Below are 144,179 nucleotides of genomic sequence, written 5' to 3'. Positions count from 1 at the left end.
ATTGTCTGGCTCAAGAAATTCCTCCTCATCTCCATTCTAAAAGAACACCCTTCTATTCTGGGGCTGTGTCCTCTGGTCTTGGGCTCTCCCACCATAGAAACATCCTCTCCACATCCACTCTATTAAGCCCTTTCACCATTTGATAGGTTTCAATGAGGTCACCCCTCATTCTTCTGAATTCCAGCAAATACAGGCCCAGAGCCATCAAACACTCTTCATATGACAAGCCATTCAATCCTGGAATAATTTTTGTGAACCTCCTTTGAACCCTCTTCAGTTTCAGCACATCCTTTCTAACATAGAGAGCCCATAACTGCTCGCAATACACTGAGTGAGGCCTCACCAGTGCTTTATAAAATCTCAACATTACTTGTCCTCTTGAAAGAATGCTATCATGGCATTTGCCTTCCTCACCACAGACTCAACCTTTAGGAAACCCTGCACAAGGACTCCCAAGTCCCTATGCACCTTAGATTTTTGTATTTTCTCTGCATTTAGAAAATAGTCAACCTTTTCATTTTTTCTACCAAAGTGCATGACCAAACTCTTCCCGACACTGTATTCGATCTGCCATTTCCACATTCATTCTCCTAACCTCACTTCTCCTGTAGCCTCTCTACTTCCTCAAAACTACCTGCCCCTCCACCTTTCTCTGTAAACTTCATGACAAAGCCATCGATTCAAATCATTTACATATAACGTATAATGAATCCGTCCCCATATAGACCCTTATAGAACACCACTAGTCACTGGCAGCCAACCAGAAAAGGCTCCCTTTATTCCTACTATTTGTCTCCTGATAAATCTAGTCACTGCTTTATCCTTACTAGAATCTTTCCTGTAATACCATGGGCTCGTGGCTTGTTAAGCAGCCTCATGTGACACCTTGTCAAAGATCTGAAAATCCAAGTACACAACATCAATCAATTCTCCTTTGTCTATCCTTCTTGTTACTCCTTCAAAGAATTCCAACAGATCTGTTAGGCAAGATTTTCCCTTGAGGAAACCATGCTGACTGCAGCCAATTATATCATGTGCCTCTAAGTACCGTGAGACCTCATTATTAATAATCGACTCCAACATCTTCCCATCCAATGTGGTCAGACTAACTGGCCTATAGTTTCCTTTCTTTTGCCCCTCTCCCTTCTTGAAGAGTGGAGTGACATTTGCAATTTTTCAGTCTTCCAGAACCATTCCATAATCTAGTGATTCTTTTAAGATTGTTATTAATGCCTCTATGATTTCTTCAGCCGCTTCTTTCAGAATTCTGTGGCGTTCACCATCTGGTCCAAGTGACTTATCTACCTTCAGACCTTTCAGTTTCACAACAACCTTCTCTCTAGTTGTGGTCACTAATTTTTGCTCTATTATATGCCCTCTCTTTGTATTTTATGCTGGCTTTGACTTCTCTTGATAGCCACGGTTATGTCATTTTTCCTTTAGAATACTTCTTCCTCTTTGGGATATATGTATCCTCCGTCTTCTGAATTGCCTCCAGAAATCCCAGCCAATGCTGCTCTGCTGTCATCCCTGCCAGTGTTCTTTTCCGATAAATTCTGCCCAACTCCTCTCTCATGCCTCTGTAATTCCATTTACTCAACTGTAATACTGACATATCTGACTTTAACTTCTCCCTCTTAAATTGCAGGGTGAATTCTATCATCTTATGATCACTTGCTCCAAAGGGTTCTTTTACCTTAAGCTCTCTCATCAATTCTGGTTCATTGGACAACACCCAATCCAGAATAGCTGATCTTCTATCGGGCTCAACCACAATCTACTCCAAAAAGCCATCTTGTAGGCACACTAGAAATTCCTCCTCCTGTAATCCAGCACCAACCTGATTTTCCCAATCTACCTGTACATTGAAATCCCCCATGACTATTGTAATGTTGCCCTTTTGGCATGCATTTTTCATCTTCCATTGTAATTTGTTGGCCACATCCTTACTACTGTTTGGGGGTCTGTATACAACTTCCATCAGGGTCTTTTCACCCTTGCAGTTCCTTAGCTCTATTCACAATGATTCAATGCCTTCTGACCCTATGTCACCTCTTTTAATGATTTGATTTCATTTTTTACCTACAGACCAATGCCGCCCTCTCTGCCTTCCTGCCTGCCCTTTCAATACAGTGTGTATCCTTGGACATTAAGCCCCTAGATATAATCTTCTTTCAGCCATAATTCCATGATGCCTACAACAGGAACTTGTGCTGCAAGTTCATCTACCTTATTCCGTGTACTGTGCGCATTCAAACAAACACCTTCAGTCCTGTATTCACCCTTTTTGATTTTGTCTGCCTTTAATGTTGCAACTCATCCTGTTGACCATGATTTTGCCCTATCAACAGCCTCTCCTCACTACATATTGCCTCTGTTTGTAAACCAGTTACCTCATCTTCAGCACTGTAATCAGCCTTTCCTACGATACTTCTTGCATTGAAATATAGGCAGTTCAGGTAACTAGTCACACCATGCTCAACCTTCTGATTCCTGACTTTGAGGTTTTACCAGCTTCTGCCTTCACAATCTTGCTACTAACTGTTCTGGCACACTGGTTCCCATTCCCCTGCAACTCTAGTTTAAACCCCACCGTCCAGCATTAACGAACCTTCCCACAGACTATTAGTCTCCCTCCAGTTCAGGTTCAAGCCATCCTTTCTGTGCAGGTCCCACCTTCCCTGGAAGAGAGTCCAATGATCCAAATATCCTATACCCTCCCTCTAACACCAACTCCTTACCCACATATTAAACTGTAGCCTCACTAGCACATGGCACAGGTAGCAATCCTGAGATCACAACCCTGGAGGTCCTGCCCTTTAACTTAGCACCCAACTCCCTCAGCTCCCTATGCAGAGCCTCATCACTCATCCTTCCTTTCTTATTCAATCTTTTTATTAAGTTTCGAAATTAATAAGCATAACAATAATAATGATACAAAGAGATCAGGATTACATTAATAACGGCTAACATGTACAAGCACAGATTCCAAGTAACAAATATAATTTAGCCTCCCAATCTCACAGCAACTGACCATGAAAAAAAGATAAGGAGAAAAAAAACCCTAAACTAAAAAAAAAACAGAAATTGGGCTGTTATATTACAACGGCTGATATTATTATTTGTCGTTAACTCCGCTCCTCTACATATGAACAAAAAATTTTTACAAAAGATTCGGAAAGGGTCAACTTACATCATATGAAAATATTGAATAAATGGCCTCCAAGTCTCTTCAAATTTAACCGAAGAATCCATAGTACCACTCCTAATTTTTTCCAAGTTTAGCCATGCTATCATTTGGGAAAACCATTGAAATGTAGTAGGGGGATTGGAATCTTTCCATTTAAGTAAAATGGATCTTCTGGCTATTAATGTAACAAATGCAATTAGATGACAAGCTGACGAGGATGAATGACTAGTCTATCACTGGTAGTCCAAAAATTGCAGTAACAGGACGTGGTTGTAAATCAATACGCAGAACTACTGAGATAATATCAAAAATATCCTTCCAATATTTTTTTAGAAGAGGACAAGACCAAAACATTTGTGTCAAGGAAGCTACCTCGGAATTACATCTATCACAAACGGGATTTATATGGCAGTAAAAACGAGCTAACTTATCCTTGGACATATGAGCCCTATGGACCACCTTAAATTGTCCAAAGCATGTCTGGCACACATTGAAGAGGTATGAACTAGTTGAAAAATTTTCTCCCATTTACCTGTAGGTAAAGGTATCTGAAGTTCTCTTTCCCACTCATTCTTAATTTTATCAGAAGTACCTAAGTGTATTTTCATAATTAAGTCATAAATAAATGATATTAAACTCTTCTGATAGGGATTTAAACTTAAAATTTTTTCTGTAACTTCAATTTGATGTGATATCTGAAAGCTAGGTAAAATAACATTCAGAAAGTTTCTAATCTGTAAATATCTGAAAAAGTGTGATCTAGGCAAATTATATTTATTAGACAATTGTTCAAAAGACATAAAACAATCATCCATAAATAAATCACGAAAACATGTTATTCCCTTTGTTTTCCATAAAAGAAAAGCTTGATCAATTCTAGTTGGTTGAAAGAAAAAATTAGATATAATAGAATGTGACAGGATAAACGTATTCAGTCCAAAAAATTTACGAAATTGAAACCATATTCATATTATATGTTTAATTATTGGATTTATGATTTGTTTATTCAATTTATAAAGTGCAAAGGGAAGCACAGCCCTAAAATAGAAGCCAATGAAAACCCCTGTACAGACTCACGCTCCAGGTTCATCTATCGTGGACATTGAGTTTCATCCAACTCTTGTATCCAAAACATTAAATTTTGAATATTAATTGCCCAATAATAAAATCTATGATTTGGCAAAGCCAAGCTGCCTTCCTTTTTTGATTTCTGTAAATATTTCTTAATTAACCTAGGATGTCTATTCTGCCGTATATATGAAGAAATTTTAGAATCAATAATATCAAAAAAAGATTTAGGGATAAAAAATTGATACCATCTGAAATAGATACAGAAATTTAGGTAAAATAATCATCTTAATAGCATTTATTCGACCAATCAAGGATAAGGACAATGGGGACCATTTAGTAAACAATTGTTTAACATGATCAATTAAGGGTAAAAAATTAACTTTGAATAAATCTTTGTGCTTCTTAGTAATTTTAACACCCAAATAAATAAAATAATCAGTAACCAATCTAAATGGTTACTGTCTATAAATTGAGACTTGCATATTTAATGGGAAAAGCTCACTCTTATTAAAATTCAATTTATAACCAGAAAAACTACTAAACTGAGCAAGTAGTGTTATTACTGCAGGAATGGATTTCTCTGGATTAGAAATATATAATAACAGGTCATCTGTATATAGTGATACTTCATGCGTCCCATCCCCACGAGTAATGCCAAATATATTAGGTGAATTACAAATAGCGATTGCCAAGGGCTCCAGGGCAATATCAAATAGTAAGGGGCTCAAAGGACAGCCCTGCCTAGTATCTCAGAAAAGCCTAAAGAAAGGGGATCTCTGATTATTAGTGAATACAGAAGCCAAAGGTGTATATCATTTGGATCCAAGATATAAATTTTGGACTAAAATTACATTTCTCAAGTATATTAAATAAATATTCCCATTCAAGTCTATCAAGCATCTTCTCAGCGTCGAGCAAGATAACACATTCTGGAGTCTTAGATAAAGTAGTGTATACAATGTTCATTAACCTCCTAACATTAAAATGTGAATAATGATTTTTAATAAATCCTGTCTGATCCTCGGAGACAACTTGTGGCAACACCCTCTCCAATTTAATTGCTAATATTTTAGAAAGGATTTTAGAATCCACATTCAGCAAAGATATAGGTCTGTATGATGCACATTTAGTGAGATCTTTATCTTTTTTATGAATTAAAGAAATAGATGCTTCATAAAAGGGTTGTGGTAATTTACCTGCAAATAAAGCATCTTTAGAAATTTTACATAACCAGGGAAAAAATAAATCTGAAAAAGATTTTAAAAATTCAGCCTGTATACCCATCCGGATCAGGTGCTTTACCAGAATTCATCGAATAAATTGCTTTCTTTATTTTCTCTTCAGTAATGGGTGTGTCTAGTGCTAAATGTTCATCAACTGATAATTTCAGAATATTCAATTTCCTTAAAAATTCATGCATTATGGTAAAATCATCAGGATATTCTGATTGGTATAAAATTTTTGAAAAGATTTGTTAATTTCATCATGGTCAACCGTCAAAATACCATCCCGTTTACGAATCGGTTAGCCAATAATTTACCCGATTTATCACCATGTATATAAAATTGACTCTTAGTTTTAAGTAATTGATTTTCAATTGGGGATGTTAATAACAAACTATGTTGCATCTGAAGTTCAACTCTCTCTTTATAAAGCTCCAAATTGGGAGCAATAGAATATTTTCTATCAATGCCTTTAATCTTATCAACCAATATACGTATTTCATTATTAATTCATTTTTGCAATCCAGCAGAGTATGAAATAATTTGCCCACGGATATATACTTTAAAGGTATCCCATAATATCCCACTGGAAATTTATTCCGTTGAGTTAGTTGAAAGGAAAAAGGCAATCTGTTCTTTAATTGAATTAACAAAATTTAAATCCTGAAGCTAAATAGAGTTGTACCGCCATTGTTTAGTACTAAAGGTTACATCAGTTAATTTAATTGATAATTTCAAAGGCGCATGATCGGAAATGGCAATTGCATCACATTCAGAGGCAGTGACAAACGAAACTAATCGAGAATCAATAAAGAAGTAATCGATTCTAGAGTAATTATGATGTACATGAGAAAAAAAAGAACTCTTTTTCATTAGGATATAAAAACCTCCAAACTTCTAAAATTCCAGAGTCAACTAAAAAGGAATTAATAAAAATAGCAGATTTGTTTGGAAGTACCTGATTCGGTACAGACCTATCCATCACAGGATTCAGACAACAATTAAAATCTCCACCCATTATTAACATATATTGATTTAAATTGGGAAGAGATACAAATAAATGCTTAAAGAATTGAGGATAGTCAGTACTTGGTGCATAAATATTAACCAAAACTACTTTATGGTTATGAAATGAACCAGTGATTAATAGAAATCTACCATATGGGTCTGAAATTGTATCATAGTGAACAAATGAAGTTGAGTCTATAAAAATAGTAACACCTTTCACCTTAGACGATGAGTTAGAGTGGACTTCTGTTCCTTCCAAGACCTAAAAAAGCGCTGATTATCCTCCTTCCTCACATGATTCTCCTGCGCAAAGATAATCTGAGCATTCAGTCTATGAAGAACTTTTAAAATCTTCTTCCATTTAATTGGATGATTCAAACCACTCATCCTATCCATGACATTGGTACCTACATGGACCATGACTTCTGGCTGTTCACCCTCCCACTTAAGAATGCTGAGGACTCAATCTGAGATATCCTGGTCCCTGGCACCAAGAGGCAACATACCATCCTGGAATCTGGTTCTCACCCACAGAATTTCGTGTCCATTCCCTAAACGAATGCCCTATCACCACAGCGTGCCCCTTCTCCTCCCCTTCCCTTCTGAGTCACAGAGGCAGGCTCAGTGCCAGAGACATAACCACCGCGACTTTCCTCTGTTAGGTCATTCTCCCAACAGTATCCAAAGTGATATACCTGTTGCTGAGGAGGATGGCCATAGGGATACTATGCACTGGGTCATTAACCCCTTTCCCCTTCCTAACTGTCACCCAGTTTCCTGTGTCCTGCACCTTGGGTGTAACTACCTCTCTCTATGCCCTATCTATCAGCCCCTCAGCCTCCCAGATGATCTGGAGTTCATCCACTTCCAGCTCCAACTCCTTCATGTGGTTTGTTAGAAGCTGCAGCTGGATGCAGTTCTTGCACTTTTAGTCATCAGGGACACTGGAGGTCTCCCTGCCTTTGCACACCCCACAAGAGGAGCATCTCACTATCCTGCCTGGCATCCCTACTGTCCTAGCTGAGCAGATATAAAGAAAAGAAGGAAAAAATTAGATTTCCTTTGCTTTCCCTGAGTGAAGCCTCTTCACAGAACCTTTGAAGAGCCAAAGCCTAAAATCACCACTCTGCCTATATCCACTCAGACGATGGCCGCTGTGCTTCCTTGCCTTTTTTAATTTGCTCTTACTAATCAATCCCAGATGCCAACTGTTCGCTGATCAAAGCTCTGTTACACTGCCACGACCTGCTGCTGCTGCCTGTTATCCTCAAACAATGAACCTGATTGAAGTTCCCTCCTCTCCAGGCTTCCAATGACCGGATTGGCCGTTGGTCAATGATGGATGCCACCTTCCTGAGACACCTCTCCTTGAAGATGTCTTGGATACTACAAAGGCTTGTGCCCAAGATGAAGCTGACTGATTTTACAACTTTCTGTAGCTTCTTTCAATCCTGTGCATTCGCCCTCCCCCTGCCCAATACCAGAGAGTGATGCAGCTTGTCAGAATACTCTCCATGGTACATCTGTAGAAGTTTTCAAGTGTCTTAGGTGACAAACCAAATCTCCTCAAGTATCTAATGAAATATAGCCGCTGTCTTGCCTTCTTTATAGCAACATCGATATGTTGGGACCAAGTTAGATTCTCAGAATTCTTGACACCCCGCAACTTGAGATTGCTCACTCTCTCCACTTCTGATCCCTCTATGAGGATTGGTTCATGATCCTTCGTCCTACCCTTTCTGAGGTCCACAGTCACCTCTTTGGTCCTACTGACGTTGATTGCAAGATTGTTGCTGCGACACCACTCAACTAGCTGGTATATCTCGCTCCTGTATGCCCTCTCATCTCCATCCTAGATTCTGCCAACAATGGTTGATCATCAGCAAATTTTTAGATGGCTTATGAGTTACGACTCGTCACAGTCATGGGTATAGAGAGAGTAGAACAGTGGGCTAAGCACACATCCCTGAGGTGCACCAGTGGTTATCATCAGTAAGGAGGAGTTATTAATACCAATCTGCACAGATTGTGACCTTCTGGTTAGGAAGTCAAGAATCCAGTTGTACAGGGAGGTACAGAGGCCCAGGTTCTGTAACTTATGGTGTAAAACACTGAGGTATAGTCAAGGAAGAGCATTCTGACATAGATGTTTGTATTATCCTGGTGATCTAAGGCTGTGTGAAGAGCCACTGAGATTGCGTCTGCTGTAGACCTATTGTGGCAATAGGCAAATTGTAATGGTCCAGGTCCTTGCTGAGGCAAGAGTTGATTCTAGCCATGACCAACCTTTCAAAGCATTTCATCACCGTAGATGTGAATGCTACTGGATAATAGTCATTAAGGCAGCTCACACTACTCTTGGACACTGGTATAATTTGAAGCAGGTGGGAACTTCCAACCGTAGCAAAGAGAGAGGTTGGAAATTTCCTTGAATACACCTGCCAATTGGTTGGCACAAGTTTTCAGAGCCTTACCCAATACTCCATCAGGGCCTGCTGCCTTAATAGGGTTCACCCTCCTAAAAAACAGCCTGACATCGGCCTCCGAGACAGAGACCACAGGGTCACCAGCTGCAGCAAGGATCTTCACAGCTGTAGTTTTAATCTCCCTTTCAAAGCGAGCATAAAAGGCGTAGGGCTTGTCTGGGAGTGAAGCATCACTGCCATTCATGCTATTGGGTTTCACTTTGTAGGAAGTAATGTCCTGCAAACCCTGCCAAGGTTTGACGTGTATCCGAAGTTGCCTCCAACCTTGCTCAGAATTGTTTCTTTGCTCTTGAAATAGCCCTTTGCAAGTCATACCTGGTTTTCTTGTACATTCTTGGGTCGCCAAACATAAATGCCACAAGTCTAGCTCTCAGCAGATGACAAACCTCCTAGTTTATCTGCTGATTTTGGTTTGGGAATGTACAGCAATATTTCGTAGGACACACTCAACCAGACAGGTTTTAATGAAGTCAGTAACAACTGTGGCATACTCATCCAGATTTGAAGAGGATACCTGAATATAGACCAGTCTGCTGATTCAAAGTAGTCCTGGAAGCACTTCTTGTCCCTTGTTCATTACCTCACTGATTTACTGATGAAATTGCATTTACTACTTTTGTGCCCATCTAACTATTCTTTTGAGATCTACATACCACTTCAATCCTTTTTCTTCATTATCATTTACACTGTCAGTTTTGATACCATTTGCAAATCTCTCAATCATGGCTTCTAAATTTTGATCCAAATCATTGTCATGTACAATGAAAAGAAATCCCTCTGTAATCTAGTTGTACACAGCCCTGTTATCACGAAAACTCTCATCAACCATTGCCCCTTTGTTTTTTCTACTACTGAATCAATTTTTAATCCAACTTAACACTTTCCCTTGGATCCTATGATGCTCTATTTGATGTATTTGCCACGTGAAACTTTGTGAGGTTCACTGCTAAGGACACATCAACACCCATTACAGCTTAAGAAAATTCAGCCAAGTTGGTCAGACATAACATTCCCTTATCAAACTCATGCTAATTATCTTGATGAATCTGTGCCCATTTATGCTGTCACTAAAAGCTTCCCACTAATTTAACACTATAAACATTTGGCTAACTGTAGTTAGTCGTCCTACACCTCACCCTCTTACTGAAGTCAGATTGACACCACTCATGGCTTACGAAGCTAGGGTTTGCCATTCCAGTCTTGTATTCTCTGAATGGAGTGATAACCACCACCAAACAATCTCCCTAGTACTGAGAATTAATCTCTACAATTGTTAATTCTTTTTCCTTCATCTTTTAATTATTTGGAGAAATTTAAATAAGTAAATAAAATTCATTTTTCTGGTTCCTTCTGACTCCAGTGTTTCTCTTCATGCAAACCTTTCTCTTTACTCTCTGTTAGTTCTTTTTTTGAGACATACCTTCATTTGAGACTGATTTAAATACTCTGATATTTCCTGTTTCAGAAGCTGTGCTGCTTAACATGTTGGGTAAGGTGATACACAGGTACTTGCCAGTTTATAAGATTTCAGTATCCCTGGAAAGTGGTTTGGGTCATTGGAATATGTTGACAGCAACTTCAGTACAAATTTACAGAAAAACTAATACAGGGGCTCCCAACCTGGGGTCCATAGACCCCCTCTGTTAATAGTAGGGGTCCACGGCATAAAAAAAGCATTGGGACCCCCTGCAAATAGGAAATGTAATGAAGGATGCGTGTAGTTTGTTCACAATTCACAGCAACAGCAATATGTGATACTATGAGCTTCCTAAAGATGGTTGGGGATATAAAACAAGGATATTATCATTAGGGAGCCTCTTTGGTTTGCTCGTTTGCGTATTTATTATTCTTAAAAATGTTTTGGTGAAATAAATATTCTTTGATCATAACAGCCTTTCTTACATTCCTAACACACAATGGCAGCATAAATTCAGCAATTGCATTCCATACCTTTCTAATTAACAAAAGTTGAGTCAGGCTTGAACGTACATGGTTTCTCCGCATTGGTCTCCTAAATGTATTCCCATGTACTTCTCCTACTCTATTATACTGTTAAATTTTGCTCTGCCTTAACTGTGAGATTCTCTCCTTTCTTCTGGTGGAGTCTGGAATCCTCTTCAAATTCCCTTCAATCCTAGACCCTTGATTTAGCATGTGATACTTTTAATTGTGTTAGATATCTACAAGTTTAATGCGCATGCAGGAAATTAATGCCATCCATGGCTATCAGGTGAAATATGATGAAGAAATAATAAGTAGCCAAGTAAGCAAGCTGTAAGTTATTCACTTGTATTTTAACATTTTAAGTTCTTACATTCACAATTAAAATGAAAACTGGCCAGTTATGTTTGCCTTCTGTGGTGTACATGTTAGTATACACAGTTTTTACAATTAATACAACATTTCATCAATGTTGAAATAACAAAACTATGTACTCAGTGAAGTTGCTAGAGGTTACTTGTTGTTCCCATGCTTCTTGTCAGAGCGATGCTAGGAATCTTCCGCATATGCTTGAGAAAGGAGGCTAGGGCTTGGATTACCTCATCTAAAACATGGCAGTTACCAGCTTGAATTTTCTGATGAAGTTCCTCCAGTAAGTCTTGAAACTACAACCTCCTCTTTCAGAGGCAAGCATGCAGCCAATTGAGTCTGTTAGAGTAAGGAAGAAGTTGAAGATAGGGAGAAGGAGAAAGAGAAAAGTATGAAATGTGTATGGCAAAGAGCACAATGTATATGGCACAAAAAGATGATGCTAAAGACTTTCCTTCAAAATATTGCTCTTTGGATCATCATCCACACCCTCTGAAGAGTGGTCATTGAAGGAGAAACATAGAAACATAGAAAATAGGTGCAGGAGTAGGCCATTCGGCCCTTCGATCCTGCACCGCCATTCAGTATGATCATGGCTGATCATCCAACTCAGAACCCTGTACCAGCCTTCCCTCCATATCCCCCGATCCCTTTAGCCACAAGGGCCATATCTAACTCCCTCTTAAATATGGCCAATGAACTGGCCTCAACTGTTTCCTGTGGCAGAGAATTCCACAGATTCACCACTCTCTGTGTGAAGAAGTTTTTCCTAATCTTGGTCCTAAAAGGCTTCCCCTTTATCCTCAAACTGTGACCCCTCGTTCTGAGATGGACTGCATCCTTGAGGAAGGACACGAGAGACTTAACTTGCCAATTGAATAAAGAAAAAACTATTTGCTCAAGAAATATTGCCCCAAAGGACTGATTAGGGAAACACTGCCAAGGTAATATTACATCAATGAAGCATGGAAAACGTTGGACTAGCACTGCAGGGAGAGGCGGAACAAGTACATACTAGAGGGTCATATCATATATTGCATTCAAAACCGATACTGATGTATATCTGGATATTAGAGGAATCGAGATATGTACATGGAACAAGAAAACGGTATTGAAGTAAATCAGCCATGATCTTGTTCAATCATAGAGCAGGCTCAATGGGCCATATGCCGCACTGCTGCCTGTTTTATGGCTTGTTCATGTGTTCTTAACAAAATCTGGTATAGCCTAATATCTCAAACATGAGAAAGTCTGCAGATGCTGGAAATCCAAAGCAAACATACAAAAAAAAAATGCTGGAGGAACTCAGCAGGTCATGCGGCATCTATAAAACAGTCCACGTTGCAGGCCAAGACCCTCCACCAGGAGCCTAACATCTTACGATGCAGCTTCTGATGGAGTGAGGTAGGTGCTTCTGGAATGGTTCCCACAGAATGGAGGGTAGCAAATGTAACAAAATCAAAATCAAAGTTGAGTTTATTATCATATGCACAAGTAGGAACATGGAGGGGCGGGTCTTAGAGAGATAAGGGCCCAATGCAGGAAATTGGCTCTAGCTGGCAGGGCACCATGGTTGGCATGGACTTGCTGGGCCAAAGCATTTATATTCATGTCCTTTTGCTCTATTACTCTACAATTATACAAATGTGTAGTGAGAAACTCACTTGCAGCAGCTTCATAAGCACATAGCGTCAGAAACACAACAGTCACTGGAAAAATTTATTAGAGAAACTTATACAAGAAAAAAAAACAATTAGAACAAACAAAAGGCAAAGGTCACTCTTGTGCAAAATGATCAAAGTTTTGCTGTGCTGTTGTACTATAGTGTTGCTATACTGAAAGAGCTATTAGGGTTGTGCAGTTCAGTTCAAGAACTGAATGGTTGATGAACAATAGTTGCTCTTGCACTGGATGGTGAGGATCTTTCATGGTAGATGACAATGCTATTCCAAAAAAAGGGGGAAGAGAAAAAATAAGGATCTACTGATCAGTTGAGATACAAGGGATTGCAGATGCTAGAATTTGGAACAACAATCTGCTGGAAGAATTTGGCGGGTCGAGCAGCACCTGTGGGAAGATTTCACACAGTAACATTGACAATTCCAGGACACCGTATTTGAATCTCTCTGATTCAGTTTCTACAGACCCAAATTTCTTAACATATGATGGTGATATTAAATCTGATTCCGATTCTGGCCTTCAACATGGCCCATGACCCTTCATTTTTCTTTTATCCATGTACCTATCTAAGAGTCTCTTAAATGCACATAATTTATCTACTACTACCGTCCCACCCAACCCCCCCCCCCAACAGTACATTCCAAGCACTTATCACCCTTTATGTAAGAAACCTACTTCTGACATCTCCCCTCACCTTAAAAGGATGTTCTCTGGTATTAGGCATTGCCACCCTCAGAAAAAGGCACTGGCGTTCTACACTATCTATGCCTTTTATAATCTTATATATCTCTATCAAGGTGCCTCTCATTCTCCTTCACTTAAAAGAAAAACGTTGAAGTTCACTCAACCCTCTCTCATGAGACATGTCCTCTAATTCTGGCAACATCGTGCACCTTCTCTAAAGCTTCCACATCCTTCCTATAATAAGATGATCCGAAAAAATCACAGTATTCCAAAGCTATTGTTTTCAGATTCTGTCATAAACCCTAAAACCACCTCTGTCCTAGAAAGGTTTCTGTAAAGAACCAGGCAGCATCTGTAGGAAGAGGTGCAGTCAACGTTTCAGGCCGAGACCCTTCATCAGGACTAACTGAAGGAAGAGTGAGTAAGAGATTTGAAAGCCCCCCTCCAACTTTCAAATCTCTTACTCTTCCTTCAGTTAGTCCTGACGAAGGGTCTCGGCCTGAAACGTCGACTGCACCTCTTCCTAGAGATGTTGCCTGGCCTGCTGCATTCACCAGCAACTTTGATGTGTGTTGCTTGAATTTCCAGCATCTGCAGAATTCCTGTTGTTTGCGTTTTTAAATTCACTACTGTGAAGCCTCTTCCGGTGATGCCTACACCGAAGAAGTTTAGATCCTCTCTTCGACGGGAGTTCAGTGAACCCATCTCTCACTGCTCCCCATCTGTAATTTCTTCGGCTCTTCAACTTTTCGACCACATTTTGACTCAGACTCGCTATCACAGCCATATATCCTTTCTTGGAATGTGCCTCTGTCGCCAACTTACACCAGTTGTCTTTAGGATTCGTTTCTGAGCCTCTCAATTTGGACCTTCTGAGGATCCCAGGTACTCACATTTTACTGACTCTGCCTCTCGCCGCTTCTCCCGTCAAGCTCTAAAGGCGACTCTCTCCACCATGAAGAGGTACTTGGTGTCCCTATCCCAGACCCTTCCACACCTTCGGGACACTTTCTTCGCCGTCTGTAATGGTCTTACTCGTTATTTCATTCTCCGTCAGATTCACGCCTGCAATCGCCGTTTTTTTGACTTTGTTATGTTAGGCAAAGATCGCAAGATCCTACATCTACGGACTCCAGAGCCTGCTAGCCATGAAACTAGGAGGCATGAAGTTCAGATTGCCTCTGCCATTGATCTCGCTGGCTCCAACACCTCAGGGCATATTCAAAACCCGGACTCCAGCAACGACCATGGACACATTCAAAGTGATTGCGCAACCACCAACTGCGACTCCAGCCTTGAACTCCAGGCCGGGTCTTTATGTGCTGCTATTGTGACTCCCGTCTCCCCTTCCCCCACCAATACTCTGCAATCCTGTCTCCCGTTTTAAAAAGCGCCCCCCCCCAACTTTCAAATCTCTCACTCACTCTTCCTTCAGTTAGTCCTGACAAAGGGTCTCGGCCTGAAACGTCAACTGCACCTCTTCCTAGAGATACTGCCTGGCCTGCTGCGTTCACCAGCAACTTTGATGTGTGTTGCTTGAATTTCCAGCATCTGCAGAATTCCTGTTGTTTCTGTAAAGAAGTTGTATTTTGTTCTAAGTTGTTTGACTACACATGTAAATGTGCTATCATGGAGAAAATGTATTTCAGCCTCTTAAAACTTACGTTAGCTATGCCCAGCCTGAGTTCATCTGCTGCCCAAAACTTAAACCACTGATACAACTGCTGCCTTTCTCCTCTCTCAAACTAACTCCTAGTGACCCACCACACCTCCACACTACCTCCTAGTTAATCAACATCACAGTTTTCTCCATGAGCTCACTCTACCTTATCACTGAAATCTACATCCCTAGTATCTTTCACGTTCCAGCTGGGAGTCCCTCTCTTTTACTTGCTATAACACTGATAGCCAGTGAGGACCTGAAGCCTGGAACATCCTTGACATATGTCTAAACTTCTTTAGAAAAGCTTCATAAAACCCAAGACATTGAATCAACCCTGATGTGGCTCTGTCATTTTTTGTCTGATAAGTTTAAAAATATATATATATCTTAAGACATTTTGCTACATTAAGTGCATTACATAAACTCAAGTTCTAGCTGGTGGCAAGGCCAGTCTATATTACCCATGTCTATTTGTCCTTTGAGAAAATGATGATCTGTGAATGTGTCAGCATGGTACCAGGTGGGGAATTCTAGGATTTTGTCCCAGTGCTGACACAAATCCAAATAATGTAATGAATATCAATAAAAATGCAGATCCTAGAAATCAGAAAAAGCTGGGAATACAAATGAGAATAACATGTTGATAGCAATGCTCCAAACATCTGTATCCCATTTGTTCTTGGTGATCAAGGTTTTGTATTTGGAAACTGCTGCCAAAGCTTCCTTGGAAGTTCATAGCAATACATAATATGCAGAAGGTGTAAGAAGCTCATTTTTAAACCAGCAGATAAGGTCCTGGTTATTGCAGACTACTTTGCCCTGGGCAATGCTAAATTCCTTTTGCATCGCTGGAGCTGCATTTACCAAGTAAGTGAAGAATATTCCATCACTCTCACTTGCACCTTGTTGATGGTAGAAGTTTCTGGAGGTGAGCCAATCACAGCTGTATATTCATACTCTGACCACTTTCAATAGTCTCAAAATTTAGGTGGCTGGGACAGTTTGGTTTCCGGTCGGTGCAAAGAAAATAAAATTCTCTCCTATTGACCAGTGAATCGTATTGAAAGGACAGGCAGGTAGGCAGAGGGGGTGGGGTGACTCTGTCGGTAAAAAATGAAATCAAATCCTCAGTAAGAGGTCGTATAGGATTGGAAGGTTTAGAATCCTTTTGGGTAGAGCTAAGAAAATGCAAGGGCAAAAAGACCCCGATGGGAGTCACTGTATATATGGACTTCTGAACAGTAGCCAAGATGTGGGTGACAAATTACAATGGGAGATAGCAACACACATCAAAGTTGCTGGTGAACGCAGCAGGCCAGGCAGCATCTCTAGGAAGAGGTACAGTCGACGTTTCAGGCCGAGACCCTTCGTCAGGACTAACTGAAGGAAGAGTTAGTAAGAGATTTGAAAGTGGGAGGGGCAGGGGGAGATCCAAAATGATAGGAGAAGACAGGAGGGGGAAGGATGGAGCCAAGAGCTGGACAGGTGATTGGCAAAGGGGATATGAGAGGATCATGGGACAGGAGGCCCAGGGAGAAAGACCGGGGGGGGGGGGCAGAACCCAGAGGATGGGCAAGGGATATAGTCAGAGGGACAGAGGGAGAAAAAGGAGAGTGAGAGAAAGAATGTGTGTATATAAATAAATAACGGATGGGGTACGAAGGGGAGGTGGGGCATTAGCGGAAGTTAGAGAAGTCAATGTTCATGCCTTCAGGTTGGAGGCTACCCAGACGGAATATAAGGGGTTGTTCCTCCAACCTGAGTGTGGCTTCATCTTTACAGTAGAGGAGGCCGTGGATAGACATGTCAAAATGGGAATGGGATGTGGAATTAAAATATGTGGCCACTGGGAGATCCTGCTTTCTCTGGCGAACAGAGCATAGCTGTTCAGCAAAGTGGTCTCGCCAATATACAGAAGGCCACATCGGGAGCACCGGACACAGTATATCACCCCAGCCGACTCACAGGTGAAGTTTTGCCTCACCTGGAAGGACTGTCTGGGGCCCTGAATGGTGGTGAGGGAGGAAGTGTAAGGGCATGTGTAGCACTTGTTCTGCTTACAAGGATAAGTGCCAGGAGGGAGATCAGTGGGGAGGGATGGGGGGGATGAATGGACAAGGGAGTCGCGTAGGGAGCGATCCCTGCAGAAAGCGGGGAGGGGGAGGAAAGATGTGTTTAGTGGTGGGATCCCATTGGAGGTGGCGGAAGTTACGGAGAATAATATGTTGGACCCGGAGGCTGGTGGGGTGGTAGGTGAGGACCAGGGGAACCCTATTCCTAGTGGGGTGGCGGGAGGATGGAGTGAGAGCAGATGTGCGTGAAATGGGGGAGATGCGTTTGAGAGCAGAGTTGATGGTGGAGGAAGGGAAGCCCCTTTCTTTAAAAAAGGAGGACATCTCCCTCGTCCTGGAATGAAAAGCCTCATCCTGAAAGCAGATGCGGCAGAGACGAAGGAATTGCGAGAAGGGGATGGCATTTTTGCAAGAGACAGGGTGAGAAGAGGAATAGTCCAGATAGCTGTGAGAGTTAGTAGGCATCAGTGGATAAGCTGTCTCCAGAAATAGAGACAGAAAGATCTAGAAAGGGGAGGGAGGTGTCGGAAATTTGTGAGAAGGGGATGGCATTTTTGCAAGAGACGGTGAGAAGAGGAATAGTCCAGATAGAATGGGAGATAGAAAAGGTTTGTCAAAATAGGTAATGTTATGAACTCATGGGGGATTTCAATATGCAGGTAAATTGGGAAAATCAGGTTGGTGCTGGGTACCCAAAGGTGGAATTTGTAGAATGTCTGCAAGATGGTTTTCTAGAGCAGCTCATGGTTGAACTCACCAGGGGATCAGCTATTCTGGATTGGGTGTTGTGCAATGAACCAGAATTGATTAAAGAGCTTAAGGTAAAGGAACCCTTAGGACTAAGTGATCATAATATGCTAGAATTCATCCTGCAATTTGAGAAGGAGAAGCTAAAGTCAGATGTATCAATATTACAGTGGAGTATTACACCGCACACTGTTGGAGCAGTGCTGCCAGGATAATCAAGGACACGACCCACCCAGCCAACACACTTTTCGTCCCTCTTCCCTCAGGGAGAAGGCTCAGGAGCTTGAAGACTCGTACACCAGATTTGGGAACAGCTTCTTTCCAACTATGATAAGACTGCTGAACGGATCCTGACGCCAATCTGGGCCGTATCCTCCAAATATCCGGACCTGCCTTTCGGTTTTTTTCGCACTACCTTACTTTCCCTTTTCTATTTATGATTTATAATTTAAATTTTTAATATTTACTATCGATTTGTAATACACGGAGCGCAAAGCGCAGAATCAAATATCGCTGTGATGATTGTACGCTCTAGTATCAATTGTTTGGTGACAATAAACTAAAGTAAGGGGAATTATAGAGAAATGAGAGGGGTATTGGCTAAAGTTGATTTGAAGGAGACACTTGCAGGGATGACGGCAGAGTAGCAGTGGAATTTCTGGGAGCAATTTGGAAGGTGCAGGATAGATACATTCCAAAAAAGTTGTTTTCTAAAGAAAGGATGACATAACCGTGGCTGACAAAGGAAGTCAAAGCCAACAAAAAAGGTAAAGAGAGGCCACATAATTGAGCAAAAATTAAAGGAAAGTTAGAGGATTGGGAAGCTTTTAAAAACCATCAGAAGGCGACCAAAAAAAAGTTGCATGAATAAAGACGGAAAAGATGGAATACAAAGGTAAGCTAGTTAATAATATTAAAGAGGATACCCAAGTTTCTTCAGATATATAAAGAGTAAAAGAGAGGCAAGAGTAGACATTGAACTGCTGGAAATTGATGCTGGAGAGGAAGTAATGGGGGACAAGGAATTGGTGGACAAACTGAATAAGTATTTTTCATCATAATTCACTGTGGAAGACACTGGCAGTATTCTGGGAGTTCAAGAGTGTCAGGGGACAGAAATGAGTGAAGTTGCCATTACTAGGGATAAGGTGCTTGGGAAACTGAAAGATCTGAATGTAGATAGATCACCAGGACCAGATGGTCCCCAGCTTTCTGAAAGAGGTGGTTGAAGAGATTGTGGAGGCATTAGTAATGATCTTTCAAGAATCCATAGATTCTGGCATGGTTCCAGAGGACTGAAAAATTGCAAATTTCACTCCACTTTTCAAGAGGGGAGACAGGCAGAAGAAAGGAAATTATAGGCCAGTTAGTTTGATCTCAGTGGTTGGGAAGAAGTTGAAGTTGACTGTTAATAATGTGGTTTTGGGATACTTGAAGGCATATGATAAAATAGGCTGATGACAGCACTGTTTCCTTAAGGGGTAATCTTGCCTGACAAATCTGTTGGAATTCTTTGAAGAAATAATAAGCAGCAGAGACAAAGGAGAAATAGTAAATATCATGTACTTGGATTTTCAGAAAGCCTTTGACAAGGTGCCGCATATGAGGCTACTTAACAAGAGCCAATGATATTACAGGAAAGATACTTCCATGAATACAGCGTTGGCTGATTGGTAGGAAGCAAAGAGTGGGAATAAAGGAAGCCTTTTCTGGTTGGCTGCCAATGACTAGTAGTGTTGGAAACATAGAAAACCTACAACACAATCCATTCGGCCCACAATGCTAAGCCGAACATGTACTTACTTTTGAAATTACCTAGGGTTACACATAGCCCTGTATTTTTCTAAGCCTCATGTACCCATAGAAGAGTCACTTAAAAGACCCTATTGTATCTGCCTCCACCACCATCGTCGGCAGCCCATTTCACACACTCACCACTTTCTGCATAAAAAACTTACCCCTGCCATCTCCTCTGTACCTACTTCCAAGCACGTTAAAACTGTGCCCTCTTGTGGAAGCCATTTCAGACCTGGGAAAAAGCCGCTGACTATCCACATGATCAATGCCTCTCATTATCTTGTACACCTCTATCAGGTCACCTCTCATCCTCTGTCACTCCAAGGAGAAAAGGCCAAGTTCACTCAACCTATTCTCTTACGGCATGCTCCCCAATCCAGGCAGCATCCTTGTAAATCTCCTCTGCATCCTTTCTATTGTTTCCACATCCCTTCTCTAGTGAGGTGACCAGCACAGTACTCCAAGTGGGGGTCTGACCAGGGTCCTATATAGCTGTAATAATACCTCTCAGCTCTTGAACTCAATCCCACAGTTGATGAGGGCCAGTATACCATATACCTGCTTAACCATACAGTCAAACTGCACAGCAACTTTGAATGACCTATGGACTCGGACCCCAAGATCCCTTTGATCCTCCACACTGCCAAGAGTCTTACCATTACTACTATAGTCTGCCATCATGTTTGACCTACCTAAATGAACCACCTCACACTTATGTGGGTCGAACTCCATCTGTCACTTCTCAGCCCAGTTTTGCATCCTATCGATGTCCCGCTGTAACCTCTGACAGCCTTCCACACTATCCACAACACCCCCAACCTTTGTGTCATCAGCAAATTTACTAAACCATCCCTCCACTTCCTCATCCAGGTCATTTATAAAAATCACGAAGAGAAGGAGTCCCAGAACAGATCCCTGAGGCACACCACTGGTCACCGATCTCCATGCAGAATACGACCCATCTACAACCACTCTTTGCCTTCTGTGGGCAAGCCAATTCTGGATCCACAAAGCAAGGTCCCCTTGGATCCCATGCCTCCTAACTTTCTCAATAAGCCATGCATGGGGTACCTTATCAAATGCCTTGCTGAAATCCATATACACTACATCTATTGCTCTTCCTTCATCAGTGTGTTTAGTCACATCTCAAAAAATTCAATCAGGCTCTTAAGGCACGACTTGCCTTTGACAAAGCCATGCTGACTATTCCTAATCATATTATGCCTCTCCAAATGTTCTTAAATCCTACCTCTCAGGATCTTCTCCATCAACTTACCAGCCACCGAAGTAAGACTTACTGGTCTATAATTTTCAGGGCGATCTCTACTCCCTTTCTTGAATAAGGGAACAACATCTGCAACTCTCCAATATTCCGGAACCTCTCCCGTCCCCATTGATGATGCAAAGATCATTGCCAGAGGATCAGCAATCTCTTCCTTCGCCTCCCAGAGCAGCATGGGGTATATCTTGATCAGTTCTGGTGACTTATCCACCTTCATGCTTTCCAAAAGCTCCAGCACATCCCCTTTCTTAACGTTTATATGCCCAAGCTTTTCAGTCTGCTGTAAGTCATCCCTACAATCACCAAGGTCCTCTTCCATAGTGAATACTGAAGCAAAGCATTCATTAAGTACCTCTGCCGATTCCATAAACACTTTTCCACTGTCACACTTGATGGGTCCTATTCTCTCACGTCTTATCCTCTTGCTCTTCACATACTTGTAGAATGCCTTGGGGTTTTCCTTAATCCTGCTTGCCAAGGCCTTCTCATGGCCCCTTCTGGCTCTCCTAATTTCATTAATCTCCTTCCTGCTAGCCTTATAATTTTCTATATCTCTATCATTATCTAGATTTTTGAAACTTTCCTACATTTTTCTTTTCTTCTTGACTAGATTTTCATCAGCCTTTGTACACCATGGTTCCTGTACCCTACCATCCTTTCCCTGTCTCATTGGAACGTACCTATGCAAAATGCCATGCAAATATCCCCTGATCATTTGCCATTTCCGCCCTGAGAACATCTGCTCCCAATTTGTACTTCCAAGTTCCTGCCTGATAGGTTCATATTTCCTCTTACTCCAATCAAACATTTTCCTAACTTGTATGTTCTCATTCCTCTCCAATGCTATGATAAAGGAGATAGAATTGAGATCACTATCTCCACAATGCTCTCCCACTGAGAGACCTGACACCTGACCAGGTTCATTTCCCAACATCAGATCAAGTCCAGCCTCTCCTCTTGTAGGCTTATCTGCATATTGTGTCAGGAAATCTTCCTGAACACACCTAACAAACTCCACCCCATCTAAACCCCTTGATCTAGGAAGATGCCAATCAAAATTTAGGAAATTAAAATCTCCCACCTGTAATTATTACACCTTTCCAGAATCTGTCTCCTTATCAGCTCCCTGATGTCCCTGTTACTATTGGGTGGTCTATAAAAAACACCCAGTGGAGTTATTGACCCCTTCTTGTTTCTAACTTCCACCCACAGAGACTCAGTAGACAATCCCTCCACGACTTCCTCCTTTTCTGCAGCCGTGACATTATCTCTGATTAACAGTGCCATGCCCCCACCCCTTTTGCCTCCCTCCCTGTCCTTTCTGAAACATCTAAAGCCTCGCACTCGAAGTAGCCATTCTTGCCCCTGAGCCTTCCAAGTCTCTGTAATGGGCACAAGATCATAGCTCCAAGTAGTGATCCACACTCTAAGCTCATCCGCTTCGTTCATGATACTTCTTGCATTAAAATAGACACATCTCAAACCATCGGACTGAGCGCATCCCTTGTTTATCACCTGCCTATCATGCCTCTCACACTGTCTCCAAGCTTTCTCTATTTGTGAGCCAACCGCTCTTAGATTAGATTATGAGGACACACAGTCCTCTTTTATTGTCATTTAGTAATGCATGCATTAAGAAATAATACAATATTCTTCCGGTGTGATATCACAGAAACACAGGACAGACCAAGACCGAAAAACTAACAAAAACCACATAATTATAACATATAGTTACAACAGTGCAACAATACCATAACTTGATGAAGAACAGGCCATGGCACAGTAAAAAAGTTCAAAGTCTCTCGAAAGTCCCACATCTCACGTAGACGGGAGAAGGAAGAAAACTCTCCCTGCCCGACTGAGTCGTCCGAAAACTTCGAGCTCCGATCAGCCCTCCAACACCGAGCACTGAGCGTCATCTCTGCGAAACGCTTCAACCTCAGCCTTGGTCGCCAGCAGCAGGCAAAGCCAGGAATTTTGGGGCCTTCCCTCCAGAGATTCTCGATCGCACAGTAGCAACGGCAGCAAACCGGGCATTTCAGAAATTTCCAGATGTTCCTCTGTGCCTTCTCACGTCTGTCTCCATCAAATCAGAATTGTGCACGGTACCCTATTTAACAAATACGATATCACTTCACTGGAGAGCTGCGCGGCTGCGTCATGCCGCCATCTTTTCCTCCCACCGGAAAATCTTCCTCCATCTCCTCAATTCAGTTCCCACCCCCCAGCGAGTCTAGTTTAAATTCTTCCCAATAGCCTTAGCACACCTCCCTGCCAGGATATTGGTCCCCCTCAGATTCGAGTGCAACCCATCCTTTTTGTACAGGTCACACCTGCCCCAAAAGAGGTCCCAATGATACAGAAATCTGAATCCCTGTCTCCTGCTCCAATCTCTCAGCCACGCATTTCTCCTCCACCTCACTCTATTCCTATACTCATTGTCATGTAGCACAGGCAGTAATCCTGAGATTACTACCTTTGAGGTCCTGCTTCTCAACTTCCTTCCTAACTCCCTGTAGTCCGTTATCAGGACCACCTCCCTTTTCCTACCTATGCCGTTATGTACCACGACCTCTGGCTGTTCTCCTTCCCACTTCAGGATATTGTGGACACGATCAGAAACATCTTGTGCAAGATTCTCTTAAGGTTAATTTGCAGGTTGTGTCGGTGGTAAGGAAGGCAAATGCAATGTTACCATTCACTTTGAGAGGACTATAATATAAAAGCAAGATGTAATGTTGAGCTTTTTTTAAGGCGCTGGTAAGGCCTCACTTGGAGAGTTGTGAGCAGTTTTGCGTCCCTTATCTTAGAAAGGGCAATGTGCTGAAATTGGAGTGGGTTCAAAGGAGGTATACAAGAATAATTTTGGGAATGAAATGGTTATGATATGAGAACCGAATGAAGGCTCTGGGCCTGTACTCACTAGAATTCAGGAGAATGAGGGAGATCTCATTGAAACCTATCAAATGTTGAAAGGCCTCAGAAGAGTGGATGTGAAGAAGATGTTTCCTGTGGTGGGGAGTCTAGGACCGGAGGGTAGAGCCTCAGAACAGAGGGATGTTTATTTAGAACAGAGATGAGGAGGAATTTCTTAGCCAGAGAGCGGTGAATGAGTGAAATTTGTTGTCACAGGCAACTGTGGAGGCCAAGTCATTGGATATATTTAAGGCAGAGGTTGATAGATTCTTGATTAGTCAGGGCATGAAAGGTGGAAGAAGGCAGGAGACTGAGACTGTGAGGGAAATTGAATCAGCCATGATGAAATGGCGGAGCAATCCCATTGCGCCAAATGATCTAATTCGGCTCCTATATCTTTGGGTCTTATATATCTTATAGTCTAAATTTTCTTCCCATTGACTGGCATGATAATGTAGCTGTCCGCATAAATGTTTTTACAGCACCAGTAACCAGTGTTCATTTCCCACTGCTATCTGTAAGGGGTTTGTACTTTCCTTTTGTGACCACATAGGTTTCCAGCCACATTCCAATAGTGTACAGGTTTAGTAGATTAATTGGTCACTTGGGTGTAACTGGACAGCACGGGCTTATTGATCTGGGCGGGCCTGTTACTGTGCCGTATCTCTAAATAAAAAAATTAAAAGTAAGTATATGTATCTGAATTTAAATCCACACATATACACACACACACAAATCTACTTTTATCTACCAGTTGACAGTACTAATGGACCAAAAGCAATTCTGGGTTGCACATTCAAATTCTGTGGTGCATTGATACATAAGCTAGGATTTAGGATGATTATTGTGAAGAGCACTTAAATACAAAATAATTTTTAAGAATTGGAAGCTTTAAATTTAAAACAGAACGTTTTTAAAATAAGGAAGAGAATGGAAAGTGTATTATGAAAAGGAAAATGTATTTAGACAAATTTGCTAAATGTCTTTGAAGATGTAACATGATGTATAAAAGGGAAAAATAGATGTTGTATATTTAGATTTCCAGAAGGCATGTCATACAATACCACATAAAAAATATTGGCATCAGAAACTTGTGGACTGTCACACTATTAAAGCTGGGGTTTCAACTATTTATAATCTGTATTAATGATTTGGATGAAAAGACTGAGTGTGCAGTGGATGAATTTGCTGATGGCACAAAGAGAGTAGGTTAGAAAGTGGTGTGGAGGACACAAAAAGAACTGCAGAGATTTTGATAGACTGAGTGGGCAAAATAATTGGCAAATGGAGTATAATATGGGAAAGAATGATGTTATCCATTTTGAAAGAAAGAATGAAAATAATTATTTAAACAGATGCTGTGGCACAAAAGGATTTGTGGGTCCTAGTACATTAAATGCAAAAAGCTGGCATGCAGGTACATCACATAATTAGAAAGACAAATGAATGTTGCCCTTTATTACAATGGATATGGAGTCTATAGACACCTGGGATGAGGGAGTTGATTATATGAGGAAAGGTTAAGCAGGTTGGGTTTATACTCATTGCAATATGGAAGAATAGATATTACCTTATTGAACTATCAGAGGGGGCTGACAGGATCAATGTGGTGAGGATGTTTTCCCTGGTGGGTGTATCTATAATTGTTTTAAAAGAAATTGGAAGGAATTTTTTTTATCAGAGTGGTGGATCTCTGAAATTTTCTGTCCCAGACAGCTGCAGAGGCACAGTCAGAGTCATTGATTTACAGACGTTTAAATAACATTTAAAAGATATTTGGACAGATACATGGATAGGAACGGGTTAAGATTCAAAATGTAAGTTTGCTTATTGTCATTCATCAATGAACAAAATCTGATGCAGCAATAAAAACACACATAAGATGGAATCTGCTTCATGTTTAACTCATCATGGTGAACCAACATGTTGAATCATCATGGTTCTGTCTCAATCCTGTTCACCCAACATCTAATGACCAGCTGTTGTCTATTTTAATCTGCTGAGGGAGTTTTCCCTCGTCATTCTGGTAGAGGTGTACATTTCAAATCTGGCCAAAGTCACGCAGTCACTGTACTCACGTCCTTCCAGACGTGCAGTAGAGAGCATCCTAACATGCTGCGTCACTGCTTGGTACGGAAGCTGCACTGCAGCAGACAGGAAAGCTCTACAATGGGTAGTCAAAAATGTCCAATGCAACACCAGCACCAGCCTACCTGCCATCAAGGACATACGCACTATACCAAAAGGTGGCGGGAAAGGGCTAGTAACATCATGAAGGATCCCACCTACCCTGTTTAGGACTGTTCGTCCCACTCCCATTAGGAGAGAGGCTATGTAGCATCCACACCAGGACCACCAAACTAAAAAGTTACTTCTTCCAAGCAGGACGGCCTCATCTACTAGCCCACACCACCACACCCTAACACCACTACTTTACCATTTCCTGTCAGTCACCTTATATACAGACACTCCTCAGCTTAGCATTTACTTTATGTAAGGACATACAATCAATCTATGTATAAGTTATATATTTACGTATATTTATAGATTTTTTTCATTATTGGGTCTTTATCTTATTGTGGTTTTTAGTGCTGCATCGGATCTGGAGTAACAATTATTTTGTTCTCCTTCACACTTGTGTGTTGGAAATGACAATAAGCAGTTTGGAGCTGCAGGAATATCAGTCATGAAACAGCACACCTTGATGCCTTCCCCATCATTGTGGGGGAATTCTTCCAGGCCAGCTTGAAGAAGTCTCGGCCCAACTACCACCAACGTTATCTCCCGTGCAACCAGAAGAGCCACCACACTTGACCGCTGTTATACCACCATCAAGTACGCTTACCGTGCCATCCTACGCCCGCACTTTGGAAGGTCTGATCACCTGGCTGTACTTACACTCCCGAAATACAAGCAGAGACAAAATAGCACAGCACTTGTGGTGTGGACCAAGAAGGTATTGTCGAGGAGTGCTTATAGGATTGCTCTGAGTCGGTGAACTGGACAATATTCAGAGGTTCATCTTCGAATCTGAATGAATACGCTGCAGTTGTCACTGACTTCATCAAGACCTGTGTGGATGAGGGTGCGCTTTGAAAACGTACCAGACATACCCAAACAGAAGCCAGGATGAACCATGAGGTTCACAGTCTGCTGAAGGCTAGATCCGTGTCATTAAATAACGGTGATCCAGAACCATACAAGAAGCCCATCTACAACTTACGGAAGGCTATTTTTAAGAACGATAAGACAATCCCGATTGAAGTTAGAGACAGATTCCGATGTTTGTCAGCTCTGGCAGGGTTCAGGCCATTACCTCCTACAAGGTGAAACCTAACATCATGAATGGCTGCAATGCTTCACTCCCAGGTGAGCTCAGTGTCTTTCATACAACCTTTGAAAGGGAGAATAAAACAACACCCGTGTGGATCCTTGCAGCATCCAGTGTCCCTGTGACCTCTGTTTCAGAGGCCAAAGTCAGAATATCTTTCAAGAGGGTAAATCCTCAGAAGGCGTCAGGCTCCTGATGCTGTACCTGGTGGGGCGCTGAAACCTTGTGCCAACCAACTGGTGGGAGTGTTCAAGGACATCTTCAACCTCTCACTGCTACACTCAGGGTTTCCCACCTGCTTCAAAAGGGCGACAATCAAACCAGTGCCCAAGAAGAGCAGGGTGAGCAGCTTCAATGACTATCACCCAATTGCACTCACATATACTGGGATGAAGTACTTTGAGAGTTTGGTCAAGACTAAAGTCAATTCCTGCCTAGACAAAGACCTGTACCTGCCATAATAGTTCCTCAGCAGGTGCAATCTCACTGGTTCTCCACTCTGCCTTAGATCACTAGGACAACAGGAATACTTACGTGAGGCTGCTGTTTATTGATTACAGCTCAGGGATCAACAGTGTCATCCCCTCTGTACTAACTGACATGCTCCAAAACCTGGGCCTCTGTACCTCCATCTGTAGTCAACACTGGTGCACCTCAAGAATGCGTACTTAGTCCACTACTCTACTCTCTCTACACGCATGACTGTGTGGCTTGGCATAGCTTAAATGCATCTATAAATTTGTCGATGACACGCTGTTGTTGGCAGAACTTCAAATGGCAATGAGGAGGCATACAGTAATGAGACAGATCAGCTGGTGGAGTGGTGCAACAACAGCCTTGCACTCAATGTCAGTAAGACCAAGGAATTGAATATGGACTTCAGGAAGGGGAAGTCGAGGGAACACAAACCAGTCCTCATCAAGGGATGACCCTTTCCATCAAGGGAAAGGGTGAGCAGTTTCAAAGTCCTGGGTGTCAAATCTCTGACGATCTAGCCTGGGCGCAAGATATTGATGCAATTACAAAGAAGGCACGACAGTGGCTATATTTCATTAGGAGTTTGAGGAGATTTAGTATGTCACCAAAGACTTGCAAATCTCTACAGGCTACCATGGAGAGTATTCAAACTGATTGCATCACCATCTGGTCTGGAGAGGCCACTGCAAAGGATCAGAAAAAGCTGCAGAAAGTTGTACACTCAGATGGCTCTATCATCAGCACTCACCTCCCCTATGTCGAGAGCACCTTCAAAGCGCAATGCCTCAAAAAGACGCCATCCATCACTATGGACCCCCATCACCAGGACATGCCCTCTTCTTCTTGCTACCAACAAGGAGGAGTTACAGGAGTCTGAAGACACACACTCAACGTTTTAAGGACAGGTTTTTCCTCTTTACCGTCAGATTTCTGAATGGACAATGAACCCATTTATACTGCACAACAAAATTTATGACGTATGCCAATGATATTAAACCTGATTCTGGAGTAAGTACATACCATCACGCTACAGAGGTGTCGGTACGTAAGGTGACTCTGACAGGAAATGATAAAGCAGTGGTGTGTGGGGTGGGTTAATGGGTGAAGGTTTTGATCAGCCTGACGCCTTGGTAAAAGTCAGTGTCTTTCAGTCATGGATGTTGTGTTGCTTCTTCCCTGATGGAAGTGGGACAGAGTGGGTGGGATCCCTCATGATATTGCCGGACTTTTTCTGGCACCTTTGTGCGATATATGTCCTTGAGAGCTGGTAGGCACATGGGGCAGTTTTGACCACAGGTTGCAAAGCCTTATTGCCTGTCGCAGTGCAGTTTCAGTATCACACAGTGATACGGCATGTTAGGGTGTGCTGTCTACTCCACATTAGTAGAAGTTCATGAGTATTCATGTCCATAGTCCAAGTCTCGTCAGCCTCCTCACAAAATAGACGCGGTGATGAGCTCTATGAGTTGTAGAGGATGTGTTCTGGGACTGTGAGAGGTTATGTGAGAAAAGAGTTTCCAGGAGTTTGAAACTGCTCTCAGTTTCCACTGTTGTGCTGCCGATGTGAAGAGTGCTGTGAGTGGTGAGGATTTTCCTGACATCGACAACCATCTCCTTTGCCTTGTTGACTTTGAGGAAGAGGTTATTTGCCTGGGACAAGGCCTTGAGCTCTTCCACCTCCTCTCTGTAAGCCGTCTCATTTTAGTTGGTGATGAGCCCCACCACTGTCGTGCCATTGGTGGCCATGACGACCATTGCTCAGGTGTTTGGCCGTGTCGTTACGTGTGAGCAGAGTGTAGCTCAGCACACAGCCTTGGGGGGTGGGGGGGAGTGTGCTGAGGATGATGGGGAGGGAGGAGCAGTCGTGTATCCTGACCATCTGAGGTCTGTTGGTTAGGAAGTCCAGCATCCAGCTACTCAGTGGTGTATTTAGGAGATTTGTTCACCAAGGTCTGTGGGCCAATGCAGGCATCCTGATCAGTATGGATGAGTTGGGATGAAGTCAGTTTCCTTGCCGTGGGATTCATAACTACGAGTCAGTTGAGGTGTGCAGAAAGTGGGAAAGCAGTGTTGAGGTTGAGATAGGTTATCCAACATCTTATTGCTTGTTGGAGCATTCTCGAAGAAACCTCGGCGCAGAGCGGTTGGCATGACGCTATCACAGCTCAGGGCATTCCGGAGTTCAGAGTTCAATTCCAGCACCATTCTGTAAGGAGGCTCTGTACGTCCTCCCCGTGGAATGTGTGGGTTTTCTCCAGGTCCTCCAGTCCAAAGACTGGGTAGGTTCATTGGTCATTGTAAGTTGTCCTGTGATCAGGCTAGAGTTAATCGGGTTTGTCAGGGATCGCTGGGGCGCTGTGGCTCAAAGGGCCGATTCTGTGCTCTATCACTAAATAAATAAATAAGAATGGACTGGCCTCCTCATTCTTATGTTATATATCGTGAAAATCTTGTAATAACATACACCATGGAACTATGACGCGAATGCTGAGTATCAAAACCAGTGTCATCATAGCTGTAATTTAGTTAGCAGGGGTGTAGATGGACATAAAGAATGATGTCAGTGGAGAATACTTAATCGCTCGGACAGATTTCCATGCTGCAATGTTGCCTTGGAGTATGAAGTCCTCCTAAAATAGAGCGAGCATTTTGCAAGCAATGTCGTTACAAAAGGGTATTCCTTTTCGATGATAAGTTTATTTGAAGATATACGATGAGTTGTTCGGATCCACTTTCTAATTTGCTCTAATCTTTTTTTCTGCTACAATTGTTACAACAGCAGTGATCCTACAGAACATAATTGTAGATTTTATGAAGATATCCCCATGAAAGAACTTCCTTGTCAACAAGGACATAATAGGATCAAGGTTAAAACGAAATACTTTTTTTTTGGATCTTTTCGTGATCCATAATGGCAACGCGCTCCACAACTATTTCAGAGTGCCAGGATGTCGTCAGAAAGATTAGGAATTATTTCCTAGGAAATCTCTGCAGTGGCTTTGACAATCTGGGTGGAGTCTGTCTATTCTAACACTATGAAGCACTGGACAAACTATGACCGCAGTATACAGTACTGTTGGACCGTTCCAGCGCCAGTCATTCACTGCAACGCTTCCCGCTCTACTTGTTTAGTGTGGCAAGCCCTCAGCCAGCTGCCTGGGAAAGCTAACCAAGAGGTGGAGATGTGGGAACAATTGAAGTCCATTGCCCTCCTTCACGGCAACCCCCGCGGGTGCCCATCAGAGGCGTGGTGTCTGCGCACTGTTTGCACCGGGAGCCCGCGAACAACGTACGCCCTTTCCTTCCCTCAGCGCACCGACCCCGAAGCGCGCCCCCGGGCCGCTCCCCTCCCCTCCCCTCCCCTCCCCTCCCCTCCCCCCCAACCCGTCCCGGGACACCGCCTCCTCCTCGAAGCACAGCAGCACCCGCCGCCGCGCATGCTCCGCCGCGGGCGGCAGGGAATGTCAGCACGTCGCGCAGGCGTGGTGGGAATGGAATGCCGACCAGCGACGCGAGGCGAGGGGCCGGCGCATGCTCGGTGCGCGCAGGAGCGTCAGCGCGCAGGCTTCTCGCAGCTGTTAGGTCGCGCAGAATGTCGGAGCGGAGAGCAGGCACCTGGGTCGTGTGGGGCCAAGCTAAAGCATAACACCTTTCCGATCGAGAGGGCACTGTCGTCTCCCCGCGGGGGCGCGGCGCGGCACCGCACCCCGCCTTCCCCTCCCCCCGTCTTTAGAGAGCCGCGTGAGGGAAGGAGGTGGGCACCCGCATGCCGGGCAGGCCCTGGGTTTTCACACGCACGCCTGGCGCCATTACCCGTGCGTCCGCAGCTCGCCGTCGCCCCGCACTCCGCCGCCTTCCCGAGGTGCACCGGCCGGGCGCCCAGAGCCGCGGGGAGGGAAGGAGGGGGTGAGGGCGGCACGTGATCGGCATGGCGTGCGAGAGGCTGCGGGCTTGCGGGCCGTGCAGAAGGCGCCCGGAGCCCGTCGGCTGAAGAGCGGTGGCGATCGCATTGCAGAGAGCAGGAGAGGTGGAAGAGCAAAGGAAGGGAGAGAAGGTGATGCCGCGCAGGGAGGAGTAAATCGGCGGTAATGGCGAACGTTGGGCGAGCTGCAGAAATTAGCACCTAGAGGTTACCGCCCTTCTGCAGCCGTGGGATTGTGGGAACCGAGGGAGCCCTCCACTTTCTCGAAAGGGTTTGCAGGGTGTTCCAAAAAGGCTAATCCCAGCCATTCACGCCGAGAGCGAGGGTGGGGGTGGTAGTTTTCGGGGCAACAATACCCACACAGCCATTATAGGGAAAGCAGGTGTGCACATACAGGGTCTGAATTATCATCGAGGCACGGTGGTTAAAGAAAGAGAGCGGCGAAGCTTGCGCGTATCCGTGGATTTAAAAAAAAATCTGGACGATTAACACGGATCGGGTGTGGGTTTACAGATACCGGACGAGAGCAGCGGCTTGTTTTCGCACGAGAAGGTAAGTCTCATTTTTGAAGTCTGCCTTCATTTCCCGAAGCAAATAGAACGTGTGCAGAACATGCTCAGAGTTTGGTGTGCTCATCGCAGTAGACAGCTGATCTGTCACTTGTGTATCACCGAAGTCTGGACGCCGCTGGTTGCTGTTCGGAGTTTACGGTATTATACAGTGACAGATTGTTAAAGCAAAGCGGGAATGTGCAGTCATTGCAAATTTAGATCGTGCGCAGTTGTAAATAGGGGAAACTCTAGCCTCCCAGTTAAATCGAAGAGGCAAGTTACTTGCTGTGTTGAGGGCAAAGCGCGGGTGAAGATGGGGGGGGGATCCCGGCGGTGACGCAAGAAACACAAGGTATACTGACACAGTTGTGCTTCTCTGAGCACGTGTGAAAACATTAGTCACTGCACCGACACTTAAAAGCAGCCCGTTGCCGTTCCCATATCGAATATAGAGTCAAATCGCCTTTTTGTAAAAACTGCCTTTAGCTTCACCAGCAGCTTTTCGTCTTGTGATATCTCCGGGAAGGCCCGCGATTTGGCGCTATCGCTCACGGTTTTGTGGTTTTTTTTGAGTGTGATGGAAGATAGGCTGTCTCCCTGTTTTGCTGTTGCTGAACTCTCTTCCAGCAGCACTCCCCACCCTCCCCCTCCCATTCACGTTGAACGCAAAGCCGGAGGCTGCCTGCCCCGACTGATATTATATGAGGACACTGGGGGTGGGGTGGTAGGGGATCGCCTGTCCGGTAAGTGTATCCCCGATTCAGCTGGGAAGTGTATCCCCGATTCAGCTGGGAAGTTATGGTCTCCTGATATGAGCGTGTGTGAGTTGGAGACATCGAGTGGCCCATCGCTGTCCGGCTTTCTCACGAATCGGTGTATTGGAGATCTCGGACTTCCGATCCCTTCCGCCCTGCTGCTGTATTGGAATAGATGGCGAACAATGTTGCCAAGACGGGGCCGTTCGGCCGCGCCACCCGCTGCTCTGACCCTGGTCCGACGAGGGTGGCGGGGAGATGGCAAAGCCGAAGGACGTGAGATGAAGCGGGGGGAGGTTCGGGGTGCTGGGGGGCGTTGGTTATGAAAGCCCCGAGACCGAGCGGATCGAGGAAGGCGCCAAATCAAATCGGGAAGTTCGATTGCAGCGGCCTGGGGCGGCAACGATTTCACGTTCACGTGGTGAGGAGGAAGCGGTGCGGAGAGCACACCGGCGGATGTGCTCCGGGTGCAGGGCCCGCACCGACCCGTTCTCATCCCCTTGTTATGTCAAGCAGAGTTTGAGTCATCGGTAAAACCAAACCTTCCTAAACCAGGCAAGATAAATCGAGCCGATTTGCGTCCTGTCTGTCGGGCGTCCAGCCCCCTCCGAGGGGGCAATGCTGGCTCCACATGTTATCTCTGATCCGTGCCATGACAATCGGTGCCTGTTATACCGATTTAGCAGGCCTCCAACTTTAGACCGCGGAGAGTCTAGTACGTTGAAGTAGGTATTTAGCAAAGAAGAATGATTTGAAAGCTTTGTATGTAATATTGACATACGCCTGATCGGGTTGAGTTGTAGGTTGCTTATTGCGGTGTTTTTACGTGTCGGGAATTCATAGTAAATATTACCCTGAAATAGGAAGAGACATTTAGAATTATCTGCTTTAATACGTAATATTTTAATTATATGTGATTTTGAAATAGATTGTGCTTAATTTCTTTACAACAGTTATATTTGTAAAATAAGCTGCCCCTGTTGTTATAACATTGTTTTACTCGGTCCAATCCAAATAGTTAATCGCTGGATTAGCTGGATTTTTAAAAGAAAAAGACGTTATGTGCAGCTGATCAAGTTCATGATTATCTTTTTGTAAGCATTTTTGTAATATAGCTAAGGAAAAATTTTCTGAGCTCAGGAAAGTATTGAACTAGTTAGGTGGGCAGAAGTTATTACATTTGGAGTGAGCAAAAAGGGGAAGGGGAAAGTACAATAAATGTAGAGGGAAAGAGTGGAGTGGAATCATTAACAGGTTTATTATGGCTGACGTGTTACCAAATTTGTTGTTTTGCATCAGTAGTAAAATGCAAGCCATAAAAATTGCTATTAAGGTTGCAAAAGAGTGCATAACGGGCTGGTATTCATGGCTTCATGCAGCACTCAGAAACCTGGTGGGGGGCACAAAGCCAGTGCTAAGATGCTTATAGTGGGTCCTGTACCTCTTCCCAACAGGTAGACCACTCGTTACTAGCTTTCAGTCAGGAAAGCACTCGTCCGCCATTAGTTCCTGCCTTCTACTCATGCCAATTTTGGATCCAGTTTGCAACTCGTTTTAGGTCCTTTGTGATTTCTAGTGCAGTTACTATGCAAGGCCTCGTCAAAAGCCAGCTTCAACACTCCAGTTTAGATCCTGACCTCTGGTGCAGTCTCTGTGGGGTTTTGTATGTTCTCACTTTTCTGTGCTGGTTTCCCTTGGGTGCTCTAGTTTGCACCTGCATCTTAATGGTGTTCTGGTTGGTGGCAATAAATTATTGCTTGTGCGAATTGGTCACGAAAAGATCATGGGGCATTTGTTGATCAGTGGGAAAGAATATGTTACAGGAAAATAAATGGAGGAATAGCTCTGAATGTAAGTTGGAGAAGTCAATGTTAACACATCATTGGAGACTACAAAGGCAATATTATATTTTCACCCTGACGATTTCTCTAACTTCTGGTAACCATTCCCTTCCATGTCCCTTTTGATTTCCCTTATTTTCCTCACCACCTGCTGACTAACCCACATCTTCCTCTTTGGTTCCCCTACCCCTTTATTCCATTGTCTACTGCCCTCTCCTAATGGATTCTATCTTATTCAGACATTTTCCCCTCTCAATTCCCAGCTTCTCACATTATTTCCACTTCCCTCCTCCCACCCTATCTACCTACCTTCCCCCATGACCTGGATTTACCTATTACCTTCCAACTCATGTTTCTTCTCCCCACCCTTTTATTCTGGCTACTGCCCTCTTTCTAGTCTTGATAAAGGCTCTTCGCCCGTAACACTGAATATTTGTTTCCCTCCATAGACGCTGCCTGACTTACTGAGATCTTCTAGCATTTTGTGTGTTGTTCCAGATTTCCAGCATTTGCAGTCTTCATAATAGCTACTTAACACAATGGGTTTCTTGCTACTTTTCTGCAAAATGTTTGTTGATAAAATTGAAATAGTAAATTAGGAAAATTAAATCATGGATCTGACAGTCAGAATCATAATGAAGTTCATTATCACTTATGTGTGTCATGACATTTATCATTTTGTAGCACCTTAAACTTGCGGCTTAAGATGGCATTGGTGAACCTCAGCAACGTCTGGCTGATGGCTAATGAAACAAGGAAAACTACTAAATGCACACTTTTTCTGGCAAGTGATCTTCGTAAGTAATAGTCTGTAACTTTCCTTTGGACTTGGAGGCAGTTTGATATGGCGGAACTAAGACGAGGCAGCAGGCCCGGCACCAAGAGTGAGAGAAGTCTGAGGTTAGATTGCTTTAAGCGGCATGCTGAATCAGAAGGGTCAGGCACAGTCCGAATCGAGGTGGCGGGGTCCAGGCCCCAGAGTGTATTAAAATGACATTCAATGATAGGACAGAGATTTAAGCAGTGGGCCAAATGGGAGAGGTCGCTACAGGCCGAATCAAGGTGGTTGGATCCAGCTCCAGAGTGTATCAAGACAATTGAGCCCAATATTTGGATGCCTGTTTAGGTACCAGGCCAGATTGAAAATGTCAGGGTGTCAGGGGCCGAAGCAAGGAATGGGCCGGTTCAGATTGCTGCTCCTCAACATTTACTTAGCTCTGTGCTGAACTATGGGTCTCTGTTTGTGGACTTAAGTTCAGAATGCTATTTGGTTGTGATTATTCTTTGGACGATTTGTTTTCTTTTCTCTGCACATTGAATGTACCATATAACAATTACAGCACGGAAACAGGCCATCTCGGCCCTTCTAGTCCATGCCGAACTCTTACTCTCACCTAGTCCCACCGACCTGCACTCAGCCCATAACCCTCCATTCCTTTCCTGTCCATATAGCTGTCCAATTTAACTTCAAACAACATTGAACCTACCTCAACCACTTCTGCTGGAAGCTTGTTCCACACAGCTACCACTCTCTGAGTAAAGAAGTTCCCCCTCATGTTACCCCTAAACTTTTGCTTTTTAACTCTCAACTCATGTCCTCTTGTTTGAATCCCCCCCACTCTCAATGGAAAAAGCCTATGCACGTCAACTCTATCTATCTCCCTCATAATTTTAAATACCTCTATCAAGTTCCCCCTCAACCTTCTACACTCCAAAGAATAAAGCCCCAAACAACAAGAATTCTGCAGATGATGGAAATTCAAGCAACACACATTAAAGTTGATGGTGAACGCAAATACGCCAGACTACAACAGCACGCCCCTTATCGGTGGGTTGAATAAATACACCAGACTACAGCAGCACCCCCCTTATCGGCAGGTTGAATAAATACACCAGACTACAACAGCACCCCCCTTATCGGCGGGTTTAATGAATACGCCAGACTAAAACAGCACCCCCCTAATCGGCGGGTTGAATAAATACGCCAGACTACAACAGCACCCCCTTTATCGGCGGGTTTAATCCTGATGAAGGGTCTCGGCCTGAAACATCGACTGTACCTCTTCCTGGAGATGCTGCCTGGCCTGCTGCGTTCACCAGCAACTTTGATGTGTGTTGAATAAAGACCCAACTTGTTCAACCTTTCTCTGTAACTTAGGAGATGAAACCCAGGTAACATTCTAGTAAATCTTCTCTGTACACTCTCAATTTTGTTGACAGCTTTCCTATAATTTGGTGACCAGAACTGTACACAATACTCCAAATTTGGCCTTACCAATGCTTGTACAATTTCAACATTACATCCCAACTCCTATACTCAATGCTCTGATTAATAACGGCCAGCATACCAAAAGCTTTCTTCACCACCCTATCCACATGAGCTTCCACCTTCAGGGAACTATGCACAAGTATCCCTAGATCCCTCTGTTCTACTGCATTCTTCAATGCCCTACCATTTACCATGTATGTCCTATTTTGATTAGTCCTACCAAAATGTAGCATGTCACATTTATCAGTAGTAAACTCCATCTGCCAGCTTTCAGCCCATTCTTCTAACTGACCTAAATCTCTCTGCAAGCTTTGAAAACCTACTTCATTATCCACAACTCCGCTTATCTTAGTATCATCTGCATAATTACTAATCCAATTTACCACCCCATCATCCAGATCATTAATATTTGTGACAAACAACATTGGACCCAGTACAGATTGCTGAGGCACACTGCTACACACCGTCCTCCAATTTGACACACAGTTATCCACCACTACTCTCTGGTGTCTCCCATCCAGCCACTGCTGAATCCATTTTACTACTTCAATATTAATACCGAACGATTAAATCTTCCTAACTAACCTTCCGTGTGGAACCTTGTCAAAGGCCTTACTGAAGTCCATATAGACAACATCCACCGCTTTACCCTCGTCAACTTTCCTAGTAACCTCTTCAAAAATTCCATAAGATTTGTCAAACATGACCTTCCACGCACAAATCCATGTTGACTGTTCCTAATCAGACCCTGTCTACCCAGATCAGACTGTCTTTATTTATGGGTTCTTTTTGGGTTTCTTTATTTTGTGGCTGCCTGTTAAGAGAGAATCTCAAAATTGTATAATGTATACAGTTGCAAGAAAAAGTTTGAGAACTCTTTGCAATTACCTGGTTTTCTGCATTAATTAGTCATAAATTGTGGTCTGATCTCAATAATAGACAGAACACAATCTGTATAAACTAATAACGTACAAACACTTGTAGTTTTCATATTTTCATTGAACGTATTGTTTGATCATTCACAGTCCAGGCTGGAAAACGTATGTGAACCCTTGTATATAATAATTGGTAGAACCTCCTTTAGCAGCAATAATGGCTGAACAGCGAGGAAGAATTTTAGAACGTTCCTCCATACAGAACTGTTTCAGTTCATCAATATTTCTAGGATACCTTGCATGAACAGCCCTCTTTGAGTCATGCCTCAGCATCTCAATTGGGTTAAGGTCTAGTTTCCGACTTGGCCATTCCAAAACACAAATTTTCTTCTTGTTAAGCCATTCTGTTGTTGATTTACTCGTGTCTTTTGGATCATTGTCTTGTTGCATTATCCAGCTTCTGTAAAGCTTCAGGTGATGGACTGCTACCCTGACATTATCCTGTAAAATCTCTTGATCCAATTTTGATTTCATTGGCCCCTCAGCGATTGGCAAGCTGTCCAGGCCCTGAGGCAGCAAAGCAACACCAAACCATGATGCTTCTTCCACCATGCTTCATAGTTGGGATGAGGTCTTGGTGTTGGTGTGCAGTGCCCTTTTTTCTCCAAACACAGCAATGTGCATTTCTGCCAAAACGTTCAAATTTTGTCTTGAATCTGTCCATAGAACATTTTCCCAGAAGTGTTGTAGAACATCCAGGTGGCCTTCTGCAAACTTGAGACGTGCAGCAATGTTTTTTTTTGGAGAGCAGTGGTTTCTACCGTGATGTCCTTCTGTGTCATTCTTGTTCAGTGGACGCATGAACAGAGCAAGTTCTAGAGCTTTTTGCAGGTCGTTTGCTGTTACAGTTGGGTTGTTTTTCACCTCTCTCAGTATTGCATATTGTCCTCTTGGTGTGATATTTGCAGGACACCCACTCCCAGGGAGATTAACAACAGTACTGAATTTCCTTTTACTGATGAATGCTCAGGGTTTCCAGCTTCATGCATCTCTACAATTGTTCTTCTATGATCATCTGGAAAATGTTTTGATTGAGACATTTTGCACATAAATGGATCTTTCTTGAGAAGAACAGACTCTGTAAATAACCTGACTTTGTCTCATTTATTTATTCATTCATTTACTGGGATACAGCAAGGCCCTTTGAGCCATGCTGCCCAGCAATCCCAAAATTTTAATTCTCGCCTAATCATGGGACAAGTTACCATGACCAATGAACCTACCAGTCAGTTCATCTGCTGGAATGTGGAAGGAAACCGGGGCACCTGGAGGAAACCATGTGGTCACGGGGAGAAAGCACAAGCACCCTGCAGGCTGCAGCGGGAATTAAACCTGCGTCACTTATACTGTAAAGCATTGTGCTAACCACTACGCTACCGTGCTGCCTCAGGCAGAGCCCTTCTACAGCCCACACCTCCAATCTAGACTCATTGACTGGAACACCTGACTTCAAATAGCTTTTGTAGAAAGCATTACCCCAGAGGTTCACATACTTATTTTTGAACCTAGAGTGTGATTGTTTAAATAGTGTGCTCAGTGTTGACGAGAAGTACAATTGTTTATTATCTTGACTTAGATGAAGAACAGACCATGTTTTTATGAGTAATTAATGCAGAAAACCAGGTAGTTACAAAGGGTTCTCAAACTTTCTCTTCCAAATGTACATACTTTGATAATAAATGTACTTTGAACTTTGAGCAGTGCAGTGTAATACATAGAATATACTATACATTAAAATAAGGTCTATAGATAAGGTAGTGCAAGAGAGCAAAATTGTGAAGTAGCGTTCATGGGTTAATTGTCCATTCAGAGTCTGATGGCAGAGGAGAAGAAGGGGTTCTGAAAACAATGAGTGTGTTTCTTCAAGCGCCAGTATGATCCCTCTGGCAGTAATGAGAAAGAGCATGTGGTGGTGGAGTATCCTTAACGATAGATGCTGCCTTTTTGAGTCATCACCTTTTGAAGATATCCTCGATGGTGGAGAGGCTAGTGCCCGTAATAGAGTCAGCTGAGTTTACAACCCACTGCAGCTTTTTCCAATCCTGTGGTTTGATACTTCCATATCAGTGATGCTACCAGTGCTCTACGGCAGGGGTCCCCAACCCTTTTTTTGCACTGTGGACCGGTTTAATATTTACAATATTCTTGTGGGCCGACTGGTGGGGGGGGGGGGGTGTTCGAGTAGGGTTAAACTCACCTCAACATGTCTTTTACAGTTCGGGTTGCCAACATTCTCACTCCTAAATAAGGGGCAAAAGTAGCAGTCAAATCCCAGGACACCTTACCCCAGGAAAGACTACCATGACCATGAAGCCTCGCACAGGCACCTGTGTACACATGCGTGACGTGGGCATGTGATGTGCACATGTGCGTACGTGCCAATTTATCCCCCCACAAATTGGTTTCGCCTTCATCTTCTGGACTACATTGTACATATATTATTTCTACTTTACATAGGATGTGTATTTATCATATCATTGCTGATTTTACTATATGTTAGTGTTATTTTAGGTTTTATGTGTTATTTGGTATGATTTGGTAGGTTATTTTTTGGGTCTGGGAACACTCAAAATTTTTTTCCAATATAAATTAATGGTAATTGCTCTTCGCTTCACGCTATTTCGGCACGAAATATTTCATAGGAGCGTTCTACCTTAGCAGGAGAAATACGGGACAAACCAATTTAGCCCAATATACGGGATGTCCCGGCAAATACGGGACAGTTGGCAACCCTGTGTTCAAGTTCAACAGTGCGTGACAGGGAATGAGGGAAGGTACAGCTGACTCATATTGTTTCCTCACGGCCCAGTAGCACATGCTTTGCGGCCCAGTACCGGTCCGCAGCCCAGTGGTTGAGGACCGCTGCTCTACAGTGCATCTGTAGAAAGTTGCTGGAGTCTTTGACTTGCCAAATTTCCTCAAACTCCTAATGAAATACAGCCACTAACATGCCTTCCTCGTAATTGCATCAATATGTTGGGCGCAGGAAAATTTTTCAGAGATACTGACACCTAGAAACTTGAACCTGCTCATCTTTTACACTGCTGACCCTTTGATGGGAACTGGTGTGTGTGTGTTCTCTTGACTTCCTCTTCATGAAGCCCATACTCAATCCTTGATCTTACTGACATTGAGTGAAAGGTTGTTCTTGAGGCAGCACTCAACCAGCCAATCTGTTTCACTCCTGTATGCCTGTTTGTTGCCATCTGAGATTCTGCTGACAACAGTTATGTCATAAGTAAATATATAGATGGCTTTGAGATGTGCCTAGCTACACAGTTTGTAGAGAGTAGAGCAGCGGGTGTACCTGTGTTGATTGTCAGTGAGGAAGCGATGTTACTTTCAATCCACATGTACTGCGTTCTCCTGCTAAAGAAGCCATAGATCCATTTGCAGAGGGAAGTAAACACGTTCAGGTTTTGACATTTGTTGATTAGTACTGAGGGGGTGATGGTATTGAACACAAAGTTAGCAGCCGATGGGGTATCATTGTTGTCCAGATGGTCGAAGGCCAAGTGGATAAGCCAGTGAGATTGCATCTGCTGTGGACCTATTGTAGCAATAGGCAAATTGTAGTGGGTCGAAGTCCTTGATGAGGTAGGAGTTAATTTGAGCCACAATCAACTTCTCAAAGCTCTTTATCACAGTAGATGTGAGTGCAATTGGGTGATAGTCATTGAAGCAGCTCACCCTGCCCCTCTTGGGCACCTTGGTATGATTGATGTCGTTTTGAAGCAATTGAGAATCTCTTGACTGCAGCACTGAGAGATTGAAGATGTCCTTGAACACTCCTGCCAGTTGGTTGGTACAGGTTTTCAGTGCCTTAACAGGTACACCATCAGGGCCTGACATCAGCTCTGACAAAGATATTGCAGGGTTGCTAGATGGTGCAGGGATTCACACAGGCGTAATTTTATTTTTCCTTTCAAAGCATGCATAAAAGGTGTTGGGCTCAACTGGGAGTGAAGTATGACAGTCATTTATGTTAGGTTTCACCTTGTTGGAAGTGACGGCCTGCTTACCCTGCCATAGCTGATATGCAGCTGATTCTGTTTCTAACTTCACTTGGAATTGTTTTTTGTTTGCCCTTAAGATTGCCTTTCCTAGGTCACACCTGGACTTCTTGCAGCGTTCTGGAATGCCCTAGATCTAGCCCTCAGCAGATTGCAAATCTCATGGTTCATGCATGGCTTCTGGTTTGGGTATGTCCGGTATGTTCTCAAAGGCACATACTGAACCATACAGGTCTTGATGAAGTCAGTGACAACTGTGACATATGTGTCCCTGAATATTGTCCAATCTACAGATTCAAAGCAGTCTTGTAAATGCTGTCCACTTCCTTTGACCATACCTTCATGGTCCTCAATATCTGCCTTTCGCCTGGAGTAGAAGTAGTCAGGTGATCAGACTTGCCAAATTGCAGGCGTAGAATAACACAGTAAGCGTTCTTGATAGTGGTGTAACAGGTGATATGTTGGTGGTAGATGATCAGAGACTTCCTAAAACTGGCTTGGTTGAAGTCCAGTGCAGTAATCTGGGAGGCATCAGGGTGCACTGTCTCACGACTGCTAATCACGGTGTTCAGCTCCTCCAGTGCCTGCCTGATGTTAGCCAAAGGCAAACAGGATTATGGCAGAAAGCTCCCTTGGCAGATAAAATGGATGATATTTGACTGCTAGATGCTCCAGTTGGGAAGAGCAGGACTGACTCAAAACTGCCACATCTGTGCACCACGATGAGTTAATCATGAAGTAGTGCCACCAACAATCTATGTAGTAAACTGCATGTCATCTCTCTCTGGCTATCCATCCCACAGGATGATGATGGTTCTTTTCAGTCAGTTAGTGGGGTTTATACCCCACTGCTCAGAAAGGAACAGCGTGTGCGTGAGTGGATTTTAGGTGAGTAGGGGGTTGCACAGGTCCAGACCCACCCTCTCGACATCCCCTCCCGGATCCAGCAGCATGGTGGGGTCCAAGACGGCTGAGGGGCATTCTGTTGCAGTGAATGACCAGACCAAGCTTCGATGCAAGGGATGCCCTTTCCACGCTTCACGGCACATGTTTGTTAGATGGCCATTGACCCTACAAGAGGGTTTATCTGCTCTTTGACACGTCTTGTTTTTCGTCCTGCAGGGTGTCTAGCCACCCTCCTCACCAGGCAAGCCTGGTGGAGGAGCCAGTTTAGTCGCTGACAACCCGACCATGCGACAGGTAGTACGGGGTTACATGGTACCAGTGGCACTCAGACAAGTGATCTGACATAATTGCACGTCATAGACTGCTGCCAACAACAGCAAATAGTCAATGGAAATGGAAGATTTACATCATGGAGTCTGATTGGATATGATCTATTACCCAAAGGATGGATCCAGCCAAGGAGCATACGAATATCTCAGCTGTTACGATGATGAGACAGAGTACAGCAAGGAAGCGGAGCAGCTGGTGGATTGGTGTGAGAAGAACAACCTAAGCCTGAACCTAGAGAAGACAAAAGAATTCATTGTGGGCTTCAGGAAGTGTAGATGTACTACGTAATCCCCCTTGACGAATACATGGCTCTCCTGTAGAGAGAATTAAGTGCACCAAGTTACCGGGAGTTCACATCATGGATGACCTCACCTAGTCCCTTATATTCACCTCCCTCAACAAGAAGGCACAGCAATGGCTCCACTTCCTAAGAAGACTGAGACAGGCAAAATTTTCCCCTGCCACGTTAACTGTGTTTTACTGGAGCACCATTGAGAGTTTCTTGACGGGTTGCATCGCCATCTGGCATGGGAGCAGTTGAGCATCGGACTAAAAGTCCCTACAAAGGACAGTGAGAATGAGAATCAGGTTTATTATCACGGGCATGTGACGCGAAATTTGTTAACTTAGCAGCAGCAGTTCAATGCAATACATTATATAGAAGAGAAGAAAAAAATGAATCAATCAATCACAGTATATGTATATTGAATAGATTAAACATGCAAAAATCAAAAGTACTGTATATTTTTAAAAGAAGAGGTAGTGTCCAAGGATTCAATGTCCATTTAGGAATCAGATGGCAGAGGGAAAGAAGCTGTTCCTGAATCACTGAGTGTGTGCCTTCAGGCTTCTGTACCTCCTACCTGATGGTAACAGTGAGAAAAGGGCATGCCCTGGGTGCTGGAGGTCCTTAATAATGGACACTGCTCCCTGAAGTTGTCCTGGGTACTTTATAGGCTAGTACCCCCAGGATGGAACTGACTAGATTTATAACCCTCTGCAGCTTCTTGCAGTCCAGTGCAGTAGCCACCCCCCCCCCCCCCACCCGGTTGTTGTTGTGGCAGCACTCCATATCTCACTCCTGTACACCCTCTCATCACCACCTGAGATTCTACAACAATGGTTGTATCTTCAGCAAATTTATAGATGGTATTTTAGCTATGCCTAGTCATGTGTATATAGGGAGTAGAGCAGTGGGCTAAGCATATACCCCTGAGATGCACCAGTGTTGATCATCAGCAGGGAGGATATGTTATCACCAACCTGCACAGATTGTGGTCTTCCGGTTAGGAAGCTGAGGATCCAATTGCAGAGGGAGATACAGAGGCCCAGGTTCTGCAACTTCTGAATCAGGATTGTGGGAATGATGGTATTAAATGCTGAGCTCAAGTTGATAAACAGCATCCTGACATAGGTGCCTGTGTTGTCCAGGTGGTCTAAAGCCATGTGGAGAGCCATTGAGATTGCATCTGCCGTTGACCTATTGTGGCGATAGGTGAATTGCAATGGGTCCAGGTCCTTGCTGAGGCAGAAGTTCAGTCTAGTCATGACCAATCTCAAAGCATTTCATCCCTGTCAATGTGAGTGCTACCGGGCGATAGTCATTTAGGCAGCTCATGTTATTCTTGGGCACTGGTATAATTGTTGCCTTTTTGAAGCAAGTGGGAACTTCCACTCGTAGCAGTGAGAGGTTGAAAATGTCCTTGAACAATCCTGCTAGTTGGTTGGCACAGGTTTCAGAGCCTTACCAGGTACTCCATCTGGACCTTCCACCTTACGAGAGTTCACTCTCTTTAAAGACAGCCGAACATCGGACTCTGAGTCAGAGATCACGGGGTCATCAGATGCAGCAGGGATCTTCACAGCTGTAGTTGTGTTCTCCCTTTCAAAGCGGGCATAGAAGGCGCTGGGTTTATCTGGTAGTGAAGCATCGCTGCCATTCATGCTGTTGGGTTTCTCTTTGTTGGAAGTAATGTCATATGGGTCTCCCTAGCATCCATTGGGGATAATTATTAGGAGCACTGTGTACACAGGGCCCTTTAGTATTATTAAGGATCCCACCCATCCATCCAGCATCCTCTTTTTGATTTTCTACCATCTAACAGCAGACACCAATGCATAAAAACAAGAATGGTCAGGATGGGAAACAATTTCCTCCCACAGGCCGTTAGGCTTCTGAATTCCCTGCCGCATCGCCTTCGAATGTCACTGGTTGATCTGTTCCTTATGAGATTTAATTTATGCACTATAGTTTGTTATGTATGTGTAATTCGTCTGTAGATTTTGTCCTTACCTTCATAAGTTATTGTGTGTTAAGTGTACCACTGTGCTTTACACCCTGATTCAGGGAAACATTGTCTCATTTTTTTATATTATATGGTCAGATATGTTATAGACACATATGTAGTTAAATGACAATAAAGTTGACTTGATTTTGACTTGACTGTAGATAGGAAATAGATTAATTTTCATTCCCTGCTAGAAACTTCTTTAACTATCAGGATTCATCATCATTATATAGCGCTGATAATTTAATACTTTGAGTTGAGAGGTGGAGTTCTTCTGGATGAGATTGTGAGATTGTATCATTGATATAGAGAGATTGTGAGGTGCTATTGAAACTTTATTTGATAGACGTTTTTGTTTGTGTTTTACAGGGTGGTATCTTATGGGCCTCTCTTGACGACAGTTTTGGATATCTCATACTCGTTTTCGGTCTCTCACTTTTTCTCTCTGATTTTTAACTTTAAAAGAACATGGAGAAGCAGCAGCCAGAGCACACAGAACAAGAGAGCAGTGCCCCAGCCAACCCTGGCACACCTGCTGCATACTTCGTCCTTGTTAAGAAGGCTGGTGGCAGCAGCGGTACTGAACACAGCATGGTCGTGGCAAAGCAAGAGCTTGGGGGCATCGGTTGCCTTCTGGAAAAAAGTAACAGATTGATGCCGGGGACAGCCAGTCATCCATTTGAGTGCCATTCTGGGAATGTTTGTGTCACCTTAGAGAACCAGGAAATGTGGAATCAATTTTACAAGCATGGCACAGAGATGGTTCTAACAAAACGTGGCCGGCGCATGTTCCCCTACTGCAGGTTCTGCATCTTGGGCCTAGATTCTTTGAAGAATTACATCTTGGTAATGGATATTGCTCCCGTTGACAACCAGCGCTACAAATGGAATGGTCAGTGTTGGGAATTAAATGGTAAAGCAGAACCTCATGTTCTTGGAAGGGTGTACATTCATCCCAATTCACCTTCCAGTGGGAGCTACTGGATGAGGCAACCCATAACCTTTCATAAATTGAAACTTACCAATAATACTTTAGATCAAGAAGGTCACATCATCCTTCATTCCATGCACCGGTACCTGCCACGTTTGCATATCATCTCTGCTGACAAGTCAACTGATGTAATTTCCCTCAGTGGCCCAAATGTGCACACCTTCACTTTTCCACAGACAGAGTTTGTGGCTGTAACTGCTTATCAGAACATCAAGATCACTCAGTTGAAAATAGACTTCAATCCATTTGCAAAGGGTTTTCGGGATGAAGGGCTGAAAAGTAAGCCAACGCGAGAGCTGAGGCACCAAGGCAGTGAATCGATGGATACTGGTTGCAGTGATGATTCTGCTTCATGCAGCAGTGTTGCAACTGAATCCAGTGACCATTTAAGATTTAAAACTGAAGAGTCTCAAATGGAGACTGAACACAGAGAAAAGCAAGGTAATACCCATAAATTTCCAAACTCCAGTTTGGATGGAGGTTTATCTAACACTGAAGATGAAGATTTCGTGGAAGAAGACGTACCAAAAATAAACAATCCTTGTGGAGAACAAAGAAACATGAAGAAGAGGTCAACTGAGAGGTAAGCAAAGGATTTTCAATAAAAGCAACAAATCTGCTTTACCCCCCTACTTTAATGTCAACATTTTCAAATTTGTCTACTCTGGCAACAAATTTATCTATATTGGTGACAACAATATATCTTCAGAAAGCACTGGCTCAAAAAGTCAACTGTCTATTCCCTCCATAGAATCTGTCTAGCATTTTCTCCAGCATTTTGTGTACGTTCTTCAAAAAACACTGGAGCATTTTGATAACTGGCACGTTCTCCCTACATTGCTTTTCATATTCACTGAAGTTAGTAATGGCCCTTATCCCTCATATTTACTAAAATTAATAACGACAAATTCTGAAGAAATTCCGATTTGCCTTTCAAATTCTTTGGAAGATGCATTTCAGGTTAAATAGAGAGCTAAGGTTTTAAATGTACTACATGGTTTTCTAGTGTCAACTATTCCCACCACAATAATATCATTTTCCACATGGACTTGAAATTATCTAGGAATTTGATCGATTTGCTTTTTTATTTGTAAACTGCACATAAAAAGAACTTCAAACTTATTTGGAAGTGTATGTCTTCATTTCCCTGTTGTAATTCCTGCAAATGAGTACATCATCAGTATGTACAGCTCATTTTAATTACAAAGTGAATATGTAAGGATGTTTGTGCAGGTGGATCTCAAACTTTCTCTCTGACAGAAGGCAGTCTGCGAGACTAGATATGCACGTATCCTTATCTACTCACCTTGCACTGGTGCACCGCACATGTGTGCTCTCCCTTCTACTTTTGCTATACACTAATGACAGTGTCTGTTAAATTGATAAAAGTTTGCAGATGACACCACTGTCATCAGACTAATCACCAGAGGCATTGAATCCAAGTATCATCGGGAAGTTAACAAGCTAGTCTCCTAGTGCAATCACAACAGCTTAGAGCTAAATGCCCTCAATCGCAGAGACACATATCGACTTCAGGAGAAATATACCTCCTTTCCACCCGCTCATCATCAACAACTCAGTAGTTAGCACTGTCTTCATTCAGATACTTGGGCAGAACCTCGTGGGGGAATGATACCTCTTTCATTAACAAAAAGGCTTGGCAGTTGGTAAAATTCCGTCTTCCCCAGAAAATACTCTTGCAATTCTACATTGGCATCATAGAGAACATCTTCACATCGGCCATTACTGTCTGGTTTGTTGCAGCATCCTTTCACAGTTTACAGAAACTACAATCAGGTCAGCTGAAAAGATCACTGGCTGCAATCTGCCATCACTGCAGAACATGTATGTGCCCAGGGCAAAGAAGTGGGTAGGAAAAATTATTGCTGATACTACCCAGCTGACCCCGCTGGTGGCGTAGTAGCATCAGCGTCGGACTTCGGGACGAAAGGTCCCGAGTTTGAATCCAGCTGGCTCCCCTGCATGCTTTCCATCTGTGCTGGGTTACAAGCTGGTGATCTCTTTGGAAACTCACCCAGCAGAAGGCAATGGCAAACCACTGCTGTAAACTGCCTCGTACACAGTTCCCCACTACGTCAGAGAGACGTGGAGGGAAATCGTCCGCTAACCGGAGAAACTGTATGCGACATACCTTTCCTTTGCTATCCACCTAGCAAATTGCCCTATCCAAAAGCTCCCTTTTGGAGAGCGCCATAGGGATATTAAAACAAAAACTTCACACCATCTTGAAAGTTTCTTCTGTACTGCAGTGTAAATACTGTAAGCCACTTTTTATATTTATTTTTCCATCGTGAATGCATGCTGTATTTATGAACATCTTTATTCCATTTCTGTACTTGACCTCAAAGTTAATTTTTTATATAATTTTTCTTATAATTGTTGAATATTGTTTTTGAGTGCATGTCACACCATCATACAGTACACCACAAATTCCTAATACATGTAAATTTTTATGGCGAATAAAGTTGATTTTTCAAAGAACCTTGATCCTTGAAAAAGAAAGCAAAAGTTTATCATTTACAATCCTTAATAACGTATTTCAAAAAATGAGTACATCACACTGAAAGCAAGGAACCATGCATGAATTTGAGTTTGAGAAGGAGAAGCTGAAGTCAGGTATATCATATTACCGTGGAGTGTCAAATCCAGGATTTGGAAGCTTTTCAACAGAAGACAACTAGAGCAATAAGGAGAGAAAATATGATATATGATGTTAAGTTAGTCAATGATGTAAAAGAAGATACCAAAAGATTATACCACTGGAAAATGACACTGAAGAGTTAGTAATGAAGAACAAAGAAATAGTGATCTTCGAAGAATCGCTAGATTCTGGAATGGTTCCTGAGGACTGGAAAAACTTCTGAAATTCTTTGAGCAAATAGTAAGCAGGATAGAGAGTCTGTGGATGTTATCTACTGGGATTTTCAGAAGGCTTTTGATAAGTTGCCACGCATGAGGTTGCTAAACAATATAAGAGCCCCTGGAATCGTAGGAAAGATACTAGCATGGATAGAAAACTGTTTGACTGGCAGGAGGCAAACAGTGGAATAAAGGGGGCATTTTCTTTTGACTTCTGGTAACAAGTGTTGTTTTGAAGGGGTAGGTATTGGGACCGCTTCAAGTTGTACAGTATGTCAGTGATTTGGATGATGGGATTGATAGCTTTGTAGCCAAGTTTGTGGACAATACAATGATAGATGGAGGGGTAGGAAGTGTTGAGAAAACATGGAATTTACAGAGAAACTTAAACAGATTAGGAGAATGGGCAAAGAAACGGCAGATGAAATATTGGGAATTGTATGGTCACGCACTTAGGTAAAAGAAATAAAGATGTAGACTGTTTTCTAAAAGAGTGAGAGAATTCAGAAATCAGACGTGCAAAAGGACTTGGGAATCCCCAAGCAGGAATCCCTAAAGGCCAACTTGCAGGTTGAGTCAGTGGTAAGGACGGCACATGCAATGTTTAGTATTCATTTCGAGAGGTCTAGAATGTAAAAGCTAGGATGTAATGCTGAGGCTTTATAAGGCATTGATCAGACTGCACTTGGAGTATTGTGAGCAGTTTTGGGCTGCTTATCTGAGAAAGGATGGCTGGTACTAGAGGGCCAGAGGAGGTTCATGAGAATGATCCCTGGAAAGAAAGTGTTAACATATTCTCAGAAATGAAAGAGTTAACACATGAGGACACTTTGGCTCTGGACCTGTACTAGTTATACTTCATACTTCATTGTCGCCAAACAATTGATACTAGAACGTACAATCATCACAGCGATATTTGATTCTGCGCTTCCCGCTCCCTGGATTACAAATATTAAATATTAAAAATAGTAAATATTAAAAATTTAAATTATAAATCATAAATCATAAATAGAAAATAGAAAAATGGGAAGTAAGGTAGTGCAAAAAAACCGAGATGCAGGTCCGGATATTTGGAGGGTACGGCCCAGATCCGGGTCAGGATCCGTTCAGCAGTCTTATCACAGTTGGAAAGAAGCTGTTCCCAAATCTGGCCGTACGAGTCTTCAAGCTCCTGAGCCTTCTCCCGGAGGGAAGAGGGACGAAAAGTGTGTTGGCTGGGTGGGTTGTGTCCTTGATTATCCTGGCAGCACTGCTCCGACAGCGTACTAGTTGCTGAGTTTGAAAGAGTGAGGAAGAATATCATTGATAGAGTAGACATGAGTAGGATGTTTCCTATGGTGGGGGAGGGCACAGTCTCTGACAAGAAGGACATCCCTTTAGAACAGAGATGAGGAGGAATTTCTTTAGCCAGAGGGTGGCGTATCTGTAGAATTCATTTCCACAGATGGCTGTGGAGGTCAAGTCATTGGATATATTTAAAGCGGAGGTTGATAGCTTCTTGATTGGTGAGGGAGTTGAAGGTTATGGGGAGAAGACAGGAGAATGGGGTTGAGGGTGATACTAAGTCAGTCATCATGGAATGGCAAGGAGAATCGATGGGCCGAGTGGTATATTTCTACTCCTACATCTTATGGAATTAATAGATTATTTTATTTATTTTTAAATGCTTAGAAGCAACCTCTTTAATACTTATTGAAAATATGTGTTGTCAATACTCTATTCAGATCTATGGACTGCTTACTGCCATATCCAGATCTATCAGTCTATGTCTGATACTCCCATAGATTGCATGTGACCCCCAAGCTTCCTCATCAAGAGGGTTTCTTAGCTTACTTCATCTGTCAGGCTGAGAGAACCTGCGAAATATGTAGCATTGCCCCACCCCTGATGCTCTCTAGCATCAACTCTGTTCCCATAGCCTGCACACAAATAATCTAGTAGTTCTGTGAAAGCTAGTAGCAATCATCCATGAAACATGCAGATCAGGTTTTAAAGCTTTATTGACGTGCAGGTCGTGATAATGATCAGTTGGAGCAAATATGCCCAGTTTTGTTTCTTTCTTTTGAGTGACTTCTGTTGGGGTATTTATACGGTACCCAGTGAAAACGGCAAAATACTTACAATTTATGCTATGATTGTTTTAAGGGTGCGCTGCAATAGGGACCAGTTTTGCTTCAAACCTGTTTTATGTGTGACCTGGTAAGCTGGAGCTTTGGGTAACAAAAGCAAAGAAGGAATGATAGGATGGGGAAATTACTTCCCGCATATGTGTGAGGTTTCAATCGCAGAAGGATCCTTTGGGCTGCTAGATTGTTAAACACTTCTAGAATGTGGTACTGTGAAGGTAATTGACTTCTCTGGTTTAAGTGTAGAAAACAAACAATTTGAAATCTGGCAAATTTGGAGATGGCTGTCCTCAAAATTCCTGTTTTACATTCTTCCAGTATCAATTTGATAAGTAGTTTCTTCCCAAACGAATTTGTTTTTAAATTTGTGATTCGAAGTGAATATTTCTCTGGAGATTTTACTGTAACAAAAACAATAGAAGCTAGGAGAATGAGGCAGTTGAATAGTATTGTTTGGACCACATGCAGATTACCAGGGAGAAGGTAATTGGACATCTTAAAAGTCCGGGGCCTGACCTAGTGCATTCTCTCAACTCACTCAAGTTCCAAGAAGAAATTGTAGAGGTCCTTACAGAGATTTTTGTTTTATCTCTGGCCACTGATAAGGTTCTCCAAGCCAGAAATGTGGCTAATGTCATAACATTGTTTAAAAAGGGTAAGAAAATGCAAGTCTGAGAGACTGATAGTGGTGACTAAATTGCTGGGGGGGGGCGGATTCTGAGAACTACCAACATTTGGAGAAACAAAGTCTGATTTGCAACAGTCGTCATTGCTTTTGCATTGGAAGTCATGTCTGACAAAACTCTTGGTGTTCTTTGAGAAGGTAGTCAAGAGAGGAAATGAAAGATATCTCTGTGGACTTTGACAGGTTCCTTTCTGAGTTTAAATCTCATGAGACCCATGGGGAGATAGTGGATTGGATTTGTAATTGATTCTGGTGGAAACAAGGGCAGATCATCAGGGGTTTTCTCTCTGGTCTTTGTCTAGTGGTGTGCCACAGTGTTAGTGCTGGGATGTTTGTTGTTTATAATTTGTATAAATTATTTAGATGTGACTGCACAAGGCATGATTGTTAAGTTTGCAAATAGAACCATAGAAACTACAGCACAGAAACAGGCCCTTTGGCCCTTCTAGGCTGTGCCGAACCATTTTCTGCCTAGTCCCACTGACCTGCACACGGACCATATCCCTCCATACACCTCCCATCCATGTATCTGTCCAATTTATTCTTATATATTAAAAAAGAACCCGCATTTACCACCTCATCTGGCTGCTCATTCCATACTCCCACCACTCTCTGTGTGAAGAAGCCTCCCCTAATGTTCCCTTTGAACTTTTCCCCCCTCACCCTTAACCCATGTCCTCTGGTTTTTTTCTCCCCTTGCCTCAGTGGAAAAAGCCTGTGTTAATAAAAAATGTTAATAAAGTAGGTGGTATAGAGTTAATGCAGAAAGTTATGAAAAATTATAGGGGGATCTTAATTAGCTAGGTATGTGGGCTGGCGTGTGGCCAAGTGGTTAATACGTTTGTCTAGTGATTTGAAGGTCGCTAGTTCAAACCTTGGCTGAGGCAGCGTGTGTGTCCTTGAGCAAGGCACTTAACCACACATTTCTCTGTGACGACACCAGTACCAAGCTGTATGGGTCCTAATGCCCTTCCCTTGGACAACATTGGTGGTGTGGAGAGGGGAGACTTGCAGCATGGTCAACTGCTGGTCTTCCATACAACCTTGCCCAGGCCTGCGCCCTGGAAACTTTCCAAGGTGCAAATCCATGGTCTCATGAGCCTCTAAGAATATGGGCTGAGAATTGACAAGTGTCTTTTGAATCTGGCAGATGTTAGTTACAGCATTTCAAACCAGGTAGGACTTAAGTAGTGAATGGTAGGGCACTAGAGAGAGCTATGGAATAGAAGGATCCAAGAGTGTTATTGAATAGCCCATTGTTCACTAAATGTAGCATCGCAAGTAGACAGGATAAGAAGGTATTTGGCACACTGGCCTTCACCAGTCAAGGTATTGAGTGTGGAGTTGGAAAATTATGTTGCTCTTGTATAAGATGGTGGTAAGACCACACGTGGATGATTGAGAGTAGTCTTGGTCATCCTCTTACAGGAAAGATGTTATTAAACTTGAAAGAGTGCAGAAAAGATATACAGCTAATTCTGGTTATTTGAGCCAACAATTAATTGAGGCAGCTGCTTGTTTGGGACAACTCTTAAAGAACATAAACAGAGAAAATAGCCAGGATTCCCTTTGCTTATTTGGAACACTATGCCACCTAATTAGGACAGAAGATGGTTGCTGAACATTTTCTAGCTAGCATCACTCACATGCACGTCGTGTGGCCATTAGACACTACACCGTGCTTGCGTGTTTGTGTTCAGAAAGGAGTGATTCTTGCCACTGATAGTTGGTGAGTAATATGCAGTAAGATAATTCAGAACTGCTCACTGCGGCTTCAAGCATTCAGGTTTGGAGATGCCAGAAACGACCACAGGTACAAATGAAAAGATTTCACCACTTCAGCACTACAAAAAATTTAGGCCAGTTAACCTAACTTCAGTGGTTGGAAGATGTTGGAGTCAATTATTAAGGATGATGTTTCAGGGTACTTGCATGATAAAATTGGGCCAGTCAGTATGGTTTCCATGAGGCAGGAGTTCTCAACCTTTCTTGTGCCATAGACTGCAGGTTTGGAACCCCTGCCTTAGGTGCAAATCTGAAGTTCTTTGAGGAAATAACAGGCAGGATAGACAAAAAATCAATGGATGTTGTTTACTTGGATTTTCAGAGGCCTTTGACATGGTGCTGTCCGTACATTAGACTACTAAACAAGATAAGAGCCCAAACTAGCATGGATAGAAGATTGGCTGACTGGGAGGAGGTGAAGAGTCAGAATAAAGGGGGCCTATTCTGGTTGGCTGCTAGCGACTACTTGTGTCCCATAAGGTTGGTTTTGGGAGCGCGTCTTTTCATGTTATATGTCAACGATTTGGATGATGAAATTGATGGCTTTATGGCTAAGTTTACAGACAAAACAAAGATGGGTTGAGGGACAGGTAGTGTTGCGGAAGTAGGGATTCTGAAAAGGACAGTTTGGGAGAATGATCAAATAGGTGGCAGTTGGAATATTGTGGAAGGGAGTATATGGTCATGCACTTGGGTAGAAGGAATAAAGCCGTAGACTATTTTCTAAATGGGGAGAATATTCAAAAATCACAAGTGCAAAGGGACTTGGGAATCCTTGTGTCAACTTGCAGGTTGAGTCAGTGGTAAAGAAGGCAAATGCAATATTAGCATTCGATATAAGAGCAAGGATGTGATGCTGAGGCTTTATAAGGCATTGGTCAGACTGTACTTGGAATATTGTGAGCAGTTTTGGGCCCCTTATTTAAGAAACAGATGTTTTGACATTGGAGAGAGTTTTAGGGTTCAAGGGAGGTTCACGAGAATGATACTGGAAAATGAAAGGGTTAACATAGGAGCATTTAATAGATCTGGACCTGTACTTGCTAGAGTTTGGAAAAATAGGGGCAGGGGGCTCCTCTTTGAAACCTCAATTATTGAAAGGCGTAGATAGAATTGATATGGAGGGGATGTTTCCTGTAGTCGGTGAGTCTAAGACCAGAAGGCACACCTTCAGAATTGAAGGACATCCATTTAAAACCGAGATGAGAAGAAATTTCTTTGGACAGAGGGTGGTGAATCTGTGGAATTCATTGCCACAGACAGCTGTGGAGGGCAAGTCACTGAGTATATTTAAAGTGGAGTTTGATAGGTTCTTAGTTAGTCAAGGTGTCTAAGGTTATAGGGAAAAGGCAGGACAATACGGTTTTATAGTGTAGTAATTTTGGTAGTGTTTTAATTTATTCTATATTTGATTTAAATATATAATTTGTTACTTGGTTAAATGGTAGTTTGTCATTTTTATACTTTTTTAACTATTTCCGTGAAACTTCAGTTAATTGGGGCAACCAGTTAATTGAGCCAAAATGTCTGGTCCCAATGTGTTCCAATTAAGTAGAACCCACTATACCAGGATGTTGCCTGGAGTTGGGTGCCTAAGTTATAAGGAAAGGTTATGTAGATGAGGACTTTATTTCCTGGAATACGCAAAATTGAGGGGTAACTTCAACATGTAAGATTATGAGGGGCATAGTCCTTTTCCCAAAGTGTGGGTGCTAGAAACTAAAGGGGTGTTGGTGTAAATCAGAGGTGAGAGATTTAACAAAGACATGAGGGCAACTTCACGCAGAATTTTGTGTATTTGGTATGAGCTGCCTGAAAACCTGGCTGATGTGAGGATATTTAACAACATGAAACACATCTAGATAAATACATGGGAAGGAGAGGTTTGGATCCTTTTTGATTTTAAATTCTCCCTATTTCTACCATATCCTACCACTGCACTTACACTAGAGGCAATCTACAGTGACCAGTTAACCCACCAACCTGCACAGTTGTGGGCTGAGGGAAGATACTGGAGCACCCTGATGGAACCTGCATGACACAGGAGAAAGTGCAAACTCCATGCAGATAGGATCTACGTTCAGGATTGAACCCAAATTTCATAAACTGGTATCATCCGGGATGAAATTGATATTCCTTTAATTGATACAGAGCAGTAAACAATCTCAATGCATCGTCAACGTACTCAACAGCTACCATGCATTCACCCTTCTCATATGGTCTATTGCTTGTCTTGACAAGTCAATCGGCAGTTCTTCAATGGTACCCAAAAAGTAGAATTATTCAACTAATTGCCTCAATATTGAATACAGAAAAAGTTCTGCATGTTGAAAATCTGAAATAAAAACAAAATGCTCAAAACTCACCCAGTCAGACACCACTTATTGAGAGAGAAAAACAAAAATAATGTTTCATGTTAATGACCTTTCATCCGATATAGGCAAAGGTAGAAAACAAGCACGTTTTAAGTTTCAGAAAAGTTGAATTGGGTGGTGGTGGGGGTGGGGAGTGATGAAAAAAGAAGCTTTGGATAGAATGGAAATCAAGAGGATCTGAATGCTGGAATTGTAAGACACACAAGCTGCAGGTTCCAGCAGTCATGAATAAAAGTGAGTGCTGGAAGTACTGAGATTCTGTGAAAAGTAAAACAGGAAATACTGCAAGTTGATACCTGTCATCAGAGATGACCACACCTTTTAAGTGAAGAAGTTCACTTGTATTTTCACTACTGTGTACTGCATCTGGGTCATACAACCTGTCCTTCTCTACATGAGAAAAATCAAACATTGATTAGGTGACCATTCTGCAGAACATACTGGTTCAATCCAGTTGCCTGTCTCTTTAATTGTTATATTTCTCAGGATATGGAGTCACTTAATTGCCTGTCATCTATTCTCTCGTGTGATCTCCACCATCTCATGCCACTCCCTGTTTCCCTGATATCCATCTACACCAGCAGAAATTTTGTGATGTGAGTGGAAACAAGACTACAGGGGAGGGGAGAGAGTCCATGTGTTTGCACAGAAAATGAGCAAGCTCCACACATATGCATCCTTTCGTACTCTGCCATTTATCTTTGCAAGATTATTAACCTGTCCATGCCTTCGTAATAGTTTCTCATCTGGCACCACCATGATTTACAGTATTCATTCTCTCTTGGTCTCCAACCAATCACAGAAATTCCCTTTGTTTGTGCTATTTGTCTTCCTTATTTGCATCTTAAAATATGTTTAATTCTTACGAAAATTCATTGACTTGAAATGCCTGCTGTATTTCTCTGCATAGATGTGGTCTAACCTGCTGAACGTTTCCAGTATCTCATTTTGATTTAGCCTAGATTTTTTTTTCAAATAATTTTGTTTCGTATCTGCACTGATAAGTTCCTGGCAGTTGACAGTTTCAGGGATATGCAAACATTTGGAGGGAGCTGAAAAAAAACTAGCTGATTTAGTATAAGTATTCAGGACTGAACTGTTTTCTTGTGTGTAGTTCAATTGTGGGTATTAAGAGATTGGTTTAAAAATACTGCAGTTTATGGCAATCTAAGGAACTTAAGTAGTTGGTCACTTTTTATTAACAGTATACTCGCCCACGATATGCCTGAAGACTAAAATGTAGAGATTAAGGAGACTAGGTTACGGTTTGTCCAACCTGATTCACATTTTTTGCCTTTATACAAATGTAAAATGCAAAATGAGGCAGAAGATACCATACTCTGTATCTCTTGTCACCATTCACTGCCTGTTTCTCTGCTTCCTTGTTTTTTCCTTGTTTAATTATCCTTTCTGTAATCCAGTTGTATATCTGATTGCTGTGAATTTGGCTAAGGTATGACAGTGATGAAACTGGACTATTGGGTACGGTATAAACGTTGCCCTTTTGAAGCAGGTGAGAACTTCTGACTAGCAATGAAAGATTGAAAATGTCTTTGAATTCCCTTGCCAGTTAGTTGGCCCTGGTTTTCAGAGCCCTGCCAGATACTCCACTGGGGCCTGTTACCTTGCGAGGGTTCACCCTCTTAAGACAGCCTGACGTCATCTTCTGAGACAGAGATCACAGGGTAACCAAGTGCTGCAGGGGTCCTCCTAGCTGCAGTTCTATTATCCCTTTCATAGCATGCATAAAAGATGTTGAGCTTATCTGGCAGTGAAGCATCACTGCTTTTATGATGTTAGGTTTTGCTTTGTAGGAAGTAATGGCTTGCAAACCCTGCCAGAGTTGACGTGCTTCTGATTCTGTCTCCAACCTAGTTTGGAGTTATACCTAGTTTTTATGCAGTCCATTTTGCAATCCAGTAAAATGCCTGATGGTGTCATTAATTTGAAAGTGCTGTGCATTGCCTTATTGTTTGGATTAGGAACTATATATGTAAAGATATTTCGACCATATTTTATTTTCAGTGTGCATTGTACTTTATTCTTTTTTTTATTCCTCTCCAGCATCTTGAAATGCCTCCCTAATATTTATTCAACATCGCCTGAAGACCATGAAGAGCCTTTTAATATTATTGTCAAGGAAGAACCTCCAGATGACTATGAGTACAATTGTGCAGCAAACTCGGTGGACCTTGATTGTGGTGAACTAAAATGTAAAGAGGAGGAGGAATATTTAGAACCAGAGGAACAGCATGACAAGACTAACTGTGAATTAATTAATAAAACTATTGACAAAAATGAAGAGGATGCAACTTCACCTGCAGTTAGTAAGCCGCCACTGAAAATTCCGACAGAAGTAGCACCCAAAGCTAAAATGCGGCAAAGCATTAAAGTGCCTGTAGTTTACTTGGAACCATGTATTATTACAAAAGGTACCATAAAAGTATCTGAAATACCACAAAAGCTGTTGTCTCCTTGTCGGAAGAGTGGAGGGCCTCTGCCTACTGTTGTCCATTCTCCAGTGTCAGCAGAAAAACGTACTTGCTCACCGAGCTCTGCTGAGAAACCTCAAGTGGAGAATGTGGACTCAACATCAGAATGCTCAAGACGCAAAGAGAGAAGCCCTGCGTCAGAAAGGACTGAAAATAAACCCCACATCTCTACGGATGAAAATATTCCAACTGCTTCACATAGTACACTCTCTGGGAAGTCGTCTGGAGAAGGCTTCAGATTTCGTAAGATTAAATATACTGAAAAAGCACTGAATTCCACCCTTTGGATGCCTTTAAGCAGACCGTATCTTAATTCTACTGAGAATTCTCCTGTGTTATCCAATTGCTTTAAGTCTGCACGTTTGTCTAGTAAGGCATTCAGTTCTGGGATCTGGAGACCTCCAGATGGTAGGACTTGCTCTACAGGGGGGACCTCTGTGCCTCGCACCAATTGCAAATCTTCACCTATGTCAGCACAACAAGCCATAGCGGGTGCTTGCAGACGAAGACGGACAAAAAAGCTGCGGCTGTCTGCGAAATCTTCCCATTCTGTCTTGGGAATGAGTTCTTTGGCATCCTCTAAACATCTGGAACGGGAAAAAACATTTCAAGATGCCAGTCCCGATCTGGATGATGTGGAAGGTGTTACCTTTGTGTCATATGCATCTCAGGTAAGACCATTTGTGTTAGGGTATATAACTCATTTAATATTTGGTTTTGAGATTTCTTTAAAAAAGGAATCCTGTTCTAAACTAAAGCATTGTAATAAAACTATGACTACATTCAGATTATTAGGCCTTATGAAAAAAGTGTGAAAATGCACTTAGGAATTCATAACTTAAAATAGAGAAGAGTGTCAGTAATGAGCTAAGTTATTTTGTTTAAATTACATGTTTAAATTACAATACTTTGAAGAAGTTATTGAACCCAAGGAGTCATTAAAAACTAATCATCAAAAGGGATGTGAGCTTCCCTTATGCATAGATTTTTTTTTACTTCTATTGAACCAGTGTGAAGCAGATGCATACCTAACCAGAAGCTTGGTATACATGAGCCCTGCTAAAGAAATTGAGACAAAGCTGCTAATTTAACATAAGCCAGCCAGACACCCAGATCCCATTGTACTTCCCCTTTTCCTAACTTGACACCATTCAGATAGTAATCTGCCTTCCTGTTCTTGCCACCAAAGTGGATAACCTCACATTTATCCACATTAAACTGCATCTGCCCACTCACCCAACCTGTCCAAGTCACCCTGTATTCTCATAACATCATCCTCACATTTCACACTGTCACCCAGCTTTGTGTCATCTGCAAATTTGCTAATGTTACTTTTAATCCCTTCATCTAAATCATTAATGTATATCATAAATAGCTGCGGTCCCAGCACCGAGCCTTGCGGTACCCCACTAGTCACTGCCTCCCATTCTGAAAAGGACCCGTTAATCCCTACTCTTTGTTTCCTGTCTGCCAACCAATTTTCTATCCATGTCAGTACCCTACCCCCAATACGATGTGCTCTAATTTTGCCCACTAACTTCCTATGTGGGACCTTATCAAAGGCTTTCTGAAAGTCCAGGTACACTACATCCATTGGCTTTCCCATGTCCATTTTCATAGTTACATCCTCAAAAAATTCCAGAAGGTTAGTCAAGCATGATTTCCCCTTCATAAATCCATGCTGACTCGGACCTATCCTGCTACTGCTATCCAAATATGCCGATATTTCATCTTTTATAATTGACTCCAGCATCTTTCTTAAAAAATGGGATAACATTAGCTACCCTCCAATCCACAGGAACTGATCCTGAATCTATAGAACATTGGAAAATGATTACCAATGTGTCCACAATTTCTAGAGGCACCTCCTTAAGTGCCCTGGGACGCAGACCATCAGGCCCTGGGGATTTATCACCCTTCAGTCCCATCAGTTTGCCTAACACCATTTTCTACCTAATGCGAAGTTCCTTCAGTTCCTCCATTACCCTAGGTCCTCTGGCCACTATTACATCTGGGAGATAGTTTGTGTCTTCCCTAGTGAAGACAGATCCAAAGTGCCTGTTCAACTCGTCTGCCATTTCCTTGTTTCCCATAATAATTTCACCCGTTTCCGTCTTCAAGGGCCCAACTTTGGTCTTAACTAATTTTTTCCTCTTCATCTACCTAAAGAAGTTTTTACTATCCTCCTTTATATTCTTGGCTAGCTTACCTTCGTACCTCATCTTTTCCCCCCGTATTGCTGTTTTAGTTATCTTCTGTTGCTCCTTAAAAGTCTCCCAATCCTCTGGCTTCTTGCTCATCCTTGCTATTCTATACTTCCTCTCTTTATTTTTATACTGTCCTTGACTTCCCTTATCATCCACGGTTGCCCCTTACTCCCCTTAGAATCTTTCTTCCTCTTTGGAATGAACTGATCCTGCACCTTCTGTATTATTCCCAGAAATACCTGCCATTGTTGTTCCAATGTTACAGGTGGCATTTGAGTAGTAAGAGTGTCAGGGACTGACAGACTTCAAGAATAGCTTATGATTCAGGCTGAGCTGCAAATTCTGAAGGGGCATGGCACTTAACGTAACTGCAGTTCATTCCCCAGGCTTCTCGATGCCTACAATCCTATAAGATGCTGTTCAGTGATAATGCCACTGAATATCAAGGATAGGTGAATTTGTATGCATCCTTGCAACCAACTCCCTCTATATCATCTTTGAGGTCACCATTGATCCAGAACTCAGTTAGACCAACCTCATAAACTTCCTTTAATAGTTGAAGAGCAGGTCACACACTGGGAATCCTGAAATGAGTGACTCATCTAATGTCTCATAATCTTTCCACATCTGTGAGACCTGAGTGAGAAATGTGATGGAATATTATCTTCATGCCTGGTTAAGTGTACCTCCATCAACTACGAATGCTCAACACTATCAATAACAAATTAGCCTCTTAATTGGCACTCCATCCATCACCTGTCAAACATTGATTCACTAGTATGCAATGGCTGTAGTGTGTGCCATCTACAAAATGTACTGCAGTTACTCATATTGGTCACTCTAACAGCACCTCTCAAATCCAAACGCCTCTGCCTTTACCATCAAGAAGGATAAGGGCAACAAGTGATTGGTTATCTCCTGTACTGTGTTCTTTCCTGATTGGGAAGTATATCACCATTTCTTCCTTTACACTAGAACTAATTATCGGGAGTCTCTATACAACTGCACTGTGAGAGCTCCTTCATCAGAAGAGATTCAGTTGTATTAAATGTGGCTCAACATCACCTTCTCAATGATAGGCAATAAATGCTCGCTTCATTCATGCCACTCATAATATGGAAGGCGAATAAGCTCATTCTCAACTGACTGCAGAAAATTCGAAATACCACCAGTGGAAGGATGTCTTTTTTTGCATTTTCTTTATCAGAAACAATCGCTGTTTTTTTTTGTTTTGTTTTAACAGGGTCTTCATTCAAAATTAATCTTGAATCTTTGCGTTTCTGTTTGGGTCAGTGTTAGGTTCCCGTATGCTTTTGGATGAGAATGTAGATGACATTATGAGTAACTTTGCATATGATGCCAAAATTACTGGTATGTTAGTCAATAAAGAAGATTGTCTAAGGTGTCAAATGGATCCAATCAACTAGGAAAGTTAGCAAAAGAATCGCATATTGGAATTTTAAGTCAGTCAAATGTGAAGACTTGCATTTTCGGAGGTTAATCATGGACAGGACTTGCACAGTAAATGACAGAGCCCAAGGGAGTGTTGTAGAACAGAGAGACTTCGGGGTAAGAGTAAGTCAAGTTTTGAAAGTGGCAGCATAAGGAGTCAAAGGGGAGAAGGCAAACAGCCATACTGCTTCTTCATTGCAGAGGGCCTTGAGTACAGGAGTTGAGATGTCATATTACAGCTGTGTAGGACAGTGGTCCCCAACCACCGGGCCGCAAAGCATGTGCTACCGGGCCATGAGGAAACGATATGAGTCAGGTGTACCTTTCCTCATTCCCTGTCACGCACTGTTGAACTTGAACATAGGGTTGCCAACTGTTCCGTATATGCCGGGACATCCCGTATATTGGGCTAAATTGGTTTGTCCCGTATTTTCCGCGCTAAGGTAGAGCGGTCCTATGAAACCTTTCATGCCGAAATGGCGTGAAGCGAAGAAGCAATTACCATTAATTTATATGGGAAAAATTTTTGAGTGTCCCCAGACCCAAAAAATAACCTAACAAATCATACCAAATATCACATAAAACCGAATATAAATAACACTAACATATAGTAAAAGCAGGAATGGTATGATAAATACACAGCCTACATAAAGTAGAGATAATGTATGTACAGTATAGTCGGGAAGATGAAGGCAAAACGGATTTGTGGGGGGGGGGGGGGAATCGGCATGTATGCGCATGCGCACACAGGTGCCCGCGCAAGGTTTCATGGTCATGGTAGTCTTTCCTGGGGTAAAGTGTCCCGGGATTTGACTGCTACTTTTGTCCCTTCCTTGGGAGTGAGAAAGTTGGCAACCCTAACTGCAAAAGACATGTTGAGGTGAGTTTAACCCTACTTGAACAACCCCCCCACCACCCGTTTGGCTGGTCCGCAAGAATATTGTCAATATTAAACTGGTCCGCGATGCAAAAAAGGTTGGGGACCCCTGGTGTAGGACATTGATACAATCTCATCTGGAATATTGCATACTGTTTTAGTCGCTATACATAGGACGGATGTGATTAAGTTAGAGGGTGTAAAAATGATTCACTAGAGTATTGATTGGACTAGGTGGCTGGAGAGACTAGATAGGTCAGGGGTGTTGTCGGGAGTGAAGGGGGCTGAGGGGTGACCTAGATATTTATAAAATCAGAGCCATTGAAAAGGTGACTGGTCAGTTTTTTTCTAGGGTAGGGAAGTCTAAAACTAGAGTGCATAAATTTAAGGTGAGAGGGGTCGATTTGATGGAATTTTTTTTTTGCACAGTGAGTGGTGGTTATATGGAACAAGTAGTCAGGTGAGATGGTGGAAGCACTGGAATTTTGGAATTTAGAATTGGTTTATTATTGTTACATGTATCAAGATACAGTGAAAAGTTTTTCCTGCATGTCGTTCATACTGATCAAATTATTATACTGTGTGTTAAGGTGGAAAAAGGTAAAACAATAACAATGCAGAATAAAGTGTAACACCTACAGAGAAAGTGAAAGCAGGTAAACAATAAGGCACAAGAATATAATGAGATTGATTGTAAGGTCAAAAAGTCCATTTTATCGTACTAGGGAACCATTCTTACAGCACTGGGGCGTAAGCTGTCCTTAAAACTGACAGTACTTGCTTTCAGGGTTTTGTAACTTTGCCTGATATAAGAGGCAGAAAAGAAATAATGTCCAGTTTATGTAAGGTTTTTGATTATGCTGGCTGTTTTACTGAAGTATAGACAGTCCATGGAGGGACTTTGCAGTCACGTACAAAGCAGTTGTATACCAAGTTGTTATGAATTTAGATAGGTTGCTCTCTATAATACATTGATGAAAATTGGTAAAATTGGACAGAAAGATGTCAAATTTATTTAACCTGTTGAGGAAGTAGAGGCATTGGTGAGCTGTCTTGGCCATGACATCTACGTAGTTGGACTAGGACAGACCATTGGTGATGTCCTGAGAACGTGAAGCTCTTAACCTTAGTGCCGCTGATGTAGACAGCAGCATGTCCACTACCCCCCCCCCACCCGCTTCCTGAAGTCAGTGATCACTCTTTTGTTGGCATTGAGGGAAAGGTTGTCATGACTCCAAGCAACTAAACTACCTCTCTTGTACTCCAAATCATCATCGTTTGAAGGACAGCCCACTATGGTAGGATCCTCTGAAAATTTGTAGATGAAATTAGAGCAGAATGCGGCCATGAGTGTATAGGAGACTGAGGAACCTTGTGGAGGACCAGGGGTAGAGGTGCCTATCTTGACTGTTCTGCAGGAAATCAAGGATCCAGTTGCAGAGGTTGGTACAATTACTGTATTTAAAATACATTTTGGCTGGTTCATAGGTAGGAAAGTTTAGAGGAATATGGATCAAGTACTGGCGAATGGAATTAACTCAGTAAGGCATGTTCAAGTTGGCTGAGTGCCTATTTATGTTCTGTATAGTGCTAACTCTTAAGTTGATATTATAGTAGTATCTGAAATGAAGCTTCCACCCCAAACCCAATGGCACAAAGTTGAAGGGTCTGTGTATGTTGTTTAAGTTACAACTATCTCCCACTCCTGTTCTCCTTTCAGCATCTCTCTTGGAAGGACAGGTTTTACATGTAGACACTTTGGTGAAGGATTGTGCCTTGGTAGATACCTAACCTTGTAGCATTTCACAGCTCTCCATGAATCCTAGCAGCTTATTGCCTGAGCAATCACGCATGAGCTTATCATTTGAATGAAATTTTTTTAAACAATGCAAAAGCTGTTAATTCAGTATTTTAAAACAAAAACAGAAAATTCTCAAACTCAGCAGGTCAGGCAGCATCTTTGGAGGGAGTAACAGTTAATGCTTGAAGTCAAAGATTCTTTATCAGCATGAGGAAGGAAATGAAATCAAGTTAGTTTTTAAATGCAAACACGAGGAAATCTGCAGATGCTGGAATTTCAAGCAACACACACAAAAGTTGCTGGTGAATGCAACAGGCCAGGCAGCATCTCTAGGAAGAGGTACAGTCGACGTTTCGGGCCGAGACCCTTCGTCAGGGCTAACTGAAAGAAGAGATAGTAAGAGATTTGAAAGTGGGAGGGGGAGATCCGAAATGATAAGAGAAGACAGGAGGGGGGAGGGATGGAGCCAAGAGCTGGACAGGTGATTGGCAAAAAGGATATGGGAGGATTGTGGGACGGGAGGCCCAGCGAGAAAGAAGGGGGGGGGGAGCCCAGAGGATGGGCAAGGGGTATAGTGAGGTGGACAGAGGGAGAAAAAGGAGAGAGAGAAAAAGAATGTGTGTATATAAATAAATAACAGATTCTTCCCTTCCTCCACCATCAACTCTGCTCTCAAACGCATCTCCCCCATTTTACGCACATCTGCTCTCACTCCATCCTCCCGCCACCCCACTAGGAATTCCACATCCCATTCCCATTCTGTTATGTCTATCCATGGCCTCCCCTACTGTAAAGATGAAGCCACACTCAGGTTGGAGGAACAACACCTTATATTCCGTCTGGGTAGCCTCCAACCTGATGGCATGAACTTTGACTTCTCAAACTTCCGCTAATGCCCCACCTCCCCCTTGTACCCCATCCATTATTTATTTATTTATTTATATACACACATTCTTTCTCTCTCTCCGCTTTTTCTCCCTCTGTCCCTCTCACTATACCCCTTGCCCATCCTCTGGGCTTCCCCCCTCCCCCTTTTTTCTCCCTAGGCCTTCTGTCCCATGATTCTCTCACATCCCTTTTGCCAATCACCTGTCCAGCTCTTGGCTCCATCCCTCCCCCTCCTGTCTTCTCCTATCATTTTGGATCTCCCCCTCCCACTCCCACTTTCAAATCTCTTACTAGCTCTTCCTTCAGTTAGTTCTGACGAAGGGTCTCGGCCCGAAACGTCGACTGTACCTCTTCCTAGAGATGCTGCCTGGCCTGCTGCATTCACCAGCAACTTTTATGTGTGTTGCTAGTTTTTAAAAGGCTCTTTTTTTTCCCAGTCTTTAAACTGAAACACGAGCTGTTTTTCACTCTCCACAGAAACTACCTGACCAGTATTTCCAACATTTACCATTTTTATTTGTGTTTAGCATCATGGGTCCAGGAAAATGTGTGCCTCTTAAATCCTTAGGTATTTTATAGTCTGCAACATGTTTCAGTTGTAAAATTCAGGACATGGTAATGGTAACATTAGCCAAACTAGGATGTGCTAATGTAAATAGACTCGAAAAAGAAATCAGGAATGATCTGGGGCTCAAAGCTGATTTGAAAGGAATGGTGGTAATGCAATAGAAACATTTTTAACTTCATGCTTGCCCCAGTTTTCTTTATTATAACTGCTGGATCAGATTTAAGAAAGTGTTAATTAAACCAAGGCAGTTTTTTTTAAAAACACCTATCTTTTAAAATTTTCTCTGTCTCTTTAGGAGTTTCTCAGATTTTTCTGTTTCAATATTGTAAGTTTGATATGTTTGGTTTTCATCGCAATCTTTGAATTTTTATTTATGCAGGATGCCCTACAGTCCCACCTGGTTGAAAAGGTGCCGGAAGAACAGAGCAATTCCATCTCTCAGATAGGTATTTGCTACACCAAGTTTACTCTGTCTCTGCTGAACTGTGATACCATCTCTGCAAAGACCTCAATGTTTTAATGTTATTTTTCCTACAATTTTCTGTTTTTGAAGAGAACTGCAAGACAGATTAATACCAGGAATAACATGTATGTTTCAGCCTGTTCACCCAACAGGAGCCCTGTAATATAGTTTGCTTATGGGGGAAATAAATCCTTCCTTGGCTTTTGATTAGATTAAGTTGGCTTTTCACAACTAAATGCAGCATTTAGCATTATTGGACTTTTATTTCAAAATGTTAATTTTATATATATCTTCCTTTTCTTGAAAGCAAAGTTAAATTGAACTCGCAGCAAGTGGTAGCCAAAAAGCCACTTGACCCCTACCTCTCTTTCACTGGACTTGGATGCTCTTTTGGAAACCAATGTGGTATTGGTACAGGACCTGATCCCTTATTGCCCCCCCCCCCCCATGCGTATTGGGCCAGTGAGTTGAGGAGGTACCCTAGATGACCAAGCTGATGCTTATCACAAGGTGGTAAGGTTGGAACGTGCAGGGCTAGTCTATGATGTAGCACGACCTCTAAATAAAGAGCAAAAACTTGAAGCTTTACATGTGCTCCTTTCTCTGATGACCAGTTTGTCACTGTAGGTCTGCAGCAAAAGCTCTGGATAAATCTTTGTATTCTTCCCTTCACAATTAGCTGGAGCTGCCTAGAGATTGGTGAATCAAGATGAAGTTCAGCAGGCGTTGTAGGAGATCTTATGTCAACTTCCCAAGCATGGTCACTCAGGGAGGTTTATGCACTTGATGGAGAGTCAATGCACAGGACAAAAACAGAAGGCCATCAGCTTCTGGCACAGATGGTAGCCACCTGACCAGGCAGCTCTACTCTGTCTGTCCCCACCTCAGAGAGCGAAGGTCTTGAGCAATCTAACATGGTATCAGATGATGGTTCATGGTACAGGCAGCCACCACACTGATTTAAATGCTGATAGATGGGCTGCAGGGTCCAGGTGGTGCCACAGGGCCTTTTCAAATACCAGGCACAGCCAAGTCTTGTACTGACTGGTGCTAGGCTGATGCTTTTGACTGGAGCCTGGCTACTGAGCCATTGCTGGTGGCCCTTCATATATGTCAACATTGGGTTGGGTATTTAGAAAAGAAAACTTCAAAGTTCTCCTGCTTGTGTCAATTGTGCATCTGATTTTAATTTCACACCTACTGAATGTAAATCACTTAGTTGGTTAGCAACTAATTCTGTGAAAATGAAAGAATGTGCAAATGGAACCTATGCTATTGTGGAAGATGTATTGTCTCCTCCAGTTAAATACTATATTCAGATTTCTGTGTTTGGATGCAATGCTTGACAGCATATGTGCCTTAGCTATGTATGAACTTTCATACATCTACTAGGGTGAATGATCTAGGCAGTGCATTGTTGCTGAAAATTTAGATAATTCAAATTGTAATGTGGGTTCATTTCTTTTCCAATAGACGAAGACATAGGAGTAAATTTAGGCCATTTGTCCATAGTGTGCTCTACCATGAGGTCATGGCTGACTTATTTTCTCCCTCAGTCCCATTTCCTGCCTTCTCCCTGTAGCATTTGACACCCTTACTAATCCAGACTTTATTAACCTCTCCTTAAAATATACCCAATGACTTGGCATCCACAACCATCTGTGGCATTGAATTCCACAGATTTGCCACCCTCTGGCTAGAGAAATTCCTCCTCATCCCTGTTCCAACAAGATGTCTTTCTGTTGAGGCTATGTCCTCTGGTCCTAGACTGTCCCACTATTTGAAACGTCCTCTCCACATTCACTGTATATAGGCCTTTCAGTATTCAGAAGGTTTCGCCGAGATCCCTCCACCCTACCCCCCCATTGTTCTAAACTCCAGTGAGTACTGGCCCAGAACCATCAAGTACTCTTCACATGTTAACCCTTGTGTTTCCAGGTTCATTCTCATAAACCTCTTCTAGACCCTGTGCAATGGCAGCACATCGTTTTTTTAGATATGGGGTCCTAAACTGCTCACAATACTCCAAATGTGATCTGACCAATGTCTTATAAAGCCACAGTAATACATCATTGCTTTTATATTTTAATTCCCTTGAAATGAATGCTAATGTTGCATTTGCCTTCCTTACTGATTTGACCTGCAAGTTAACCTTTTTACGGAATCTTGCACAAGGACTCCTGAGTCCCTTTGCAACTCCAATTTCTGAATTTGCTCCCTGGGTTTAGAATATAGTCCACGCTTTTATTCCTTCTACCAAAATGCATGATCATACACTTTGCTGCACTGTATTCCATCTGTCACTTTGCCTACACTCCCATTCTAAGTCCTGCAGACTCTGCTTCCTCAACACTACCTGCTCGTCCACTTGGTATCATCTGCAGACTTGATCACAAAGCCTTCAGTTCCTTCATTCAGACCATCTTCCCTCTCTATAATCATGGTCATTGATATTGCTATGCTTCCATTTTTTTAAGCAGATCCTCAAGAAACTGAAGAAGAGAAAATTCAACGGCTGGAAGAGCAGCTGCTTAAGAATCTGTCTCATTTAAATCCCAGAGTTATTATGCATCCATTACTTGAACAAGGTGAGTGTTTAACGTTACAAGGTTTGTTCGAATATGCTAATTTGTGAAAAAATTTAAAGATTTATCAAAGTGGTCTGATGAATTCAAATTTGTTAATTCCACTTTTATGGTCATTTTTCAAGTTGCAGTGTTTTTATGCAGAATGTAAAATGTGCGTCATAGCCTGATTGGTGTGTTCATTGTAAACCTCCTTATTAACTACACGTACTCTCTTCCACAGCTGGTCTTAAGCCAAGTTCCTTGCTGTCAACAGGCAGTCTGAACCTAAAACACTTAGGAGTGGTAATATCACCCTCAGCATCAATTGTTAGAACTGCTCAGAGAGACATCTTAAAACCTTCTCCAATCAGAGAAGTTCGTGATCCTTTAGGTGAGCAAACAAGCGCTTCAATGAGAAGTTTATGTCAATGCATGAAAGCAAGTTTGTCAACATGGAAGATAGGGACCACGATCAAATGGACCATTTCTATAGATAATATTTCCCAAAGATAGTTACAAAATTAAATTTATATTTTTTCTGAAGAGTGTGATTCTAGTTTATAGATTAAATTGAAACAAACTTGTTTCTGAGACTAAAAATTGAATGGGTGACAGAAATTTTAGAATAAATGAGAAGTTAAAGAGCAAGCTCTATTTAATCTATATTTGAGTTTTGTGTCAAATGATAACAGTAATTTTGAAACTGAGAGAAGAAATTTAAAAAAAAACAAACATTACAATTTGTTTAATAAGATTTGGTAATAAAGCTGGCCTTTTTTTTGTTTTAATGTATAAGCTATAACCAAATAAATTTTTTAACAATCAAGCCAAAAAAAAGTCTTCTGTTGACTGAAACAGTGCTATTTCCCTACATTATCCACTCAGAGATTCCAATTCTTGACTAGAAATTGGATTGCTTGCTCTCAATCTTTAGTGTTCCAAAGTGATGCCCAGGGTCTTGACGCATACATGGACAGCCCAACTTTCCACTATCACACTCTTGTCTTGATTACTTCAACATGCTATTTAAAGAAGTAACCATATATGTAAAGATTAGATGCTGGTAGATTTCTTCGAGTGTTTTCAAGTTAAGTAAGTTTAGGCAGAGTGATAGAGGTGAAGGGCCTTTATACTGATGTCTCTCATGTGAATTGATTTGCACTTGGTCAAGTATTTTTTACTGGGGTTCTCTTTGGAAAATGAAGTGTCAGGAATAATGGTCAAAAGGCAAAAAAAACTGGATAAATAATTTGAATAGGGAAGAGGAAAGGGTTATTCCCCTGTCTGGACTATAGAAAAAAATTCTTTGTGGGATGTCCACTTACAATAAAGCCATGATTGCAAATGCAGAGCCAGGTATGTACCAACTGCCACTGATCCCCATAACAATGAGTTTTTATGCCATGGGATCCGGATAAGTTTTCAGTGTCTAATTTACTGCTCTGTTTTGAGCTGTCATCAGCTTGGGATTCCTATGATTAAGTGGGAATTTTCAAAAGAGTTTTTGAGAGCAATTTTGAGTCTTTTCTTCTGCCCACCTGGTAATGATTTGTTGAAGTTTGGAGATCTGTTCACTGTCCTTAACAATGTTAATTGTGCATCAGCTGTCCTTGTGTATATTTTCAAAGACTGGTTATTTTACACCTGTTAATAAAATATTGAACTGATGCAAAGAACTTCGGAGTAGTGCAACAGTCACTGGAGTTGGTCATTTTCTGAATTTGAGTTGTAGGTGTCCAAGGTATGATCTCCCACACAAGTTGTTTGATTGCTTTAATGTACTCAAAATTTACTGTTTTTATTACTTTCTTCAGGTAGAGATCTCTAGCATATCCAATCAGAAAGAATCAACCCCCTTTGATCTCATTGTTCCTGTGTTTTTTTGCCTTCCCTTCAGTTCCTTTAAGAGATCAATAATCCTGAAAGCTAACCATTCTTAGTTCATCTCCAGTAATAAACAAGTATTCTATATTTTGCTTGCCTTACTCAGATAAATTCTGTTTCTTCAAAGGAGTGCAAAAGAATTGTATCTCTTCAGCCACATTTTCAGGAAGAATATGCTTCTCTCAGAACTGCTTGGCTTAACAGCAGTTGTTCTAAACCAGGGTTTTAAATAGGTAGTATATTATTTTGCCATAAAGCTTTAGTTTTAAACATTACATTTCCCTGTCTTTTAGTTTTATGGGTCATTATTACTGCTGCACAATTTTAATAGTTGAAATTGTTGTCCAATTCCAGTAAATCTTTAACTTTATTTAAATATGTGAATATTCTGCAGAAGACGTTTCCTTTGTTTCAAGAACAGGAAAAACAAATGACTTCACGAAGCTGAAGGGCTGGAAGCACAAGCTTGCACAACAGTCAGAGTCTTCTACCTCCAAGCAGGTTGAAGCAAGTAAGTTTATAAATTGTTGCTTGCCAATGACGGTGTGTAGTTGAGATAACTTTTAACTCACAATCAGGTGGGACAGATCACCCCATTCCAACATTTTAGCATCCAGGCAACAAATCTGAAAACTATGTGTGTTCCTTTCAGTTCTGAGTTAGAAGGGCCTAAGCTACTGACTACTCTGACCCTTTCACCCTTTTTATTTCTCACCTCCTCTCTCCCACCTGTCGTCCTCCATATCAGCCTGAAGGGAAAAGGGAATTGCTAAGTTTACTTATTGGCTTTTAGTCTTTTGTTATGTTGTGTTGATGCTTACTTTGGGATGAGAACCTGCAGATACATTTAGCATGAAGAAAGTAGTCCATACTTTAATTAGAAAGTAATCTATACTTTAATTCATAGAGTTTATTATTTTTATTCATTAACAAAGCTTTCCCAGAGCTATTTCACTCAATATGCTCTACGACAATAACAGACGGGAGGTAGAGCCACTTAGCCCATTGAGTCTACTCCATCATTTGATCATGACGGATTTATTTTACCTCTCAAACCTATTCTCCTGCCTTTTCCCCATAAACTTTGACACCCTTATTAATTAAGTACCTTGCTACCTCCACTGTAAATATACCCAATGACTTGATCCCACAGTCATCTGTGGCAATGAATTCCACGGATTCACCATCTGCTGACCAATAAATTCCCTCCTCATCTCATTCTAAAGGAATCTCCTTCTACTCTGTCTGCCCTCTGTGCCTAGACTTGTCCGCTATTGGAAAGGCCCTCTCCACCTCCATTCTATCTAGGACTGTCAATATTCGGTAGGTTTCAATGAGATACTATGCTCATTCTTCTAAACTCCAGTAAGTACAGTCCTTGAGCCATCAGATGCTCCTCACACATTAAGCATTTCATTCCCGTGAACCTCCTCTAGACCCTCCCCAATGCTAGCAGATCCCATCTTAGACATGGCGCCCAAAACTGACTACCTTATTCCAAATGTAGTCTGATCATTGCCTTATTATTACATCCTTGCTTTTATATTCTTGTACTCTTGAAATGAATACTTCAGTAGGCATGGTAAAGAACTGCATACTTGCCATAATTGTTGGGACGAATTGAGTTTAAGTAGTATACTTCAATTGATGAAAGTTTGTCTGGACAATGCAATAACCAATGAACTGATGATTAATGTTTTGGGGTCTCTTCCAGGCACCAATTTAGAGGCATCCATGAAAAATCGTTCTGTTTTCTCAAGTGACAAATTGGATGAATATCTAGAAAATGAGGAGAAAATTATTAAAGAGCGTGCTGCTCTGTGTATGAACAAAACATCAAAAGTTGTTTATGAAATGCCTACCAAAAGTTCCAGTTACATCCGCACATTGGATAGTGTTTTAAAACACCAGACAACGCAAGCCAACACTAGAGAGTCCTCCTCATCCAGTCGAACTTCAGTTTCTCCACAGTCCGTTCCTGCTGGCTCTGTTTCCAAAAGCAAGAAGCAGAGTGGGATGATCATAGAACATGACTCGGCCAGTAAGGAGCAGAGGTCTGTAAACGTTCCAAAAGTAGCCTCAACACCAGCTAAATCACCGGCTAAAAGCTCCCGTTTGCGGTTCTCCTCTGCATCCAGGAGACTTCCTGGTATATCTAAAAAACAGATGAAGTTGATGCATCTGGAGAATAGTGCCCTCTGGTCTGGGAAGCCAAGGACTTACATTACAGAGGAGCGAGCAGAGGCATCCCTTGTTACTCTGTTAACAGCACAGGTATTGATTTTTCTCTTACATTGAAGAAAAAGTGAGGAAAGTTTGTTACTGAAGTTCTTGGAGAATGCAAATCTCAAATAAATTGACTCCATCAGTTGACAAGTGTAGTACATTTTTCTGGTGACTGTAGATCAGGTAATGTTTATTTGGGACATAAGGAGACAGTACAAACATAACGTGGGAGGAGGATTAAGCTGTAAGTCTCCCGTTTTGGATTCATTAACTTGGAGTCTGATCTGATTTTTGCCCTCTCCTATACTTTCCTGTCTTATATTTCTCATTTCCCTTGTTGTCTATATCAGCCTCGAATAAGTTTAATGCTGCTGCGTCCATAGCCCTCTAGTGTATAGAACTGCAGACTTGTAAGGGAACAGATTACTCTTCACCTCAAACTGAAATAACATTTCAGATGCCATCTGAAAATCCAAATATTATACAGTATGTGTTTATTAATTTCCCTTTGCACATCCATGCTACATAGAACAGTAGAGCAGAGTATGGACCCTTTGGCTCATGACATTGTGTCAGTATAAATCAATCTACTTCATGATCACTCTAACCCTCCACACCTGCACAGCGCATAACTCTCTAGTTTACTTAACATTCATGTGCCTAACTGTCAGTACTATTGTATCAGCCTCTATGACCACCTCTGCATTGTGCTGCAGGCACCCACTACTCTGTGTAAAACAAAAAAAAACTCCTTCCTCCCCGAAACTTACCTCCGCTCACCTTAAACACATATCTTTTAGTGTTGGCCATTGCTTTCCTGGAAAAAAAGTGCTAGCTATCCCTCTATCTATACTCCTTGTATGGGGTGTCAGGGAGGGGTAGCATCTCTGGTGGGGGAACATGTGGCATCCTTTCCCCACCTGACACTCAGCTCTCACCTGTGGCTCCCCGTAGCTGTTTGCATGCGACAGCGGCCACACTCCAGGCAACGGCCTCGACAAGCCGGCTAAGCCAGGTGGGGGTAGCTGACAGGTCTCAAACCCTCGCTGAGATAGGGAGTTGTCTATCCCAGCATGTGAAGACAGACTCCGGTGGATTGAGCAGATGAGACCAATGGAAGGTTCAACAGTCAAGAAGGCGGTCTCTGGAAGCGTCGTGGACCGTGTAGAGCAGGACAAGACACAGAAAACGTCCTGGTCATCCACTGCGCCTAGTCCCATCTCCAGCTGTCTCGACTCTGTCTTGCCACTGGATCCAGATGGGAATTGGGAAGAGAGAGTGAGGCTGACGCTGCTCAGTTCTCCCTCACTTAAATCCAAATCACGCGCTAGTATCAACACCATCATAATGATGTCAAGGTCCTCATCGACGTCGACGATGGACACACACACACCCCTTATAATCTTATACACCTCTATCAATTGCCTCTCGCCCTCTGTCAATCCAAAGATTTGGATTGACTCAGGCATACTTCAGAAGGCATGTCCTCTAATCCAGGCAGCATCCTTGTAAATTTGAATCATCTTTGATGCTTTCACATCCTTCCTATAATGAGATGACACAATATTGTAAGCGTGGTCTAACCAGAGTTTTATAAAGCTGCAACATTACTTTGCATCTCTTGAACTCAGACCCCAACTAATGAGAGCCAACACACCTTTTGCCTTATTAACCACCCTATTACCCTTGTGCTGCAACTTTGAGTGATCTATAGACATGGACCCAAATATACCTCTGTTTGTCCACACTGCTAAGAATCTTGCCCTTTTCCTTGTACTCTGCCTTCAAGTTAAATCTTCCAAAGTTTATCACTTCCCACTTTTCCAAATTGATTTCCATCTGCCACTACTCCACTCAAATCTGCATCTTGTATATGTCCTATTGTAACCCATAGCAACTATCCACAACAACTCTACGCCTTCACTTCCTCATCCAAGTCCACAAAGAGCACGGGCCCCAGAACAGATTCCTGAGGAACACCACTGGTCAGCAGCCTCCGGGCAAATAGTTTCCATCTGTTACCACCCTCTGCCAATTCCAAATCTAGGCAGACAAGTTCCCATGATTCCATGCCTGAAAGGTGTCAAAAACAATTTTACTTTCCTGAAACCATGTTGACTGTGCTTGATAGTCCTATTTTTTTTTCTCTATTTCCCCTTCAACGATGGATTCCAGCAGTTTTCCTATAAGCTTAAAGTTCCGTGGTTTTTGCCTCTCTCCTTTCTTGAAATGTGGTACCTTGGCCTACAGAATCCAGGGGATTTTGATGGATTATACCCATTGTTTTTTCAGCCACTTTAAGTTTCAGGATGTAGGCCACTAGTTCCTTGGAATTTGTCCATCTTGAGCCCATGGTTTGCTCAATACTTTATCCCTAATAATAGAAATTGATATAACTCCTCTTTCTGTCTGCTCATCTACCATTTTATTTATTTAATCTGCTTTCCTAGTTCACCACCCAATTCTCTTCTTTAATCATTGTAAGTGGGTTTATTTAACACTGGAACACAGGGACATTTTTATTTATTAAATATGGAGACCAAAACACTGTTAGGTACTCCAGGCCCACATACACCCAGGAGAATTGCATCAATGTTTTCCTGCTTTTATAGCCTTTTGCAACAAACTCTTACTGTGTCTAAGGTTATCAGATTGCTTCACCAAGAGCAGACAGAAAGCTTTGCCTCAATCACCACTGCAAACTCTGCTCTACTATGGCAGTCATTTCCATCCCTTTCATTGAGAATTACCAGAGGGAGAACCAGATCCTTTGCAGTCTCTCATTTTATCTGATTTTGAGGTGAACTTTCAACAAGGTATTATGGCAGATGTAAGTCTGCTGTTTCAATCTCTGCAATATTGCTTTACTGCTATAAGTATATTGTTAAAATACCCCAGCCTTATTATTATTTTCAGAATCTTCACTATTCCAATGGCCAGCTTCCTGAGTTCAATCCTCCATAAATATGAGACCATCAAAACTTTTACTGGTAGGGTTGTTTTCTGACCTGTGATAATTTCCTCTCCCTATAATTCCAAATTCCTCCATGACATGTAGCTCTCTGGGAAAACTGTGCTTATCCATTCCTGGCTATGTGAAAATCCCTAAGTTAAGTTGGCTTTGGATACCAAGCTATGAACTCCAGAATTACTTGCTAAATCTCTCCATCTCCCCATGTCTTTTGCCTCCTTTAAACAGCTTCTTAAATCCTTTCTGATAAATTTTAATTGCCATACGAACATTTCTTGAATGATGTAATATTTTATATGTATATGTGTGTGTATCACTCACTCACTCTTGAGGAGCACCTTGGGATGTTTTGCAACGATGAAAGTATCATTGGTTCATACTCTGAATGCCAAGTTTCTGTGTAAAGCTTGTTTTGCATGCTGTTTATATAATGCAGACAAGTGTGAGATTTTGCACTGCAGGATCAACCAGTATAGGTCTTAAACAGTGAACAGTAGGGCACTGAGGAATGTGGTAGAACAAAGGGATCTGGGAATACAGGTACATAACTTATTGAAAGTGGTGTTACAGGTAGAGAAAGCTTTTGGCATATTGGCCTTCATGAATCAATTTATTGAGTGCAGGAGATGGGATGTTATATTGAAGTTGTATGAGATGTTGAGGCCTACTTTGTGTGCAGTTTTGGTCACCTACTTACAGGAAAGATGTAACCAAGATTGAGAGAGTACAGAGAAAATTTATGATTGCTGTTGCTGGGTCTGGAGGACCTGAGTTATACAGTAAGACTGAATAGGTTAGGACTGTATTCTTTATAACGTAGAGAATTTAGAGGAGATTTGACGGATGTGTACAAAATTATGAGGGGTATAAGTAGAGTAAATATAAGCAGGCTTTTTCCATTTAGGTTGGGTGGGACTACAACCAAAGGTCTTGGCTTAAGGTTGAAAGGGAGAAGTTTAAGGGGAACATGAGTGAAAACTTCTTTACTCAGAGGGTCGTGAGAATGTGAAATGAGCTGCTAGCAAAGGTGGTCCATGTGAGCTCAATTTCAGCGTTTAAGAGACGTTTGGATAGGTACATGGATAGTAAGGATATTGGGGAGCTATTGTCCTGGTGCGGGTCGATGGGAGTAGGCAGTTTAAATGGTTTTGGCATTGACTAGATGGTCTGAAGGGTCTGTTTCTGTGCTGTACTTCTCTATGACTCTATATAGATCTAATTATTACACAGTATTGAGCTAGAATAAGGTAAAACAATAACAATGCTGAATAAAATGTAAATACAGTTGGCCTTCTGTATCCGCGGGGGTTTGATTCTGGGACCCCCCGCAGATACCAAATTCTGCAGAAGCTCAAGTCCCATATATAAAATGGCGTGGTATTTGCATATAACCTACGCACATCTTCCCGTATACTTTAGATCATCTCTAGATTACTTATAATACCTAATACAATGTAAATACTATGTAAATAGTTGTTATACTGTATTGTTTAGGGAATAATGGCAAGAAAAAAAAGTCTGTACATGTTGTACAGAGGCAACCATCGTAGCTCTTCAGCGAACCTCGAGCAGCAAGAGTGGCGAAAAGCAAAAATAGCGTTCAGCGTTTGTTTCACTGTCAGCAAAACAAACCCTCAGCATCAAGCCGCCATAGCTTTGAACTGCGTGAGATTTTCACTATGATTGACAGTGCTGCAATGATTGCAGAAAAGTATGACTAATTTTGAAAGGGCACATAGGTTTAGGGCTGGTTTGCAGGATGTTTTGAGTGCTGAGGCAAAGAACTGTATGATAGAAAAATGTGTGAAACTTCCAGTGGGCTCACTGTCTTCCCGATTCTGGTAGGTGAAACTATACTGTACATACATTATTTCTACTTTGTATAGGCTGTGTATTTATCATATCATTCCTGCTTTTACTATATTTTAGTGTTATTTTAGGTTTTATGTGTTATTTGGTAGGTTATTTTTTGGGGTCTAGAAATGCTCAAAAATTTTCCCCATATAAATTAATGGTAATTGCTTCTTTGCTTCACTTTCGGTTAGCGGGGGAAACCTGTACAATGGAAATGCTATGTAAATAGTTGTTACACTGTATTGTTTAGCGAATAAGAAGAAAGAGAGAGAACTTACGGGTTTTTCTCGATCCCGAACTGTGGTTGGTTGAACCCGCGGATACGGAGGGCTGACTGTATTACCAAAAAATGTGGTGCAGGCAAACTATAAATTGTAAGATCATAACGAGGTAGATTGTGAGGTCAAAAGTCCATTTTAAAGTATGTCTGTTCGGAAGTCTGATAACAGTAAGATCAAAATTGTCCTTGAGTCTGGTGGTATGTGCAGTCATGCTTTAGTATATTCTGCTCGATCAGAGAGGGGATAAGAGAATGTCTGGGTGATCAGTAGTACATATGTGTGCTAATTAACTAATTCTAAAATCTAATTAAAATCTACAATTAACTAACATATGTACTTGGTTAACATTTGAGATTTCAACTGACTGCAGTCTCAGCTGGCAGCTTTTTGGTGTACTGAAATTTCAGATTGCTGGTGCTTCTTGAGAACAAAACCCTCACTAACTGGTGGAATGTCCTCTACTTCAGAAAAAGAGCTGCCCTCCTCACGGGAAGGAGATCAGGGCTCAGAAAAAGAACCGCTCTCCTCACAGGATAGTGATCAGGGCTCAGAAAAAGAACCGCTCTTCTCACAGGATAGTGATCAGGGCTCAGAAAAAGAACCGCTCTCCTCACAGGAAGGTGATCAGGGCTCAGAAAAAGAACCGCTCTCCTCACAGGAAGGAGATCAGGGCTCAGAAAAAGAACTGCTCTCCTCACAGGAAGGTGAACAGGGCTCAGAAAAAGAACTGTTCTCTTCACAGGAAGGTGATCAGGGCTCAGAAAAAGAACTGCTCTCCTCACAGGAAGGTGATCAGGGCTCAGTTTGCTCAGCTTCTGTGGGCCAGCGCCAGTCAAACCCCAAGGATGTTAGACTACAGAGTTTCAATGTGTATTTAATTTCAAGATTCAAGATTAATTTATTTCCAGTACACAAGTGTAAAGGAGAACAAAATAATTGAGAAATTTGAAGTTGTTACATCTCTAATTTTTTTTCAGTAGCTAATGTTTGGCCTTGTAGTTGGATCTTTTCTAAGTTATTCTTGCAAGTGATGATCAAATGTGAAGTACTCTTAACTATTGTGTTTGCTATTGATAGACAACTTGTGTATTCTCATGGAAAGTCAGCAACTTACACAATTCCCCAGCCAAAGGGGATGATGGTTGCGGTCCTAGCAGGAGGGAACAAAGCTCCACGAAACTTCATGCCTTTTGTTGAAATTATCTTTTACAAAAAAATAGTAAAACAGAAGGCTGGTATTTTTTTCAAGAAATAGTAATGATCCTATTTGCTATGAGAAGAAATCTGTGCTAGTCTTAGTTAATAGATGGGGTTGAGGAGGAGGAAAAAAGGATCAGCCACGATTGGTGAAGCAGACTCAATGGGCCAAATGGCCTAATTCTGCTCTTGTGTCTTGTGGTCTTAAAATTTATTATTGTATTTTGTATTAATTAATACATGCTTTGCTATCATGATTTAGGGTTCACTGTCATCACGGAAACGTAAAATGGTATCTAGACAAGTGCCAATGTGTAAGAATGAATTCTGTCGTTTGGGCTGCATATGTTCCAGTCTCTCGCATGTGAAGCAGCCGCCCAGTCATTGCCGCAAACCAAAGTGCATGCTGACTTGTAAATGTCCGAAGCAGAAGGTGCTGGTGCTAAAGTCATTTGGGAGACGTAAAAAGCAGATGAACAAAGCCCTCAGAGAAGATTTAATATTCTATGATGCATTGGCAGAAGATGAAGATTGGAAACCAAGAGCCAAAAAGAGGAAAAGGAAGAAGATGGTTGAATGTGGTTAGTGGCAACTGGATTAACATTTTTCAGCATTAATTATCTCCAGTAAAATGTAATTTTGTTAACAAGTAGGTTTGAAAATGTAAGTCTGTTTATGATTTGCGGGTAGATTACATGGTTCTTTTTGAGATTGAAGCTACTTACATCTGTGAAACATTCCTTCCTTAAAATGCAAAAATATGTAAATACATGTGATACTTAAAGTTCTGTATGTTCCACCAAAAAAGAAATTTTGCTTGATGTTCAAGCATGTTATGAACAACAGTTCATTTTAATTAAGTTCCATGCATTTAGAACATTGAAAAGGATATTAGGCTGGAGAGGATTATTGGACTAAAAGCCCAGAATCGTGCTTCCTGGATGTCTTTCAAAGGTAGTCATTTGAATTTTATTACCAAGCTGTCTGCATATTAGTTGTTGATTTTAAAGGCTGGATGCTTATTGAGTGGAAAGTAACCATTAGTGTTTTTCACCTCTTGAGACAACAGGGTTTGAATTAAAGTCTGCTCCACAACTGTATTACATAAAGTGGGATTTTTTGAGGCCTTGCAATCATTCAGTTGGTCTTAAATTTGACTTCCTACAGGAGAAGGCTGAGAAATAATCATCAATATCCAGTTCAATCAGTTGTAGGCTTATCCATCAATTACTTCGTTGCAAAAGGACTTTTACATTTTTTTGGGCAGACTTTTATTGCTTTTATAACAGACTTTCAAATATGCATGTATCTTCTTGACCCAATTTTTTCGCTTTCTTGATACAATGCCTCTCCTTCCCTACCCCCGCCCCCCCACCGCTCCTTAAGTTAATAGTCTGTGAAACACATGTAGTATGAATGTATGCCTCAATATTTCACTTTTTATTTACTGGCTAAATCTTGTCTACTTGTTGCCACCTCCTGTTCTGCCTGTTTTTTTTGTTTGTCTCCGTGCCACTTTAATATAACATTTCCATCCCTTTAGCCAGTTGTCACCCAAGGAGCAACCATCATTACTTGGGGTTTACCATAATCATATAGATTGAAGCATCAACATCAATCTTTCAATTTACTGGGTTAGCAAGATTGCAAATGACTGATTCCTGATCAGTAGGTTTAGCAATCAAAATTAAGAATATCCTGGAAATACACACAATAGGACTGAAAGTTTACCTTTTGCCTATATACCAAGAATAAGTGGGCCATGAAAATAAAAAAAACTGCACATGCTGAAATCTGAAATAAAAACAAATGCAGGAAAATTTTAGCAAATGGGGCAGCATCTGTGGAAAGAGAAACAGGAAGTGAGCTGTGCACTGTATGAAGGAATGTTGTACCACATTTAGTCTGTGGATAAATCTTGTATACCACTAAATTTTTATGCCATATCAGTGCATTACTGGGGAGAGCATTCAATTGTTAGAGGTCTCTTGATGAATTTCAAAATAGTCTGTTATTTATGATCGAAGTGGACATTCAACATCTTGCAATATTTGAAGACAAAGATTTTTTTTAGTGCTTTGATGGAGACATAATTTAATGTTCTTCCTTTCTACCATTTCTAAAGTATGTTGTGCGTTCATTTAGATTTCACATTGTTATGTTTAAAGATAAAAATATTAATGAAGAATTTTAAATTCCCAATGCTAACAAGGCATTTGAAAAGTGAATACAGGGTCCTGGTGGAGGACTTCTGTCAAATGGTACAAGCTGAATCATCTGCAGCTCAACATCAGTGAGATGATGATGGACTTTAAGAAGACTAAGCCTATTATTATTGATGATGACGATGTGGATGTGGTGAGGACCTACAGGTACCTGGGAGTGAACCTGGATAACAGACTTGAGTGGAGCACCAACGCGGAGGCTGTGGTCGAGAAGGGCCAGAATCGCCTGTCATTTTGGAGGAGACCAAGGTCCTTTGGAGTCTGCAGGCGTCACCTACACATATTTTACCAATCTGTTGTTACCAGTACAATCTTCTATGTGGTGGTGTGCTGGAGCAATGGCATCAACATAGGTGATGCCCACAGGCTCAATAAACTGAATAGAAAGGCTGGCTCTGTTATAGGAGTCAAACTGGACCCAATGGAAAATCCTGGCAATTCTGGACAATGTTTCTCACCCTCTGCATGCCACCTTGACTGAACAGAGGAGCACTTTTAGTAACAAACTAAGACAACTGTGCTGCTCCAAAGAGCGCTATATGAGGCCATTCTTACCCTCAGCCATAATGAGCCAACCTATAGCCAGGGAAGTGTTTGGGGTAACTTATTTTTAATTCTTTCTTATATCTGTGCAATTTTAGTGCTACTGTTGACACTGTATTTTTCTTTGGGATCAATTAAGTATCATCTGTCTATCTAATGTTGGGCTTAAGAATGGGTATAAGAACTGTTCTCCATTTTTTCTTCCTTTCTCCCTGCAGCAATTCCTGCACCAGAACAACCTAAACATTCTTATCCTATGTGGGTTCGCGAGGAGGGGGAAGTAGACCCTGAGCCAGTCTATACTGCACCTCACATAGAAACTTGTCATGAAAATAAATCTCAGTCATTGCCAGTACAGTCAACTCCTGCAAGTTCACCAAAGCTCTCTGAGGTAGGATGAAAATCATAAAGAAAAAATCTCTGTGATATGTGTACTCAGAAATGGCATTGATGTTCAGCAAATTATTTTCTGTTTTTAGATTTCATAGCCAACCTGGTTAGCGCCTATTGAATAAAGATGCCTCCTTTGCCAGTGTTTGCAGTTTTATACACCACTTATCTTTAGAGCCTATAATGAGTAAGATGATCCAAGGAATTCCAGGAATATTATTACACAAAGCTTAATGATGGGACAGGTATCAAAGCAAAATGAACCAAAGCTTGGTCAGAGAGTCAGATTTTGATGTGCATTTTAATGTGAAAAGTTAGTCAGAGAAATAGGGTTTTACAAAGGGACTTCCAGAGTTCGGGGCCCTGATACCCAATACAATGCTATCACTGGCAGAGTGATTATAAACATTTTTTAGAGGAAAGAATATAGCAGTATAGGTATTACAGAGGGCTGAGGAGATAAAGTAAAGAGAGGCTTGAATCTAGTAGGGTTTGTAAACCAGCGTATCTTTTTTAAATTGAGGCATTTCTGATTTGAATCTTGAGTTTTTTTTTGAGTACAGGCATGAATATGTGGGATTTGAAGTTTCAGAACAACTTCAAATTTGTGCAGGCAGACTAGTCAGGAATGTGCAGAATAGTCAAGTCTTGGGTAACAGTGGCATGGATTAGTTCTAGGCAAAAGATGGCAGCAAATGACCAGTTATAGATTTAGAGAGAAAGCGGATCTCCTGGAACATGCTGCCTAGAAGCTATTTTCCTGTTCTTTGGTACATTTGCATATGTAAGAACCACTGATAAGGAACCTGGAAGAGTAAGGTATGAGCAGATGGTATACTCTTATCATTCTGTATCAGCAACATTACAAAACTGTTACTTTCTTTCCTGTTCCTGGGCGCTTTGTCAATTACATGACAAGTGGTGTTATGGTGAAGGTTGTTCAATTGTGGAAGAGATAAATCAGGAAATTTTCAGGAGCCAGAATAATTAGGACTAAACTGTTAAAGTTATCATGAATCTGGCAGTTAAGTAATGACAAACAAATATTTGCAGATTTTTTTTCAATCTTTTTATTAGTTTCAGCATCATATACATTACAGAAAAATAGATACAGAAAAATCAGGATTACATTATTGAAAGGATAGTTTGTACAAATATAACCTCAATTGACACATAATTCATGAGCCTCCCAAAATCTCAAAAAGTACAGCTCTAATATAGGGAAATATAAGGTAAAAATGGAAAAAATATCATGAAAAAAGAGTAAAAAAAATTTCCCCCAAAAAAGAAAAAAAATCTAAACCAACTAAAGAAAAACTAAACTAACGAAAAGAAAAAGAATGGGCTATTATGATACCTCAGATAAGACCATTAGTGTTGTTAACTCCGCTCCTCTCCCCCTATATAGAATAACAAAGTAGAATTGGAAAGGATCAAATTACATCATATGAAAGTATTGAATAAATGGTTTCCAAATCTCTTCAAATTTAATAGAAGGGTCGTAAATGACGCTTCTAATTTTTTTCTAAATTTAAACAAGACATAGTCTGCGAAAACCATTGAAATGTAGTAGGAGGATTAATCTCTTTCCAATTCAATAGTATGGATCTTCTAGCCATTAGTGTAACAAAAGCAATCATCCAACAAGCTGAGGGAGTCAGATGATGTTGTTCTATCATTGGTAAACCAAAGATTGCGGTAATAGGATGGGGTTGTAAATCAATATTCAAAACAGTTGAAATAATCCCAAAGATATCGTCCTAGTATTTCTTCAGCAAAGGGCATGACCAAAACATGTGAGTTAACAAAGCTGTATCAGAATAATATGTCACATACAGGATTTATATGAGAGTAATAGCGAGCTAATTTATCCTTGGACATATGAGCTCTCTGTATTACTTTAAACTGTATCAACATGTGTTTAGCACATATAGAAGAAGAATTAACTAATTGAAGAATTTTTTGCCATTTCTCATAAGGTAAAGTAAGCTTAAGTTCCCTTTCTCAGTTGTTCGTGATTGAATTCGATACATCTGGATTTATTTTCATAATCATATTATAAATAATTGCTATTGCACCTTTCTGAAAAGGATTTAAATCTAAAATTCTTTCCATTATATCCGATAAGTATGAAATCAGAAAGGTAGTAAGAACAGTATTTAAAAAGTTTCTAATCTGTAAGTATCTAAGGAAATGGGATCTAAGTAAATTATATTTATTAGATAATTGTTCAAAAGACATGAAACCATTATCTAAAACTAAATCAGAAAAACATACTATATCTTTAGTTTTCCAGACTAGATAGGCTTGATCCAAAAAAGAGGGTTGAAAGAGAAAATTTAAGTAGAATAGGACTTGTTAAAATAAATTGATTCAGTCCAAAAAATTTGAAACTGAAACCATATTCAAAGAGTATATTTAACTATTGGGTTATCCATATGTTTGTTCACCTTAGAAAAATCAAAAGGAAGCTTAAGACCCTAAAATAGAACCTAATGAAAACCCTGAAACGGATTTACATTCAAGATTAACCCATTGTGGACTTGAAACTGTATCCCAATTCCATGTCCAAAATTTTAAGTAACGAATATTAATTGCCCAATAATAAAATCTAAAGTTCGGCAATGCTAAACTGCTCTCCTTTTTGGGCTTCTGTAAGTATCTTTTACCTAGTCTAAGATTTTTACTCTGCCATATATATGAAGAAATTTTTGAATGAGCATTATCAAAAAAGGATTTCAGAATAAAGATGGGCAATGTTTGAAATAAATATAAAAACTTGGGTAAAATCATCATCTTCATGGCAGATGTTTTGGATCATTAATGACATTGCAGAACAATGGTTGTTTAATCAGACTGTGTAACAGTATTAGCTGCAGTACTGTCCAAAGGTCTGAGGCACATGTAAAACAAATCAGAAAAGCGAAGATGCTTTCAAAAATAATGAAATTAAAAGCTTCTAAATGTCAAAAAATTACTATAAAGAGCAGTACTCAGCAAAAAACTAAACCAAATCAATATCTTGTGTGTGTACCCTTTGACTTCAAAACTGCATAAATTCTCTTAGGTACACTGTCATGCAGTTTTATAAGAAAATTAGCTGGTAGGTTGTTCCCAGCATTCTGGAGAACTTGTTACAGTTCTTCCACAGACATTGGCTGTCTTGCTTGCTTCTGTCTCTTCAGGTAATCCCAGACAGCCACAATGTTGATCAGGGCTCTGTGGAGGCCATACTATCTGTTGCAGAATTCATTGTCTTTTTTGTTGCTTTATGACTTTGGCCGTGTCTTTGAGATCATTGTCCTGCTGCAGAGTGAAGTTGGGACCGATCAAACACCTCCCTGATGGTATTGTGTCTCTTTCCTGCCCATTACGCACTGGTGTTTAGGATAGCAGTGAAGGTCCTCCATTTTTGGTGGTGTCAGGGCTTCCTTCATCATGTCACTAACTCGGTCATGCAAGTTCTGGGTGGAGACTCAAGAATACCATTGCACTCAGATGTAGAAGGATTGTTCACTGCTGTTTTCCACAACAATTTTGCTTTACCAGTCAGGGTTGTTAAAACCCCCAGACCAGGAGGACTGGTGGACCACTCTTCATCTGGCCTCTACCCTTTGACCTGTTTGGCATGGGTGACCCTACCAAGAGCCAAAGCCCTGACTCCAGCCAGCATTGCTCTTTGTGTCATTGAGGCACGCAGGCCTCAAAACCACGAGAGAGTTGTGGTCCTCTTGAGGGATGGTATGTGTGATGGATGAGAATCTGCTTGTACTTCTCAGCATGGAGGATTCCATTAATTCTGACCAGATCACAAACTCCATTTGCGGAAATGCAGCTCCAAACCTGCAGGAACCTTCTCCATCCTTCACTGTTGGATGCAGGCACTCATCCAGGTAGCACTCTCCAGCTCTTCTATGAACAAGTTGCCTCCTGTTTGAGCCAAGTACTTCCAATCTTGACTCATCAGTCCATTGCACTTGCTGCTGTTGTTCAGCATCCCAGTCCTTTTGTTTCTGTGCATATGGGAGTCTCCTGGCTTTGTTTCCACTTTGGAGGAATGGCTTTTTGGCAGCAACTCCTCCAGGAAGACCACTTCTGACAAGACTTCTCCATACTGTAGAAGGTTGTACTTGGGTTTCAGTGGTCTCTGAGTTCAGAGCTGATTGCAGCACTGGACTTAGTATGATTTAGAAAAATGTCATTTTGATGTATTTCTCGTCTGCTGCGCGCAGTTTCCGTGGCTGACCACTGCATTTCTGGTCCTCAACTTATTCCGTTTCTTAGTGCTTCTTCAGAAGAGCTTGGATGGCACATCTTGAAACTCCTATCTGCCACAGAATTTCTGCTGTGGAGAGATCTCGTTGATGCAGGATGACCTCGAGTTGCTATGCTCACTCTTGCCATGGCATGAGAATTGATGATTTGAAGATTAAACTGTTGCATCTGCCACACCCTCATATTTTAGTTTGGTTGTAATTTGGCCAGTTTGATTCCTTCTACACCTGTTTCTGTTTCAATTAATCAGTTTTGTTCATTCAATTTATTATGTCATTGATCATTAGCATCCTGTTTGTTATCTTTGGTTAATCATGCATTGTCCTATATACCTGCAAAGTAATGGAAGTTTATATTACTTAATATATTACTTTCTTTAAGAAAATACAAAAAATTCTCTATCATTTTAGTTTTTTGGAAAATGATTGTTTGAAAATCTAAAATTTGCTCTTTTTAACTGTCACACTAATGCAAAATCCAAAAAAAAAACAAAAAAATTTATATAAAAAATCTAGGGTGCCTAAGACAGTTCTCTAGTATTGTAGATTAGTTTGCACAAAATACAACTAGTAATAAAGCAAACTGAGAAGGAGCTGTGTGTAGTTTCCAGCCCCAGCTCCTGACAATGTCCTTTTAGGTTTGTAATGCATCTATTTTAGTACTGCAGTAGATTTCATCTGTGACATTTCTGCTCTATTCCCGAGAATATTCAAGTATTCATTTTTGGATCTGCAGTTCACTGCCTTTTATTTAATAGTATTATGAAAGATTTAGGCTGTAAGTGACTCTTGGTTCCAGATTACTGTACAATATATCTAACAGAAGAAATTTTAAAGCAGTTCTCTTTAAGATCTAATGGATCACCATCTCCCAGACTAATGACATCATACTGGATTCTATATATTAGCCAGCACTGATTCCTGGTTTTTGTCATTTTCAGTACAAATCTTTAGCAGTATGTATGTTAAAGTTCTGGAATTCTAGTACATTACATCTGCGCCTTTAAGTCTCAGAGAACACCAGATTGGCCTCCGCTTTATGAACCCATATTGCTATCTAAATATATGGGTCATCAGATTCCTTTCAGTAAATGTTTTGTCTGAATTTAGTAAGATGCTTTGCAGCAGCTCCAAATGCTTCTTAGAAATAGTATGCATAAAACCTTGTTTATCCCTTTGAAGGCCAAAGCAGTGTTGCTGCTTAAAGGTACACACCACAACATTATTCCATGACTAACAAACATTGATTATAGTTATTATGTAATTCCATTAGGGCGGCATGGTAGCATAGTAGTTAGCACAACGCTTTACAGAGCAGGTGACCTGGGTTCAAATCCTGCTGCGGCCTGTAAGGAGTTTGTACGTTCTCCCCATGATATTGTGGGTTTCCTATGGGTACTCCGGTTTCCTCCCACAGTCCAAAGACGTGATAGGTTAATTGGTCATTGTAAACTGTCCTGCGATTGGCCTAGGGTTAAATTGGGGGTTGCAGGGCGTCACGACTCAAAGGGCTGTAAAAATCTTTTCCACGCTGTATCTCAAGTTATTACATTTTGGCTTCCTGATATAGTAACTCACCTCCAGCAATTTGCTTGGTTATTTGCAGTTATTAAAATATAAAACTACTTCATGAAATGTTGCACAATAGATAACTGTTTATGTAAATAACGCGTATTGAAATATTGCATGTGTCATTGCCCAGGAAAGCTTCCTTTAATTTTGTCTGTCTTGTTTTTATCTTTATTTGAGGTTGATGAGAAGGGTCTTGTGTACTGGTATTTTGAGAGTATGATGACCTGTGCACGTGTTCGTGTCTTTGAACGCAAGGATGCTGGAAGATCATTAACCTGCACTTGCAGTCCTACACAATGCTGTAAAGAGGTACAGTAAGCTATAAAGTATTTTTAGTTGTTTGTGAGTTTACCTGGATTCATGTGGGAAGATGACCAGACAACAGAAGTTAAGTGGTTGGTGCATTTTCTGAGTTACCTGCTCTGTATCTTCTCTGTAGCTGTAATACAACACTCTTCATTCTGTTTTTCTTAGTTACCTCAATGTACTTGTGTATGGCATGATTTGACGGGATGGCACACAAATAAAAGGTCTTGCTGTATTTTACTACATGTGGCAATAAAAGTTTAGAGGAATTTTAAAAACGTATAAATTTATGAGATTCCAAGAGCTTGACTATAGGTGCTGTGAAGGTATTTCACCTGCTTGGTATTGCAGTGCCAGAATATATAGTTTCTGGGACAACATTTAAGACAGATGAGGTGCTGTTGCTTCTGAGGTTGTGAATCTTCAGTATTCTCTTCGTACACGCTGGAGCTAAAGCCATTATCTCATTGAATAACAGAATACATCTGATGCCGTGTGCCCTAGTCCATCACCTATACCTTGCATTCTTCCTTACATTGTATCAGATATTTACATATTGAGATACAGTGCAGTATAGGCCCTTTGGCCACGCCAACCAGCAGTTCCCCGACTTAATCCTAGCATAATCACTGGCCAGCTTACAATGACCAATTAACATACCAACCGGTACATTTTGGACTGTGGGAGGAAACTGGAGCACGTAGAGGTCACAAGGAGAACGTACAAAATTCTTGTTGGCAGGAGTGGGAATAGAACCCCATTTACCTATACTGTAAAGCGTTGTGCTAACTGCTATGCTAATGTGCCGAATAATATTGAAGCTTGGAACAAATCTGTTAGCTCATGTTACGTCATCAGCAACAATGAATATAGAATTGAGTCAGGTTTTATAAACAAACATAAACATTTATTAAACTCTGCTCAACAGTAGCGAAAAGTATTCAAACGACTAACTTAACCAGAAGTTAACTGCTATACTGGAACTCTGGAATAGTTCTTAAAGTGGTAAATTCGAACACAGTCTCAAAGTGATTTGTACAGTCAGTAAGGAGAGACTTCTCTGGAAATGGATTTCTTTGAAGACATGGTGTTACTGCTGATCCCGTCCAAAGGATTCACGACGAAGGAAGTAAAACAGCTTAAAGGAACTGACCTTTTTCCCTGGATGGTGAACACTGCACAAACCTTTCTGATCTTGCAGGGGCTATCTCAGATGCAGGCCACTATTCCTGAATGAAGATTCAATAAGGCCGATCCTTTATGAAACCACAGAACGACACCAACTTTACTCAATCCTTTGGGTTCCTGTACTTCAGTAAGGTCTTCACTCTCCAATACTAGACTGTAAAGGTAAATCAAAGATACCCCAAACAAAACTGGCAGCAATTGGCGAAACTGCCAGCACAACGGCTTTACCTTACAATAGAAAGTAAAACTCCACTTTAAAAGAAAACTGCGTCATGAGACGAATACGCAGCATAACAGAGTAACTGACAAATTAAACAACAAACTAAACTGCTTGACAACAGGGGTTTCCTGTTATATACCTGTTGGGAACATGTCATCACGTGATCTCACACCGGCGGGAAAATTATATCACCCTACCATCACAAGACAATTACATCATGCTCACAAGATACCCACGAGGTATGTAACATTCAAAATTGGACAACCATAAGGAACTTGAATAGAAACAGAACTGCATTCTATTACAATCTATAACCTTATGGGTCAATAAGTTCTCATTCTAGCATGAGCATCGATGTCAGAAATGTACCCCTGTTCAGTGAAGGGTGGAAAAGCTCATGTCTCATGTACTGCAGATGAGTGGTGCCTTGTCATTCTAATGTTAATCACCTATAAAGTGGTAGAACATGTCACTGACAATGCTGAGAAGAACCATTTACTTTCTGATTACCTGCTCATCAGAGTTCAGTTTGATATTTGCCAAGACATCTTGGCACCTGTCCTTCCATCCCACATTCAAATATGGATAAAAGCTGAAATCCAGACAGTTACTAACAGCAAAGGAGCATTTGATTGAGCCAGCAGAAGTCAAGAAAGGTTTTACACTGTCTGGACTTAATCCCACAAAAAATCAAATCAACCAAGCCCCAGGTGTTGTTCAGCCGCCATCTTCAAATGCTGTCATTGTCCGCCCAAAAACATGGGAAGGTCTTCACCAAAAGGCATGTGGCAGTTCAAGAAGGCAGTGTCTGTTGGTCTTGCCTTCAAGATCAACATAAAATAAAATTTAGTAAAATGGTGCATATTTTTGATTTAAAATCAGGAAAATGCACTTCAAACAGAAAATGTGGAGGGAAGCAGTTGATGGTTTTTGTGGATAGATATTTAATCAGAATTAAGAAAATGAGAAGGAGCAAAGGACAAAACTAAGGTCTGTGATCAGTTAAATAACAAAAGATAAATTGTCAGATGTATCTTGCAACAGGTAGTTAGCCGTGATCGAGGAGAGTTGTGGTCTTTGTTTACCAATAATCTACTTCTGCCCTACAAAAACTGATGTTGACTTCAAAAGTGATCTTTTTCTTCCCCAAAGATCCAGATTCAAGTCCCAAGTAAAACTCTAACCCTGCCATCCCTTTAATCACTTGTTTCTCTGGTTCATGTTGCAGCAGTTCTTAGACATGCCATCATTATTATTATCATTATTATCATCCATTGTGATAGCAATTGTTGGCCTGGGTACTTGAAAATTTTAACTTCCCTAATTCTCATCAGCACATAACTCTCAGAATGAGAGAGAGAAAAAATGAGAATGAAAATGATAAGAAGAATATGTGGTCAGGCGTTGAGATAATTAGATTCTATCTGCCAAAGGCAGAAAAAGAAAACAAAACGAAGACTTGTCATAACATCGTCATTGAGACTGATCTCCCAATCATTTCATAATCAAGAAAAATGGCATTTCTTGTAATTAAGGAGGAAGTGCAACTAATTGACCTCTAAATTTTTACAAATGTCTTTGAAAAGTTGGGCTGATAATCTGTTTTAGATGTTAGTTGACTATGTTACAAGGGAGAATTTGGGCACTTCTAAAGAGATAATTAAAAAGATTTAATGTGCAAAAGATAGTGGCCTCATTCGATGATGTACTAGAATTTTTGCTGAGGCCCCTGTAATAGGGTTTGAAGGTATTAACTTTCTGAGAATGTGTCTATTGACCCGTGGCTGATGGTTTGTCTGAAGCATTTGTAAATGCAAATACAAATATTATATTGTAAAATGATGTGCAGTTCTTAAGTAATGCTATGGGAAGTTAAATGGTTTCAGCATAACTAGACTAGGTTGGGTTAATAGCAAGGTAGAATCTTGTTTAAATTTGTAGTTTTATCTTTTTGTTTACAGATTAGAAATCCTTGTCACTAAATAAACTCCTGAAGAATAATTATGAGTGCTTTTTCTGTTTATAGGGAAACAGTAAAGTAAATAACAATTGGGGAGTTGAGGCATGCAAGTTAAAGTGCTGCAGTGACTGTAAATCCAGCAAAGGTAAGAATTTTCATTTAAATAACTTGCCTGCCATTTTGGTACACATCTTGTATGTCAGCAGTTTGTACCATATCATTTGGCATTACAGGCTTATCAATTTAGTAAGCATGCTTAGACATTTGCTTCCAGTTTACTCTCATCAGTTGAGTAGACTTTCCACAAAGTTACTTGCATCTTGGCATCCTAATTGAATCTCTCAGCACTTTGATCTGCAGACCATCAATGCAAGCAGTGACATCCTTAGACTGGTCTTGACTGTTGAAAAGTGAGAGGTACATTGTGCTTTTTGGCCTGTACTTGTATGCTGCCCTGCTGTGTTATGAATGAAGCTCTGAAATGCAATGTACCTTGTACCTTTTCCTTTAAGTGATTTGGAAGATGGACATTAGGGATAATGTGTTGTAAAGCACTGCAACAGGCCAAGTCTTTCCTTGAATCTAACACAGCATTAAACCTTTTATGAGTCATTTAACTGATGAGGTAGAATCCACAAGTATTTGAGTGTCAAAGTTATCTCACAGCACAGAAACTATGGCTGTAAATAGAAGTTTCTCATTGTCAAACCTTTGATTCTTTGAAATGTGATATTTCAAGTTGATGAGGGTTTCAACAAAAAAATCCCTTCTTTAGATACTGCTTGACCAGTAGATGTGTTGCTTCAGATTTCAGCATCTGTCTTGCATCTTCATTACTTAGCCTTTTATATAAAGATGGTAACTATTTTGCAAGGTGTTTTATATACAGACCCCAAGCCTTGTGAACAATTCTCCACAGATAAATTCACTTTTGTCTTGTCTAGAATTAGACCCTGAGAAAATGGATGATTTGGAGGACAGCTCAACATCACCAAATGGTGTTCAGATGTGCAAATGGAAGACAAAAGAGAAGACAGATTCACCTTTACCCTGTAACAGTCCTCAAGGAGAAAGTTCCAGCTTTCATCCAAAAGAGCCACCATCATCAGCGCAGATAAAAAATACATCCAAACTCATTGAGATTATTTCAGATTGTAACTGGGAATCCGAACGCACAAATATTCTTGAAGTTCTTGCTCGATATACTGCTAATAAGGGAATTTCGGAGAAAATACGAATTGGCAATTTCCTTGTTGAAATTGCATCAAATCGTGGAAAAGGTCTAGATGGTCCACCTGGAAGTACCCACATTTCTAGTTCTATAGTAAAGATTACTCAGCCTGCTGATAAAGAGGAGGATGCCAAAAACTCGGCTTGCAATATATCTGTTCAAACTGCTTCCAAATCTTCTGGACTGAAGCAGACTGACCCACGACCAATTGCACCAAAAGAAAAGTTACGAATACCTGCCAACAGTATTTTGGGGAGCAAGGAGATAACCATAATTCAATTAGGCTCGACAGTGGCTAGGCTGCAGAAAACTGCTTCTGATTCAACTGCTCGGAAAAATGGTTTGATGCAGGTATGTCCTTGGTTGAGCAGTTTAGTTTTCTTTCATGGGATATAGCATTGTTGTGAAGACCAACATTTTATTTTCATCTTAATGCTCTTGAAGTTGGTAATGAATGTTATATTGAACTGATTTGTATTCAAGTAAAGTAAAAAAATAAGTAAAATAGAACTTCAAAGTTCAAAATAAATTTATTATCAGAGTACACATGTCACTACATTCAACCCTAAGATACTTTTTCTGCTTGCTTACTTAGCCAGTCTCTAGAACAGTAACTGTAAACGTCAGAAACTGTTATCTGTAAACAAACTGTGCAAATGCAGATATAAGAAAATAGCAATAAATATGGAGCATGAAATAATGTAACAAAGTCCTTAAATGAGTATAGCTATCCCCTTTTGTTCAAGAGCCTGATGATTGAGAGGTAGTAACTGTCCTTGAACCTGGTGATGTAAGTCCTGAGGTACCTGTACTTTCTACCTGATGGCAGCAGTGAGAAAAGCCTAGGTGGTGAGGATATTTAATGATGGATGCTGATTTTCTACGATAACGTTTCATGTAGATGTGCTGACTGGTTGGAGGGTTCTTACCCTGGGCATATTTAACTTGTTAAATCCTCTCGTGTATAAAAAGGGTTCTGTCGACATTAATTTATATGTGATGGTTTTCTGATTGTTTTTCTTGTGTGTTCTATTATATCTTTTGATTAGTTTACCAGAAATACCAGTGGTGATACAAAGCTGACATTAGGACAGGTTGGAGCTCTTCATCCAGTGAATTGGGTGATTTCTAACCTCAAAAAGAATGTAAAGTCAGCTGATCCAGTCAGATGGTTCACTTCTAGTATGGCTGCCTCATCAATCTCTGCTGATTTACCCTCAAAACACGTGACTACTTGTTCTACAGACCCTGCCAGTGAAGTTTCAAGAGATGCCAGTAATGCTGTGCCTTTTGACCAGGCCAAAGGTAAGGTTAGCTTGGCAAAATTTTTTGTACTAATAAAATATTTTTGAGCAAGAAATCTTAGCAGTAATAATCTTCAGTTCTTGCTTCAGATGTTAACATGTGGTAGATGGCTCAGAGTACTGAAAACAACTCAATGCCAACCAAGCTGTTAAGATTTAGTGGTAGTGGAATGATCTATGATTTCATTTGTTAGCCAACACTTTAATTTAACCCATAGTTGGGAAGAAAATTCTTGGGATGAAGTATGGCAAGGACTTATTAAAAGCTGGAGTTGTTTGTTTGGAATTTGTTGGATTTGTGGCATCTGAATTTTTTATACCAAGAAGTGATTTCCTTTCTGATTCATTGAAGAGTTAAACAGTGTAGATCATAAGGCTTCTAGTTTTGATCTTGGTTGGTATAGTACAGCTCTGCCTTGTCCACGGAGAGAGAAAAGGTAGTGTTCTCTTAAATGCATTGCACTAGATATGTAACAGGGGAATGTGTTTTATTGGAGTATTTCCTGGAAAGCCAGTTAGCAAGATGCAATTTGTTGGCTTTGTTTCTGCCCAGAAGCCAGTTAACTTCACAGGATGCTATGGCATGGCCAGCTATAGCATGCCAAACATGAAAACTGGCAACCTGCAGGGAAAAATTTGGCCTTTCAGGACAATAGGTTTGAAACAGGTGGCAGTCAAGAGGAAGCTATGGGGGCACTTAAGGGTTTGCGGGATGGGCTTAAGCTGGGCTTGTAGCCGGCAACGGTCAGTTGAAATGATTGATGGAAAGAATATGAATGTTTTGTTGAGGGGCTGTGGGGGGCATTTCTTGTGCTTTACAAGGAGTATTTCAAAGAAGGTATTCTCCTGCCTGGTCTCCATTTCACTGTCTGTTAATGAATGTTTGAATCTCTGAATAATGGTGCCACTCATCTTCATCATCAGGTGCCGTGCCCAGTTTGAGTTTTGACTGCCATGGCCCACACACTCCTGTTTCGGGTCAAGTAGATCAGTTCATTGGTATTCACTTCCAGTTCTCTGGCTGCTGTCTCCATCATTATTTGTCTTTGCCTTCCTTTTTTTTCTTCCCTTCAATCTTTCCCATAATTACCGTGCATTCTAGCTCCTCTTTCCTAATCACATGTCCAATGAAGTTAGGTTGCCTTTTCATGATCTCATACATTATTTCTCTTTTTGTGTTTGCTCTGTTCATGACATCCTCATTAGATACTTGTTTTGTCCCTGATATTCTTTGCATCCTCCTCAAAAACCATATCTTTGCTTCTTCAGTTTGTTTCCTCATGTTACTAGATATTGTCCAACATTCTGATCCATATAACAAAACTGGATAAACGTAACTTTTCAGTACTCTGAGGTGGGTTGTCGTGCCTAGTTTAGTGTTGGTCAGTATACTCTTCATTCTTGTTAAGGTGTCTTTTGCCACCCCTATTATTCTTTTGATGTCCATGTCGCACCTGCCATCTGATGTCACCCAGCTTCCTAAGTAGCAAAAGTTCTATACTTGTTTTATGTCTTCCCCGTGTATTTTCAGCCTGCAGATAGGATTCTCTTTCTTTTTGGATATCACCATACATTCTGTCTTTTTACAATTGATAGATCGACCCATTTTTGCACTTTCTTCAACAACTATATCAATAAAGTTTTGTAGTTCTTCCTCCGTACTTGCAAATAACAGTGTCATCCGCATATCTGAAATTATTGATGTTTTCACCGCCAACTTTGATTCCCAAGATGTCTCTTATTTTTTTGTAATATTGTTTCACTGTACACATTAAACAAATCAGGGGAGAAAACACACCCTTGTCTAACACCTCTCTTGGTTTTTGTAAACTGACTCACTTCTCCATCTATTCTTACAGCGGCAGTTTGTTCCCAGTACAGATTTCTGATTAGGCGGAGGTCTTTCGAATCTAGATCAAGAATTTTCTGTAATATTTCAAATAACTTACTGTGCTTCACCTTATCAAATGCTTTTGTGTAGTCAATAAAACAAACAAACAAATCTTTTTGCACTTGAATAGCTCGTTCTGATAGTATCCTTAACATCAATATCGTGTTTCTTGTCCCTTTGTCTTTCACAAAACCACATTGTTCTTTACCTATTGCAGCTTGTATCTTACTTTTAGCTCTTGTCATCAAAATTCTTATTACTCATCATACATACCTCAATAAGATTTAGCAATGTTATCAGAAAAGGGGATAATTGGAAAGAGTCACTGAAAGATCATACTAATTAATAGACATTATATTTCCTTCTATTTATTTACCTTGGCTTTATAAATGGATAATTGATCACATCCTGGTTATACTTAGAATTCTTCTGTCTATCTTTTCTGCTTACAGGGAACTGTACTGCTCCTGACAACTACACTCATCTTGTAATAAATAAAGTTGGAGATGTAGGGAAAACGAAATCATGTTTCAGTTCATTGGAACCAGTGTCCAGTAACCAGCAGCTTGGTACTCTATTATGCAGAGTCAACATGAATGCGGCAGCAGGTATTCCTCCATTAATAACTTGTACATCAGAAAAGAGCACTTCAGTTTGTACAGTAAGCACAAATGCTGGATCCCATTTATTTAAGAGCTTTGAGACTACAGTTGCAGACGAGTCACAATTCTGTGGAATCCCAGAAGCAATAAGAATTGGAGAAGAGAGTATTGTAACTGCTAGCACAGTTGAAACTCCAGCAAAAAGTTCTACTCTTGCTGTTATATCTGCAAGTGTTTTAGGAGTGAGAACAACACAAACATTAACAAAATTGATTCTCCCCAGTACTTCTACCTCAACAACAACGATTCTGTCAATGGCAAACAACTCTCCAGGTAAGCTCTGATTTGAGCAACATGGATATAAGGTTATGAAATTTGAATCAGAGTTTGTTTAAAAATAGGGCTGTATACTACTGGGTGCATCTGATCAATACAGTGCTGAAAAGGAATGCACCACCTTCCACGGTGATAATTTTTAACTTGTGATGAAAATGCATTAAAAAAATACTCACATCTTCATTTTTATGGAAGACCTTGAGATTCCCTGAAAGTGGCATCGTAGGTAGACAAGCTGGTGAAGGAGGCCTTTGGAATACTGACCTTAAGTCAAGGTATTGAGAATAGAAGTTGGGATATTATGCTGTAGTTGTAAAAGACAGTAATCAGCCCTGTCATGGAATATTGCACTCTGTTTTGGCCATCTTGCTATAGAAAAGATGCCTTTAAGCTGTAAATAGTGCAGAGGAGATTTATGGGGATGTTGCTGGGACTTCAGGGACTGAGTTATGGAGAGAGGTTGAGCAGTTGAGACCTTTTTCATTGCAGCATAGGAAAATGAGGGATGATCTTAGAAGTGTATAGAATTATGAGAGGCAAAACGGCTGAAGGCACTCGGGTCTTTTTCCTCTGCGTTGAGGAACCAAGAACAAATGCTATAAGTTTATGGTGAGAGGTTGAGATTTAATGGGAACGTGAGAGGCAACCTTTTCACCCAGAAAGTTGTCAGTATATAGAATGAGCTGCCAGCAGAAGTGGTTGTGGCAGATACATCAACAGCAATTTAAAGAAACTACCAGGTCAAGAACATGGGGAAGGTTTGGAGGGATATGGGACAAATGTGGGCAACTGTGACTAGCTTAGGTAAGATTCTTGGTTAGCATGGACCATTTGGGCCGATGAGCCTGTTGCTGCACTAAATCATGGTTTTATTTATAGTCATGCCCCAACTACCTCATTTATCACTCGCTATCATATATCACATTTTAAGTTACATAATGCTGCTTTTAACACTCTAGTTTTTTTTACAATGCTTCTTTGATGTGAGACTGGAGAAGATAATTTTTGCAAGATGGTCAACTTTCTGTCATTTTCTATTCACTATGCATAGTCTTCACTCACTCATTTAAGAAAAATTTTAAACACCTAGAAGTTTAATGTTCATTTCAGTCAACAGATTGAACAACCTCTGAAATTATATCTTGTTTATTTATCCTTTCTGTATATGAACACTATCCTTTTAAAACTGATAGACATGGACTATCATCAGCTTCTTGTATCAAAGTGAACTTTATCTCTGTCCTTATTCTAAATTGTTTACTATTCAACTAAAACAGTAGAAGTCTCAGGATGGATTCCCAAAGCACTGTTGTTGTTTAATTTTATAGTATTGTTGCACCTTTATTTGGTGCTTCCTCTCAATAACTTCTGTCCATTTCATACTTTTCTTCCTATCCTTCTTATTCTTTATAAATGGAGAACTGTCAAAATATGCTTGTGGGTCATTAATGGAGTTGGTGCCACCAATTGCTAGTTCACTAGTTTAAAAAGCCTGAACTGTGAGCATTTATAATCTTTAATACTGTTAGAGATTTAATTCCTGGCATGTTAGATTTGTCACAAGGAGAGAGGTTAAGCTGTTTAAGCCTATATTGTCTGAGTATAGAACAAGAAGAAACATCTTTCTGAAAGGTACATATTCTTTCAAGTTGTAGAAGAGCTGCTGCCTTGCAGAGACAGAGACCAGGGTTCAATCCTGACCTTGTGTGCCTTCTACTTTGGGTTTGCCTGTTCATCCTTTGACTGCATGGGTTTCCTCTAGATGCTCCAGTTTTCTTTGGTATCCGAAAGACAAACAGGTTGATAGTTTAATTGAACAGTGTAAATTACCTCTAGTGTGTTTGGGGGTGGAGTAGATGAGAATGTGGGAAGACTACAAACTGGGATCATTAGAGGATCAGTGTAAAATATTGGTTGACAGTCAGCACAGACTCACTGAGCCAAATGACCTGTTTCCATTCTGTATTTATGTTAGCGAATGAAGGGGCTTTATTCTCTTTGTGACAGAGAAAAGACAATTTCTCTAGAATTCTCCATGAATATGGGCTCTGGAGGTTCAGTCACTGAGCATTTTCAGTAAAGTGATAGATATTCAGAGAAGTGATTTGAGGAAAATGGAATTAGCACAAGAAAGTGACACTGAGACAAAAGTTATCAGCTTATTGAAAGTGAATGCCAAGTATCCTATTCATACTTCTGTTTCTCATGTTTTTGTTAGGAAGAAGACTGTGGATGCTGACAATTAGGTATAATCCTGGAGCATTAGTCAGTTTATTTATTCATTATTCATTGCTCTTCCATTCATATCCACCATGCTCCCAAACTCCAAATAATGAAATTTAGCTGGGAGCATCATTGGTTTTTTGACCTCCTCAATATTCCAATGATCTGCAATGAATGTATTTCTCAGGTTGGCACAGGGTGGTGATTTAGATATCTTGCTCCATGTTTGCCAGCAGTCTTCACTGACAGTTGGCTCTCCTTATGGTGAAGGATTTGGCAACTACTACTTGTTTTCCAGTTCTTCAGGCATTTCTTTCTGCTCTAAGACTGCCAGGGTAATGATTCCTCAGGAGTCATTGACTCCCTGGTACCTTACCCCCAATCTGATTTCCATTTCGCATGCAATCGAGAAGTTTTGTTGTGGAGTTTAATATTCTTCTTTAGGATTAAAAGATATTATTTTAACCAAGCAGACTAGCAATTAGTGAGTCACAGTACTTGATGCATTTATATTGCATTTTCTTATGACAGGGTTATCTAAACATCCTGAAACGTCCAACTCTACCCCTGATTTGCCTAAAGCTACAAAAACTGAAGGATCGCAGCTCATTTCGTTACCAGTGCAGTCTGGCCTTCCTGTCCGGCCTGTCCAGAACCTGCAGCTCACACCTGGGCAGAAGGTGATACTGCAGCCCCTCAGATATCCAGTTGGGAAACTCTTCCAACACCCAAATGGCCAGATTATCCAACTTGTACCTTTGGCAAATTCTGGTACAGTAAGTCAACCAAATCTCCACCAAATGATCACACTTGCTGTACGGAATCCAGGTGAGTTCTGCCTTTGAATCTCACAAAAGATTTTCAGAAAATTATTGGCTTTGTTCATCTTTTTCCCCCATTATTCATGTATTTTGGGGTTTTTTTGAGTGAGCAAAATCTTGAAGTAATAGGAGAAGAATGCAAACTCCCATCACTTCATAAACCTGGTAATTAAATATGTACTCAGATTAAACTGTAAATTTGAGGAGAATTTTGTTGTCAAATTTGACTGTATTTTAAACATTTAACTTGCTTATTGATACTTGCTTTAATATTCTGATCAATGTTGCTAATTTTGATCACACCTTTCCGTTAAGAGAAATGACTAGATTCTTGAAGAAGCCATGTGCTGATCATTCAGATAAAAGTATCACTACGCTGAGGATGTGTGTGGCCTAGGAGTTTCATGATCCCCTCAAAAGATTTTTTTTTTCTCTGCTTCTCACTGTGATCGTAGATAATCTTCATGCTAACTTTCACTTTCCGACCTATGGTTTTATTCAACACTCAGTCCTTACTGAGAGTTCTAAACATTTACAGTCCTCTGTATTAAGGAGCTTCCCCTTTCCTCACTGTCTAATGCCCCACCTAAGATCGTTCTCCCTGTTTCTTGATTCTCCAGCTGACGAAGATTTTCAAATGCATGATGAAATTCTTATCAGAGATGAGGTTTGAAGGTAGTTTTTTTTTTATTCCCTTTAACTAAGCAAGGGGATTTGACCTGGATACTGTATACATCATGGTACTAGTTGCATATTGCAGTTACTGAAATTAGGCACCTCAGCAGAGAATTGAGTTCAAGCTTAGTAACTTAGTCCCTAGGTTATCATACTCCCTCATTAGTACCAATGTTTGCTTCTACTTTGGTCATGGCAATTGAATCCTTTACCTTGTGCTCAAATGATATTTTCCAGTTTGGAACCATGCATGAAAAAGCAGTTTAACCTGGATGCAGAAAGCAGCAGGTATTTTTATGCCAGACAGAGATGTATTAGGTCCTTCCTGTATTCCTTCATTGAATGCAGTGGACATTGCTTGTCCACTGAGATGCATTTTAAGCAATCCAATCCATTACTTGTGCTTCATTCCATCATAGTTTCCTTTGTCTTGATTTGGGACCCTAGTTTCGGATTGAATTTGCCTCACTTCTCATCTTATTAAAAATTGCTATCTCTTATTGTCATTCTTCCTTAATGGCTCCCTTAGTACAAGGTTCTGCAACAAGGAAAGGTTCATTAATAGTCTGTATTGGATAGTCTGTTCCCAGATTGGCTGCTCAACATACAGGTCCAAAATAACATCATGTGCACACCTCAAGAATTGAGTTTTATTGCGGATACTCTTCCCCTGCTACTGCCTGGAGGCCGGTAGACAACTATGTTCCAGACTGATTGCACATCTTCATTTTCTGAACTAAAATCCTTTCCCCTATTATACTGGCTTGATAATTCACTACAAAGCCATTCCATCTCTTTTTCATTTTACCTGTCCTTCCTAATTATCAAATACCCTGAGTACTTAACTCTCATCTTTGGTTACTCTGCAGCCAGGTCTTTATAATGGCAATAACATTGTGTACATTTATACTTAATTGTGTTGTTAATTTGTCCACTTTGTTACAAATACTTTGCATACTTAAATGCAGCACTCTTATTCTCCTAGCATTCTAATTTTGTGCTTGGAACTTCATTGTCATGTGTTCTTATTGAGCCCTATTTGTTAATGCTGTCCTTTTCCTTCCTTACACAATCTGTTTACTCTTATTTCATATTTTTTTGGATCTGCTTCCTTTTGATAATCTCTGGCATTCTAGATTTCCCTCCATGGGAAGGCCCTTGCCCCTGCGTCCAACATCCTTACATAAAGTCCAATCTGACTCCCTTGATTTAGTTACTTGATTTGCCAGAACTCTGCTCCCAGCATATTTCAGGCATAGTCTGCCACAGCAGAGTACTCTCTCCTTTCTTAATGCTGGTGCCAGCATTTCTCAAATGGAAACTTGCCTCTACTACGCCAATCCCTGATCTACATTCATTTCCCTGATCCTATAATTAACCCTAACCTTGGTCAATTTACATATCTCTCAGATAATAATCCAGAAGTTGGAGCTTCTGTTTTTCCTTTTATTTTAGCCCCTAATTGTTTGAACTTTTATCAGTAGTTGATTTTTTTAATCCTACCTATGTAATTGGTAACATCATTGATCATGACAGTTGGATTCTCCCTCTCTTTTCCTTGGCCCTCGTAAGCAACAAAGTCTTAGCACCTGGTAGACAACTAAACCTTTGGATCCCTCCCTCCTCCATTGGCCCTGCTAGACAACTAAACCTACTAACCCCTAATTAAACAGCCATCCACTGCATCTACATTGCTTTTAACTCCTAACATGAATGGCTTCCACTGTCACAATGCTGATGTCAGTTTGCTTGTCCCTCTTGCAGTATCCACACACACTGCATAAGGTTCAGACTTGTGCAAATACAGGCACTAAGGTCTTGGAATGTTAACTCTTAGATCCCCATGACTTCCTTACTTGCCCAAGACTATGTATTGATTCCAAAGCCTTTAATCTAAGGGGTGTGATGCTCCTTGAAGCAAGTGGGGCATGCAAATTTTTCTCCCTTCCTCATTCTTTGGCTTTGTGCAACTTGGGTGCCAGTTCCTCAACACAGTGCCAAATTTCCTGAGCCACATACACAAATTGTCAATATAGCCACCTTGGACAAAAGTGTTCACAAAGTCCCACATGTTGCAGCAGCAACACATGGCTTGTTCTCCCATGTTGCATTAATTTAATGATTAGTTTAGTGATTTTCTGTAGATGTGTGATGGACAGTATGTTGACTGGCTGCATCACAGCCTGCTGTGGAAACACCAATGCTCCTGAAAGGAAAGTCCTACAAAAAGTAGTGGATACGGCCACATCACGGGTAAAGTCCTCCCACCACTGAGCACATCTACATGGAGCGTTATCACTGAAAAGCAGCAGCCATCATCAGAGACCCCTACCACCCAGGTCATGCTCTCTTGCTGCTGCCATCAGGAAGAAGATGCAGGAGCCTCAGGACTCAGACCACCAGTTTCAGGAACAATTATTACCCCTCAACCATCAGGATCTTGAACCTGAGGGAATAACTTCACTTGCCCTATCACTGAAATGTTCCCACAGCCTATGGACTCACTTCAAAGGTCTCTTCATCTCATGTTCTCAATATTTATTCTTACTGTTTCTTTTTGTATTTGCACAATTTGTTGTCTTTTGCATACTGGTTGAATGCCCCAGTTGATGCAGTACTTCATTGATTCTATCATAGTTGTTGTTCTTTTATGGATTTATTGAGCATACCCACAAGAAAATGAATCTCAGGGTTGTATATGGTGACGTATATGTACTTCGATAATAAATTTACTTTGAACTTTGAACTTTGGAGTTTGATCTTAATTTAATTAGTTTTGTTATTTTAATTATATATGCCATAGTTTATTCAATTGAATTTATCTTTTAAACATTTAAGTACTCTTCATTAACTAAAATTTAGCTCACATTTGAGACCAATCGTTTGTCTTCCTTGTCTGTGACATCACACATCAGATTCCTTGCTTTCCGAGACTGCCCTCCCAGCCTTCTGCATTTCATTCACAAATGTGTGCCTCTGCCTACAAACTCTCATTCTCCATTCACCAGGTCTGTGTCTCCCCACACCAGATTCCTGTTCTCCACTCATTGGAACTGTCACTTTAATTCACCATACTCTCGACTTCATTCATGGGGCACATGTGTTTATCCTTTTCCATTCCGGCTCTCGACTCGCATGGATGTGCCTCTCCACACTCCCTCATGCCACCTCCTCACCACCCATCAGTATGTCTCTCCTCTTTCTTCTGGGACCTCAATCCATTCTCACGAGCTCTCAGTCCCTCCTTGCTTCCAGACTTCCATTTTGAACTTGCTGATCCCATAGAAGTAACAAGCAAGCACCATGTGATTCCCATACCTGCTTGATACAGGGGCTGCACAGAGCCGCAGCAGAAAATGCTGCTGCCTCATTGGTTTGGTGACTTGGGTTCAGTTCTGACCTCTGCTGCTATTTGTATGGTGTCACATTTTCTCCATGTGGACATATTGGATCACCTTGGTTGCTTCGGTTTCTTCCCACATCCCAAAGACGTGGTCAAAATTGTTTACTGTCATTTCCAGTACACAAGTGTTAAGGAAAATGAAATAATTGTTACTCTGGATCTGATAAAGTACAAAAAAAAAGATAAAGCATGCAATAATTTAAAAACACACTAAATATAAATACTATGAATCTGTGTATATAAGTTTTCTCATGTACGTCCATAAAGTGATGCTAGCCACAGGAGCGTCTGTACAGAAGGAGAGTCTGACAGGAAATGATAAAGTAGAGGTGATATGGGGTGTGGTGGGTGGCTTAGTGGGTGAAGGAGTTGATTGGCCTTACTGCTTAGGGAAAGTAACTGTTTTGAGTCTGGTGGTCCTGGTGTGGATGCTATGTAGCCTCCTACTTTATAGAGTGGGGCAAGCAGTCCCTGAGCAGAGTGGGTTGGATCTTTCCTGATATTTCTGGTGTTTTTTCGGCATCTTTCTGTATTTATGTCCTTGATGGTAAGTAGACTGGTGCTGGTGATGTGTTGGGCAGATTTGACTAAATGTTCCCACAACCTATGGACTCACTTCCAAGGACTCTTCATCTCATTTTCCTCCTCCTTGTCCGCCACAATGCAGCTTCCGTACCATACAATGATAATGCATGTTAGGATACTCTCTACTTCACAGCTGTGGAAAGTTGTGAGTAATGATGTTCACTATCTAGCTCTCTTCAACCTCCTCAGAAAGTAGAGGCATTGGTGAGGTTTCTTGATTGTGTAGTAAGTGTTCTGGGACCATGAGAGGTTCTACAAGATGTGCACACCCAGGAGTTTGAAGCTGCTACAGTTTCCATTGTTTTGTTGCTGATGTAAAGAAGGGTTTGAGTGGTGTGAGTTCTCATGAAGTTGATATCCATATCCTTTGACTTGTTGACAATGAGGAAGAGGCAATTTGCCTGGCACCAGGTCTCGAGCTCTTCCACCTCTCTAGGCCATAGACTTTCGGTAGACTCATTGCTAGGTTAACACAAAACAAAGTGCTGGAAATACTCAGCATATCAGGCAGCATCTATGGAAAGAAACATCTAAAATTTCAGATCTAAGACCTTTTGTCAGAATTTTTTTAAAGAAGGAAGCTGAAACTTAATTATTTTTCTCTTTGACTAGATGCTATCTGGCATGGGTGTTTCCAGCATTTTCAGATCCAGTCTTAAATCAATTATAGTTTTCATCTGATTTTTCACTAACTGGTTGCTGGATTATTTGTCTACTATAACTGCCCTTGGATTAGGTGTGAGATTGGAGAAACTGGATGGAACTGATGGCCTTGTGAAAGGATATAGATTACAGGAAAATACACGGGAATAAAATCTTTGAGGGCTGCCATAAACTCAATACCATGAGAAAGTACAAAAAAAATCCAAATTACAGACTGTTGGAATGTAATTCAAAGGGGAGAGAGATGAAAAGGATTGCAGTGACACAGTAGGTTTTGTTGCCGCTAGCTCCATTGGCTTAGGCTCAATCCTGACTTTCAGATTTTGTGTGTTCTTGTAAGCACAAGGATTTTGCCTGAATGTTATCAGTTTGCTCCTTCATCCAAGGTTGTGCTAGCGACTGTAAATTACCCCTATTGTAGACGAGTGATAGGAGAATCGACAGGCACGTGAGAGGGAATAGTTGTTAAGAAATAAGTGGAGAATGGGATTGATGGTATTTCTTTGTGAGGTGGGCCAAATGTTGTAAGAAAATATGGATTATCCTTTCCCTAAGTACTGACCAAACAAACTCCTTCCTCAAATAAAGATTTGTCTATCTAGAGAATGGTACCCAAAGTATTTTTCCCACCTGGTTCAGTGATCTAAACCATGTTTATTGAGGTATAGACACCTATTGTAGCTACAGTTACTGGTAATTTGACTACTATTCACCAACCACAATTTGTACATATGATGCACCATCTCCCTCACCATCATATTCTTTACACATTTTCTTAACATCAGAGAACATGAACAGGCCCTTGGGCACACAATAAATATTATCTAGGGAGTTCTTCAGAATCCTGACAGTAGTTTAGATACCATCAGCAGCCGACTATAATCAAGTGTTTGAGATACTGCTTGATGCCATCTCCAGACGTGAAACAGTCCATCCTGATGCATTTCAAGTCTTAGTTGGTGACTTCAACCAGGATGTTTGAAGAAATCCTGCCCAATTACCATCAGCATATTACCTGTAGCACCACACGAAACCACTGAAAGTGTGATCACTTGGCTGTCATTCACACACAGGCACATAGGCAGGGGCAAAGCTCCAGAGATTAGGGCAACAAAAGGAGGAGCGACTATAGGGTTGTTAAGAATCAGTGAACTGGGCCATGTTCAAGGACTCCTCTATGGATCTGAATGAGTGTACCATGGTTGTCACAGATTTTATTAAAATAGTTGTAGGTGAGATAAATAATTCAGTGTCTTTCCCAACCAGAAACCTTGACTGAACTTTGAGATCTGCAATCTGCTGAGGGTCAGGTCAGAGGCATTCAAGTCCAGTGACCAAAAAAGTTATGAGGTCTAGGTATGATCTAAAGAAACCATCTCACAGGCAATGTAGTAATTCCAGACTAAACTTGAATCAACGAAGGATGCTTGACAGTTGTGTCAGGGCTTGAATGCTATCACCTCTCAAAGTAAAATCAAGCGACATAGGCAACAAGCAGGCTTCACTTTCAGTTGAACTTAATGCCTTCTATGTTCACTTTGACCGTCAAAATATAGAGGAACCATCACAAGCTTCCTCATCCCCCGATGAACCTGTGATTTCAGTCTCTGAAGCCTATGTGCAGGAGGGTGATCCCACACAAAGCATCTGGCCCAGATGGGGTACCTGGCCAAGTTAAAGACCTGTGCTAATCAACGGGCTGGAGTGTTCACTGAGGTCTTTATCCTCTTGCTTCAGCAGTCTAAAGTACTCATTCGCCTAAAAGCAACCTGCCTCAATGACTGTTGTTCAGCAACACTTGCATCCACAGTAATAAAGTGTTTTGGAGGTTGGTGATGAAGCATATCAACTCTTGCCTGAGAACCGACTTGGATCTGCTCCAATTTTCAACTGGAGCAGTAGGTCCATAGTAGATGACATCTCATTGGCTCATCATTGAACCCTGAAACATCTGGATAGCAAAGATGCATACATCAAGATGTACTTTATTAACTACAATTTGACTTTCAGTGCTATCATTCCCTCAAAACTAATCAATAAACTTCAAGACCTTGGCCTCAATACCTCCTTGTGCAATTGGATCCTCTATTTCCTTACTTGCAGACCCTAGTCAGTTCAGATTGGCAACAAGATCACCACCACAATCTTCATCAGTACAGGAGCACCATAAGACTTGAAACTTATGAATTTGTGGCTAAGCACAGTTCCAATGCTATATTCAAGTTTGTTGATGACATCATTGACGACCGAATCAAGGGTGGTGACGAATCTGCATATAGGAGAGAGATTGAAGATCCAGTTGAGTGGTGCTGCAACGACAATCGCTTACTCTATGTTAGCAAGAGCAAGGAGCTGATTATTAACTTCAGGAGGAGGAATCCAGAGTTCCTTGAGACAGTCCCCACCAGAGGATCAGAGCTGGAGAGAGCAACTTTAAATTGCTCAGTGTTAGCATTTCAACAGATCTGTCCTGGGCCCAGCATGTAAGTGCAATTCCGAAGAAAGCACAGCATCACCTCTACTTTCTTAGGAGTCTGAGAAGATTGAGCATGACATCTAAAACTTCGATAAACTTTTACAGATGTGTGGTAGGGAGTATATTGACAGATTGCATCACAGTCTGGCATGGAAACACCTATGCGCCAGCAAACAGTAGTAGATACGGCCTAGTCCATCACGGTTAAAGCCCTCCCCACGGCTGAGCACAGCCACATGAAGCGTTATCACAGGAAAGTACCATCCACCATCAGGGACCCCCACTACCCAAGCCATGCTGTCTTCTCGCTGCTGCCGCCAGGAAGCCTCATGAGTCATACCACCAGGTTCAGGAACAGTTATTTTCCCTCAACCATCAGGCTCTTGAACCAAAGGCGATAATTTCACTCACCTCAACACTGAACTGGTTCCACAATCTATGGACTCACTTTCAAGGACACTTCATTTTATGTTCTCAATATTTATTGCTTATTTATTCATTATTCTATGTTGATCTGCTATTTGTTGTGCAGTTACTTGCATGAAGGGGTGTTGCACTATAAACTGTTAATGAAGTTTGTCCCTGTATGCTGTCATGTCGGCCTCAAGTTCAGTTACTTGATAATACACACGCATTATGAATGTGCTTGCTTCTAATGACCATTTTATGTTTGTCTTAATGACTGGAGTGCTCTCAGTTGTAAGTGGACTGCTCCCTCTTGCAACAGTCACAGCCTGTGATGTTGGCAGGCTACTTTGAATGTTGCCTGTATCCTTTTCAGGTTTCCTGGTGCCCGTCCGCCTATTTAGCAGTGTACCACTCACAATTCACTTACTCTCATGTTCAGTGTTAGCTCCAGCTGTGCCCTGGCGATCCCCTGACAGTTGCTTTATCACTCTATTCCATCGACATCACTCCTTTTCTAAAGCAAAAGGATATTGCTTATTATACCTACAGGCAGGTTTTGGTTTCAGCCACCCCTACAGTGGAGAACAGATGCTGACCAGAGCACTTCCCAATCTGGGTACAGACATACCTGGATTTGTTTCTGGGTGCAGTTGATTTTACACCAATGGATGTCCTCTCCCCGCACTTTAAGGCCCAGCATCCCAGACCTGTCACACAGATCTCAACACGGAGTTCTGGCTCCTCACCTGTCCTCCTTGTTCATGCAGCTGAGCGGCTCTTCGTCTGAAGTGTTCTCCAGACTCTGCCTCCTGTTTCCAGAAGTTGGTGCTGCTACCTCATCCCATTTGTGCTGCTGCTGCTGTTGTTGCTTTTGCTACTGGCCACCTCTGGTTTCAGTCCTTGGCTAGTGCACCGTCCCTTTTTTTTTATTATTATTATGATTACTGTTTATTTTCTCAGCTTAAGCTGGTAAAGCCTGAAGTGCGGCATAACCAAGGACACTCATTTCTCAATTGCTAGGAAGTTTCAGACTATTCTAGTGGTGTTTAGTATTGTGGCTTTCTGAAGTTTTACATAGGTATTACTGTGTAGCGCGAATTGTTGAATGCTATTGTGTAGTGCATTTGGGATGACAATATTACTATCGGAATAATTATACCTTGTTCATGTTCCAAAGTCTTTCAATTTCCTCTTTTAAATAAATAGTAATTTAATTATTACTATTAATATTATTATTATTATTTCTTTTTATTTTTGTTCTTGCACACTGGTTGAATGCCCAAGTTGGTGCGGTCTTTCATTGATTCTATTATGCTTATTATTCCATTATGGATTTATTGAGTATGTCCACAAGAAAATAAATCTCAGGATTGTATATGTAATAATATGGAACCAGCTCTTTGGTACGCAATGTTGTGCCGAACCAAATAAATTAGTAATCAGAGCCAACTAAACTAATCCCTTATGCCTACACATCTCCATATCCCTCCATGTTCCTCACATTCATGTGCTTATCTAAATGTCTCTTAAAATTAAAAGTCCCTAATGTATCTGCCTTTTCCACCACCCCAGGCACTCTCCACTCTTTTAAAAAAAATAAATTGCCTCTCACATCTCCTTTGACATTACCCCCTCTCGTCTTAAATGAATGTCCTCTGGTATTAGACATTTCAACCCTGGGATGATGATACTGTCTGTCTACTCTTACCTATTCCTCTCCTAATCTTGTACACCCCTATCAGATCTCCCCTCAGCTCCTGAGAAAAGCAAACTAAGTTATACCTCTTGTTATAGAACATGTCCTCTAAGCCAGGCACAATCCTGTTAAATCTCCTCTGCACCCTCTCCAAAGCCTCGACATCCTTCATGTAATGGGGTGTCTAGATTTGTATGTGATACTGCAGAAGCAGCCTAACCAGAGTTTTATAAAGCTGCAACATAACTTCCTGACCTGTAAGTTAAGGAATAACTCATTATTATTAGGTATTTTATATAGACTCTTAATTAATAAATTTAATATTACATTTTATTGGCTTTTAATTCAAGTTATTAACTCATAAGAAATCAAAGCTAAACCTTTCTTGTCAACTAGTGTACATTCCATTCCAAAAAAGCCTCTCCTTTCTCTTGGGTCTCCACTGATGCTCCTTTCACATCTAATCATTTGTTCTATTCTCACTGTTGAGCATCTGGGTCTGTGACATAGATAGATGCAGATAACTATACAGAAGCAGATAACTGCACAAGCATGATATGTATCTTCCTCACTTACAATCTGAGATACGATTTATTTCATATTTTCTCTTTTCTATTTTCGTACTCCTAGGCTCAGTGAGTGGAATCTGCTTACCTACCCCTTCACAATCTTCTTCAGCTTTACCTCCCATTCTGCATCCTGTATCAGGAATACCAACAAGAGGAAGGCCATGCTCTGTTCCTGTTAAAAAATATATTCGTGTCCCATTGAAGCAGATCTCTGCTACTCAGTCCATTTCCCCAACTGTATTGGAGGTTCCGGTAGTGAGTACATCACAGGCAAAGTTTATAACTGTTAATGACCTTGGTCAAACTATCAATCCAAGGCACCTTGTTCCCCTTCAGCCAATGGGACTTGCTCTATTGCAGCTGCCTCCAGGGCAGAAAAATGTGCCAAGTGCCATTATAACCACTGAATGGCCATTGAAGTTTGTGAATCCACCATCTAATTCGCAGTCACCTAAAAAAGCAGATTCCAAGATGGCCAACCAGGATGGCAATTTGGAAGAACAGTTGATTGAACCTGAGGAGATTCATGTTGCAGACTCTGACCTTATTGAAACAACCGTGTCTGAATGTGTACCAGACGAGGACAATGGGAATGCCTACCCACTGACAGAAGTTAAACAGGGGACTGAGTGTGATGTACTTCCTTCGACACCTTCAGTCAGTGAGGTGGATGATGAGTTGGAAGATGATTCTACAGACCATCAAAATGCATTAGAACACATTATCCCAGCAGAGTTGGTTGACCATTCATATACTAGTGAAAAGCAGATTATGGAAGAAGATAGAAATGAAAACTCTTTACTGGAGAATTCTATAACAACTGAAAAAGGAAGTGTTGATAAAGATACTTCAGAATCTTGCCATGAAGTGGTTGATAACGAGCCAGATGAAAGAGCCAACTGGGAGGAGAAAAATGGGGTGCAAGATGAACAAATGGAAGTGGAGACAGAAGAAAAGGAAAGTTGGTATGAAACAACTCCATTTAAAAGGGAAGAGGATACCCTAAAAGATGAAGAAAATGATGAAATAAACTTTGATCCAACTTTGCTGCAATATGCCGACATTCATACAGAATCTGATAAAGATACAGACTCTCAGAGTGACTTGGAGGATGGTGACATTCAAACTGATGCAGAGGAAATTGATGTTGAGAAAATGGTAAGTGGCTTCACTTGTTTGTTCTTGAATAACCAACTTTGGTACTTTGTAGATTGTGCTTTATTTGAGTACTATTGCCAGTATGCTCAATAGTACAAAGACTGCCTTGCTTGCAACATTATCTCTATTTTACTTTCTTTTTTTGGGTTAAGTTTGGATCCATTTGATTGAGAAAAATCTGGTTTACTGCTTTAACCCATCACCCAGAAAGAACCATCAGGTTAACTAAATGGTAACAGAAAGCTGACTTATCAACTATCTCTATGTAGTATATGGTAACATATACATACTTTAATAACATATTTACTTTGAACTGTTATATGCTAATTGTTATAAAGGAATGTAAATAAAAAAAATTAAAGTTCAATGCACCCAGTCCTCCATTTGGATTCTGCAGATATTGCTTTCAAATGTGGATTTTCCTGTTTCTTCCAGTTGGAAGTAATCTTCCTCACAAGGCTTTCTTGTGGTTCTAAGTGCCATCATATTAAACATTTTATACCAAGCACTTGTCCTTCCACTGATTGCCAAATCAGTTTTGTCCAGTGTCTAGATGGGATCTACCTTAGCATAGTTGAACTGTTGCATCACATGTTTGCCACTACAACTTTGAATCCTTAGTTTCTAAAGTTGGGATTCTCATTCAGAACAACTGTCATGTGGGAGTCAAAAAGAAGATATTGAAATTCCTAAATGGGTCCAATTTCAATGCACTAATTGTTTTAACCTAAGGTAATCCATTCTGTTATGTAAAACAAAGGATTATTTAAGCACCATTATTTTGTTAATACAAAGTAACATTTCAGTGATATATTTTACACATGGAAGTTTAAAGGACAGGAACTCCTGATTAAAATTGAATGCTATGTGATTCTTTGCTGTCACAGTTCCTCCATAGAAAGGAACAAAGAATATAGTGCAGACTCATGTTTTTTTTTTCTTTCTTTTCATCCCTGAAGAGCAAGACATAACAAGTTCGGATTCACACCAATTTAGTCCCAATTTGCGGGGTCATTGACAGGCAGGTCTTTAAATTACTTTACTTCTTTGGATGGTCCTAAAGACAGGTTTCTGTACACTGGCACCTGCAGCAGTTGAATGTTCCCAATTTTGCTTAACCAGAGTTGTGTTCACTTCTCGCTCTTTTCAGTGGAAACCATGGTTCCTACAGCAACCAAGTGATCCTCCCCAGTAGTTACACCAACGATGAGTTCAAAGAGTTTTGATGATATTCCCTCACATCCATCCATCTGATTGTAAAGGATCAATGTGTTTCTAATTCACCTACTGTAATGATTTGTCTCACACTTTCTCCAGTGATCTACAGTTCACCCTGAGATTTTTAATGAGTACTGTTTGTGCATTTCTTGATTGAGTGAATCCTCTCACTGCTGATGATACGGCAGAAGCCACTTCCAAGCAACTTTTTGTATGATGGCCCCAGCAGTCTTCGGCATCCCTGTCACACTGTATCTCTTAGCACTTCTTTCAGATAGAGAATATCCGAGTCACTCTCAAAATCCACATCTTCTCTCCCTCTCTCCTATTAACTCTCCTCCATTGCAATCATAGTGCATATTATAAGCAATAGCCTACCGTGGGGAGTGTGCCATTAAATGCTGATGCCCTTCTAAATCTAGTGTGGAGTAAGTTGTCTACAATTAATGTAGTCGCTCCAGAGTTGTGCACGTCTTGTAATAGCACATCTTCTAAATTTAAATTACCCTGAAGCCATCTGAAGCATTCCTAAGACCAATTTTCTAACATTGTGGGAATGTTGATAAGTACAAAATGCAACAATGATCTAGCTTGCAAGAAAAGGGCAATATCCAATTTCTAGGCACATGGCAAATGCAAAATAGTGTCATGGATTTCAAATGTATTCTTAATTCCTCTGAGTATAATGAGGGCTGAGACTGAGGGTGCTAGGCTGTTTTTCCACAAAAAAAATTGTAATATTTTGGACAATGTGTAAAGGGTTAGTAGTACTACTTGTTTTTTTTTTCACTAACCTTTAAAAATGTTTTCACAGTTTGATTCAACTTCCAGTGAAGAGGCAGTGGACATTGAGACTGTGGAGGAACTCTCCGAGAAAATCAACATTGCTCGCCTTATTGCTTCTGCCTCCCACCATCATAAAAGGAAAACAAAGTATTGTGATTTCTTAGAAATTTTAAATACCAGAATTTAGTTAATATAACCAGTAAAGTTACAGATTTCATGTCTTGATGTATTATTTATAGATTGGTACATGATGTAAATATGCCGATTGAGATGCTTTTCTCCTTTGTAGGTGGTTCAAGGACCATAGAATACAGATCTAAAATTTTGACAGAAGTTGTGAAGAGTGAGGTGAGGAATGTCTGTTTTAGGCAGGAAGGTAGTTTTCAAAGGAACTTGCTGTGAGAGCTATTGAACAGAAATTAGATAGGCACAAGTGACAATAATTTGCAGCTAATAGAAAACTGAGGGCTGCCAAGATAGTTTTCCAACTAGCAGGACTTTCTTCCTGAACTATACAAGTTCTGTGATTTTCATTTTGCAGTCTTGGTATCAGTGTTGGGGGGCTGTGGGATCTGGGAGAAAGTGAGTTAAGTAGCTGAACAAATGCATGAGATATCTTGGGCGGTATACTAATATGTGTAAAAGTGGGCATATGACTTAGTAAAGTTATGATTGGAATACATTTCCATGGTGTGTTAAGGATTTAATGAACAAGGGATGTTTCAATTACAGTAGATCTCCGAGTGGTTGAGATGATGAATGTTTTGTAACATGGGCTCTATATCTCCCTCAAGTGGCTTATTGCAAGGTGGTTATTTGGAACAGATGTGTAACACTTCGTTTTAATTTAATTAGATTTATTTAAAGATAAGTGAACTTTATAATGTAGATCTTCAGATGCTTTTAGTAACTGATTTAACATTCCCGTATCTCGCTGCACCTTGAGTCTCTATGGAACCTGCAACTTGGTTAACTCAAATAGGGGGTGAAATACAGAAGCCTTTTTACTTCTCTGTTTTTGGTAAGATTGAATTATTGCGGACTTTTCCAAACATATATTGATGAAATTATTCAAAGGTCTAACTAACTAGGCGTGTGTTAAAGTGTTCAGATTTGTCTTCATATTTCATCTGATGACTGTAAGATGGCAACGCACTCGGACACAAGCCACTCTAGCTTCAAACAAAGGTGTAATTATTCATTGTTTCCACCTTTTTTACAATCACTGCTGGTTATCAAGTACTGCAGGTCTGCCCCATCGGCAAGTTGCTCAATAGCGGTAGGGCTGGACTTACTACATACTGTTGTTGTCTGCCTTTGTCGTACCAAGGCAGTGGGCAGTCCAAAAAAATGTTCAAGTGACTGTTTTGGACTTTGGTAAATTAGAGTCTGAAAGTCTGGTTCATTGGTGAAACCAACAGTGGGGGAGCTGCGTTGCCTTGGTTGTGATGAAGACTAGGCCCTCAGGCCACAGGGCTGCCTGTGCGGCCGCCCAGGTGAGGAGGCATCAAGGCAGTGTGGGATAGAGCAGAGGCCTCAGTGGGCTGGAGTCCAACTGGCTCTTCCCACTGGTGCTCCTCTCCAGTGTTCGTTTCTGGGCCAGGACAATATCCCATGCACCATCATTCTTCAGCCCCTGCCATCTCAGGGCCATAATCATGTGTGCTATGTGCTGTGTACTGTTGGTAGTGTGCTCTGTACCTTGGCCCAGGCAGAATGCTTTTTCATTTGGCTTGATTGAATGATAATTAAACTTTTTTCTTGCAGGTGCCATTTCCACAACCCATACCTTACAAGAAAATCCGAAGAGGAGTACACCAAGCCCAAGCTAGTAAGTTGCCATTAGCAGGAGTGCTTTGAATGAGCAGAGGGTTTGATGTCCTTAGATGGAAAGCAACATATGTAAATAGAATGCATTTGTAGTGCTGTTAGAAGGGTGAATTTATATTCCATCATTTGGACTGCCGAAGGTTGAAGGAAAACCTGCAACTGTACTTGCTGAAGTTTAGAAAAATGGGGGGAGGGGTCTTGTTGAAATCGATCAAATATTGAAAGGTTTGAATAGAGTGGATGTTGGAAGGATGTTTTCTATAGTGGGTGAGTCTAGAACCAGAGGGCAAAGCCTCAGAATAGAGGGATGTCCATTCAGAAAAGAGATGAGGAGGAATTTCTTTAGCCAGAGGGCAGTGAATCTGTGGAATTCATTGCCACAGGCAGATGTGGAGGCCAAGTCATTGAGTATTTTTAAAGCTGAGATTGGTGAGTTCTTGAGTAGTCAGGGCGTCAATGGTTAAAGAGAGAAAGTAGGAGAATAGGGTTGAGAGGGATAATAAATCAGCCACAGTGGAATGGTGGAGCAGACTCAATGGGTTGAATGACCTAATTCTGCTTTTACAGTACTGTGCAAAAGTCTTAGCATATATATAGCCAAGTTGTCTAAGACCTTTGCACAGTTACTGATTTGTCAACATGGAGCAGAGGGAGTTTGTAAATCTGGCAGAAACAAAGATGTTGTGAATGGCGAGGGTGAAGTGCCACAGGAATAGTGTGGGACAGATGGCACAGAAAGAGTGCCGGGGTGGAGGGTGGTAGACACACCCAGCCCTGAGACACAAAGCTGCTACTACTACTACTGCTACTACTACGTTGAATCAGGCCTAGGGGGCCGGCGTTGGGCACGAGACACAAGGCAGGGTTATTTAATTCCAAACAACTGATTTATTGATCGTTACAGAATATCTCTCTAGTGCTTCCTGCTCCCTTCCCTTCTCCTTTCCCCTTTTCCTAACCTTAATTCTGCTCTCCCTGCCTTCTTCCTACTTTCAGTCCACAATATCAGAATCAGGTTTATCATCACTCAAATATGTCATGAAATTTGTTTTTGTTTTCTGTACCCTTTTTAACTTATAACAGGTTTTATTGTCATAACTTTTTGCAGTATAGGGGAACATGAGCAGGTGTAGGCCTTTTGGCTCCTTAAGCTTGTCCCAGTCGTTCCTAATCTGTAGCAGACCTCAGCTTCTCTTCTGCGCCAGTTCCCTATCATCCTCAATTTCCTGCACTTAAAAAATAATATTGGCTTGCTCTTTAATTTCCCCCCAATAATCCAGTCTTCGTAAACCTCTGGGGCAGAGAATTCTAATAATTCATCAGCCTCTGGAAAAAGTTCTGACCCACCATCCTCTAATCTTGTATTTTTGACCCCTTGTTTGAAATTCTCTCATGAGTAGAAATGTCTCAATCTGCCCTGTTACAGAAATACAAAAGACTGAATGCAGAGCCAAAAAAAGCAAGAATTCAGCTGGTTAAATGGCATCTGTGAAGGCAAAGGGATGGTCACCATTTCTGGTCAAGACATTTCCACAAATACCATTTTGACCTGCTGAGTTCTTCAGCAGTTTGTTTTATTTATCCTATCATATTCTTTAGTATCTTGCATATTTTAATAAAATCACCCTTCATTCTTCTAAACTTAAGAGACTATATATCTAATTTTTGGAGCTGTTCATGATAGCATAACACCCTCATCCTAGGAATTAGCCTAATGAATACTAACAACATTTTCTGTGTTTTGATTTGTCTTGTTCTAATAACTAGTTGATAATTTCTGGATTTTTCTTTATTGTTAAACTATAACCATTTCTTGCTCCTTTAGAAATCCAGTGCTCATATCAGTAAGAAAGCCAAAGCTCAGCTGGATGCCCTGGTATTATATCGAACTACACACACAGTCAACGAGCGGCGGAGGCGTTCTAAAATTCGAGACCTCTTTGAAAGGCTGAAGAAAGTGTTGGGACTTCGTAGGGAGGACAGGGCTTCAAAATACTTAATCCTGAAAAAGGTTTATGAAAATATTTGATGACTTGAAAATACTCCTCTCACCACTGGTTTAGGAAGTATCAATCTGTCTGCTTTAACAATAATTGGCCTTTTTATTTTGGTTTCACACTGAACACGTAGCATAGTCCATATAACAATTGGGTCATGTAGAGGACGTTTATTAAGTTTGAGATGTGAATGTTCTATTTCAATGATGTATGATGTAATTAAGCTGTAACTTTGAATTAGTTGTTAGTTACCTTTTGTGGAGACTTCATTTATCGATATTCCTGTATTGAAATTAAAATGGTTAAAAATGAGTTTCAGTTGATAAGGTCTTAACATGCAGCATATTCTAGTCCTCAGTTTACTCATTAAATAGAGAGAGATTTATCTGTTCAAATTGGACTGCTTTGTGTAATGCACATTGGTGGACAATTCCATATTTGAGTGAGTGAGGCCTCCATCAGTTAGGGTCGACCATGGATGTTGCATCCTAGCTGTCTAGAAACGCAAGCATGGGCAGTATGATATGGAGAGCAAGCTATTGCCCATGTAGCAAGCTCCCGCTCTCCACGCACCTGAACCCAAAGGAACAGCAGAGACTGATACAGTTTGGCACCAGCATTGTCACAGGAGTTGCCAGTCAGCGTTGAACTCAATATGGGACTGCCTTAGGGATTCCAACACCAGATTTTTCCACTGGGGTTTACTCACAAAGCCTTCCCCATGAGTGGGTATAGCCGCAAGGCAGTGGAGATTTGAGATCAGAGTTTTGCTTCTAGTTGAGCTGCCAACCATGGCTGATAACCTCCATCTGCCCGAAGCAACTGGTTTTAAGGCACCGATAGCCTGTCTTTGCCCCTTGTCCTGTCAGTAGAAATGACTCCACCTGGTTTAGTAGCCAAGCCACACATGAAGGCCAAGAGTTCAACTTGGTTGTCAGAGGCTTTTTGAGGCACACCTCATTGGAAGCACCCAATAAGTAATTGAAGCTTATCCCCACTACCACCTCCATCTATAACTACTTTAAGAAGCAAATTCCATATTTATTTATTGGAATACAGCATGGAACAGGCCCTTCTGACCCTTCAAGCTATGCTGCCCAGCAGTCCGCAATTTAATGCTAGCCTAATCACAGGACAATATACAATGACCAATTAAACTACCAACTGGTACTTTGGACTGTGGGAAGCCTGTGGTCACGGGGAGAATGTACAAACTCCTTACAGGCAGTGGCAGGAATTGAACTTGGATTGCTTATACTGTAAAGTGTTGTACTAACTATTACACTAAGATGTTGCCCAATTTGCCTGTAATTTGCATCAGAGGAATAGTGTTTGGTCTGGCATTAAAATTAATGCCAGTTATTGAGCAGTGGAGGTATTGAGTTGCAAGACATTTTTGAAATTTTGAAGAGAATATTGGTATTCACAGGGAATAAAGAATTGTAAGTACTTTGAAACAAGTTTGTAAAGATACTTGAAGTGCCAGAATGGCTGTATTGTTCAGAATATTTCGTGACTGTTAAGTTTCTCTACTTTTGTAGGCATTTTCAGAAATCCAGAATGCGCAGGATTATTCTGATTGCTTGTCAGCTGAGAAAAGTATCCAAACTCGCAGAAGGGATTCACTTATTCGAAAAGTCTCTCAACTGACAGGTAAGGACAGTATGCTGCTTTCAGCTCTTTATAAATTATTCAACCCAAAAAAAAAGCTGTAGCTCCCATCATAGATGATGAATTTCCTTTCCTGTAAGGCTAGAGGAAAGTTTCTGTAAATTATTTGTAACATTCATATGTTGTACAGTTTCTAAGAAGCATACAGCCAACTTTATTAGCTAGAGTACTGAGCTATTGATGGTTACTGCTAGATGCATAATAACTTAATTAATTACAGAATTATTCATTGTACTTAATGATATTAGTATTATATCTATATTCCATGATATAAGACTAGAATGTTAATTGTGCCTTGATGTTTGAATAGTCTGTTTACCTTTTTGTCCAGAAGAGTGACTTTTCAGTAAAAGGAACTTGTTATCTGTACATAGTCTACTGTTAAAACTGTATTATGAGTTAGCTTATACACCACTGGGGGACACTGTAATCTAATACTAACATTGTGACCCATTACATTTGGTGGTGTTATTTCTATTCTGTTCTAGCAGAGTTCATGGACGTCATGACCACATTGATATTTTAAGTTTGTTTTTTTACACAAAATTGTGCAGAGGGTTAGGGCAATTACAGAGAAATATTTTGTTTATAAAAAGTAATAATTCATTGGAAAAAATACATTGAAAATAAACATACTAATTCAAGATTCAGAGTCGAAAAGCAGGGAAACAAGTCCAATGGTCCAGTATGTCCATGCTGACCATCAAGTACCCCGATCTACATCTACCGCAATCTTCCTCATTAGAATCAAATACCCCTCCCCTCCCTAATTTGTCTGCCATCCCCTACCCGCCACCTGCACACTAGACACAATTTAAAGTAGCCATTTAACCTGTCACTTCGGCACATCTTTGGCATAAAGGAGGAAACATGCACATGGGGGAAGGCCTTACAAATACAAGGGGTAATATACAAATTCCACAGAGACAGCATCAGAGGTCAAAATTGACTAGGTATCTGGAAGTGCATGTTATTTTGATTCAGCCCTGACTCCAATACAAATTGGTGGAATTAAGATCATTTGTGCAATTATAGTTTGAAAATTTAGCCCTTGAAGTTCAAAATAATATTCTGGTACCCTAATTCAGGGGACCTTTATTAGCATACAGTATAGTATTGGGTGGCCATTCAGCCCACGTTTCGTGCTAATCTTGATGTCAATTTATACCAAATGTCCTTCTCCTGTGTTTCTTCCATATCCCTCTATTCCCTTCATATTAATGTGTCTATCGAAAAGCCTCTTAAACGCCAGCAAACTGCCTGCTTCCACTGTTATCTCCAGTAACCTTATCCAGGCACCTACACGTCTGTGTTTAAAAACAATGCTTGCCCCTCATGATGCCTTTAAATTCCCCACCTCTAACCTTAAAACAATGTCCTCTGGTATTTGACATTTCTACCTGGAGAGAAGATTCTATCTATGTTATCTATGCCTCCCATAATTTTAAAGCTGTCTATCAGGTCTCCCTTCGGTCTCTGATCCTCTAGAGAGACTGATCAACAGAAAAAGTCACTTTTGTGTCAAAGTGAAAACAGATCTCTACAAAGTGATCTAAATTAATTACAAAAATAAAACACAAAATAATTGATTGCACAAGTATTCACCCCCTTTAATGTGACAGACCAAATCTTCACTGGTGCAGCCAATTGTTTTTAAAAGTCATATCATTAATTCAGTGGAGATCACCGTGTGCAGTCAAGGTGATTCAATTGATTGTAGTAAGATGTGTTTTTCTGTTGATCAATGTCAAAAAAGCCAAATTAAATCCATCGTGATTCAATATTGTAAAACATAAAAGCTTCCGGGGGATGGGGGTGAATACTTTTAATAGGCACTGTATGCTTCTCTGGGAAAGTGTTAGATCATTGTGGTGAGAAGAGGTAAAAAGGCAAGTGTTGAATAGGAAGTTGTCACATGGAAAAGTCCCATGAGAAAGGGTGTAACAGATGAAAGTGGAAGATTGTGCCAAGGAATTGCAAAGTAAGGGGGCCTTCTGAAGTGCTGGAAGGAGAGGGGAAAATACGTCTGGTCATGAAACCACACTGGAGGGGTAAAAAGGGAATTGTTGGGCTATTGGGAAATGTTCTCATCAGTTTAAGCAAGACTTGATTTCTGCTGGGTTTAATTTAGTGATTATCTGTTCTGCTTATAGGGAAGACTGAGGAAGTTATTTTAAAGAAACTGGAATATATTTGTGCAAAACAGAGGGCACTTGATGCTGAGAAGAAAAAGCTCACACAGAAAGCAGATGACACAAGAAAAAAGCGCTCCAAAGGTTGGAATGCAGGACTTAGTTCCTCAATGGACTCTCTCCAGAAGGTGGCCATGGATTTGCGGAACCAGAAACCACCCAATGTCGTTACGCAAACTAGTGAACAGGAGAGGCCCAAAACTGGTACTAGAAAACCTCTTATTCTCACCAGGAAACGATCATCAACAGCTTTGGGTATGTAACTTTGTCTTCTGCAGAGTAGATGATGTCACTCCACAAGTGAAAGTGATGTAATGTTGATGCTATAAAGCTGATTGATAGCAGTGCTTTATTTTTGGAATATTTTGCAAGGTAATGCTAAACAATTCATAAGTACGGTGGTAGGGTATATCTTTTTCTATTCCCTTTTTGTTAATTCACAGCCCAAGTTTGTCCTTTCTGTGACTGTGCAACTGGAGAATTTTTTGTAGTGAGGGGAACTCTTTAGTTTTGAAGATGATTGGGTCCATTACCTACTTACAGGCTTTTCCGCTGCATGATCTGTTACCTAAAGTATTTTTCACATATAACTTCACAGATAGGCATTGAAATCTGTTGGAAGTAGTGGAGGAGAATTGTTTAGTTTTATTTTGTAAGGTACTTTCTACTGTAGATGCACTGTGAAAATGAAGACTTTTGAGGTCTTGAATATTTAATAGGAACTAAGCTTTAAAAAGGAAAATTCAGAAGCATTTTGTAGGGTGGCAGGGGAACAGTTCTTGACTCCATCCCTTGTCTAAGTTGAGGAAGTAAGGTCAGCCATTGTCATTGATGGTACCATTTTAGAGCTGCTATGAGTGCTGTCTCCTAGGTTTAAAGCTACAGGTTGATATTTAGTAATTAATTTGGAAATGAAAGTCCATGTTCATAGAAACAGAGGCAGACTTGACTGCAGTGCTCCTACCTCTCTCAGCTAATTTGATGACCGAATTGTCTCCTGATGCTGATTGCCACGGTTAAGATCATTAAGGAGTTTTTTCCCCTCCTTTTGATGGAAATGAACTTTAAAAAAGTAAAAATAAATTTGTTGACCTGAAGTGAAGCAGAAGGTGACATTAAAGACACCTTAGTGCAGTGCAGCGTGAGCAGCCCTTGTCAACACAGCAGGTCTTGTTTACGCTTTTGCATTTACCATCGTGAGCTTCTGCCTTTGCAGAGCTCATGGGAGGGTGATGGGAGACATTAATTGTATGAAGGTTCAAAAGATACAGTAGGTTTAACAATAATTTGAAATGCCATTGGAGGGTGGTGTATTGATGAGCAAGAAAGGTTTAGGCTATGAATGAGAAGTACAAGAGTGTGCATGTTAAGTAAGAATTCAAGGTGCATGATGAGTTGGAACTATTAAACGATTGGTCAAAATACTGTTTTTTTATTTGCAGATTCTTCAACCACCTCCATCCCCGTGACAGGTGGGAATTTGCTGATGACTCCACAGGGTCAGGTTCTGACTTTAAAGGGCCCTCTTATTTCTGGCCAGACTTCATTCTTTACTGCTGAGGGACTCCTTAGTGAAAACCAGTCCAAGGGAGATGATGTTACTGGAACAAGTATTGCAGGTATTACTAATGGGATTTGGCTGGATCTTCACAATACTCCACATTTGTGAAAGACGTGACTAAGAATTGTATAGCACCTTTGCTTAAGATATTGCAGTTCCAATTAAGATTGGCTGTCAATTTGGCTGTAATATTCATATGAATCATTTACCCTTTCCTCCATAAGAATTAACTAAATTTGGTCATAATTTGCACATTGATGCTGAATTGTCATTTGAGTCACTTGCATTACCTCGTGGAAGATGCAATTGTCATCCTTTTACACAAGGTTTTTGGAAGGGAAAGCTATAGGTTTTATTCCTGCTACCAAAAAAAAATTACTAATCCAGCAGCGTTAGGGTTGCATGCACAAGCTTTGATATCAAATTTGACCCCAAGCAGAGCTTTAAACCAGATATTTGCATTGTTGCTAAGACCACTTACGTGTTTATGCCTCTGTGAAATTGCCTGATTCCATGCTACCTCAACATTTCACTGGCTTTGTTTCCTTTAGATTTAACTTCCAAATCATTCCTGCTGACCTCCATCACTATTGTTCTCTATTAGCTTGAAGCCATCTAATATTCCTTGTTCCCAATTTGTGCCAAAAGCACACACCCTCCCTCCTATGTATTTGCTGGTCCATTTTGTCTCACAGTTAAATTCACAATCTTTAAAGAAATTCTGTTCTAATCTCTTTATGGCCTCATTTCATAATATCCTTCATCCTAAAGTAACTCCAAGGTAATAGTGCCCTTGTAATATGGGTGACTTCATAATCCCTGAAAGTAATTGCCCCACCATTGTTTTTCTAACTCAGCCCCAGACTATGGAATTACCTTGCTAGACAATTTTGCTTTCTTCTTTTACTTTAAAACGTATCCTTTTTAACTAAACTTTTATCCATCTGTTGTAATGTCTCCTTCATTGTTGCAGTCTTGTTTAATAATGATCTTGCAAAGTACACTAGAAAGCTCTGTTAAAAGCACTATGTAAATATAGATATTTGTAGTGTATAAGAGACTGATAGAGGTGAAGGTTGATCCTTTAGCATGCTATCTTTGTACGGTTCTCCTATTTGTATTTGAGTTGCCTTGCTACATTCATGTTTGTTGGTCTACATTAACTCCTAGTTAAGTATTGCTTCAAATTTTAAATGGTTGGTTTTGAACTCACTCATTAATTCTCTCTAACCTCCAGTTCTAAACCTTTCTGGGCCTCTACCTTTCCGTGAAAGAACTTCAAAAACCTAGTCAGTTAACTAGCTTTTGCTCTTATGTCACATTGCTCTATATTTCCATGATAAAAGTTTTGCTTAAGTCCTTGTGGTGATACATCTCATTCAGAGGTACATAGAAATGCAAATCGTTATGATACTGTTCAACAAACATGTCACAATGCAACTTTACGTATGTGGTGAGGTTGACAGCTCAAAATTTAGTGTGCTATATTATATTGCCCATTGAACACCCAGAGCAGTTTTAATTTGCTTGGAAAATTGAGGAAATTCTGGAGTTAACTTTAGTTTTTATCCTTGTAAATCTGCTCTTTGGAAAAACTTTTAATACAATTATATTTTAAAACCACTTCTTAAATATTTAAAATGTGTTAATATCTAAAGCAAATTTAGTTTGGGAATAACAGTATGTACAATTTTATTTTATAATTTTGCATGGCCAAATACTGATTTGTATTTGGAGCCAAGGATAAGGGCCATCAGACTAATACAGATAAAATAATATATACTACACACTGAGGGCAGTGTGGCAATATCAAATAAATGTTAACACTTTCAAAATTGTCACACTGGAAGTGTACACCAATGTTGTTTGCTGCAGTATTTTAACAAAGGTTTTCTTTGAAGTTAGCCAACTCCATTCCAAATGTACTTTGTGGCCTTGTTAAGTGTGTGTATAGACCCCAGAATGCCTACAGTTTCTGATTCACATTAATGTTACATCAAGTACCTGAACAGTTTGTAAAAGGTGCTAGATAAGGCCGATTGACTTGCGTATAAATTGCTTCCAAGAAATGAACTCCTACCAGCTTTACCTTTGTTGCTGAATTTTAAGATGTGGATAATATTCTATATTGCCCTACTCTCTTTCTATCTTACTTTCCTTTTATGCTGTATCTCTCTCCCCCTGTCCCTCCCTTCTCTCTCCCTCCCCTCTCTCTCCCTCCCCTCTCTCTCCCTCCCCTCTCTCTCCCTCCCCTCTCTCTCCCTCCCCTCTCTCTCCCTCCCCTCTCTCTCCCTCCCCTCTCTCTCCCTCCCCTCCCTCTCTCTCCCTCCCTCTCTCTCCCTCCCCTCCCTCTCTCTCCCTCCCCTCCCTCTCTCTCTCTCCCTCCCCTCCCTCTCTCTTTCTCTCTCTTCCCCTCTCTCTCTTTCTCTCTTCCCCTCTCTCTCTCCCTCCCCCCTCTCTCTCTCCCTCCCCCCTCTCTCTCTCCCTCCCCCCTCTCTCTCTCCCTCCCCCCTCTCTCTCTCCCTCCCCCCTCTCTCTCCCTCCCCCCTCTCTCTCTCCCCCTCTCTCTCTCCCTCCCCCCTCTCCCCCTCCCCCCTCTCCCCCTCCCCTCTCCCCCTCCCCTCTCCCCCTCCCTCCCCTCTCCCCCTCCCTCCCCTCTCCCCCTCCCTCCCCTCTCTCCCTCCCTCCCCTCTCTCCCTCCCTCCCCTCTCTCCCTCCCTCCCCTCTCTCTCTCCCTCCCCTCTCTCTCTCCCTCCCCTCTCTTTCTCCCTCCCCTCTCTTTCTCCCTCCCCTCTCTTTCTCCCTCCCCTCTCTCTCTCCCTCCCCTCTCTCTCTTCCTCCCTCCCCTCTCTCTCCCTCCCCCTCTGTCTCCCTCCCCCTTTCTGTCCACACACACACACCTCTCTCTCTACACACTCACTCTCTTTCTCCACACATACCCTTCCCTCTCGCTCTCTCTCCGCTCTCCACACGCTCCTCCCCTCCTCCCCTCCTCTCTCCACACACACACCTCCTCTCCTCTCTCCACACACACACACCTCCCCTCCTCGCCTCCTCTCTCCACACACACCTCCCCTCCTCCCCTCCTCTCTCCACACACGCCTCCCCTCCTCTCCTCTCTCCACACACGCCTCCCCTCCTCCCCTCCTCTCTCCACACACACCTCCCCTCCTCTCTCCACACACACCTCCCCTCCCCTCCTCCCCTCCTCTCTCCACACACGCCTCCCCTCCTCCCCTCCTCTCTCCACACACACACCTCCCCTCCTCCCCTCCTCCCCTCCTCTCTCCTCCCCCTTCTACCCCAGGCATTGCTTCAGTTACTGTACAACTGCAGGGGTTACCAGCTCCACTTCAGGTAAACAGTTTTGCTATTGCGGGATCACTCAGTTCTGACCAGTCAGCATCTGCACAGTTGAGCACCAAACCAGGGATGGAGGCTGTAAGCTCCGATTCAGCAGATATGAGGCAAGGGAACAATGCCAAATCGAAAGCTCCAGCAGGTTCAGTTGGTAAGAAGCACTACATCCATACTTTTACTTCTCCACCCCACCCAACATGCTTGTCCTTGGCCTTCTTTACTGTCAGCATGAGGCTAAACACAAATTAGAGGAACAACATCTCATATTCTACCCACAGAGTCTACAAACTGACAGCATGAACATTGACTTTTCCAACTTCTGGTGAACTACTACCCTTCTGTTCTCTTTCCCCGATCTCCCTTCTAGATTCTCCTCTGCTCACTGCAGCCCTCATCACCTGGTTTCTTTCCCCTCTTTCTCCTCCTCCTCTAATAGGCATCCCTTAGTCTCATGAGACCATGGATTTGCACCTTGGAAGATTTCCAGGGTGCAGGCCTGGGCAAGGTTGTATGGAAGACCAGCAGTTGCCCATGCTGCAAGTCTCCCCTCTCCACCCCACCGATGTTGCCCAAGGGAAGGGCATTAGGACCCATACAGCTTGGCACCGGTGTCGTCGCAGAGCAATGTGTGGTTAAGTGCCTTGCTCGAGGACACACACGCTGCCTCAGCCAAGGCTCGAACTAGTGACCTTCAGATCACTAGACGAACACCTTAACCACTTGGCCACGCACCTCCTCCTCTACTTGCTCCATTTCCTCATCACCCACATGCTATTGCCGCTGGTTCCTTCTCACCCTTTCCTATTTGCCCTCTCCCCTCTCCACCTTCCTCTCCCATCAGAGTCCATTGTCTTCAGCTCTTTGTTGCTTCCACCTTTTGCCTCTCAGCTTCTGCTTCTATTTCCACTCTCCTCTCATCCATTTGCCTTTGACCCCAACTCACCTGGATCTGCTTAGCATGTGCCAGCTGTTGCCCTACTCCTTCCCCCCACCTTTTTATACTTGCTGTCTCTCCTCTATATTTCAGTCCAGATGAAAGGTTTTGACCCAAAATGTTTCTGTCTGCAGATGCTTGCCTGACCCACTGAGTTCCTCCACCAGCATCTTGTGTGGAGGAAACGTTCCTCCTTCCTTTTCTGATTTCCACAATATGTTTTAAAATACCAAGGAATTGTTTGTTTTTCTTGAGTATTCTTCATCCTTACCCATTTGGTGTAATGTAGAGAAATTGCTGGTTCTGTGAATAGAGGAGCGAATAGTGATCTGATGACGATAACAAATAGACTCAGACTCAATTTTGTCAGGCTGTATATTGGTCAATACCTGTCTGTGAAATTCTGTCGCGAGCCCTGTTCAGCTGACAACAGATAAAAATTGATCAGTAGAATCCCTGCCCATCCATTTTTTGACTTGGGACATTGTGAAATGTGTTGGTCAACATAAAGGCCCTCAAAGGATTATTTCAATCAATTATTTTGATTTAGTATTGATTTGAATTAATATTTTGGGTGGTGAGGAATGCTTTGAGTGACTTTGTACAGTTATATTGTTGCAGAATTATTGACATATGGCTAACTGATGTAATTTGAGTCACTTCGTTTGTTGCTATGGAGATTTCCATGTGATCTCAGTGAATTGATATTTCAGAAAATGTATGGATCTTGATGTTCCCCACTTGGTTGCTTTTACATAGGTGATCACTAAAGTCTGAATGATGAACTGACAGTGAACAGAACACCATGCAGTAATCACTTAAGATGGTTGGTTGTCCGTCATGTCTGACCATGTCCAAGACATGTTCTGTGCCTTGTTACGCCCTTCGCTCTCCTTCCTGGCCGTTGGATCTCACTTGCCCGGTCCACGGGAGCTGACTTTGCATGCTAGGATGGCCGTGTCCCTGTCTCACAGGGGTACGAGGCTGCAAGCTGCCCTCAGCTGCTTTAGTCTGCCTATTTAAGTGGTGTACCAGGGTGTGGCCACTGTCACATGCAAACAATTGCTTGACACCATAGGTGTGAGCTGCCCCAGAATGGACACAACAAACCCCTTCACCAGAGGTGCCACCCCATTCCTGGACACCCGTACATCCCATCACTTAAGATACCACACAAGTTAAGGGGATTTATTGTTTGCATATCTCATTACTGAAAATGTAAAAGATAAGGTTGAGGGGTAACCTTGTCCTAGAGCGAGTTTAAATTGTATAAAAAGAATTTGAATGATGCAGTACTAATTTTGCAGTGGCATGTTTTAATCATTTTGTATGTCATCATAGGTGATGAAGCTCCTTCATTCATGATGCCAAGAATAGTGAATGTAACCTCGTTGGCAACTGGGGAAGCCCCACTAATGAGTATAGAGGACATGAATAATTCCTATGCATTTGATACTCAGCCTCTTGACTTCAGCATGAAAGGGAGGAAACGACGTATATTGCAGGAACGGCTAAGTCTTACAACCAGTAAAAGATCAAGTTTGTCCATTGTGAAGAACAGCTCTCATCCAACTGGGAAGTCTACTGTACCTGATGAAAGTGAGGTCACGTCATGCCCTTTTTCATCTGAGGCTGAAGAATCCGAGTGTGCCCAAACACAGCAGATTGTAGCATCTCGTTCAGTGGATGCGGACAATATCAGTGAGTTGCCCAAAGCACTGGATTTGTCTAGCTTGCCTGACGGAACTGCAGTGTCTTGCACAGGGCAGGCTTGGACTCAGGAAGCGGCTCCAGGTGAGTCATCGACAGTAACTGAAATAATGCTTGGAGATAAATTGGAACTGCAGGTAATAGGTGGCCGAATGCAGACGTGCAGCATAGATAAAGCTGGGCAGAGTGACAGAGATGCAGAACTGTCCTCGTCTCAGCTCCTTGAACCATTATTGAAAGCAAATGGCTCAGCAGCTGGTGACATGGTGGATACTGAGGGTTATGAGCCATTCACTTCTCTTTTAAATGAACTTGCATTTTTAAATCAACAGTTCTCCGATGAAGAAAATCCAGATGTCTCTTCTGTGTCGGACCACAATGCATTGGGCTTTATTGACAGTGGAAACCAAGGGGACAGCCTGGATGAATTGTCATTGATCCATGGACCAGTACTGGTGGATATTGACAGTACTGATGGAACCACTGAACTAAAGCAGGTGGCAGGGAGGGAGAGTGGTGGCTCCACCAGCCCACTGGTGTTGCAGCTGGAAGAAGATGACTTGAATGTTGAGCAGTTACTTGGCAATGAAATGCCCGTAGACTCTCAGAGTGAATTGGATAATGGCACACTGGAATTGGAGGGCAACTCTATTAGTGGTTCAAGCAGTTCAGTAAATATTTCTCCTCCCCCACTCATCCATATGAAAGCAACCACCTCTTCAGCAAACACAGGGATATCAAGTTCTTTGGATATGCTTTGGAGACCAATGCCTAAGCTGGCACCCCTTGGCATTGCTTGGGGAGCTGGGAAAGGTGTATCATCAGTACAGGTTGAGTCAAGGTCTGAGGATTCTCCAGAAACTAACAAACCAATGCCTGCTTTGGCACGGATCTCTTCCCCACAACAAAACAGCATGGGGGGTCCAGAGTTTGCTTCAGGAGAACACTAGTACTTTTTTTTTGCTTCTTATCATCTCATAATTTTACAAATCTCTCCAATGGGGAGTTGAAATATGAAATTAAGCTTTCTTTGGAGGTCCATGGTGATCATGCACTGTATTATTAAAATAATGAGTTCAGTTTTGGTTAATGGATCTGATGTACAGTTTCTGGCTTTTGTCCATCATGAAGTTGCACAGATCACGGCAAAACACTGTAGTCTATAATTTCTAGATATTCTTAGCTAGATCTTGCCTAGTGGAATCTTCCATTTCAGTCATTTCAGGACCTTGTGCAGTTTTCAGCCTAACCACCTTAAGCATGAAGATTCCAAGCATAACTTTTTGGGGAGGTATACGTAACTTGTATAAATGAAATTTTGAGCTTTGCTTTCCAGAGCAATCATTGAACTGTAGTACAAACTGTCCTTTTCTGTGTTTTGGTAACCTATTGTTCCGAATGACTGAACGGTTAGTGTGTTTTAAATGCACCAAACCTACCGTTTGAATTTCTTAATTTTGGAACAGATGAGATTTAAATAGTGTACGTCTTAAAACTAATGAAGATGAATTATGTTGTGCAGCACAAAATAGAGGGACAAAATCTAATGTCTGGTGTGTATTAAAAGATGTGTAAATACTATATTTCACTATGGTTTTTAAAATATGTAGCAGAAACTTAAGTTTTTTTTTTGTTTTGTCAAGATCTCACTATTTTTTTAGATAATTCATACTGCATACACAGCCCTCATTAGAACCTCCTGTGGTAAGAGGGCATGTGTGGCCTTGCAATAAAACAGGTAAAATCAATACTTTGTGTTACAGTCATTTTACGCATTATTGTTCTGTATCAGGCGCTGCAATGAAGGGAGTTATTAGACAAGGAATTGCTTAATTGCCTTTTCATGATTGTAATTTTGCCTTCGCATTGTCTGTGGAAGTCCCATTTAATTTCATGGTTTACAGAACTTCCACTGTGTAACACTATGCCGTCTCAATTTCAGCTTGGTGTATCTTGCCAGTCTTGAAAATTTCAACAGTTGTCACTGACTATTGAGTTCCTAACATAACAATGGTCAGTAAAATGAGATGCTTTGACCAACAGCAACAGACTGGAATCTCAAGTCTGGGAAACTTGAGAGTGATCTTGACTTCCACGGTTGATCATGTGTATAAGATTGTATTTGAGGTTGCAGGATGTCCCAGATCTTGGCAAGAGCAAAGAAAGCCACTTATTTGTTAACAATTTAAATAGAATGATTTCAGGAGAAAATTGGATTAGTAAAATTTTATTCTGTGTCACTTCTAGATAAGGGGAAGTTAAAAATCATCTAGAGACAAATAGGGGCAGGAAAAGGGCTTGACCAACAAAGATCCCACAAAAAACTCAAATTGAAGTTTCTAATGTAGGGGATCCTAACCTTTTTGATGTCATGAACCCCTCCCATTAACCAAGGGGTTATGGACCCAGGTTGGAAACCCTTCTTCTAATGGGTGCTGACTCTGAATAAATGTATAATTCTCCGCCCTGGGAGCTTTGAAGACATTTTGCAAAAGTTTTCATATAAATTCTGACTGGGAGTGGATGACTGTGTCACTGTTGAAGTTTATTCCAAATATGAATTAGGGGACATTGCCTCAAGATTCAGGGGAGAAGATTTAGGATGGAGATGAGGAGAAACTGTTTTTCCCAGAGAGTGGTGAATCTGTGGAATTCTCTGCCCAGGGAAGCAGTTGAGACTTCTTCACTAAATATATTTAAGATACAGTTAGATAAATTTTTACATAGTAGAAGAATTAAGGGTTATGGGGAAAAGGCAGGTAGATGGAGCTGAGTTTACGGACAGATCAGCTATGATCTTATTTTATGACGGGGCAGGCTGAATGGGCTGGATGACCTACTCCTGCTATTTCTTATGTTCTTATGATGCTGCAGTCAAATCATTATTCACTTAACTAAGTCTCCATATGTTTTTTTAAAATAATAAACCTTTTCTCTTAATCCCACCACTTCCTATCTCCCATGCCCAGTCCTTCCACAATCTAGGCTATGATTAATCCATAGCCCCATTAAGACCAAGACCCAAAACAAATTAGAACCTACTGTACAATATTATAGTCAAATTTGAGGTGTTATTTGAAAGTATTGCTTTGTTTCTTTCAAGAATAATAGAAATATTTCTTCCATTTCTTTGATCAACCAAGAATTCCAACTAATAAGTTATTGAAACATTTGGCATAGGTGCAATTTATTATTTAAAACCCTGCACTTTGTTGTATGCTTTTCTGTTGAAGATTCATGCTGTAATTTGTGATTCTCTAATATAATTTAGTTTCAACCTCAGATGACAAGGACACATTTCTTTGATAATATCTATCTGCATGCAACTAAGTAACTTGATAGAACCACCATGTCTATTTGTATAAGCACGTTGGTTGCTCAGTGACTTCACTGGTGTCAATGCTATTTAGAGTACTTCAGCAGAGAAGTTCCATGCCATATTATTGGTAGAGAATTTCCTCCATCAACTTGCACATTGTACCTTCTCATTGATTGTATTCTTACCCTGCACATGTACATTTCATCAGAAAATGTCAGAGAAAGGATATTGAATTGGCAAACTGATTGCTGCTGAATTGGGGACACAGAAAGGGGAATGTGAGATTATTGAGGCTTGCGAAAGACAGATGGCAGTAGAAAATGGCATGGAAAATCTGAGTAAAATGCATTTGGTAATGCTGTATGGCCCATCAAGACCTTGCTGACTATCAGGCCTCTATTAACACACATCCCATTTTACTCTCCCCACATTCTCAACTCCACTTCCCCAAATTCTACCACTAACCTACATACTGGGACAATTCACAGTTGCTGTGAATCTACATGTCTTTCAGATGTGCTGATGCTCCAGTTTCCTCCCATATGTTCAAGGTGGATTTTTTAACACTTTCATAACCAAGCCAATCTGTAGTGAAAGTTTTAGCTTATCCACATTCCTATTTTCTGAAGAGTAATTCTTTAGTTTGAGCATTAGGATGTATCAGTCACATTCAGTCATTAAAAGTGATGGAGCATTTTCCTTTGATTATCAGTCAATACTGCCTTGTTCCTCAAAGTTATTTGAATATGGCAACTAAAAGCAGGAATAGATAATTTATCTATGGAGCCTTCGTACTGTTTATTACATTCTTGACCATCTGACTTTGGCTTCAACTCCATTCCTGCCTGCTCATTGCAGACTCTGATTTTCCCTTACTGCAGTCCAAAAATCTTTCTCAGCCTTGAATACATTCTCCACATTTCTAACCTAAAGAATATAAATGATGCATGATCATCAGAGCAGGAATTTCTTTTCATCTATGTCTAAGATGGTATCCCTTTAAGTGCTGAAACTATACCTGTCCTAGATTACTCAGTAATATCTTAAAATAAACATTTCAGCATTTACCTGGTCAGAATATTAAAATTAAATAAGATGTCACCTCATTCTAACCTCCAGTGAATATCAACCCAACCTGTTCAGATGTTCCTTATAAGGCAAATTCTTCATCCCAGAATTGAACCTGAAGAGTTTTCTCCTATCATCTCCAGTATATCCCTGTTAGTATTCAAAGCAAGGTCACTGAACTTGTGGCACAAATATGTACAAAGGATATGATTTAGTGACCATTGCAGAAACATGTTATAGGGTGGAGATGATTGTGAATTAAATATCCAAGGATATCGCGTTATATGGTAGGATAGGCAGGAAAGTAAGGGTGGTAGGGTAGTGCTCTTGATTAAGAGTGAAATTGTGACAATAGTGAGAAATGATACAAGATCTAAGGAGCAGAATGTTGTGCTCATCTGGTTAGATATTAGGAATAGTTAAGGGGAAGTCTCTGGTGATAGTTGTCTATAGGCCACCAAATAGCATTCAAGAAATATTGGATCCATGTAAGAATGGAACAGCAGTTCTCATGGGGGACTTTAACTTGCAGGTAGATTGGGCAAATCAAGGTGGTCGAAGTAACCTTGAGGCGGATTTCACAGAATTTCTACAGATGTACTGTGGAAAGCATTCTAACTGGCTGCATCACCATCTGGTATGGGGGAGGGTGGAACTGCACAGGATTAAGCTGCAAAGTTGTGAACTCAGTCAGCTCCATCATAGGCACTAGCCTCCTCAGCATCCAGGACATTTTCAAGGAGTGATGCCTCAAAAAGGCAGCATCCATCATTAAGGACCCCTATCACCCAGGACATGGTTTTTTCTCATTGCTACCATCAGGGAGGAGGTACAGGAGCCTGAAAGTGCGCACTCAACGATTCAGGAATAGCTTCTTCCTCTCTGCATCAGATTTCTGAATGAACATTGAACCCATGAACACTACCTCACTACTTTTTTTTATCTTTTTACATGATTTTTTAAATATATATATACTTATTGTAATTTATAGTTTATTATGTATTGCAAGTACTGCATAACAAATTTCACAACACGTCTTAATCGCTGTGGTTTGTAGATTTGGTCTACAATTCACATTTATGATGTGTTCTAGTTCTGGGTCGCTCTTTTCTCTTTTTGCTACTTTTGGGTGATTTTTGAATCGGAGTGGCCTGCAGAATATGAACACTGAGCTGATTTGAAATATGCCTTTTGATTTTGTATTTTATATTCTGTGTTTTCACTTGTTTTTGTTTTGTTGCAGTTTGTGCAATTTTTTGCTCGTGGGGATGAGTGGGGTTTAATTTGAACAGGTTGATCTTTTGTGGCTGTCTGTGGAGAAGATGAACTTCAGGGTTGATAATAAATATACTTTTAATCTTTGATATATGCCAGTGATATTAAACCTGATCCTCAATACATCAGTGATGGCTTTCTTGAACAGCACGTTAGTGAATCTACAAAGGAGAGTGCTATCATAGATTTCAACCTTTGCAGTTAGGAAAAAATTAATGATCTGGTAGTTAGGGATGCTCTTAAAAGAATGATCATTGTAAAGGAAATGGCCCAATTGGGAATTGAACTCTGGTTGCTGGGTTGAAAGTCCAGCAATCTACTACTAAGGATTGTGAATGAGCCCAATTGCAGAAAATATGATGCAGACAAGAGTTGATTTGTAGACTCAAAAGCAAGTTTTACTTTATTTAAGCCAAGATGGGCAAAAAAAAAATGGGTAAAAGCAGGCAACCAGTCCAACTCAGAAATGCAGTAATCCAAACACAAATTCAGTAATCTAAGATCTTGATGTACAAATAAGATCCAGAAATGGCAGGTAGTAAGAAGACATCAAAAACACAAAAAGACCCGAGAGAGAGAAAAAACGACAAACAAACAGAGGCTCTTGCTACTGACAAGATCACACTTTAAGACTGAGCAAGAAAAGGTACAGGAAGCAGATGTTAATTGGGAATATGTGCAATCCATTATCAGTGACAGAGTGCAATCAGTTCTGGGGGGAAAAAAACCCTTTGGGAACAATGTCTACCCCTGCTGGCCAACCCCAGAAAAGAGCGGAGTCCTAACAGGAACCCCCTCCGGAAACGGCTTCTGAAATTCCCCGGGGGATGCAGGGTGACAATGACAGCAATGGAACTGAATAAGATCAGAATCCAATATATCTTGTGCTGGAACCCAAGAGTGTTCTTCAGTCCCATAACTCTCTCAGTCCGCTAAATACTAGATACACAGACCCAGGCAGACTAAATAGGTTGGATGTGGATGGGAGGGGGATGCAGCTTGCAGTCGGAGCCAGGGGACTGGTGACCACAGGCCTAAGATTAAATGTGAGGTTAATCTGCATCAATCAGGAGGTGATAGATCACAGGATTTATCCTCCTCAACTCCCTGAATGGACCAATGTAAACCAAGGAGCCTGTTTGTAGAGAGCTAAACCTCTTGCCCAGGGTGATAGGATGGTGTTGTCCTAGAGCTGTTGACACTGAAAAGCCCGTTGCAGAGCCAACCTGACCTTCCTCCAAAGTCTGCTGGCAGTGTCAAGTGCACCTCTGTGCTGAAGCCATGCCCACTTCAGCTTCCTGACCCTGGAACAGTCAAATGGGGACATTCCTGTGGAGAAGCAGTGCAGGGTGTTGTGAGCATACTCTGTCCACAGGATGTAACTGCTGCAGGAGGTGGGATTGGTGGAAGTGAAGCATTAAAAAGTTGTCTTGAGGTGCTGGTTAATCCTCTGTTTGACCATTGGACTTGCAAGGAAAGCTAGAGACGAGGCTAACTGATACCCCAATCAATTGGCAGAATGCCCACCAGAACTGAGAAGTGAACTGTGGTCCAGTCTGAAACAATGTCCCGTGGAAAGCCAAAAGTTTGAAAAATATGCTGACAGATTAGTTTCGCAGTCTCATGGGCTGAGGAAAGTTTGGGCGGGGGAATGAAACGACAGGCTTTAGACAAATTGATCAACAATCACAAGTGTAACTATTACAGTGAGGATGGGAGCCCCATAAAGAAGTGCATGGACATGTGGGACCAGTGTCATTTCGGGGTGGGTAGTTGGTGAAGCAGGCCATGAAGATGTTGTTGGGAGTTATTACTCCAGACAAGTAGAGCAGGCAGGAACAAAAGCATGAATGTCTGCCTCCATGTTGGGTTACCAAAAAAGTCTCTTGAAGTCCACTGTCTGAGAGGACATTGGGTGGCCAGTGAAGTGAGAACAATACTAACAAAAAGTCGACCGGAAAGGCCATTACCTGAATCTGGTACCTCCATGTCATACTTGCCAGACCACAGTCTCTACTTCCCAGCGAACCTGGAGTCACTGAGCCTGGAATCCGAAGCAATGGGCTCAGGGTCCTTTTCTGGAACACTGTGGGAAGGGCATCTGATTATAGATTTTCCAATCCAGGATAGTAAGACAGGACAAAATTGAACCTGTTGAAAAATTGAGCCCATCGGGCCTGATGGGGGTTTAATCTTTTGGTTTGCTGAATGTACTCCTGGTTTTTCTGGCCAGTTCAAACAATGAAGGGATGCTGGGCCTCCTCCAGCCATTGTCACCACCCTTACAAAGCCAATTTGATAGCCAACAGTTCCCTGTTACCCACAGCTTTCTTTAGGTGTAAGACGAGTCATAGATAGAGCTTATTGTCCAGGTGTTTGTTTACAACACTACTCTTCCCACATCTGACATATTCACTTCAACTGTGAAGGGGAGAGTAGGATCATGGAGGACTAGGACTGGGGCAGTAGTGAAACGCTTGAGCTCTCTGCTTCAGTGGCCCAGGTGAACTGGGTTGTGGACTTCTTGGTCAGGGCAGTGAGAGGGGCTGCTCTAGAGCTGAAGTTATGGATGAATCATTGGTAAAAGTTGGCAAAATCAAGGAAGCATTGTACCTGCTTGATAGAAGAGGGTTATGGCCAGTCCATGATTGCTTTCTGAGATCCATCTGGATGCTACCCTTGCAGATGATGAACCATGTGGAGGAGACCTCAAACACATGGATTTCAAATTTCTCAGGTTTCACCTAAACTTAGCTCTTGGAGGCGCTGGAGGACTCATCTTTGATGGCATCTGAAAGCACCTGTTGAAAAGCAGCAATAAGCACCTGACACACAAATTGCTGGTGAACACAGCAGGCCAGGCAGCATCTATAGGAAGAGGTACAGTCCACGTTTTGGGCCAAGACCCTTCGTCAGGAATAACTGAAAGAAGAGATAGTAAGAGATTTGAAAGGGGAAGGGGGAGATCCAAAATGATAGGAGAAGGCAGGAGGGGGAGGGATGGAGCTAAGAGCTGGAAAGTTGATTAGCAAAAGGGATGTGAGGCTGGAGAAGAGAGAGAATCATGGGATGAGAGACCTAGGGAGAAAGAAAGGGGGAGGGGAGCCCAGAGGATGGGCGAGGAGTTATAGTGAGAGGGACAGAGGGAGAAAAAAAATAATAAATAGATAAGGGATGGGGTTGGAAGGGGAGGTGGGGTACTAACGGAAGTTAGAGAAGTCAATAGAACATAGAACACAGTACAGGCTCTTCGGGCCACAATGTTGTACCGACCCTTAAACCCTGCCTCCTATATAACCCCCCCTCCAACTTAAATTCCTCCATATACCTGTCTAGTAGTCTCTTAAATTTCACTAGCGTATCTGCTTCCACCACTGACTCAGGCAGTGCATTTCATGCACCAACCACTCTGAGTAAAAAGCCTTCCTCTAATACCCCCTTTGAACTTCCCACCCCTTACCTTAAAGCCAGATCCTCTTGAATTGAGCAGTGGTGCCCTGGGGAAGAGGAGCTGGCTGTCCACTCTATCTTTCCTCTTAATATCTTGTATGCCTCTATCATGTCTTCTCTCATTCTCCTCTACAGAGAGTAAAGCCCGAGCTCCCTTAATCTCTGATCATAATGCATACTCTCTAAACCAGGCAGCATCCTGGTAAATCTCCTCTGTACCCTTTCCAGTGCTTCCACATCCTTCCTAAAGTGAGGCGAACAGAACTGGACACAGTACTCCCAAGTGTGGCCTAAACAGAGTTTCGTAGAGCTGCATCATTACCCCACGACTCTTATACTCTATCCCTTGACTTATGAAAGCTAACACTCCATAAGCTTTCTTAACTACCCTATCTACCTGTGAGGCAACTTTCAGGGATCTGTGGACATGTACCCCCAGATTCCTCTGCTCCTCCACACTACCAAGTATCCTGCCATTTACTTTGTACTCTGCCTTGGAATTTGTCCTTCCGAAGTGTACCACCTCACACTTCTCTGGGCTGAACTCTATCAGCCACTTCTCAGCCCACTTCTGCATCTTATCAATGTCTCTCTGCAATCTTTGACAATCCTCTACACTATCTACAACACCACCAACTTTTGTGTCGTCTGCAAACTTGCCAACCCACCCTTCTACCCCCACATCTAGGTCGTTAATAAAAATCACGAAAAGTAGAGGTCCCAGAACCGATCCTTGTGGGACAACACTAACCACAACCCTCCAATCCAAATGTACTCCCTCCACCACGACCCTCTGCTTTCTGCAGGCAAGCCAGTTCTGAATCCACCTGGCCAAACTTCCCTGGATCCCATGCCTTCTGACTTCCTGAATAAGCCTACCGTGTGGAACCTTGTGAAATGCCTTACTAAAATCCATATAGGTCAAATCCACTGCATTACCCTTATCTATATGCCTGGTCATCTCAAAGAACTCTATCAGGCTTGATAGACATGATCTGCCCTTCACAAAGCCATGCTGACTGTCCCTGATCAGACCATGATTCTCTAAATGCCCATAGATCCTATCTCTAAGAATCTTTTCCAGCAGCTTTCCCACCACGGACGTGCTGCTACCAGGGGACCTATGCAATACTCCCAATAGAGTAACTGCTCCCTTTCTGTTCCTGACTTCCACCCATACTGACTCAAAAGAGGATCCTGCTACATTACCCACCCTTTCTGTAGCTGTAATAGTATCCCTGACCAGTAATGCCAACCCTCCTCCCCTTTCCCCCCTCTCTATCCCTTTTGAAGCACTGAAATCCAGGAATATTGAGAATCCATTCCTGCCCTGGTGCCAGCCAGGTCTCTGCAATGGCCATTACATCATAATTCCATGTATGATTCCAAGCTGTCAATGTTCATGCCATCAGGTTGGAGGCTACCCAGACGGAATATAAGGTGTTGTTCCTCCAACCTGAGTGTGGCTTCATCTTGACAGTAGAGGAGGCCGTGGATAGACATATCAGAATGGGAATGGGACGTGGAATTAAAATGTGTGGCCACTGGGAGATCCTGCTTCCTCTGGCAGACAGAGCGTAGGTGTTCAGCGAAACGGGTCTGCGTCAGGTCTTGCCAATATATAGAAGGCCGCACCAGGCGCACTGGACACAGTATATCACCCCAGCCGACTCACAGGTGAAGTGTCGCCTCACCTGGAAGGACTGTCTGGTGACTGAATGGTGGTAAGGGAGGAAGTGTAAGGGCATGTGTAGCACTTGTTCCGCTTACAAGGATAAGTGCCAGGAGGGAGATCTGTGGGAAGGGATGGGGGGGAAACAAATGGACAAGGGAGTCACATAGGAAGCGATCCCTGCGGAAAGCAGAAAGGGGGGGAGGGAAAGATGTGCTTAGTGGTGGGATCCCATTGGAGGTAGCAGAAGTTACGAAGAATTATATGTTGGACCCAGCGGCTGGTGGGGTGGTAGGTGAGGACAAGGGAAACCCTATCCCTAGTGGGGTGGCGGGAGGATAGGGTGGGAGCAGATGTGCATGAAATGGCAGAGATGCGTTTGAGGGCAGAGTTGATGGTGGAGGAAGGGAAGCCTCTTTCTTTAAAAAAAGGAGGATATCTCCCTCGTCCTGGAATGAAAAGCCTCATCCTGAGAGCAGATGCGGCGGAGACGGAGGAATTGCAAGAAGAGGATGGCATTTTTGCAAGAGACAGGGTGGGAAGAGGAATAGTCCAGGTAGCTTTGAGAGTCTGTAGGCTTATAGTAGACATCAGTAGATAGGCTGTCTCCAGAGACAGAGACAGAAAGATCAAGAAAGGGGAGGGAGGTGTCGGAAATGGACCAGGTAAACTTGAGGGCGGGTTGAAAGTTGGAGGCAAAGTTAATGAAGTCAATGAGCTCAGCATGCGTGCAGGAAGCAGCACCAAAGCAGTCGTCGATGTAGCGATGGAAAAGTGGGGGACAGCTACCAGTATAGGCTGTGTAGGCGTATAAGATGATGAGATGATGATCATGTGGATAGTCAGAGGCTTTTTCCCAGAGCTGAAATGGCTAACACGAGAGGGCGCAGTTTTAAGGTGCTTGGAAGTAGGTACAAAGGAGACGTCAGGGGCGAGTTTTTTAAGAGAGGGTGTTGAGGGCATGGAATGGGTTGCTGGCGACGGTGGTGGAGGTGGGTACAATAGGGTCTTTTAAGTGACTCCTGGATAGGTACATGGAGCTTAGAAAAATAGAGGGCTAAGGGTAACCCGAGGTAATTTCTAAAATAAGTACATGTTCAGCAGAGCATCGTGGGCCGAAGGACCTGTATTGTGCTGTAAGTTTACTATGTTTCTATGATTCAAACTTTCCTCGAAGACCATTACAAATTAACTGGCTAACTCAGAAATACTGGCACTGTCTCTGTCGACCCATTTGTCTGTACAAAAAATGTCCTACAATGGTATCTGTCCTTCGGGTGGGGTTCCACGAGCATCTTCCATTGTGCTCCTCACCGCATCGCTAGGGTTGCCAACTTTCTCACTCCTAAATAAGAGACAAAAGTAGCAGTCAAATATGGGACACTTGTGTTTACCCTGAGAAAGACTACCATGACCATGAAGCCTTGCGCGGGCACCTGTGTGCGCATGCGTGTACGTGCCGATATTTTCCCCCACAAATCGGTAATTTGGCTTAATCTTCCCGACTACACTGTACATACATTATTTCTACTTTATATAGGCTCTGTACTTATCATATCATTCCTGCTTTTACTATATGTTAGTGTTATTTATTTTAGGTTTTATGTGTTATTTGCTATGATTTGGTAGGTTATTTTTAGGGTCTGGGAACGCTCAAAAATTTTTCCCATATAAATTAATGGTAATTACTTCTTTGCTTCACGCCATTTTGGCACGAAAGGTTTCATAAGAATGCTCTACCTTAGCGGGGGAAATACGGGACAAGGGCGGTCCCGTATGGGACAAACCCATGTAGCCCAATATATGGGATGTCCCGGCTAATACGTGACAGTTGGCAACCCTATTTCTCACCCATCTCTAGCAAAAGAGCCCCAAAAGCCCACATTCTCCTAGAAACTGGATGCCGCCATTTTCTCTCGATGACTCATGGCGTACCATTGGACAGAATGTTATCAAGGTGTGGTAAACCATATATATGTTGTAACTGGGTTATCTGTCTGGACACGCCCCTCTGCTGACTGCCCCTGTGGCTCCTCCCAGAGACCCCTGAATAAAGCTGATTTCCCCCTGCTCCTCCTCCTCAGTCCAGGGACAGACACTCAGCATGCTGGAAGTCACATTTTACTGCGAATAAAAGCCTTTCAGTATTTACCCTACTTCAGTCTTTTGGAGTAATTGAAGGTGCATCAATTTTATTTGCAGTAATTTTAAAGCATGGAATGTGCTCTGAGACCCAACAAGTTAGATCTCGATCTACAAACACCTGAAGCTGGAAACGCTTTCGAACTCTGGCTGGCCTGCTTCGAATCGTACCTAGAGGAGATTAAAACGACGGACTCCACAGCGAAGCACAGAGTTCTACTCTCCAGGGTCAGTCCACGGGTCTACTCGATGATCAGAGACCAGCTGTGCTACGACGGCGCGATGAGTGCACTCAAAGGAGAATACCTGCAGCCGCTAAACACCGTCTCTGCGCAGCACTGATTAGCGACCCAGCACCAGCGGCCTGGGGAATCGAGTGTCGAGTTTGTCCGGACGCTACAGATGCTCGTGCGGGACTGCGATTGCCAGGGCTTGACGGCAGGACAGCATGCAGAGCTCCTAGTGAGAGATGCCTTCGTCACGGGGACCAGGTCAGTGTATGTGCGCCAGTGGCTGTTGGAAAAAGCTGATCTTACCTTACGTTCGGCGATTGAGCTGGCCGACACGCTGGAGGCCGCTCTGCACAACTCAGGCTCTCCAGGCACACAAACCCCGATGGCCTCGTGGGCGCCGCAGACCCCGCAACCCGCCGGCGAATCGACCTCAGCTGCTGCCAGTTGCCAGTCTGCGAAGTGCTACTTCTGCAGACTCGAAAAGCACCCCTGGAAACACTGCCCGGCCCGAGAAGCTACCTGCTCCAGCTGCGGAAAGAAGGGCCACTTTGCCAAGGTCTGTAAGTCCAAACCGCGAGCGGGATTGAGCCGCGCCACGTGCGAGACATGGGGGTCGCCATCTTCCCTGCATGCCGCCACCACGTGCGAGACATGGGGGTCGCCATCTTGCTTGCCGCCATCTTCCCTGCACGCCACCACCACGTGCGAGACATGGGGGCGGCCAT

At 41.6% G+C, this 144,179-nt stretch overlaps 1 protein-coding gene across 10 annotated transcripts; it reads left to right on the top strand.

Moving 5' to 3' along the window:
* Positions 1-31,506: 31,506 nt before the first annotated feature.
* Positions 31,507-132,043, top strand: mgaa (MAX dimerization protein MGA a). 10 transcript variants are annotated; one of them, XM_072265121.1, is made up of 25 exons: positions 31,507-32,411; positions 35,691-35,803; positions 46,117-47,321; positions 58,654-59,752; positions 67,254-67,320; positions 69,815-69,925; positions 70,146-70,295; positions 72,183-72,299; positions 73,503-74,062; positions 80,580-80,898; positions 83,304-83,476; positions 89,499-89,630; positions 93,062-93,140; positions 93,940-94,577; positions 95,276-95,531; positions 97,874-98,356; positions 101,114-101,410; positions 111,940-113,036; positions 115,069-115,187; positions 116,808-116,871; positions 118,696-118,881; positions 120,409-120,520; positions 122,692-122,985; positions 124,173-124,349; positions 129,927-132,043. In XM_072265121.1, the coding sequence occupies exons 3-25, from the start codon at positions 46,216-46,218 to the stop codon at positions 131,243-131,245; spliced, it is 8,955 nt and encodes a 2,984-aa protein (XP_072121222.1). In that variant the 5' UTR covers positions 31,507-32,411; positions 35,691-35,803; positions 46,117-46,215; the 3' UTR covers positions 131,246-132,043. The 10 variants fall into 10 exon arrangements, with proteins under 10 accessions (XP_072121222.1, XP_072121285.1, XP_072121247.1 ...); XM_072265184.1 differs by lacking the exon at positions 35,691-35,803 and having other exon boundaries at positions 129,927-130,379; positions 130,628-130,709; XM_072265127.1 differs by lacking the exon at positions 31,507-32,411 and adding an exon at positions 33,784-33,890.
* The last annotated feature ends 12,136 nt before the right edge of the window (positions 132,044-144,179 follow it).

This window comes from Mobula birostris, chromosome 1 (genome assembly GCF_030028105.1).
Source record: "Mobula birostris isolate sMobBir1 chromosome 1, sMobBir1.hap1, whole genome shotgun sequence".
In the NCBI taxonomy this organism is placed as follows: domain Eukaryota; kingdom Metazoa; phylum Chordata; class Chondrichthyes; order Myliobatiformes; family Myliobatidae; genus Mobula; species Mobula birostris.
The sequence above is the reverse complement of the archived record's forward strand: the minus strand, read 5'-3'. Positions and strand labels throughout refer to the sequence as shown.

Bases quoted from the DNA above. Each gene is read 5' to 3' on its own strand.
- mgaa (XM_072265110.1), top strand. From the start codon at position 46,216: ATGGAGAAGCAGCAGCCAGAGCACACAGAACAAGAGAGCAGTGCCCCA. The intron at 59,753-67,253 runs GTAAGACCATTT...TTATTTATGCAG, and splicing joins TTGTGTCATATGCATCTCAG to GATGCCCTACAGTCCCACCT. The intron at 113,037-115,068 runs GTAAGTGGCTTC...ATGTTTTCACAG, and splicing joins AAATTGATGTTGAGAAAATG to TTTGATTCAACTTCCAGTGA.